This window comes from Lagopus muta, chromosome 5 (genome assembly GCF_023343835.1).
Source record: "Lagopus muta isolate bLagMut1 chromosome 5, bLagMut1 primary, whole genome shotgun sequence".
Classification (NCBI taxonomy): Eukaryota; Metazoa; Chordata; class Aves; order Galliformes; family Phasianidae; genus Lagopus; species Lagopus muta.
Genome location: NC_064437.1, coordinates 34,462,337 through 34,606,515, shown reverse-complemented (window position 1 = coordinate 34,606,515; position 144,179 = coordinate 34,462,337). Strand labels below are relative to the sequence as shown.

Sequence of the window (144,179 nt, the reverse complement as noted above, 5' to 3'; positions counted from 1 at the left end):
TTAAAAGGTGAAAATGATCTTCTATGTCCCAAATTGTCAGTTAAAAGTGCTTCTCATACTGCATTTTTTCCACACTTTTCCCACAATATTCAAGTGAGATTCACAATTAGAATTCTATGGCAGGTTGGCAAACCCCACTTCTGAATACCACAATTAGCACACAAAATTTCACATTTGATTAGCAAACTTTACAAGACAGAACAGGCATCACCTCTGATTTGAAATTTTAACAGTAACAGGTTTGATAAACCCAGAATGTTCTTAATAAATAATATCTCACACTGCTGAAACTTCCACACAGTTGGCAGAGATGAAGGCCAGAACACATGACATGGTTCTGTGTCTATATCCATTAAACAAAGCAGAGGGAGCGTTCAGGAAATCCACATAGGATATGTGCTAATTACTTGATATCACAGCCACTAGTAGAGTATGGTTTACTTTGATACCATTCTAAGGTAAGAACTATAAAAGGCAGTATTTCCAAGATTACTGTATAAGTAGAACAGATGTTATGAAACTAATGTAGTTTAGAAATGTCTAGCTCTGACAAAAATAGAAAAGTATAAAATAGGTTTGACCAAGACTGAATGAGAGAAGCAACATTGTTAATAACTGAATTTTGCAGCATTCCCTTCTGGAAACAAAAGCAAGAACTCTAAGCCTCTGATGTTTTATGTAGCAGTGGGTTTTTGTTGTGTTTTTGTGGTCAGTTTGTTGCACAGAAGAAGTGACAGAATCTCCTGTGAGGTTAATTTTAGACATATCTAAGAGCAGCCACAGCAAATTTGAAACATGTCCTGATTCTAATCCATTCTACACAATGCAGTTGTGTCACAGCTCAGAAGCCGTGGCTACAGATGCTGCTTTCCCATTAAAAATAAAAATAAGAAAAACCCACTGGTTTTCTAAAGATAACATCAAAGCTATTAAATAAATGCAGAATTTGAAATAGTATATAAGTGATAAAGGAAAAGGTAAGTCATTTACAATTCAGTATCCAGCATTCAGGCAAAGAAATAATAGATTATACTCTGGTCACTTTGTGATACCTACTACTGACTCATTCATTCAGGGTTACCACTGTAAAGAGCATAACAATCAATTTAAACTTAACTCTGTTAGATCTTGAATTGATTTCCTTATTGGTAAAGAAAGAAGAAAAAGGGAAAAATTCTTACTTTCAGTTTTATACGTAAAAGTTATGGCAACGAAAAGCTATATATAATACCAAGCAGCACCCAAACTAGTACACAGATTGCCAAATAATAAAGAGGTCATATTTATTATACCATACATATTCTTACATAAATATTATGGTATCTTAAGAGATACCCTTCTCTTCTGTAAATTACAGTTTAATAGTATTTTTGCAAGGTTACTGAAAGTAGTGAAATGTTTCAACAGAACACAAAGGACATCTATAAGCACATGAGAGATTCTGCTAATGATTCAAGGTAATATTCATCCCATGGCACTGCATTTGGCAGATGATCTATGGCTACACGGTTCTTCTGCCCCTACTTATAGCTCACTCCAGCTTTCCCCCTTTCCTTCTACTCTACAAATGAAGCACTGCAGAGTGCTACTTCATCATCCTGACACTTTCCACCAGTTCACTGCAATGTCAGCCATAGCTACCCAAATTTGAAATACGCTTCTGCTGCCTTGGGGCTCTATCAATAGATTCCAAAGCAAACAACAGTACTACTACTATTACTACTACTACTACTAATAATAATAATAATAATAATAAAATAAAGGGAAGGATAAGATTTTGTTACAAACACGAAACATATTGATTCTTTAAACATCAATTCAATTTGTAAAACCATCTACTCACTTTTACCCATTTCCAAAGAATTATCCAAAGGGATGAACAAACATTGCAGATTTTTCAAAAATTCTGCTCTTCCTCTAACGTGAAGATCTTTATGGTATGTAAATCAAAAACAGTCTCCTGAGAATTTCCACCATGCATCAGTTTCACCACAGCTACATAATCTCATCAGAAATTATTTTAATGTCTGTTCTCCTCAACATAAGCACCTCCACATAATATTTCTCATGTAAATTTGAGCTTATTGAAGAAATGATCTGATTTAGTCTGGGACAACAAGCAGTAAACTACTTGATCATAGTAGGACTTTAACAAGAGTGAAAGTTTCATTTTCTACCTATGTACACTAAATCCAAAACAAACAACTTCTCTTACCAGTACCCAAAGCACTGAAAACCATGCATAATATGATGGATGTGGGAAGCAAGGCCTACACAATCATTTCAGGCACAGCATCCCAACAATGAAAACACTTCATTTGCAAAACAGAAAAGAAGAAACAAAATGGCGCTAAGAGGCAGAGTCAGGTAGCTTGTAACAATGCTAGCAGTGTATGGCCACGCTGCCTTGAAGGCACCAAAATTAAGTCTGCACTTGGCCTTGGGCTGATAAAAACATGATGGAGGTTGGCGGTGGCCAGCTGTGGTAGTGAATCTCAGTGTCAGCACCTGTCCTATGAGAAATAAGCAAAGTGTATTTTGATAAGGTAGAAATATGATTCATTGTGTAATATGTCCTAAAAAAGAAATACTTCCATCTGTAATATAACCTAAGCCAAATATAATTCATAAAAAGAGCAGACAGATTTGAAACAAAATTCACGTAGAAAAAGGAAAAGCACAGTTGATTCAGTCTTCTTTCTTGCAGATACTAAATTAAAGGTGCTCCACTTTAAAGATGTTATTTTAACCAAATAAGCCTTCTTTATTGTATTTATACATACATATATAATATATAAATTTGAGTCTATACTGAGTATGTAAATTTATGTAATGTAACTTCCTGTACCTTTAGGTATAATTATCTGTAACCCATACCTATGTCTTCAGAGAATTAAGTAGTTGGGTTTTTTTGTTGTTGTTTGTTTTGTTTGTTTTGTTTTGTTTTATGAATGACAACAATTATGTCGTACTGCCTGTCATAGTTATTTTAATAAAGCAACAAAAAAAAATTAATAAAAAATTCAAATGAGAAATTCAAGCATTTCTCAAAGTGTTTCTCCTGAACACTGCCGTCAATGGAAAACAGTGAAGAGCTTTTCCTTTCTTCCATGGATCTTTGAATTGAGAAAATGATGCATGTTAGGAAGCAATATGAAATAGAAGAAAAATTTAAAATTTTTAAATTTTTAAAGGCCTAATTTTTAAAACATTTTCACTACTAATGGGGAAAATAAACATTGATAACATCTAACTAAAAGTAGTTTTAAACCAATTATCTGTTGTTTTCCTCACTGTTTTTTAAAGCTACTGTAATAAATGCTAACACATTTCCTATGTTTTGTAACTTCACAGAAGTACAGGTATATTTACTTCAAGTTTTGCCTATTTTTAAGTATGATAACAATAGTCAGACTTGGAAATTTCCATCCTTGGAAATTTCAAAAAATTTGTCACAACCAACCCTACCTATTCAATGCTAACATAAGCTAAATCTTCAAATTATGAAATAGAGACTATACCACCAAAAACAGCTAAGTGTTATCTTAAATATGTTCTTCCAAGATAAAGCATACAGCAGCCTGCAATCTCATGTGAATAAAGACAGAACCGAGACCAAACTGCAAATCAATTATCATTCCATTCGTTAATAGTAGCTCTACTCCATTGCTGCTAAATGAGGAAGGAGCAATTATGGAACTCTAGTATCTGCTAGATCAACAATGAGGTTCGTGGCTAGTTTATGGCCCTGGAGGTTTCACTGGTTTATTGTGTTTTTTCCCCTTAGTAGCCCTTATCTTCATTATCCTCCCGGTGCTGGATGTATTACTGTTGCTAGAACTCTATTCCCACTGCAGGCCAACGAATGTGCATTACTTCACAAGTTAAATAAATTCACTGAAGAAGTAAGGGAAACTTTTAGTAGAGTTCATTAAGCTTCTAATACGTTGTGGTAGCAATATACTGTTCATCATTCACTGGGATATTGACTTCCTCTTCTGACCCTCTGTGGTAGCTGTGACACGATTTCCATGTGAACTGTGTTGTGTCTTCCTTTCAAATTAGATTATAGTTTTGCTTGATTGGTTTTCTGTTTTGTTTTGTTTTTGTTTGTTTGTTTTTGTTTTTTTTTGCTTGACTGGTTTTTGCCTGATTTATAAAAATAAAAAAAATAAAAAAAAATAAAAAAAAAAAAAGATCAATTCCATGATTAATAACATACATGCTCCTACCTCAGTTCTCAGTCAGGTGACTTTCTAGCAATTATACATAGCATAGCATACAAATAGCTTTTTTTTTTTAAAAAAAAAAAAAATCTTCAGTTGTCAAAGCTGAAGTTGGCAACAGTCAGTATATTAATAATATTTGCAATTTCTCTGACTTCCTATGTGTCCAAGGAATGTAACTGTGGGTAGGAAACCAAGATCATAGTTCACTGCTAAAAAACCTTCATTTAAGCATACAAAGCATCCAAATTCCAATGACAATGAATACAATTAATAATAATTATAAACTTTTTAAACATGTAGAGATGCCATAAACTCTGCATTTATATTTATGCTACAAACAGCTTTTTGCCCTTTGAAATTATCTCTTGTTGATGGTGCAGAACATCCCAATTGTCTCCAGCTACTTAGGGCCTGAGGAAGTGATCTGAAGACAAAACAGCTACATAGAGGAAGCAAACACCTTATGAAGTTGAATAATAAGATGTTTTATATTGCCATTCTGCTCTCTTGCCATCTCTTTTCTGATGCCAAGAGTCTTCTCATCTACTCTTTCATCTCTTCTCAAACTCTGTAATTAAGACCTTTCATTTCAGCTCTAGAAGAAGTCTGAGTAATGAGCAACGTGATTAAATTATACATACACACAAAATAAGAAACAGAATAAATGTAATTTCAGGCCAACGTTTCTGGAGAGGTTCCAGTCAAACACTGCAGTCATTCCTCTGACACCACTCCTCCCTAAAATCACTCTGAAATAATGCTCAAATTGGTGATGAAATTCTTCTGTCTCTTCATTCTACAAAACCATCTTCTACTCAGCACAGAGTATTACAGAAATTAAAAACATCACTGCTTGTACACCCAAAACTCAGCGCTTTCCCAATCACATACAGAAAGGCCGACATCAGCAGCAGTATCTAACCAACTCTCATCACTGCCAGGGCCTCCCCACAAGGCCAAATTTTCTAATTCCAAGAGTAGATCAGGATGCAACAAGGCAGATGTCAAGATACTATCCTCTATCCTCCTTATCTTACAACAGCCCTGTATATATCATTAAAAGACAGTTTGCCAAACTTATCTCTAACCAAGGAAGAGCAGATGTTCAGGAATAATGGCAGAGTGCTGAGTGAGCAAATGTGATGTTTTTGGTATCCATAAATTACTTAAAATAGGCATTTTCCTAGTGATATACGTCAATGAATAAAATTCATCTAGAGAGCAAGTGAAGAAAATCACTGGATGAAAATAAAAGGCTGTTAATTCGACTGTCAGGATACTAAAAGGATGCTAGAAAATAGAAGAGACCATGGAATAGAAGACTGTAAACCTCATAAATCACTACCTGTGATAGGTGTTTATATGTTAATTATCTTGCAGGTAATTGATGAATATGCACTACCTGTGGAAATATAATGGGCTCTGAATTACATCATCTTTGAAGTGCTTCCCGTACTGCTAATAAAGAATACCTGACTTAACAGTAATAAAACTTTGTTGTTAAATTCCTATGCATCAATTTCTTCAATTCAATATGGAACTGCATTCTTTCACGCAGAAAGAAGAGGCACCTATTGACATGCATCAATGCTCGATGAACATTTATGGAGACCAAGCCTTAGATAGGAAAACAGTGAGGTGGTGGATGCGCTACCAAAAAACTTAACCAAGAAAACTCTCCAAGCTAAATGATAGTTTAGAAAGCTGATAAAGGTTTATTACAGCACTGAGTGCATAGGATCACTTCCTAGAGCATGTGCATCTCAGAGCTAACTCATCTTCACTATGCTTTTAACATATCACTGTATTATTTGTCTAGAAAGTTGAGAAGTCTGTTCTTCGAATACTACATAAATTGTTTAAGTCTTTTGGTGTCTAGTGGCATGTTTCAGCATTAGCCTCAGTGATGTGAAAGACAGGCCACACTCTGGATGGCCACACACTCTGGATGACTTTTACAAGTGTGGCACACAGGCTCTTGACCATGCTGGCAGAAGTGCATAGATAATGGTGGTTGAAATTATGTTGAAAAATAGTGCTTCATAGCTGAGAAGTTGCTCAAATAGTGTGATCTTCATATCTGTTGTTGTTTCCATGGAAATAAATAGGAGGCATTACTTTCATTATTATTCCAATTAAGCATTGTGTATTAATTAGCACTGAAATTAAATTGGATCTTCGAAGCACTGAGCAATTACGGGGCAAATTTCATGAGTTCTGTATGCAGAATGACTGTGCATACATGGTTAAGTTGTAAATCTTCTGCTACCAAAAAAATAATCATAAAACTGCTAGATTTGCATAAGCAAAAATTGCATTACATTTGAAGCTACACACAGCTCTGAATCTGTCATTTTAAACCACTTTCCTTCTTTTAAAATTAGTATCTACTTTGAAATCTATTTGTTTCAGAAAAGTAGAAATACTGATCTATTTTGTTGCTTACAAGTTTCAGCGATCCCATGAGAACATCAGGATAAAAGAAGGTTGATTTTGCGATTTGCTGGACAACAGCGAAGTCCTTTCACTGTCCTCAACTTACTTTGCAACCATGTGAACTTTGCTAAGGAAAACCTGTGTCAACATGTTTAATTCTGTCACCCTTATGAACTCGATGGCGTTCTGACCCACTCTGGAAAATAACTATCAGTGAGATAGTATCTTTCTTGACCTCAAGAAAATCTTTGAAGTCAAACAGAGACCCACCTTTTTAGTGAGATGAAGATTCAACCACTGCTTAAGGCCTTCTACAGATGAATATACAGATATCACTAGAACTTGCTCACAGTCTCTTTGTTATATATGTTCCTTCAGTGATTTGGCTGCTGTATATTTCACTAATGTATTCAGTGACATAATTCATGTGCAAATGCCCTTTTCAATTACAGTTCTGGAAAAAAAACCTTTTTTCTAGCCAACTTGTTTTGACAGCATTTGGGAAAGAGTGGGAATGGAAAGAATGAATTCCTGAAAACCTTTAAGTTTTTTTCAAGGAAGAGGAGGAGGTACAGTTCAATTTTGTTGGTTCATTTGATTTTAGCTTGCTAGTTTTACACTCTTCCTCCTTTTATATTCCTTCAGTAACAATTATTTGAGTGTTTTTGTAATTAACTCCCGTACTGTTCATAGCTGTATGGACAAAACTTTGCTGTGATTAAATTCAAATTAATTACTTTCACTCAAATACTAGCAGAGTAGAATTTGCACAGGGGAAGAAAAAAAAAAAAGAACATCTTGTGAATTCTCTGATCTGTTTCAAATGGAAACCCTTCCTCGTAAAGAAAGGGTTTTAAACAGGCAGTTAGAAATGAAAGGAACTAAACTAGTATGTCTCATTATGCTTTAATTAGAACACTGGATGATGTAACTGTATGACAGAATGATTCTGGTTATTTGGCAGCTTTAGATGATAAGCCTACAGAGGGTTCAAACCCTCACTTAACATCTTAGCCATAAATGGATTAGAGGTCGTAAGGAGCATCACTCTCAAATTACAAAATGGTCTATTGTCAGAAAAAAATGAAGAGCCGAAGTGAATCATTTGGGCCTCCAGTTACTTTTTCCTAGGGCAGGGATGACACCACTTACTCCCACACTGCAGCACACTCCCAGGATGATGCCACAACACCCTTCTGCTTTGGTAGCCTGATGAAGAAGTTCGGGAGCAGACATGGGGTTTCATTTTCATAGCACATTCTGCAGAGCCTTCTCTGTCTTCTAAGTAAATAATCACGCTGGATTACAGGTTACCAGCATAACACAGAACAATCTGAACTGCCAGAAGTTGTCATCAGTAGAATAGATCTCTTTCCTGGAGCCAGAACCAGGATGCAATTAGGGGGCAGAGATCAAATTCATGCTGGAAGGCAACCAATGTGGTGCACGAACAAGTTTTAAGGAGTAAGACCTTCTAAAGGCTTGGTTTTGGAAAGGACTGACTCAAACATTCCCTAGATGATTCACACTTGGTACAAAGCATTTTCGTCACTATCTTTCCAAGCACCTGAATGAGTATGTGGAGAAGAAATAATTTTGCAACAAGAGTTATTATAATGGAGTCTGACATTCTTGAAGTAGGCATCAGAGGACGAGTAAATAAATAACTGAATAATAGAAGATAATTCTTACTTTTCACAGATACTGCTCTGTATCACACAGTACTTTTTTCCTATTTCGGTCCAGCGAGAATATTTTATGTTCACAATGGCACTTGTCTCTGAGGAAATGACAATTATGACAACTGATGACAATATCTAGAACATGCTTTATAACTATTGCACTACAACAGAAGAAAAGAAAAAAAATCCACATAACCAGTAATACCTAAACAAGCATCACCTTGCAGATTAATCAGTGCTACATTATTTGCAGTTCCTCAACACAAGCGCAGCTTTTCCTGATGCAGCCTTTCAACTTGGGTTTTACATTCTAGGCTTCAGTGGCTCAGATTGGACATTGGAAGAATTTCTTCTCAAAAAGAGTGGTGATGCATTGGAACAGGACACCCAGGGAGCAGTGGAGACACAGTCCCTGGAGGTATTTAAGGAAAGGGTAGATGTAGTACTTAGGGACATGGTAATAGAGAGCAATATTGGTGATAGGGGACTAGTAAGTAAGTAAGTACTAGTAAGTAAGACTAGATGATCTTAGAAGTCTTTTCCAACCTTAATGATTCTACGATTCTAGTATCAAACTAACAGAAGTGACAGTGGTACTCTTTATATCACTGATAGGAATAATCACATTAGCTAACAGCTGCTACCCTTAGTCGGTTATCGACGCCTTTTATAAAAATACTTGTTTAAAATTCAGTTTGGCTGAATTGAAAATGAGATTTTGAGAGGAAATATTTTCCATGGCCTGACAGAGCAATTGGTAAAATATAAATAAACATAAACCAGCGTTACAAGCTTATTTCTTTCCCTTGAAGCCTTGTTAGTGTAGATATAAATGAAGGGAATACAGGGAGGTATTTTGCTGAAAGAGTCATGTAAATCCACACCTGCCACTCACCCCTTATTTAAGGAAATAAGCAGTTGTTATGCAAAGTGTTTCTTCTAACTAGCTAGAAGCATTTTTGTGCTAGGTTAAAACATAACGAAGCAAAACAAACAAACCAAATCATACAAAAATCAACCTAACCAACAAACAAAAACTACCTTAGGGTAGTTTAGGTAGTCACATTTTGGAAACACCTCAACAAAATCAATCTTCAAGTCATAACAAATCAGATGCACTCTATATTCCACCCATACTGAAGGATCTGATCTGTGGCATTTTGAGAATGCGATCTGAAAAAGACATCAGGAATATAAGACACAGAGAAGCTGTGAAAAGGTTACAGACTAATTACACATATAAATATAATTCCTTTCCATTAGTAAGTTGATAAGCAGACATTTTCATCAAGGATCATAGTGAATAATTAGGAAACGTTTTGCTCTCTTCAGCTCTTCAGCCTTCTGTTAAAAAGCCTAGCTCAGTGATGTCATCAAACAAGTCCAGCATATTTTGGTACATCTATGGGAAAGTCTGTTATGTCATATAAAATGAACTGTGCCGTAGTGAAAAACATTACAGCACAGAATACGGTAGTAAGAGTGGAAAATATGCATGTCCACATAGAGAACTTCACAGCGATGCAAAAAAAGTCTGTCGTCTGTAGTTAAGCAAACAAGATAAAATTTCTCAAGCATTTTCAGAAGGCATTTTGTATTTTCTTATTTGGATTCTCTGGTGTACTGTTCCCAAAACTTTAAAAGTGCCATAGTCTTAAGAAAGGATAAATTGCTCAAAGACATGAAGTTGTGTAAGTGAAATTTAAAACCTAACTCAGCAATAGAAAATAAATAATAAAAAAAAAAAGTGTTATTTGCTGTTTTACCACAACTGTTCTTTATTCTCTGAAATGCAATTTCAACATAAGTGAATTCAGTCAGAAACAGAATTTTTTTTTTGTAAATCTATTTTATTGCACGCCCACTCTACTAATTCTGCACTAGTTATACAGGAGAAAAAGTAAAAGGAAATTCAACAAAATTACATAACGCAACAGTTTCAGATTCTGTGACACCTTTCATGGACCAAACACATGGTAAATCTTGGGTTGCATTCCTCTGAATACAAATGTCTCCAAGTGTACGAGATACGACACACGAATCTATTTCCACAATTAAAATAAACAATGAGAAAATAGAAAATACAACATTCCTGTAATAAAATAAAAATGTTAATCATCATCATCATCATCATCAGATAATGCTTTTTTGTAGCTGTACTCTGTTCATAGTTGATTTGTCTGCCTCCTGATGATACTTTTCAAAACAGGAAGCCATGCAGGACTTAACAGAAATATCTCACCCTCTATTTAGTTTTTTGTGGGATGGTCTTTCTCTCTACCAGATTACGGAAACAGATGTTCATAATGTTGACAATATGGACAGACCATGGCTGTAGAAATAAACATTTCCTACATTGTAGTCCCTGAAAAATTCCAAACTCGGTTTATTCCATTTGACTCCTAAGCACTGAGTCAGAGCCTCAAAAATCTACTGAAAGCCCAAAAGCTCATTCAAATCTGAGCTTAACGTATATATGTACAGGTAGGGTTTTTCTTCTCCCCTTGCCTTTGACTTTATTTGCCATTTTAACACTTCAGTGACACGCTGCAGGAAAAATAGGTTAGCAAAGTAGTGTCTTCCTACTATCATCTACTCATATATCACTCGTGTTAGTAACACTAGTACTGAGATAAAGACCAACGTATTCTCAGCTAACTCCTCTAACACATCTGTCAAACGGCTCTCACAAGACAGATCCAACCATCAAGTATTTTTGATTGCAAAGCAGGATTTTTTCTTAAGCAGGGTAATTATCAGATCATTATGGATTTAATCTTGCTCCCCTTGATCACTCATAAGTTAAGAAACGCTTTATTCTAGATGAACATTTGAAGCTTTTCTTCCTTTCCTACTCCCTTATGTTTAAACTTAAAAAATGAATTTTAAAAAGTAATGCTTTCTTATCCTCTATGTTTTCTTGCTACTGAAGAAAAAATGAGGTAGCATAACTCAATAAGAGGTTTGATCTGATTTTTGTGAAGGTAGAAATATAATTACTTCAAAGTAGGAAGATATTTCCAAGTAAACATGGCACACAAAAGCATCTCCGCCCTCTCAGCATGTGATATAATCATTGGTTTCTCCCTTCTGATGAAAAATGTTTTAAATCCTGTGAGACTAGGATTTGTTCTGGTTGAAATAAATTAGTTTTTTGCAATAATAATTAATTTTTAATTATAATGTATGAATGAAAGATTGAAGTGTGAGATGGAAGTGCTGAAGACGTGGGAAGAATGGAAATTCCTTTTCTTTTCCAGCTTTGGAAATCTAAAGACAATCCTTCAAATATTTCACAGACAATTCATTTCTGAAATGCTCAATACTTAAAATCATATAACCTATACTGCTGCTTTTTTTTTTTTCCACCTTCAATTATGTGTATGGCTCATGTTATGCTCCTCTGTATGCCTCTACTTCTACTAGTTAAATGGCCTAAATACATGTAAGATAGAACATTTTAGAATTTATAAAGTTATCATCACACAAAGCACTATTCCTTATTTACCATGGGATTACTGGCAGGCATGTGAGAACTGGAAAGGCTGAAATCAGACTTTTGATATTTACTCTTCTGCAACAAAACATTTTCATTTCTGCTGTCAAGGTCATTTATTTTAAGTGATGTGAGCCTTTAGTCTTAATGCCATGGTACTTGCCTTTTAGGATAGCTAAAAATGTACCACCTAAAAGGCTGATTAGACAATTTAGAATATTTAGGAAGACTAGAGAATTTATCTTGGAATATTTTCAATAGTTTCATTTTCAGAAGCTGGGAGTTCATTAGAGTGGTCCAAATATTTCAGAGAGAAAGGAATTCAATTCATTATGGGCAAATATTAAAGACACGTATATGCATACATACACATACATATATGTTTTTAAACTACAAACAGAAATTAGCAACATAAAAGTTCCAAAATCATTAAGCATGACAGAAACCTCTCTTTTCTTAGGCTGGTTTCTATTCACTCAAATAGTCTGACAGAAGATAGAAAGCCATCTAGCAACTTTATAAGAATTATTCAAGCCGTTTTGAAGCAATGCAAACACAGTAATTTTGTCTCCCTTCCCCTACACTCCAAACACCCTCATTCTAGCATTCCATGAGTACAGCCACTCACACTCATCTCTCTACTCTGCTCTATTTCGAATACCCATTCTCCACATCAAATCATCAGCATGCTCCACTACAGTAACCAGAGCAACGTGAGCACTGCAACAGAATCACAGTCAGAAGCTTCACAGTGTGGCAAGAAGAAAAGCAATCTATAAATCCCCAAGATAATTTCTATTATTGAGTGAGTTCTTTGATAATAATAACAATAAAAATAATGAAAAAAAAAAAAAGAAAAAAAAAAAAAAAAAAAAAAGAATACATTTCAAAAGTTAGGGCCTGTATGATTTATCTAGAGAAACAGTGGCAGCTCTCCAGATATACTACAAACATTGTTACCTGTCACTAGGAAACCAAGAGGTCACTTTTTCTCCTCAGCCTCTTAACAAAGGCATACTTAATGTTCACTATGCTCAGCATGAAGCTGAGTGATTTTCCTTTTCCCTTTCTATATTATAAAATCTTTTTTTCTTCTTCACAGTTGCAGTATAGTACTTGATGCATTCTTAGTATATCATCAAACAATCCCACAGCTTTATTGAATAAATAAATATTCTCTTCTGATTGGACCACATGAATTAGAGTCACTGAAATATTCAGGCTGGAAATTATCTCCTTTGCTTCTGCAACCTCTGATTAATGTCCCATCGTGAAGTGCTCAGACAGCCCCGGCCAAATCACACGCTTTTATGACACCAATGTGGTGAGCGGCAAATGGCATTTATTGCAAGCAACACACTCTTCTTATAGTTGTCCCTTATATCACAGTGCTACCAATCACCCTTGCTACGGTTATCTGTGTCCAATAGACATGTGGCATGTCTTGTCTTGCCATGTCTCATCATGGTTTTCTTATGAGTCAAGGAGCCCCCGCAGAGCCTGATGACTGTTACAGCCCCCCTTTCACGTATTCGCTAACCACACAAGGGGCCCACACAGATTACGCCTGGTTATGCCTGATGACCTTGACAGCCCCCGCTTTATGTATTTTGTTGACTACATCTCTAACTTGCGTATTTTGTTAACTACACTCTAAAATCATCAAGTGCAATTATTGGGGTTGGCAGTGCTAGGCTACCACTAAACCATATCCCTAGGCACACAAAAGTTTTTTTTAAATAGCTCCAAAAATGGTGACCCAACTATTTCCCTTGGAGCCTGTTCCAATGCTTCGGAACTGTTTCAAGGAAGAAATTTCAGTGAAGAAATTGGTCAAGAAAACAAATGTTCATTATCTCCTAGAGGTATCTAACCTCATGCAAATCTCACAGTCTTTTCACTCCACCCGTCTCAAAGACTAAGAAAATCTCTATATTATTCTTTTCAATGACATACATGTAGGCATTTATGATAAGTGACAGAACAGCACATAATTGTAGTGGAACCATGGATGGTGTTTACCTTAACACCTGAAGATCGGCTAGTAACAAAATTACTCAAGTGATTCCAAAAAGAACGAAGGTCTGATCTTCTGGTACTTAAGCATCTTGGCTCTACTTATACTTGTAAATATCAGTCAGCATCTAAGCATGTGAAAACATCACTGGTTCTTGACACATCACTGTCACGATGTTATGTTCCTTCATCTTAAGGGTTTTTTACCTTCCCCCCTGGCACTCACCCACCACATCCTCTCCTAATCCTCACTCCAGCCTTTTCATTAATTTTGACCAAAAAATAAGCACAGTACCAGTAAATGGGAGGGAGCTTTTAAGCTGCCATCACTCAGTGAATCATCTTAAGCAATCCTGACCCCTATATAGTGGTAAAGGCTCAGATATTCATACCATTTAACCCAGAGGCTCTATTTGCAGATACTACTTCTACTGAATCTGAGTAGGATGGTAGGTTGTGACATAATGTTTTTTCATGGTGATATCCCCTTCTTTTCTGCACCATCCATAGTAATTAAGCGGGGTGAACAATCCTATTAAAGGTTGTTCTTGCTGAATTACCCCTTCCTGCTGCAAAAAAATGGCAATAATATTTGGAGTTGTTACAGTTTCATAGACTTCTAAAATCCAGGGTTCCAATGCTACTTATTGTCTTCTTTCATATCAGTCCCTTACCACTATTTCATGGTCACTGCATCCAAGGCTGCCCTCAGCTTTCCCAACCAGTCCTTCTTATTTCTTATAAGCAACTTCAGCTGTCACTCAGCATTATGAAAACATATTCTGCATTTCACACCTGTGCCAATAGTTGATTAACTCTAAAAAACTTATGCATAATCACTTGAAACTGCAACTTTGCTAGTGCCATCTGCAAAAAAAGTGCTCAAGTCCCATGCTATCATTCACTCCAATCATCAAATCTTTAGACCAAGCCTCGGCTTAGAAGAACTTGCACAAACAAGGTGAGCAGTCTTCTACAAATCACCTAATTACACAAGAGTAGATAGCTTGCTCCATGCAGGGAGCAAAGAAAACACAGAATCAGCACACGATTACTGAATACTTTAGCAACAAACCAAAGAATAAAATAATTTTTAAAACAATTAAATACAGTTTGCTTAAATTAAGTTTAATGGGGATGTGAGTTGATTTGCCTTTGTGTTAGTTAGTTCTTGTCATTAATCATTACATACAACACCTACAGAAAATGCCATTGATTTTAATTGACAAATAAGCTCAGGAAAGAAATACAAGACACTGCACAGTCTGTAAGGCTGCTGACCAACAAAGCAAAAAATGTTGATCTTCATCCAGCAGTGCACATCCACCCTAAAAAGACTCATAATGAATGCTGGAGTAAGAAATAAGTGTTTTGCAAAACTTACTAATTACACAAATGCACAAAACATTAACCCTTTCAAGGCTCTTTCCAGCAACTGAATAACAACTTCTTAATTGACCCTGTTATTTTGTTGCTACTTAGAGAAGTCACACATAAATAGTACGAGACATTAAAAGTTCAAAACTATTTATTTGCAAACTGAATGATAATGGATCCAAAAAAGCTGCTACAGTCAACTATGCCAGTTTTTTCTAGGCAACAAAACAACTAGTTTGTCTGTTCTCTGAAGTTTTAAAGCATTAATAGCACAAACGAACAGGACTTCAAATTCACATTCAATTTCAGAAATTCAGGGAAATTCAGAGACAAGAACAAAAGTGCAACATTCTGGATTCCCAGCTAACTGAGTAGACTGTTGTGTTACTATAGATTCAGTTCTCCTGTATGCCAGTTCACCTACACAACATCTACATAGGCACGTGTTATTCTGCAGAGCTAACCTAATACACGTGCTATCTGTTACAAGTGGACAAGTTCAAAGCAACGTCTCAGCAAAATTCACTCTTACCTATCATGTTTTCTGTTCCTTCTAAATTTTTGTTAAAGTCATTACAAGTGTACTTCATAAATTGCTTCCGCAACATTAAATTTGAAGCCAGCTACTCTAAATGAATAAGATGCACAACTTAAAGGTACACAGGCTCCAGGATAGAGCTTAATTTAGGCCTATCTCTTTTGTGTATGACTGCAAACGCATTGCTTGTAATGCCTCTAATTTAAGTCTGCACTAGCATCCTTTGTAATCTTTTTATGTCAATATGGATGTCATTTTAAAACAGCATCATGCTGAAGGCGTCCCTGAAGGTGCATACTACACGAAATTAAAAGGTTGATACCACGTAAGCCTGATTCTCTAGGTCTGTTAGTCTTCAGTATCTGCTTCAATTTGAACCAACACAACGTTACAAGAGCCATCAGGGAGTTGCGAATCCTCACTTGGTCGTGGGCCATGTACTCTTTGCCTAGGCAGAACTGTAACTAATGAAGCAGTTACAGAGTGATCACAATATTTTGTTTTCCATCAATGTCTGATTCAACTGAGCCTTGGAAAGCAATAGCTGACCACCTTTCTGACGGTGTATTGCTTGGACTTGCACACACCTTTGAAGCCCCTCAGAATATAACGCTGCTAATTTGAAGGATCAAAGGCTGCCTCCATATTGAAAAAGAAAACACAGAGTAATTTTACTGGCTGTCATTCCTGTTAGATTACCTTACTCATTGCCTAAAGCCTCGTATTAGTTTGCTTTGAGTGACCCAGCCTGTAATGATGGGATAGTAAATTTATTGCTTGAAACAGATGAACAACAGAAAATCACAGACTACAGAGCTCCAAACCCCAATAAATTCTGTCACACTCTGCTGCCTGTGAGGATCTCTGAAGTCAGGCACTGTATTTAAAAGTTTGCATTTTGTACACTGATACAGAATTCATTGGAGGAACAGAAAAGAAATCATCATAAGAAACCTAGCTATTACTCAAAACATTACTGCTTTACTTCTGGTGAGACAACATATTTTAATGTTTCTCAGTGTATTCACTTTTTCACTCTCCTTTCCATTTCTGATCCCCACTCTTAAAAAAAACCCAACATATATATTGTCCTATGTGTAGCCTAGGAAACAGTGAAGAGCAAAAATCTGATTGAATATGAATTTTGATGTCTTCAAGCAAAATAAGAGCATAGTAGAAGACTACCATAGCATACAAAACACCTTGTTACAGCTGATATAAGACACTAAGACACTCTAGATATAATTTAGTTGATTTATTATGCACTGCAGCTAGTCATTGAAGACATGCACGTAGAAGGGATTATTTTATGTCAAAATATTGAACTATTTGAGTGTTGAGTGTTTTTGTTCACATTTTTATAACCCGTGACATAAGGATGCCATGATAAGGTCCGACGACCCCAGGGTCCAACTATCTTCAGATTGGTAAGGAGTGTCCTTCACTAACCTCCATTGGTTAAGACCCAGAGTCCTTTCTTCAGTTTTCATGGGCAAATAAGCCGTTAAGTCTGTCATAATTTCTTCCAAGTCTCAACTCACCATATTTTTTATCTTTTAACTTAATTGTATTTGATTGTAGACTGAAATGCGAGCAGCTATACAAAGTTAGTGTTCATTAAGGTCAGATGGAAAAGTGTCATTTTCTCAATTACATATTTTTAAAAGTTAACTACGAAATGAACTGATTGAATTTCTAGATGTCCCTTGACAGACATAATTGCAATGAATAAATTATATTGCTGAAATACAGAAAATCCTGATGAATCTTCTAGCATGTCTCCCTCTCGTTTTTCCAAGGTGACTGCTACATTTCCCTCTGTTCTGAATCAGTAATTTGGTTAGCAAAAGGGTCCTGATGTGGAGGGACAGTAAAATATTATCTCAAAGTTAGAAGTTTCCATTTTATGATTATTTCATTTTCATTCAAGATTCGGTTTCCTAACATCCAATTTCATGAAGTAATTCTCCACTGAACAGCCATTTCCTATTCAACATTTTTTTGCTTTGAAAGCATTTATAATTCTGGAATGGATGCCACCTGTTAGTCTTCCCTGGTAGTCAACTAGTCAAGTTAGCCTCTTTGTTTCTGTCTACAAACAATAATCTCCAATTCAGGGTTCATTTTTTCCACCATAAGATTTTCAACTTTCTTTGAAGAACACAAGTACTTGCACTTCATATAGAATTTCCGTATCACTGTTACCTTTGGCTAAGAGAGATTAATTTACACAGTAAACAGCCAAGGACACCCTTAAGCCTCTTGCCGGAGCTTTGTCTTGAAACTTGTTTTTGTTTATCTACCTTAACATCTAAGGCTGCTACAACATCTTCACTTTTCAGAGGAAGTAGAGAGAATCTTATGGAGTCCATTTTCAACATCCACATCTAATAAAAATTATTGAATCATTTATCCAACCAGGGATGCAATAATCCAATGTAGTTTAGAGACTTACTGATCAAAAGAAGTTGAGAGCTCTTAATATCTTCCAGTAAGTCCTCTTCTGAACCCGAAAATACTCTTGGCAGCTATGTCTTCTAGAAGTCAACATATAATAAGATAGTAAAAGAGGAAAGGAAGAAGAGAACAATAGACCTCTGCTTAGGCCTTTTCTCTCTCTCTCCTTTTTTTTTTTTTTTTTTTTTTTTTTAAAATATCTTTTCTGGCCAAAACAGAATTTAGTGGATTTCTACAGAGAACAGGTTGGGAAGAAAAGTTGTGCCAGTAAATAAGGGAACTCAGCTAGCTAAAGGAAGCAGCTTAGGTAGCCTATTTCCCTGTAGAAACCCATTCTGTAATGAAAAACATATTTGCTGCTACTTTTTCCTGAGAAACCCAAAATAATTTAACAAGAATACTTCTCAGAGACAGTCAATTTAACTAAGAGACAAGACCAGCACTTCTCAGCTCAATATAGTCTCTTGTAATAGTCCATAAAATTATTCTATAAGAGACGGAGAAACAAATTCACCTGTTCCTCTTATTCTGTATTCTTTTTACAAAATAAGAATACGAAGGAAGTTTTGATAGTCCTCTATATGCTTCTAAAAGGTTACTGTAATCCACCAAATCCACCACCTCTCTCTTATTGGTGAATAAAGGAACATAAGTTAGCACAATTTCATAACCTATTACATGTCATTGTCAAAGTTGCAGGAGTGTAAGCCTTAATTTGAGCTCAGGTAAAACCATTTAATGTCTAAGAAGACCTCAGCAGTTAACCACTATGAACAAGGGGAGGTAGGAGGGAAATACAGAACTGCTGAGTAACAATATGAAGTATGAGAGCAACCTGAGACTTTCCTTTATTCAGTTTTTCTAAGAATATTTATTCTTACAACAACTCTTTCTGAAACTTTTTACATAATCATTCTGCTGCTCTAGTTAATTGCCCAGACACATCACTCATTTAATTCTTTCTCAATAATGAGGACAGCCTGTACTATACGTGTTAAGCACGTAGGTCCTTTCCACATCATATTACCAGGTGTTGTGCAATCAGGAGATTTTGTAGCATTTCTTAATAAACAGGATCATAGATTCTGTGGAGAAGTTCTATGATTTAGATGCTGACTAAATAAACTGCCAAATTTACATCTATAAATATTTTAGCCACTCTAAGTTCTTTAGATGATTGACTGTACAATAAATAGAGACCAGAATGGACCTGGTCTTTGACATTTAACAGGCTACATGGTCTCAGTAGAATCAATAAAACTGATACTGATAATCATCTTATTTATAAAGCAGGCATGGCCAAACAGAACAGCTCTTTTACTATTAAGACAAAAAGAAAGCAAATCCAAAAGGAAGATGAAAGCAATTCATATACAAAACATTTGATGAACTTTTTTTTTTTTTTTCTTTGTGCCATTTGCTGATGCATTTACACAAAGAAAAAACTCTCACAACAATGGCTAGTAGAAATTAGCATTTATTCTACATTTAGGACCAGAGGAGGGGAACTTACTAGCCTATAAAGACTCATAATAGCCTGGAATAAACTTCTGAGCCTGAAAAGGAAGAAGGAAAACCCAAGTAACATCTGGAAAAACTACTGAGATGAAGGATATAACAGATTATCTCCAAACCAGTTTGCCTGTATTTGTACCATACAGTGAGTTTATAAGCCATCAAGAATTATAGAAGCTGTCATTATAGGTAGTATTGAGCATCAAAAATGAGAATTTCATTACCTTCCTGGCAAATGACTGGCATGATTTTTTCCTTGTTCCTTGATTGCTTTCATGTCTATTTCTTCCCTCTCTCTTTCCCCCTCTGACTGCCATATAGCATCCATCATGAGGATAAACACACAAAATAGGAAGAAATTCATGCTTCTATTCTTTAAGAGCTGAAACACTTCTAGATAATAACCTGATGGTAATACTAGATGAATCAGCAATTTTGACTAATACTCATTCAATATATTGGTATAATCCTTTCGTCTTCTATCATGCTAGTAGCATAGAGATTTACAGCCCTCTGTCCTTCTGCTTTTGTGATACCCCACCTGGAGTACTGTGTCCAGTTCTGGGGCTCCCAACACAAGAAGGACATCAAGCTGACAGAGCAGTTCAAGAGGACGGCCATGAATAGAGGGATGGAGCACCACCCCTACAAGGACAGGCTGTGAGAGCTGGGACTCTTCAGTCTGGAGAAGAGAAGGGTCCAGAGCCACCTTGTAGCAGTCTCCCAGTACCTGAAGGGGGCCTACAGGAAAGCTGGGGAGGGACTTTTTATAAGGGCATGTAGCAACAGGATGAGGGAAATGGCTTTAAACTGGAAGAGTAGGGATTAGACTAGATATTGGGAAGAAATTCTTTATTGTGTGGGTTCTGAGACACTGGAAGAAGTTGCCTAAAAAAGCTGTGGATTCCCTCCCTCCAGAGGACTTTAAGGACAGGCCAGATGGGGCTTTGAGCAATCTGGTCTAGTGGCAGGTGTCCCCGCCTAAGGGCTTAGGTAATCTTAAAGGTCCCTTCCAACCAAAACCATTCTATGATTCCATGAAGACAAACAAGATGATTTCACAGGGACTGTGAATGAAAATAACTTTCAGGGATAGTAACAACAATCCATTGATAACTAAATAACCACTCAGCAGCTCTCAACAAACTCTGTCCTGACTTCAGTATATGACTTCAATAACTTCAGTACTCCGGCATATTTAGATTTAAGACTGTATAATGTTAAAGTATTACTTTCACCTAGAATTTATTTTCAGTTTTAACTCTCTGTATAGCCTAAATGTTTCCTTTTCATAAGATAGGGAAGAATAAAAGTACTACTTAAGCTTAGGTGCTTGTGGATATCTGATCATTCTTTTTATTAGTTGAAGGTAGAAGAGCCAACAAACAGTTCAGCACAGGAAGAGTGCTGCATCACTCTTTATCTCTTCATATACAGTTGCAGTTTGCATGCTATCAAGTAGATGATGGACATCCAAGAAAAACTTGTTTCATTAAGAGAATGACAGACCACCAGAACAAGTCACCAAACTGACTAATATCTAGCTTTGCAAGTTTTTCAAGACAGCCAAAGACAAGACTAGCTAGATCTACTGTTGGCAAAAGTCCTTTTTTGAGCCTAAACGGTCCAGATAAATGATCATTACAGATCTCTCCCTGCCCTGATCTACATGACCCTACGTAGCTGCTTGCCAACCACAAGTCAAGTGGAAATCCATCCTTGGGCACATTCCCAAACCTTGGCTCAGACAGCTGTAGTTTTCCAGAGTAACTAGACTCAAGACAGTTAATCTATCTTTACAGTACGGTAATCAGTAGCAGATGATGTCTCATCTATGCCTCAGTTTCCCTGTGTGAAATGGGATTAATACAGCATCCAAGAGGAGCAGTCAGAATGGCACAGCTAAGTGTGAAGCAATTTGACATTTTAAGTTCAGACTTTTCCCAAAAGCAATTTCAAACCTCAGCCTTCACATGTCTCAACACTGCTGTCATCATTAGATTTTAACAGCTTGGAGGAAAAAGAGAAAGAAAAAACAAGGGAACAAAGGCTTAGAAGGTGACAATCACAATCTCCTCACTGACCATATGTAACACAGGAGAACATAATCTCTCTTCCAAGGCTGGCAAATTTCTCATCATATCCAACATGCCAAATTCCCGAAGCGTGCATCACTGCACTTACAAACATGTCCTAATGCATTTTTTCATTACAGACTTAAAAGAATACAAAAATAATTGTCCTAAAAGAAGGAATCATTTGTTTTGAATTTCCACTTCTCTATACTTAATAAAATCAGTTTGCTAATTTACAGGCAGGCAACATGAAGAAGACCCAAGCTGCTCAGGATTGCTCAAAACAAGAGACCAAATGTACCCATGAGCTCTGAAGAAACATAAGCAGAGCAGCTTCTATGCTAGAAGCCTGACTGAAGGGGAGTTAAAATAAATCAAGCACAATCCACTGAGGAGGATGTCTGATAATTGCAAAGGCAGTGTTGGACAAATAACAACACCGTGACAAAATGTACAGTTTGAGACATTTTCACACCATATCTAGCAACCTGGACTTATCACAGAAGATGAAGTTTGCAGCAAGCACAAGACTGCTGCGGTGCTAGTCCTCACTAGTAAAATATGTTTGGACAAACTACTGCGTTCTTTACCTACTGCCACTACGGTTTGCACCAAGTAATTCAAGCATCATTGCAGTAATACACTGTAAGCTTGTTTGGGCAGGAAACATGTTTTTATGTACACGTTGACAAAGACACCCTGAATGACCTCCCCTCAGCAGCAAGGCTAATGTTTTTATAAAACTAAGAACAAAATAATTTGTATGCATCCAGATGGCAGTCATGTAAGCAATTCTCCAGAGCAGAGATTAAACTCCACAGGGTACAAGATACACAGCTGTGCATTACGAGAGTGCTGATGTTATTCTACGCTATGTTAGGAAAAAAACTGTCTAGAGGATTCACAAATCCTTTGAGCAACGTAGGTTCTGAGGCAGATCCTTGAAAGATGTCCTGTTTCTGGGCAGCACCTCTGCAGTTTGGTTATTTCTTATTGGTTTTAAGAGAAATCAAGTTCTGATGTATAAGTAAGTAACATCTTCCAGGGAGAAGCAATCTCCCACGATTATTTATAGGTGTTACAGAAACACCTGTGCTAGAAACCATATGTATTTTCCATCAGATGGAATATCTGCCCCAAAACTGCTGGTCTCTCACAGGTGAGGAGTAAATGTCCTTTTTTTTAAGAAGTGAAAAACCTGAGCAGTAACTGATAGGTCAATAGATGTTTTCTAAATGCAATTCCAAGAGCCTTGCTAAAGTGGTCAGTATCACTCCAGCTTACCATGCTACATTTTAATCTATCATGACCACAGTCAACCACCAATATCATCCTCTTGGTCACCCTCACTTGTTATTATTTGTCCATGCAAATAAGCTGAGAAAACTGAACACAAAATTTGCAATGTGTTCTTGTTTCTGTTTATTGGGCATAGGGATATAGCTGACATTTGCAGAAAAAAAAAAAAAAAAGATGTTAAAAATAACGAGTAAGACATCAAAGTATATGCACAGGAATAACTCAAACACATCTACGTCGTATTTTGTCACGGGCACAGTTCACTCCTGAGACAATGTGATCTACATAAAAAAGAATGGAGGTTACCCCTGGAAATGCTGAACACAGGCGTATTTAATTGCATTGTGGAGCCTACTTGCAAAATGTTACACACATAAATGAGGATGTAGGAAGGATGTCATTATCTACCTGCTAAGAATACTAACATTCCAATTGTAAGCATTTTCAAGAGACAAGCTATCTACTTTCTACTTTCTTCAAGGTAGAATATCTCCTACAGGTTACACTGATGAACTGTACGCAGAGCTAATCATCTTAGTCATCATGAGCCCTTGACCCTGCTCTTTTCAAGTTAAAAAAAAAAATACACAAGACTAAAATACCTTATACTTCTTTACAAATAGAAGAAGTTAATTCAGACAGCAGACATCCAAGAATGACTCAGGAACAGTTAGCTCTTTTAAACTCAAACTCTGCTGTGACAAATCAATATAAGCAGAAGATTAGAGCCTTGTTATGTTCAGGTTTACATCAAAGACATCTAACGTCTCTTGGTTGTGAACCAGCAGGGGTGATATGTGAGCATTCAACCATTGGAAACCATTTTGATATATACGAGGAAATGAAAAGCATTAGCCAGAGTAACCATGACAGTCCTTAACAAAGAAGTATTGCATTCATTAATACTTTTGCAAAGCGTCACTGAAAGCTTAGATAATTGGTTGCCATGGAGGCAACTACTTACAAGGATGAGGCAAACATTCATAAAGACAATGCAGGTTCCCATTGTAGGACCTCTCCTATGATTGGAGCACAGGATAAGTTTGAGGACTTCAGCTTTCCACAACTTTTTGCTGCGCCATTATGCATTCCACCTCAATGCATAAGTTTCTTTCAAGTAAGGAAGGAATAAGATTAGTTATTAGAAAATAGAACTCCTACAAATGGATTTCATGCAATAACAGTTTTTATTTCTGCAGCAGAAAGCAACGTACTTCTGGAACGATCAAAGTAAGAAACCTCACTCTTGCACTTTGTCGACTCTTACAGTAGTACAAGAATACCCTGCCATGACTTGCATTTTGAGACTCACGCAGCACCACCGTGATATTAAAATAATTTCATTATTAAAAAACAAACGTGCAGGAGGGGTACCGCGGCGAGGAAGCGGCCTTGCTAAAATGACAAGCTCAATAGTGCCACCTGCTGAGCCTGAGTTCAATGCTCTTGTACCTCCGCGGCCAGAGGCTCGCACCGACAGTCCCGTTTTACATCGCCTGCTCCGCTCACGACCGAATCTTTTCACAGTCCCGCTGTGCCTAACACACACAGCCAAGTTCTCTTCCTCCTCTAGAGGAACATAAACACGTGCAAGGACGGCATCTATCTGGCAGTCGCCCAGAAATCAGTGTCAGCTGAGGTGCAGATGAGCTATGAGTTTACAAGGTGGTAATTTATCTGTCTCTCCCTTAGATTCCTCAAAACTGCCATTGTAATATATCCTCAAATCATTATTTATTCTTAATATTATTTATGCTTAATATGACATCCTTTGTTTGCTTAATCAAGCTTCTATCACCCTGTAGATGTTGGCTGCTCACCTAATACACTCTCTTTTCCTTTCTCACAGCTCATTGAGTCAAGTTATTGCAAAGAAAGGTACAAAGCAAGCACAGAGGTAAGGAGTGGAAGGCAGGCAGACATGAAGCACAGTTTACACCGTCAAGCTCATAAAACTAAAGAGACCACAGTACAGATTGAACCAAAGACCTCTTTCTGAGGGTTTCCGTTTTGACATCAGAAGATCTCAGTCTTTAAAACACAGTTCAGCTTCTACATCAGTCGACACAGCTTTCCTGTTAAACCTCAAAACACAGCCCTTACAGTCAAGGTTGTGCACTGGCAAAGGGCAAATGCACAGCTAAAGACCTAAATCCTGTTTCAGGATGAACTTACTTCCTCATGGCACCATGCTCGCTCAGAACCAGGGAAAGATGTTTTCAAGTACCTGAAAGGAATCCAAACATCAGAAATCCTGCCTATTTCCAGCAGACATGGACTGCTGGTTGTAGAAAGTAAGCAGGAACTCCATATGGATATCTGTGGCATTACTCCTGCCTGTCTCGCTCCAATTTATAGGAGGGAGATGAGGTTCTTTTAATATCTGTGTATCTGGCATGAGATTAAGAAACAACGATTCACATGTTAGCCCAAGCAGTTTATTACAAATCCTAATCAGGGAGACGTGGAAGGGAAGGAGGGCGATAGAAAAGATAAGAAAGAAGCAAGAATTGCATAAAGCGGGGATAGTCACCACCAGGATCCAGCAGCATCCCATGGCACGACATTTGAAGGTTCAAGGCAGAAGCAGCGGGGGGGAGGTTGGAGGGGGGCAGCAGCGTGGCCGGCCTTGGGCAGCAAGCAAGTAGCAGGAGGCAGTCGCAGAGCCAAGCCGGGAGGAAGCAGCAGGACTCAGGCAGCAGGCCCAGGAGAGTCCGTCAGCATACAGGAATTCCTAGTGTGAGGAATCTGATGTCAGACACCTCTTCTTCTACTTCAGCATGCAGGCATCACTTCGTGAGGAATCTGTTGCCAGAAAACCTATCCTCATGGTTTTCAGTTCCTCTTTTATTCTCCTTTTCCTCCTGCCTGTGTGACATGGATGGGCCTTGAGCGAGGGTCATGTGAGTACCCCCCAACCCCGAGATGACCATCATCATGAGATAAGTCCACACAAAAGAGCACTTCACAGCTATTTAGTTGCGGCTCATCTCTCTTGCCCCTGGCCTTGTCCATCTGTGTACTTCAGACAAAGGATTTCACAACCTTTGCCCAGGACTTGCCTGGACTTGAACAAGTCCATCTGTGTCCCCAGCAAGCTTTGAGACACTGATGTTAACAGAATAAGATCTTACACTGACATACAGAGCACAATCTTGCTTTTTCTACTCTGCAGTATATTTTTCCCATGAACATTTGTGTTCCACATACATGGATGATGCATATGAGAGCACACTAGGTTTGTCTGTCCATTCACTTATAACAATTATCTGGAAAGAAAAAAAAAAAAAAATACAGAGCATATTCCAAAGATGAAGAATGAATTACACTCTGAATAGCAGATCCCAAGAATGCATTAAGCAGACTGAGTTACGGGCAGGCTGTCATTGAGCTTCACAGCATTATCCCAGCCTCCCTCCCAATTTTGTGTAACCCTGACATGAACATTTAGAAGTACGCACAGGAATGCACTGTGTTTGAAAGCTTTCAAATGTGACATGCAGAACTGTTTTAATAAATACACTGAATTTTGTTTTTTCTAGAATGCCACATAAAGAATCTTTTGCTTAATTTATTCCAAAGGAGAAAAAGTTCCTTTTTTTCTCCCCCTTGCTACTCCTTACTTGTTTTATCACATGCATATAAATACAATACCATTTTGGAGAAAGATGAATCTATTTGTCAGGCACATGCACTTAATTTTTCCAGACATATTTCAGTCTGTACTAATTCTGTCTTGATGAGTACTCTGTCAAAATATAATTTCCACTTCAATTTCATATGATGAGGAAATTTTGTTATAATTATCAGCAGGATGATGCTGTCACCTGACTTCAAGTTTGCACATGCAAACGTGAATGCATAAATTAATCTGGAATACATGCATTTCAGTGACCAAGGCACTTCAAGTGAGGCACAAAAGCACTATTTTTTGTGGATTGATTTCTATGATATGTTACCTTAAATTATCAACCAAAGTGCTTATTTAGTTTCACAGTAGGGGCAGCCAGAGCAAAGTAGTGAATTCCATATCCTATAGATCACGCGAAGAATTAAAGGTAGGACATTCCTCTGATATTAATATAAATGAGATGGTCTGTACTGAAGTCCTATTTTAAAACAAAAAAATAATAAACTCATTAAGTTTCAAAACAGTGTTTGTTTTCTTCAAGTTATTTAGGCACCTTCTGTAAGTCAACTGATGACAACTGCCATCTCACTAGTCACAGAGCTCACATTTTTTCTGCACTTTCTCTTCAAAGTTGCATTGTTCTTTTAAGCTAGAAATTGAGACCAGAAAATAGTAATTCTATCTAAAATGACAATGGTAGACAGAATCATTTCAAAAACATAGTCATAGAAACTATTTTGTCATCTTTTTTATTCAGTACTTTGTTTTTTCTTATACTTCCAGAGATAACACTACTAGCTCATTTTGAGTTCAACTTCATTTAAACTTAATGCCTCATTAATTGGCAAAATAGTGGCAGAATGCATGCTTTCAACCTTTACTTTCTGCACTTTTTTTCTCCTGATAGGAACTCGCATGAAATCTTGCAAAGAAATAGTGCATTCATTTTTCAGGATAACTCTTTTGCCTCTGTATGGTGCTGACAGAAAGAATAAAAAGCTTCTCTCCACACAATTTTCTATATCTGTTTTGGTGGGGTATGAGAAAAAGCCAATGAACAGAGTCACAGAAGCATCTGCTCTTATGAAAAGCTTCCACTAAGTTTTCCAAGAGGAAACAAACAAAATAAAAGCATACACCAAATGCCATGAAATACAGACATATGCTGTAATACAGCAGAAGTACTGATGGAACAGAACACCAGGACCTTGCCTTGCACTAGGTGGGCATCCAGAGAGGCTCTCAGTATCAGCAGCTACCTGCCCAGGTGCTAACAGCTACCTCTTAGCATACAGAACAAAGCCATATAACCTGAGTGAGCTGGCAGAGGAATCAAACCTTACATCATCATTCAAGCAGAGGCTAACTCAATCATACTCCGGTCAAATTACATCACCTAGAGTCAGTTGGATATGGGCAAAGATGGACTTTCTGAGAAAACTATGCACTAACTTCTTTCAGAAAACCTCCCTACCATCTACCACGGGTTGGCTAATCCCCGCTTCGTGTTCTTGGCACAATGCAATTATGAAATTAAGTATTCACAAAAGGTTATTTTGGACTGCAGACCTTTATTATTAACCCAAATGAAATCAAGATACAAATCGTGGTAGCAAGGCTTCAACCAGTTTCAGATAGAACCTTTTTTTAATATTCACCTGTAAAACTTTGGTCTGATCTGTTTCTGATCAGAGAGCAATTTCAGGAATGACAATAAAATGCTTTTATATTTTAATAACGAAAGCTAGAGGGACCAAAGCTATCCAAGTCTATGACAAACAACAGCTAGTCAAGCCTATTCTGGCATACGTGTAAATTCATACATTCTTTACAAAAATAACCCAGGTCCAACACAAAGCTTTTCAGAAAAGTAATTGAAGTTCCATTTCCCCAGACTGGAAAACACACATGGACTAAATACTCTCTGATCAGCAAAATCACCCTGTGCAAAGATGAGTGAGCAGCCCTTCAAAGATCACTAAAGAAAATTAATCTTCTTGCTATAAGAGTTCTTCTAATATGAGGTTTCACCGTAGAAAATAATAGAGAACAGGATTTTAACTATATGTTATTTGACCAGTCCTCACAATTTTAATTGAAACATAAAATTCTGTATGATTTTAAGACATCCTAATAAATTTTATCTTAAGCCACAAATATATTGGCCTTACTTCAGTCTTTGGGAGTTTGCAATTGGCTTCAGCAAGGACTCGATTTAATTTTATCAATAATTTCACAGCCAAAACCGAAGAAAGCCAAGAACAACAGATTTCCATCGCAATGAAAGCTGCCAGACTCCCTCGTATTCAAATGTGTTGAACAATATTAGGCCAGAATATAGATCTTAAAACCTTGCTGAGTAAGTGAAACGAATACTCTCTGGGAAGTAGCCAGAATTCATCAAGGATGTGTCTCCTTCTGTGCCAAGGAACACGTACATAAAATAGCAAAGAAGAATATCATTGGATGTAGGAACTGAATGAGCAACATGATCTGTAGTTGTGAAGAGTCACTGTTTTTCTTTACTGTCTCATGCTAAGGAAACATAAAATCAACAAGTGATTTTCTACTTGATAAGTTCTTCTAGGTCACAGACTTCTGAGGAACGTGATCAGGGTCATTCACTAATTAGGAATTTCACATACATTTAACATACAACATGCTCCCTCCTCCCTGCCCCATTCAACACTTCTGTTGTAGTATGATTATCAGTCAGCAGCAGTTCCACAATTTTCACAGACATATAATCTTTTATTTTGACAGACATGTAAACTGCGCAAAAACACCAACAGGTATGCTCAGCACCTTTCCAGTACAACTACTTTGGTACTGTGTAGAAGAGGACTTTACTTCACGAGTGCTACACTACACCAACCCAAAAAAATCACAGTGCTCCTGCAAATACTAGAAAGGAACTAGAAACTGAAACTACAATTACAAGCAGCAATGCAAAGATGAACATTCCACAGTACGGAATACAGTATCTCTCATGTAACATTATGCAAGAAAAACTTGCAGACAGAAACCCTGGACTGCACGTCCCTGAGATATTGCAACTATCACTGACTGCATCACCTGGGATTTCTTCCCTAGTTTTGAATTCTCCATTCTTGATCTCACGACAGACTTCTCTCAGTTTCCCAGAGTTCTTAGTGAAAGTTTTTTCTTCCCAAACATGAAGTCAAACTAATGAAGGGATTTTTTGTTTGTTTTTCATTGAGTCTTGTTAATCTACTAAAATAAACAGCACCACTATTCACATTGATTCCTCTGTGTGCCCACAAGATGTCCACTGAAGTACAACAGCAATTACCTGAAATGCACGGATTTTTTCCTGGCTTGCTTTCAATTCCATTGACCTCATTTTTCTGGGTGCCCACAGAAATTCTTGATAGCAATAGCAGTAAGTGCAAGATTGCAAGAATTCCCTATAGAAGGGCTCAAGTAATCATGAAATCAGATACACAGGACTCTCAGAGAACTGATGAAGAGACTTGACCCTTAACTATGGGGATCAGAGCTAGATGAAATGGACTAAAAACATTTAGATTACTCTGCTCAAGTTCTAGTCCCAGCAAAATCATCATGAAGCTCTCTCATTGTGTGGGGACTGTGGCACTGCAGTATGAACTTTATAAAATATGCCTTCCAAGCAAATGGGTTTTCCAGAACCCATATACTACACATGCAGTACACTTAACTCAAGTATCAACAGATAAATGGACATGTTTTCATCTAAAGCTATTATCCTCAATGATGACTCATTTGGCTCATAATAAATAAATATTTCACAAGGTTAAAGTAATAAATAAATACGAAGTTAGACTATTCTAAATGTATGAAAATCTTATCTTTACATTAACTACGGGACTGTTGTACATATGTTACTTCCTTGTCTTTTTTCACCATTAACACCATTCTCCAGGTTCAGCATAGTTCCCTACCTGATTTTTGGAACAAAAGTTTCACAGTGAAGCTTAGATAATGTGCCTTCCTCTTGCAGAAGGACAGAATTCAGACTTAGAACAGTTATCAGTTCCTCTCATCTCCAACACACACCACAACAGATTATATACACTTATACACATGCAGAGCAAGTATGCAACTTTATAAATCTAGAAAGCACAAAGTGAGGGTGGAAGCAAAAAACATTGATGTTCTATCAAATCATTGGGAATTAGAAAGGATCTTGATTTAGCTAACTACTGATAATCTTAGTATGGTCCACGCTAATCACAATGCTATACCTTTAAAACTACTACTTGAGAGTAGAAACGATTCAAAACTACAGCAAGAGGAATGGTAGTTTGCAGTCACGGAAAGTTTGTATAAACTTGGCTAGAAGAAATTGGATATAGCTTATTTTTAGAATCTCTCTTTTTTACCTCCTCTCCATCCCATATACTTTTGAGAAGTCAAAAACGTTTTTACTGTTAATATATGAATCAAAAGCTTCGGGAAGCATCATATAGCCATAAGAAGACATAGAAGTTATGTCCACTTAAGGACTGATAAATAACCACATATTACCAAAAACCAAGTTAAAAAAAAATAAATAAAAAAATAACAGCAAATACAACAATATTGATCTACCACCAATATTTACATTTTGACATAACCTAAAAATTGAACATACATGCTTTCTAATTTTCCATATGTTAAAAAAAAAAACAAAAACACTCATTTTGTCTTCATTATAACTACGTTCTTGCATCCATCCAGGCAAATCTTAACAGCAGCATATTCAGTTTTACAAGAAAATTTAATTTCAAGGCCTAATGAACACAATGAAGCCTGAGACAATAAAATGTACCACAGCTTGAATGTGTCATTCTTCTCTTTCAACTTACAGAAACATTCCTCAGTTATCAGAGAATGTTTCTTCCTCAGTTACCAGAAGCAAGAATCCCCCTGAGCTAGGTGAGACATTTACTGTAACCACAGCCATTTGTACTATTAGAGAATTTCTGAAATGTTGGAAAGAATCTTTTCAAAGTCGAGAGTGTGATGAAAGACCACATATTGGGAGAACAGAATCAATCTGGAGATTCTGGAGTTCAAAAAACTTAGCCAGGCTTGGGGGTAAAAAAAAAAAAAAAAAAAAAAAAAGAACAACAAAAAAAATCATTGAAACATTCTCTGTTTAGTACGGAAATCAGAAATTGAGCCTTTAATGTAAAAATCAGTATGTACCACTAAAATAGGAGGCTGTTATTTTCTTACTTCTCTTTTTTATTCTATTTGACTGTATAGTGAAAAAAAAACCCAACACATTATGTCTGAACACCAGTGAAATGTAAGACCACCTACTTTTACATTTAATTTTCATTAATTGTTTACATATTTAAAACCTTTTTCCCTATGAAACGCTAAAGCTTAATTCCAAGGTAAACTGTAGCTCCCAAAAAGAAAACCCAGCAAACCAGTTTTCCTGTCTTATTGACCATGCCACTTATAATGCTACAATGTGATAGAAACTACAGTAAAAACATCAGGGTGGCTAAGTCTCTGGCTGCAACAACTGAGGACAAGCCCAAGTGCAGCAACCATGGACACAGAAATGAATGGGGTGAGGGCGAAGAAAAAAAGAAAAAAAAAAAAAAGCCACTCACCTTCAGAAGACCTCAGGTAGACAAATCTCCAACTAAAGATTCCCTCACTTCAACTTCCAGCCCTTAAATGAGGTTTGTAAGGTGTGGATCCTGGCTCCAGCCCTTCCCATCACTCAGCAGCATTGCATGCACCTGAACTCCCCTAGGTTGGCCATGCCTTCCCACCAGGTGCTCCATGACTGCTTCAGGCCCTGACATAGTATTTCCACTATGCCACAGTAGGAATCTTCTGCTGATGTACACTGATAACGATTCAACTTATTCTAGAGGAGTCAGGCAACTTGCACTGAAGGTCTGACTTCTCATTATGAGAATCTGCAAAACTGCCTTGCAAGATTCCAGCTGAATTCTTGATGTGGAAGAGAATATTGGCTACTTCTAGGTGTCTTGCTCCAAGCTGTATATTAATTACCTAAAAAGTCATTCAAATTACTTATTTCAAAATCAATTCTGACATTAGAATCTTCTGTCTAACCTTGTATCAGCCTCAGCCTGCCATAAGGATTCTCACTAGAAGTAAGGCAGTGCTCAGAATTATCTTAGGGCAGGCAGGAGTGGTGGCAGGGCAGGGGAAAGACCTTTGAGAGAGGTCTGCTCCATTTGTTAGCAGCTGAATTATTTCACCTGCAATAATCAAGCCATGCAGCTCTTACCAGAGTTTATTAAGTGCATACTTTCCCACTTTTATAACGTAAAAATATTACCTGGCATTACTCATAATTTCTGCATGCATAAGATATTTCCTGCTTTCAATTGGAATTCGGGTTGACCTGAACATTTTCTTCTGTGATTCTGCCTTTGCTATCACTTCACGTGCTTGCACGGATTCAGTGAAAATGACCAGATTAGATAATTCAGGCCGTGACTGTGGCTTGCATGCAGTAAGGGCTTCCAAAATTTTCTGCACACTCACGTCTTGGAAAGCATCACTTGGAATCTGGTAATCATAGCTCATGTTTTGTTGGTTTTTTTGTTTGTTTGTTTTTTGTGTTTTTTTTTTATGTTTTTTTTTTTTTTTGTGGGTTTTTTTGTTTTTTGGGTTTTTTTTGAGAAAGCTTCTGTTCATTTCCTGAGTAATTTTAGGGTGTAGAAAGTAAGAAAATAATTATCCTACATTCCATACCTTTCATATTCACTTCCATCCATGTATAGGAATGTTATATCTAGAACCATAGGAAGTAAACCACCCATTTGACAGAGTATAACAAAATTTCCATCTCCAGTAACAGCTCTTTAGAAATATGCTTCAAAAAATGATACTGTGGCAGATATTTTTGAATTTTATATCACTCTTTGGACTCTCTCCTGATTTTTCTCAAGTCAGTTTCTTCATACAAAGGCTTCTGCAAGAGACTGAACACACACAAATCTAACTAGTCACAGATAGATGAGAAATTCAGTGGGCCTGCATGGTGAATAAAACTACAGCTGGAAGGAACTCCCCCAGAAACACAGGTGTACATACTTGTAGCTCAAGTCAAAAACTGATCCTAATTTTTAGAGAACACATTCACCTGGTTTGTAAATGAAAAAGAAGAAAACAGTATCAATTTTTAAGAGGTTAAAGGAATACCTGAGAATCACGGACCACTCAGTCTTATTCAAAACCTGATGAGTTGCTAAGTGTTGTGAAAATAAGAACTGTTAACATCATACCCTTCCTAATGCCCTGTTTTATCATAAATACCTGACTACACCAACCCTTCTAGCTGACTTAACAGCTAGTAGCATAATCAGCACACCTGCTTGCCTACAAGATATCCCCTGAATGCTCTGATGACAAACTTTGGCCTTAGTGAGGCATTTGGGATTGTAGAAGTGCAATAAACTGAAAGCACTTGCAGAATTGCAATCAAAATTTCTAAAATTAACTATTTACTATCAGACTAAGAGACTCTAAGTGATGTCTTCCAGAGGTCTGATATGAAATTGTTATTTCCTTTTTTTTTTTTAACTGTTTAAACTGTTTTAATCATAATCTCTGTAAATTTTTTGACAAATGAAATAAATAATGCAATCAAAGCATCATACTGGGACATTTATTATGCATTCTGGATGAGAGGAACTAATCTGAAGATCCATTCATTTAAGACCAGGGCATAAGGAGGAGAAATGTCCCTAAGACATTCCAATCTTACAAACGTATTCATAAGGAAGAGAAATAAAGAGCATAATTCAAAGGGAAACAAACAATCAGTGTATATCAGGAAAGAATCTGGCTGTCAAGATTAAACCCAAGAAAGTGTCAACAATACAGGAAAATTATTAAGAACTGTACTAGCAGGAATATTGTAAATCTGAAACGAAGCAAATTGGTTTGCTTTGTGTGTTCCTGGTAAGAGTTCAGCCAGAACACCAACTGGCCAGTTTGCTTAAAGCAGACAAAAGTGAATTACAGAGTCCTAAAGAGAACATAAAAAAGAAAACCTGTAATAATAGGTTTTAAAAATATGACCTAAAAGGAAAAGCTGCAGGAATTCATTAGGGTTAGTCTAGAACAGAGAAATCCTACAGGTAACAATGACAGCAGCTCTCTTAACATCAAGGTTGCTAAAAATACTCTGGTGACAAATAATAAACAAATATCTAATTCAGAAGCATCCTTTGTTCGTCATCAGAACAGAAGGGAAGTTGTTAGAAAATAATAGGGTTGAAAAGGACCACAATAATCATCCAGTTTGAACAGTCTGCTATGTGCAGAGTCACCAACCACCAGACCAGGCTGCCCAGAAAATGCTTGGAAAATGAAGGATGAACACCTGCTATGAAGCCTATCTCATTGCAAGGACATGAGCCAGGTAAAGCGGTTTCTCTAATGTTACATTTCTATTACTTACATGCATAGTTGTGCGTCTTTTATGAAAAAAAGTACTGGAAAACATTGGTATTTGCAGTTTTGCAGTCAATAAAAAGCCCAGATAGTCCCTAAAGTTCTTCAGTTGTATTAATCATCTCCTTTCTGCATCAAGTCTACATTCTCTTGTACCTTTAAACTGTGAAGATTGTAGCCATTTATACAGTTTTACAGGGAGAATGATAGGTATCAGTAATCTCTGATTAATAGATAAGTCACTACTGAATAAAAATTCTGCCCATTAGAAGCTTATTGACTTCCTTTTTTTTTTAAAAAAAAAAAAAAAAAAAAAAGCTTTTTTTCTTAGTCATTTAAAGAGTTTGAAGAACAACTCAACCATTTTCTGCTAGTCAAAATTAATAGCTCAAATCTGTGCGGTGTTTTGCTGACTCACCCTCAGCAAAGTTTGTAGTAAGCAAACAAAACAACCACAGAAATATTCATTAGGCAACTTTTTCAAAGCGCTCATTCACAGTGTACATTCATATCATATGTCTGAGAGCCATGAAATCAAGTGCTGCTGAGGGTTTGCCCATCTTTAATTACTTACCAAAGGAAAAACAGAACAAAACACTTTTTAATGTCGATTTTGTGTGGAAATGTCAGTACTGTCAATAATTTGTCTCCAGTGGTATTTGGGGAACCACAGTGCCATCTCATCATTTGGTGAATGTGACTAATAAGACTATACTATTTAAATTATTAGGTTTGTAATTTAGCCTTGGCAGTGCTGTGCTGTATCACAAGAATACATTCCCCAAATTTAAGACTGCTTTGTGTTTTTCCTATCCCTGTAGTTACTCACTTGAGATATGTAAGCAATCGTACAAACATATACAACTGCCTTCTGATCACATGATGAATCTTTATAATACAAGATAGATGCACTTTCTTCTCCCTCTGTTGCTAACCATCCTCCAGGTTGCTCCTTGATTAAGTTAATGAACCCAGTCTTTCTCAGTTAGGAATCTCTTCCTCAAAGTTGTGGAAGAAAAGGTCAAAATACATCAAGGGAAAAAAAAAAAAACCAACACAGAAACACAAACAACAAATCTATTTGTTTTCTTCATCTACTGTTAATATCTCAGCCAGAAAGCTATAAGTTAGATTACATATATTCAGCTTGTCTGAATACAGAAGTAAAGAAATGGAAGAGAAGAAAGGAAGAAAAGCTTTTATCACAAATATTCAAAAGCCTGCTAATTGTTAAAGAAGCAACTTGATAATAGAGCTTGAAATTCAAGAATTAAGGCAGCTCTCACGGAATCATAGAGCCATAGATGGCTTAGGTTGGAAGGATCATCTAGTTCCAGCCTGCTGCTGTGAGCAGGATTGCCACCCACCAGATCAGGTGCCCAGGGCACCATCCTCAAACACCTCCAGGGATGGGACACCCACAAAATCTATGGGCAGCCTACACCAGTGCCTCACCACCCTCTAACTAAAAATTTCTTCCTTACATCTAACCTCAATCTCCCCTCTTTTAGTTTAAAGCCATCACACCTCGTCCTATCGCTATCAGACCATGTAAAAAATCAGTCCCTCTCCAGTTTTTAAGCTCCCTTCAAGTACTGGAAGGCCACAATTAAGTCTCTTCTCCAAGCTAAACAATTCCAGCTTCAGTAATCTTTCTTTGTACAAGAGGCACTCCAGCCCATTGATCGTCTTTGTAGCTCTCCTCTGGACCCAGCCCAACAGCTCCACAACCTTTTTGTGCTGTTGGTCGCAGGCCTGGATGCAATACTCTGGATGGGGACTCATAAGTGCAGAGGAAAATGGGGACAACCACCTCCCTTGCCTTGCTGGTCACTCATCTCAATGGTCTTCACGATTATTTTCAATAGTCAGAATTATGAAACTCTTTCTCTTCCAAATTTTTAGTGAAATATTCAAAGGGTGATGTGAATCTGCAATATTAAAATAAATAATGTTGTCTGTCCCTCTTGGACTTCACAAAAAAAAAAAAAAAAAAAAAGTTTTCCTAATAAAACTTCTCTGAAGACCTTGAAAGAAGACCTCTTTTCAGTGATAACATAGGAGAGGAGAAGCAGAAGCAGCAAATCATGAAAAGCAGACAGGAACTTTAGCCTGACTCCTGGATGAATTACCACCTAGTGATTTTCTAGCAGGGATTGATTTTCTTTCCACTTCATCTCAGTCTGCAAGTCTCTCTACATTGCACCAGTGATTCCTATGGAATTCCCAGACTAAAGGGAGTAAATATTGCCAATAGATATACTAATGAGGTGGTGGGGCAAAAACAGTGCTCATCATCCCTCTCACCTGCAGACCAACTCTCTAGGCAGCATTATTTTCCAGTTGTTTCACAGCCAGTTGAGGGTAAGTCAGCAAGAAGGGCTGATACATTTCTTAGCATTTATTTATTTTGTTGGCAAATGCATCTCCGATCCCGCATAAACAGCCTCTTCTATATGCATCGTTGGACCAGGAGCAGAATATACTGTTCTGGCAGCACATCCCTACACCTTCTCAAAAAGATGGTGGTGAGCCAGACAGGAGCCAGGCTCTCTCAAAAATCATCTATTTGATTAAGCTGGCCAATGTATTTTCATTTGTCTGCCATATTTACATTAAAATTATCAATCAAAATTGAGACTGTCAGCTGAGCATTCTTGTTGATAGCCATATTCTGGATCCTGATTTCCCATAGAAGCTCTAATCAGGAATTTCTGAGAAGCATTTGATCAAATAACGAGGAAAGAAAGATTGTTCAAAAGCAACTAATTATTTTAGATACCTCAATTTTTCACCTGAGTTCCTTTGAAAGAATCTGTTCAACAAAACACTAGCAAATATAAAACCTTACAAAATGCCTCCAACTAATAAAACAAGACAATGCAGAACAACTCATCACATTTGAAAAGTTGGGCTGTGGTATGCTCCCAACAAAAGGCTGCTTTTGAAATTGGCACTTTAGATACAAATGATACGAACTACAGAACGCTTTCTGCCAAGATCATCCCTCTCTGTTCTTACACTTCTTAGAAGGGAATGTAATCATTCTAGCTCATAAAAGGATGCTGCACCTACAAAACAAGTCAATTTTTCTATTATTCTCAGGCTTTAATTTCAAACACAGAACACCGCATACACAACAAAGTACAAAACACTATTAAAATATTTATTTTGAAATAATGCTAGCTACTTGTCTCCCATTGAAGAAAAGAAAAAAGAAAATGAATTCACTGACATTTCAGTACTCAGACTTTTCTCAGTAACACACCAGCTAAAGGGGACTTTCTGTGCCTGGCTCCAGCTTCGACACCGTCCAAAATATTTTCAGCTATTTGTCTGCCAAACTCTGACAGGGGTTCAATTGCAAATGTCCACACAAAATCAGAATGCAACCTACCTGATTTATATTTGTCAAAACTACTTTAATTACATATTGAGTTATGCACACTTGACAAATTCTGACAGCATATAGCAGCAGGGGATTCCTATCTTGTAAGATCACAAAATAAAGCCAGTTGCAAGGGGTCTTGGATGCTATAGTTGCTGGAAAATCTATTTATACCATGAACAAGTGGGGAAAAAGTTCACCCATCAGCCGGGTTCAATAAAATACCAATGTAGAAGCAGCAGCTTACCAAAGTACTGGGACTGTGTGAGCAGGACAATCCAAACTCAAGAACCTTGTCCTAGTGAGTAAAACTCTTGAATATTTATTCAAATGAATAAATATTGTCAGACAACCATTTTTCAGAAGAAGGCTAAAGCTTACGAGAAATGAGGTGACAGAGTTTTGAGAATAAGTATCACTGTTGAATTCTGCAAGTTGAACAAAACCAAGTAGCATATTAATGCACATTAAAGGAGAAAATGATGATAATAAAATCGAAGTACTCTGGCAAGGTCTCTTTCCTCTTTCTTCCTTCACAGACATTTGGCCCATTAGCAGTTTGCTGGTGCTAGAATTACAAGCAATCATCACACTAAGCATCCAAAATAATGAGCTTTTCTTGATGATTTGCACAGGGTCAGATCTGAGTTAACATTTACTCACTTGTTTCAGGATTTATATGTCTGACTCGGCATTTTCCTTGCTGCCTTCAGGTCTCTGAGTACAGCACAAATACATTCCCATCTGCTTGCTGCATGAATACTCGGAGCACAAGAAGTCATTCACATCTGTATAAATAAAACTGTTCAGACTACAGTCTTATTTTCAGAATGTGTATACCAGGTTCCAAAGGAAGTTAGAGAACTTCTGATGGAGTTAGTTTTTTAAAGCCCTTCTTTTTACATCTGTTCTCATGAGGTTTTCTCTTCCTTGGGCAGCACGTACATTATCACAAACATGCTGTGCTATCTGTGTAACATGACTGTAAGGCAAACTATTGTCACCTAACAGTTTGTATTACATTATTTACTGTTTGGCTTGAAGTTATTCCATCATTAACTTATGGCTGCAGTTGACCTTCACTGAAACGCAGTCCATCATGAAGTGAACATATATTTATTATTATTATTATTTTAACTTTTACTGCCAGTCCTCCTGCAAATGTATTCTTCCACGGGTTGTGGAAACACAATTTCCACAGTATATTAAGCCCTCTTCTGCAGCACTCAGGAGTTTTGAAACTGTACTGTTTCAAAATTGTGCTAGCTGCATCCTGGTCCTCTGAATAGGACTGAACTTTTCTTTGGTGGAACAAGAGGGACAGAGAATGTCAAAGGAAAAAAAAAAGTGTCTTAATTCCTCTGTCACAGATGAATTGAAGCTAAGGATTACATTCTTCAGAATCATAATACCCAAGGCAAGAAGAATATGAAAGGGTTTGATGTACATTAATAGTCTTTTACTTTACAGAGGCTGTTGTGACCATCTAACCCTACAACCCCATTATTATTTTTTTTTTTATATCAACATCCTGCTTATGCATTTTGAAGTTTATCTAGATTATTCTCTGGAGCTTGTATTCTCTGTCTCCCTTTTGGATGGAGCTGTTCAAGAAAACACATCTCCAGCTGCTTGCAATTCTTCTCAGGTGTTAAACGAGGCATACCACTGCAGTATGTACCATCACAATCTGTATTCCTGCTAAAAAGTGCTTCAAGATTCAACTGTGCTGTGCACACAACTCCTGCTGCAGTGACAGCTGTCCAGTCACAGTCCCCTAACTGTCAATGTCCCAATAGCTCAATAATAGCCCATGACAAGCAGTGTAGAAGGAGAAAGAAGATGAAGGAAGGCTCATAAAATACACTGGAGAACCGAAAATATGACAAAGAAAATCTGTGCAGGCATTCCAGGCTCTAGTGAAGTTAACTAGAGGTCTCAAGCACATGACTAATAACACTATAAAAAAAAAAAAAAAAGTGTTTGAAGCTTAGCTACTACTATTCATCAATCTGGTTTTAAAATAGTTTGGTATTTGACAATGACTTTGACATATATTTGTGACAGTATGTTTTACTGAATCATTTCTGGAAATCAAAGCTAGCCAAGTTTGATTTAAATAAATAGAGAGCTTTTTCCTTTCAAAAACATCTTTATTTGAAGGTCTAGCGCTGCATGCCACTAGAAGAATGCTTGTCAGCAGTGATACCTAACGTGAAACAGATGCTTTTTCAAGATAATTTTCACTGTTATTCTTTTAAAAAGAAATGTACAGATCCACTTATCTCTCAGTGAGATTAATTTTTTGTGAACTATGTTTTACAAGCTCTCCTAATGTTTCATGTATGATTGACTGGCTAGCAGCTGGCAATCAGATATCTAAAACAACCCTTGTGAGTCATTTGTTCAAGGACAGCTCAGTACAGGCTAATGGCTTACAGAAGTTAATGTAAGATGAACTGTTTTATATTAACAGGGTTCCCAGTACGCAGCTATCTAATCCTGCCAGAAAACCTCCACAGGTAAGTCAAAAACAGTCAAATTCATTCTCCACACTTTAAAATCTTCACAAACAAGATAAAATGTACAGTAACATGGTGCTGGAAGCCCAGCAATGCAGAATTTTTTTTAACGTTCAACCCAATACCAAGGCTTATCACCATGTTCGTTGTCTTGAATATCAGCACATTTTTTCTGAAGGTATAAGACTTCACGTTTTGTTTTTTTTTTCACTGACCTTTCTTCTCTGCTCCTCATGTAGACCTAACTCTCTACCAATGCAATCAGTGAGAATTTTGAAGTTGATATGCATGGAAAAAATAATAGCTTCATAGCTATTGCATTACAGTTTCAAGTAACGTTACAACAAGTAACACAAGAACGCTGACTCTTTTACTTCATACAAGAAAGCAAGCTGTTAAGAAAAGTGTAGAATAAGGAAATTAACACAAGTCAGAGACTCACGCTCTCAACAAGATTTAGTGGCATTCAAGTCAGTATTCAGTGCACAAAAATAATTTTGTAAACAGTAATGTACTTTTACTTTTAAAAAAATGGTTTCTGAGCAGATAATGGATTTTTAAAAATTATTTCTTAAAAAGGGTAAAGATGAGGAATTAAAAACATCTCTAAATGGTTTCATTTAAAACAGTATTAAAATGCAAGCCCCTTATCCATCAGGAGTTTATAAAACCTTCACTTGAGTTCTTTAGGGAAAAAAAAACAGATCTCTCTTGCATTAAACCTGAGTGATGCTGGGGAATTGCTACTAGCTAAAAGGTTTGTTAGGATACGGACTGTAAAGTATTACAAATGGCTTTTTACTGAATATCAATGCTGTATTATTGATAATGAGGGATTTGCTGACTGTTTACCGCTGACATTTTGAGAAGTTGTTCTGTAATCCAAAATGATCTCCTATGATACAGCGTTCATTTTTAAGCTAGGATCTAGAGGGAAAAGAGCAGGCACTCTGCACAAAATGACATTTTGATGCACTCCAAAGAGTTATTAGAGGACTTATATCCAAAGTAGCAGGACAGATTAGAAAATACAGAAGGACAATGTCATTACAGATTGGCTGTTCTCAGAATGTTCCTAAGATTTTATACAAACCACAAAGGTTCAGATACTCCTCTGAAATTTTTTCAAGGAATTCAAGTCTGGGGTTCATCAGATTTATTCAGAGAAATATCTTGTTTCTCATCCTTGATGTATCTCCTTCTATCAGACACTTAATACGTTGGAAAATTAAGATTAAAAGCAGATATGCACAGATTTCCAGGAGTTTTGAGTCAGGTGGGCACTGGAAGAGCATTATTATAGCACTCAGTTCAAAACCAGTAAGAACCAAGAGCTTGTGAGAACCTCAAAGGACAGCAGAAGAGGAGACACAGAGGTATTCCTATATTTCAAGCGTTCAGTACTATTCAGGATAAAAACAAAGAATTCAGCTTCCCTGAAATTGCTTTCCTTTGCTTAATCAAATTGTTTGTCTTTCAAATTGTTTTTCTTCTCTACTTTTTCTACAATAAAGAGTTCTGAACAACTCTGGCATGGTTGCCAGAGGTTTCAAGCACACGTTAATGGTACACTCAAGTGACTACAACTTACTAGCAAACACTTCTGCTTTCTAAGCTGTGGGGGAAAAGAGATAAGAAAAAAAAAAAAAAGCAGGAGAATCAAGAAAGGGATGATAAAGGTCTTTGAAGAGAAGCAGAGGACCCTGCTGTCAGGAAACTGAAAAAGAATTGAACAAGGACCCTGAAGCAGTTCATAGGCTGTTTTGCTACAATTAGCTGTTAAATTCTTGCAGAAAATATGATCCCTTGCCCCTTTTATAGCCTTACAATTCCTGCTGATGAGGGACTCTCATGATGCGTGTAGAAATAAATTAACAACAAATGCCAAAGCTTTATGTGACTCAACATACACTCCACATTTACCAAGTCTTTGCAACTCCATCGTACCTTAACTTTTCCAAAATGACAGATATCTACTGTATGCCTTAAGTCACATAGAAAATCGAAGACTTCTCAGCTTAGCCACTTTTATGTTGGTGCCAAAAGGTGAACTCAGAAGCCCAGCTCAGAACAAGCAAATATGAAAATTACAACCATTTAGTATTTTAAAATCCAATAATTTGAATACTTCTTTAGGAAGTAGAAGACTACAAGCAAAACTACAAAGAAGATAATGATGATGTCACACCACAAATTCACAGCCTAAAATGAAAGATCTCCATCAAGGAAGTTAATAACATCAGTCTACCAGCCTTCCTGAGACAGGACATCTCTCTGATACTAATATAAATTCATTGAGTAGATATGTATCTATTGCAATATTTATTCATTTTCCTGTTGTCAGCAGTGACAAATTCTTTCCTTACTTCCTTTGGTTTGAAATTGACTTTTTTTTTTTAATATCTCTTCTAACACTTCCTCAGTTGTACCTATAACTGTTACAGAAATTATAGCACTGTGTTTTATCAGACGCAACAGCAGTCACTACAAAGCACTGAGCTTAAAGAAGGCAAAATTCTCCAGGATTTTCACCAGAAAATGGGCAAGCTGACTTTTGAAGGTGCTTCCATCACTCTCCAGAAGCAGCTTTTGGAGCAGCTTGCAATCAGTGTTGCTTAAGGAAAGAGAAAACCCACAGATGCCACAGATGTGGCACATACAGACACGGTTTAGATGGCATGGTAGTGACGGGTGAATGGTTGGATCTGATGATCTTAAAGGTCTTTTCCAATCTCCCATGATTCTACGAATAAGCTAAAGTTCTGTCTTCAACAAATCCCCACCAAGCAGTTAAAACCAACAAACACGCAACACGTGGGTATTCTTGTTTCAGACACCATGCAATATGTATCCTAAACACCAGCACAGTTACCTTGGCAATAGTGGAAAGCTAAGTCAAGAGTAAAAACAAAACGCAAACCTCACTTCCCAGTCCAAATGTTGCTGGAGAATGGGCTCCTTCCTTCAGCTTGAGGCAGCATGGCAGCGTGCTTCCTTACGGTCCTCCCCATTTCTACAGTCCAAACTGGGCAAGTCCTCTTCAGAGGATGGAGACCCACAAACCAAGATAATTCAGTGTGCTCTTGTGCATTTCCTACTTATATTTCACCAGCTGCATTCTGTCAGTCTGCAGTTGTCAGAGAAAGTTATCCTTTCAGACTTTGAGAACTTCACTTGATAATGAAATAGGTAAAGCAATGTTAATTCAGCCTCCAGTAGGAGCTCTCATTAAAATTTCATTGATTTGCTGCTGATATAAAACAAACCACCAAAGACACTGATAAAAAAGCTTTGTAAGGGGATATGGCAAGTTATCATCAATTACTAAAGTGTAACTTGAAATGAATTTTAGCACTGTGGGGAGATGCAGGCACCATTTTACAGACAGAGTGTTAGCCAGCAAGCAGGCTTCTCCTTCACTGTTGTGAATTTAGTTTATTATTAATAGGGCTGCAGGAGAAGACAGAGATTTAAATTAAAAAAAAAAAAACAAAAAAAAACCCTGACGCCTCTTAATTTATCTGCAGCCTGTGGCCCGAAGTAAAAAGCATCCAAGCCTTTTCAAATCACCCTGAGTGCCTGGCAGACGGAATATTTTTAGCCCATTGGATTTTGAACAACTTCTAAGAACAGCTAGGTTAGCACTTCATGACTCTGTGTGCGGCGCTGTAGAACAGAATAAATAAAAAATGACCTGGCTGTGAAATCCTTATTACCCATTTGTTTCTCACAGACTTCAACAAATTGTTCAAATCTCTGCTCACCAATAGGAAAAAGATGGCTGCAGCAGTTTCATACTGCAAACTGGTTTTATGTAAAGCAGGGAGGGGAAAATCTTTTTTTTCCTATCAGGAAAACATTTCAAGATTTCAAATATGTTTTCATTCTCTGATAACCCCACTTATCCTCAAGTAACCAATGCCAGCCTGATCTGGAACTCTGAAATCAAAGTTTCTAGCTTGACTGAAGGTCAAGCTATTCATTTTTCCTATATAATGATGACTATTCTGTAGGATGCGCATCCACACATAGCACGTCTATAAATAAAAATTACATACAGAATCTCAGTTCAGAAATTCCAATGTACCCTGCATGTAAAAAAAAATTCTCATTTAGGTGGATTTTGTTTATTTTTTTTGTTTTTAAATACTTATTATTTGCATGCAACAGTTTCACTGCAAATGTTTCATCAAACATTTGGCTGTGTAGTCAGAATTTTATATTTCTCTAATCAGAACCCTTCATCCATGAAGAGAGTGCTGTTGTGATTAGTCACAATGACAACTTAGAAAATTATATCTTTTCTCCAGCAGAAAGTTAATAGGCTTAGCTTCTTACATAACTACAGCATAGAAAGTGTTGTCCACTTTCTAAGAAATTGGAATAGTATTTTTAATTTCCAGTGTACTACTTCTCATTTCTCTTAATGATTTTTCAGCACTCAAAACTAAGAGCATAAATTGAAATCATACCAAAAAGATCCAAGTATTTAACACAAATTATTCAAAATTGTGATGGATATTGTATTTTTTTTCCTGAATCACCTAACTTGCTAGCTTAATTTTTTCTGAAGAAAACACTACCTGGGATCTTATTTAAGACTTCAGATATACACTCCAGTTGTCAACTCACATTATTTAATGGGTTTGAAGCTCTGAATATCTATTCACTGGGTTTCCATTCCTCCTTGAAAGGAAAATAAGGAGCAAATGGATACCTACTCAAATTTCAAAATCACTGAATATCTGTATTAACTTGGGTGCCTAACGCAACACATTTTTGAAAACTTATTAAAGTATAGAAATAGTTTGAGATAAACTTTTGCATACTTCTCATATTTTCTTCAGTAAAAAATGCCTGTACATACTTTGAAGCTATTTAATTATAAAACATGGCTACGCTTAGAAAAGCTTTGAATATTTGGAAAATAGGACAGTCCTACTTTTGAAAATGTCACTGCAAGGTTTTAAAACTCCATTTCTTTCTGGGAAAAATGAAGGGCGATTGTAAGAATTGCCACATGGGTTCCAGTGGATGTTGCGGTTGCTCAGCACTGGAACTGGGTGAAGATTTTTGACCCACACCACAGTTCACTCACATGCATAGCACTTAGTGGCTTGTTGTCTTGTTGGTTTTTTTTTTAAGTGTAAGTAGGTTGCCCCGGAGCACATAGCAGACCAAAATTCAAAACTGATCAACCAGCATACTGCAAATGCAGCACTGAAGGTGTAACAAAATACTGTCTAACAGAGCAGAACTGTGTGCATTTAGTCATTGCTCTCTGACATTTTTTTTTCCCCCCAGATACTCTGAAATAAAAAGTTAATGGTAAAAATGATAACTTCTTACATACTGTAATACATCCTCCATGAAGTTGGATTGCTATCACAAACAAGAGGGGTTTGAGAACTAAGAGGAAAGCACAATAGGTTATCTTACTAAGAGTGGTGCAGTGTTTAGTGTAGGCCTCTGAAATGATTTCCTGTAGTATTTAAGTCCATTATTAAGTTTAATCTCCTAGATAAGTTTCTGTTTTTTTATGACATGGACAGCATTTCCTACAAGAGAGGAGTATAACCTGGGACAGCTTTATTCCTTGTTGAATTTCAAGTGCTATAAAAATGACAAAATTTCATTATGGTTTATGTGGTGAGCAGTGTTTATCTCCTACATTCTCACATCCCAGCAGTTATGTACAATAAATCTAAAAATTCTCTGCCCCAAATACCACATAGTAATGCATAATAATTTGTCTGCGAGAACTATTTCTGATCTCCCTTTCAGGAATCTACATCCCAGGAATTTTTGGAATAATAGAATTAATATTGCTCATGTATTCACATTGATTGAGCATTAATGACAAAAGGAAATTCTACCAAATAAGGATATGTAAACACTCCTAGCTCTACATAGCTATATACAAATTTTCTTTACTGTATTCTTGATCTAAATTTTCACTTACTCTTTCTATACACTACTTTTGTACCACTCTCGGAGTACCTAATGTTATTCCTAATGTTACTCATTCAACTCCATTTGGGAGTTACATGCTGTATGAGTATTTTCCTGTTGCTGTTGTATAAAAGCAATGTCAGTAAGTCTCACCCTAGATCCCCTGAATGCTAAGCAGGTAAAACACCATGTCTTATGAAATATTAAATACAAGACTTGGCCAACTGTTATACATAAAACTCTGTGAAATAAAGACAATCTGAGCTCCTTTTCTTTCCTATTCTCTCAATTGTTCACGAGTGCATGACCACCTTAGACACAGAATTCTCATTAAATCTGAGAACAGGGTAGAAATGGCAGCAGAACTTTAAAGGAGACATTAACATGCTAAGTGTTTTCTTCACACACACATCAAAAGGACACAATTAAGATCAAACTAATGTCCAACCTCTTCTAAACTGATTTATTCTCCATAAGAAAAATCAAATATCAATGTTTAATAAAGAAACTATAAAATTGTTACCTTAATTTAAAACTACTGGAAGAAAGTCCAAGAGAGTAGAAACAAAATTCACTGAAGGCTCCAGCCTAGTAGAAAATTTGCATTAGCTACGGCTCATAATGTAAGTGTACAAGCTACAGGACTAATTGCTAGCAGTAAACAAATATTTGAAGAGGTTTCATGCAGCACTTGCATGGCAAGAAACTAGCTATAAAAATCAATTAAGTATCATTATCATCAGACAGTATGTCAAAAGATTTATCTCAGGAAACACAAGTCAAACATCTGGTCAAGTGCAAACACATCATTCTGCAACTGATAGCCCAGCCAGGGACACATTATTACTTCACAGAGGTCACTAACCCCATTCTCTCAAGAATAGAAAAAGAAATTCTAAAGCAAAGGCAGAATAAGACAAAAGAAAGTCAGTCCTTGAAAGTCATTGAAAAATAGACTCAAATTAGTAAATGATGCAAATAAATTCACTAACAGAAAAGAAGAAAAAATTTTCTCTCATTGTAAACAGCCCTTTTTTACTTGAGATCAAGTTTGTTTTGTTGCATTAAGAGAAGAATTCAGACTGCAGAGAAATGCAGTGTAACTCCATTAATGCTCTGCAGCCAGGCTTGCAGGGACTTAAGAGAATGAACTGAAGCAGATCTCTAGTTCTGAAAGCTGAATTGTTTTACTGTCATCAGTGGGTTAACCCTGGTTCACTTCAGCAGAGAAATGTGTTTTACGGATTTGATTCAAAGCCATTGAAATCTAGTGGATATTCTCTCTCTGAATTCATGGTGTTTACGAACAGTTTCTACTCAGTAAGTCTGAAACTAATCTCCACTTCAACTAGCATTTTTACGTAGATATGTGTTGAGGCAGGAGCTGTCTTTTGTTCAATACTCCATCAGCACAAAAAGGATTCAGAACTTAATAGCTAGTTTGGATTATGCTTTTATACAAGTAGTAATATGTAAATACACTCATTCTAGATAGTTACTTTATTACAGTAATTACAGGAAATAATAGACTGCCACCTATATTCTTTGAGGAGCCTTGAAAATCTCATCCATGACTACTGTCAATTCCTTTGCTTGATTTTTGCCCTTCCTTAGAGGTGACCCCAATAGCAAATAGGAAATATCTATGTATGCACATACAACAGATTAAAACAAAACTAGAAAGAACAAATGCAAGAAAAAGTAAGAATAACCCTCAGGAGCTGCTTTTTCAAAGATGTGTGCCAATAAGCATGGGAACTTGCATGCCATTTTTTTTATTGCTATGAAACAGGCATAAAGGGAAGTGTTTAAAAGTTTTCCTTATTGCTGTAACATCTTTCCCTGTGAAACAGGGATTATTGTAGTAGGTCTCTCATCATATTCCCAGTGGTCTCACTGACAAAAAAAAAAAAAAAAAAAGCCTGGAAATTTTATAATGAAAATCCATAACACCTACCTCTTATGACCCAATAATAGCTACTGATAGAAAAACATCAGAAAGCGAGGCTTAAAGGTCACTGCAAAAAAGAATAAAACTGCCCATTCTAGACAGTGAAACTGCAGCAGAGGAAAAAATTTAGTACACGGAGATGAACAGCTTCAGAAAACAGCAAATGTAGAGGTACACTGAGCTCAAACTCACCTTACTGCTGAAAGCTCTAAGGCCAGCAGAAAAAAAGGCAACCTTTAAAGAAGAGGCAGCAGTGCCTAATCTTCCTCCAAGGGCAGCAGACTGCCAAAATGCTTCCAAAACTATGGGATAAGCACATTTTCCCCTATTATTTATCAGTGTATATTTTCCCCATTATTCTTTTTTTTTTTTAATCCATGCAGAGAGCAACCACACTTCTCTACCAAGAAGTTCCTGTTCTTAGTTTCTCCTTGCTATGATCTCCCTTTGTTTCTTTCAAAATTTATCTTAAGTCAAGTTGCACTCTATTTCACTGCTGCTGCTGCTTCTGGTTATATATTGAGTTTTTCTTGGCTGATACTCTATGAATTGGCTGGTTGTTTTTCATTGTTTCTGTGAAGCTATGGAAAAAAAAGCAATTCCTTTATTTGAGAATTCTGACATTTATTAGCATAATAAACTTCTCAGATGAAATTGCAGTTTTCCAGACAGCAATTTCATTTGCAGAGGAACTTAAAAGAAATTTATTTTAAAGCCAGGTAAAACGTAGAATGAGAAGTGGATGGAATCAGCAGAAAAATTAACAAAACTAAGGAAACGTAGGAAATGTAGTCCAAAGTGAAAATGATGATGCTGTTATGATGTTGACTACATCAGAACAGGACACATGGGATAGAAAGCTATATGTCCAGGCCTTCTTACCCCTAAAATAAATAAGTAAGTAAATAAATAAATAAAGGGAACATGCTGAGAACTTTTTAATTAGAAATAAATAGAACTATTCTCAACAGTCTCTGTGAATGTGAATTCCTTTCTTCAGCATTCTGGCCTCAGAGGTATGTATGGGTACTTACAAGTACAGATACTTACCTCTGTAAGGTAAGAAAGCAGGTAGTAGATATGGGAGCTCCTTGGAGGGTTTAGATAGCTCTTGCTGAACGTTCTATTGAGAGCAGAGGGGAAAGCAGCTTACTTGTGTCTTTTACAGTGTCCATATTTGAAATGCACAGTGAATCACCACTGTGCTGACCTCCATGATCTGGAGCACTGTGGTCCCAGATCAGACATACCACACCAGGCTTCTCCTTTAACAGAGACCATAGATTGTACTAGAGGAGTTAATTAAGTCTACATTCAGAATTGCAGAGCTATATTCCATTTTGGGGATCCAGACTATGGTGATCTGCAGAGGAGTATACTTTTAAAAAAAATCCAAGACTCCTTGGGTATCTTGGCTCTTTATTTAGTTTCCAAGTCACTTGGTATCTCAAGTTATCAGCTGCAGCTAAATAATGTCCTATCTCAGAAAACTCAGTTGCTGTGAAAAGCCCAGATGTCTTATCTGGGAACTGTATGCTAAGAGCAACTCCAGCTAATAAGCATTGCTTATTTACTGCATTTCCTGAATTGATTTGTTATGAGATGTTACAGTACCACTTACAGCTCAGTCAAGAAAGATATCAAGTACTACCAAGGAAGATATCTAGTACTATAGCAAAGTAAAAGTAAGAATCTCCAGCACGTATCTTGTACATCTGAAAAAACCTAAACATGACAAGGTCAGTATGAGTTGTGGTTGCTACTACAAATCAAACAGTGGTTACCAGAATAACAAGTTTATTCGAACTGACCGTTTTTTTGTACTGGAGAATTCCTTCTGGGGCAGCTCAACTGCATGTAATTGTAAACAGAATGAGAATGACTGTCCCGATCGTCTCTGCTGCAGTGAACTTTGCCAGTCTGTATTGAAAAGCAGGATACAAAGACTCCAGCTATATCTAGTCATTTGAGCAATTACAAACTGGAAAAGGAGATTTTAAGACTGCATTGCTTGCTTCCGAAAGTGCACAACTGAGTGAAGAGATCATCCATAGAACCTGACAATTTTGCTTTGGAAAAAAGAGCTTGATCAGCAATACTGGTGCATTACACAAGGCTCAACGAATAGTTCCCAACCATACTTCAATCTGTTAGAAGTACATGATTTTGCATTTTCAATCTTAAATGTCAGGAAAATTAGGACAGCAACTTAGCTTTCACTACAATTGGCCACAACCTTTTAAAAATTTCTGGATATAGTCCTCATCTGTAATCTGTCAGTAGTTTTTCATCTTTAAAAAGCTTGCAATATGAATAATCTTGATAAATCACATGTGAACCAGACACATTTGGGGTCTTCTAATGAGGACACTCTTTGGCCACACGACCAGTGGCTTATGAAGTCTGTTAATTACTTTTTGGTGTTTACTTTTGTGGCTATCTATTGTTACTGCAGCCACCCAGAACACATTCCAATGAGTCCTGGTTACTCAAATAAAGGGCTGTAGTCTGGTGGATTCTTCTGCTGTCCACATGGCTCCAGTAGCAGCTCCCCACCTGAGGATGTGATGATTTCTTCCTAGAAAGGTAAAACAAATTAGAGTATCATTCATAGACTTTTAAGTCTTTCCCTGAATTCTAAGAAAAGCTGATAGCATTAAAAATATATCACTTGTTGGTAATCAGCTACAAAGCATACTTGATAAAAATAAGATCAGCTAAGGGATCCTATCAACTATGTACTTTCTTCTTGCTTTATTTGGTATTTATGTCAGTGGTAAATTGTGTAAATTGTGCCAGTATCAAATAGTGGTATCAAATAGCTGATGCACAAAAAATGCTGTGATTTGACTCACCTCTAAGTTGCTATGCTAAGACAAACAGCTATAAATGTCTGTAAAAAGTGTTCTGAATGATTAATTTAACAGACATAGCAGTCCTACTGTGCTACTCCCACAGCCTTTGCGATGCTGGAAACTTTCCCAAGAAGACTGAGCAAGAGTGCAATGCTGAGTGCTCACACACAACAATGTAACAGCTTTCTGGCTGAGAAGCTGAAGACAGTAATCTTGCTAAGGCAAAAATAATCTTTAAAAATAGCACCTCATTTCATTAATTAGATACTCGCATGACAAACCTGTAATTCTAGTAATTTATCACTAAGATGAATAATAATAGTAAAGAACTTACTAAAACAGTAGAGAACATGGTCTTTGCATTACTTCTAGAGTAATAATAATTCATTTTTGTTATTGCATAAGTTGGATATTTACACATGCATTGTTACTGACTGCAATGGCATAAAATTTGATCCAAGTTTTAGGCCTAAATTTTTCAAAAGGCATCCAGTTTCTACTAAAATGCAGTGGAAATTTGGTGCCTGGTTTCCTCAGAACACACACAGAGTCCAAGATGTGGTTCCACCCCAGTCACTCATCAAGCTAAGTTCAGAAAATTTATTACTCAAGTTAACTGCTTTTGAGAAAGTTATGAGAAAGCAAATGCAAGGATTTAGCAATATCATGGATGTATTATTGCTGCCTGCTGCACAGTACATATGTGCAAAGAAAATGGAAATTTACATTCTTTCTGCAAGATATTTGTTCTTCCCATTAACAATCAGTGGATTGATTTCTTTGTATTAACTTTTTGTAATTGAAATGAAGCAGTTGTAAATGAATAAGCACTAATAACTGCAGGACTAGTTATGCCAGCATTGCTCATTTTGACTGGAAGTGAAAAGGAACCTTCAAGGAATTTTGGCATCTTGCATTAGGAAGCTGTACTCTCGGCAAAAACAGTAATGAGGAAGCAGCAATTGCTCCAAATAATATTGCAATAGCTGCAAGAGAAAGGTTTATGATTTGGAGAAATCAAAATTGCATAGCCAGTTACCAAAAGGCTGTAGGGCACTTGACAATGTACATCACCAGAACAGGCAGGCAGAGAAGCTTCTGAGCAAACCATATGAGAGAGAGGATAAAGAAGCCTACAGAGCTGGTTGTCAAAGGGAACAATTTTAATGTAGCTGTTATGCTAGACACTTAAAAGAGAACTGTGTGGTGACATTAAAGGTGAAGGAGCTACTCTGATAGGCTTAATACAGGGGGAACTAATACCTATTATCAAGAAATATCTGAAAAAATTTAGTGCAAACTAAAAGCTATTCAGCTTCTGAGAAGTACTCTACTGCTGTCTGTAAATAGATTTCTAGTACAGCAATTGCCTAGGATGAGAAAAGTCATAACAAAACCTGAACAAATAAATTGTTTTCAGTCAACCTGAATGAGTTTGGGATTTTTTGCCCTTGATGACCACCTGTGTTTCTATGAAGAATGTCACGCTATAATTTCTCTTCCTTCATAACATGCAAATTCTGAGAAACTCAGGTTCATTTTGTTAAACCAATCAAATCCAAAAGAATTGATTTACAGTATGCTGTACTGGTAGTAACAGTTGTAATTTAGAGATTACAGCTGCAGGTCTGACTGAGGAGAAGTTGCAAACTAAGTGAAATACCAAAGATTCAGAAGATTTTAGAAGAAAAATCATCTCTGCTTAGTAACTGTGAGACTGAATATTGGAAAAATTAAATGCTGTATGAAAGAACAAAAAAAAAATAATAGAATTAGTTTGAAGTTTGGAGAAAGATTCGAGGTGATGAAAACAGCCTATGCTACCAGAAACAGTGCTTCTGTTTTGTCCTCCTTTTGCTAAACAGGAAACACGAGTTAGAGACAAAGTAATTCAAACCCATCTAAACTCGGCAAAGACCTCAGTTAAGTTACTCTCATAAAGTTGTTTTGGATGATAAGGAACAACTCTTAGCACCTCCCTACAACAGAAAACCTCTATATTCCTTTCTTTTCTGCTCCACTGCTCTGCTTTCGCACATTAAGCCCTCACATCAAAAGCTCTAAAAATGCTGAAACTTCATTCAAAGACCTTTTCTGTGGTATTTCCCATGCAATTCTGTAAAGCATAGAGGCTCAAAAAGCGTTAATTCTCTCAATCCTTATTAGTCTGGTTTTAGCCTATGAAAGTATACATTGCATAAGACTGCTTAAAGGAAAACACAAACGAGATGTCTACAGAGAAAGGGGAACAGCTTTCCGATTCACTGCAACAAAAGATACCAACTATAAATGTTAAAGCAAGGCTTACTCTAGAATATATACACACATATATTCCTTTCCTTGCTATCCTTACTTCTCTCTAGTGTGGTTTCAAATTACATGGCTACTCTTTAAATTATTAATCACCTCCACTCAGCTATTGATCTCTACCTAGCGAGTGTTACCTTGTGAAAATCAATAAGGTCTGTCAGTGTTGCATGTCGGTTTGGATCTACCCCCAAGAAACTGTAGAAATCCCCCGAAGCATCAACCAAGAAGTGTTTGAACCCACTTTGTTGGCGATAAGACAATGCGTAGCCCCAGATTTTCTCACTGACTCGCACCAGGAATGTTCCTTCAGATTTATTCATCAGCAGCTCTTCTGCCTCCTGGCGGCTAATAATACCTGGCAAAGAAAAAAGCTGCAGTTAAGATGACAACAGATTGGCAGAACTTAGCAGAACCAATGACACAAGTGCAAAGTATAAGTAAAACTAAACTTGCTTAGCTACTAAATATTCAAATGATTGTAGGAGGAGTTACAGCTACGGAGACTACGTAACTGCTATCTGCTTTTGAGAGTTAGCTATAGAAGATGTGATGGTGTTGCATTAGATATGTCTTTAAACCATCTGGTTAAGAATCACTTTTTCCCACCTTACCATACTTTCAGAGGAAGTGCATAAACACAACAGGTACATCAGACACGTGGTTTGTGAACAAGAGATCATTTATTAGAACTAGCACAATTTGGCGTTGCAATTTGAACCTGAACTATCTCATTGGTATTTGTGATTGGATTGGTATGCTTCTGACTTTCAAGTGTTTTAACAGATTCTAAGGAATGAAAACTACGTGAGTGCCTGAAGTGCCTGAAGAAAAAGCATTTTGCTGGGGTTCTCTTGACCCAACAACTTCTTTCAAATGCATACAGATAAACAAAAGCAAAAATAAACTGGCTCTGGGCAGTCTGGCCTAGTGGTTGGCAACCCTGCTTGCAGCAGCGGGGTTCAAACCTGATGAGCTCTGAGGTCCTTTTCAACCCAGGCCATTGTATGATTCCATGATTATATGAAACCAAATCCTGCAGCTATCAGAACTGTTAACAGAGATAAACATATTAGGTTATCTGGTCACAGGCTTGCTCTTCTAGGAAATGCTGTTAGAGAGGAGAACAAGAAACAAAGATTGCAATCCTCTTCTTTTAGGCTTAAGTTCAGACTAATAGCCTCCTTTAATTAATACATGTGTAGCCATGAACTAGGGTACACAAATAAGTGGATATTGGATACGTTAATCATAGTTGAGCTAGTGTTTATGGCTCATAATGAACAATGAGTTATGTACCTTGCTTTAGAACAAGAGAGGACAAAATTTTGTGAGGCTTCTTGCAGTGCATACCTGTTATCCTGTGGTTTTATGCTATTTTTCCTCCTGAGCCAACCTAACTTTCTAGAAAACGTGTCAGGGAAAAAACTCTCAACATCCTGGTCACTAACTACTTGCTTTTTACATTCCCCCTCCCTGAATTCATTCCTTTGCTGTACGACAAACCTATTTCTCAGGAATTAAGAAGGATTACAAATTCAGATTAGTAAACAAAGGAGAAAGTTTAACAACAGCAGAGCTTTCAACTTTCCCATTTTATTCTTCTGTGCTGGATACATCCTCATCACTTCTTTCCTTTCTGGTCCTAGGATATAGCACTGATGTTGCTGGTACTTTTGCTGGCAAACAGGGTACAACAGATAAACCCTGAAGTACAACGCAAAAGGTGTGATCTGAAACATATCTCACTGTCCACATGAGAGTTCAGTTTCAATTTGTCTGATAGGCCTAGAGGACAATAAGCTCATGTCTCATAATTATCTGTAAAATACCAGATGCTCACTTTAATCAAGAACAGATGTTGAGTTAGGCCATCCTGGATGCAAGAAGGGCATAAACGTCAATAAATAATATATATACATGTTCCAAAGTTAATCTCTGTGAAGCTAAATACATAAATATTACAATACATATTATATTTAAGGGAACTGGTTGTCATTATATAACCCTGCACACGTCCCAGTGAACATTCCATGGAGTTCAAGCGCTGAAAACCACACTGTTTTTTAGTGCATTAATAAGCATATCCCAGGAACTGACAGTCAGTACAAAGCAGAGCCTACCTCAAAGACCAAACCATGGGATGCTCTAATTAAGCCCATGCAGAAAATGATCACTCTGGGAGGTGTGGGAAGGGACTGACGAGATTTGGATCGTAATAGCAAGCAATGTGTGCACTGTTAAGAAAGATAGGAAAGTTCTTCCTCATTCCATTTTTGTCTACCTTAAGGCAATGATTTTCTTTTACAGTTTTACTTGCTGCAATGCTGACAATGATGACAAAGGCTCAGACCCAGAGGGACTCAGAGGTCCCTAATGAAATATCATCGGACTGAGGACAAAAATATACATACATGCTCTGCCGAATAAGGTACAAATCTTTACACCTGCCACACAAAATAAGCAGTAAACTTGCAAACATACACACTTGTTTAGAAACAGCATGCAACTGCTCCATTATCAGTGTCAATTGCTACACTTTGCAATACTAAAAACGGAGTTACTTGGAGAAATCCAAGATGAATCATTAAAAGTAACTCTCAAACTCTGCTCAGATGAAAAGACAGTAGAAGTATGAATCCATACAATACAGCATATTATGCAGAGCCATATACCAGGTGACACACACCAAGAAATCCAATTCTTCGTTAAGGCAAATATCCAGCCTTTAAACTAACTGAATTTGAATGCACTAAGAAAGATTTCTATTAATATTACAATGCCTACTTCCATGAAAAATCCTTCCTAGAAACAAATTTAGATAAACCATAATGAGTTCACAGCACTCAATGGCGCAGGAAAGAACCATCAGCTCCATCAGCAACAAATAGCATATTAGCTCCAATAACCAATGTTTATACAGTAATTCTAGGTTAAAAACACACCGCTAACTTTGGGGATAAGAAGTGGGTGATGTTACAATTACCCCTATCTACGCCTAACCAGGATCTGAATGATTACACAGCTCTGGTGAGGAATGAGTTGGCCTAGGCAATTCAGCAGCTACAAAAAATTGTATAAAATCAAAAAATAAAATCAAAACAAAAAATGGCTTGCATTATATGGTGAACAGTAGTCTCAGGATACTATCAGGTATATAAAATCACATTCTTTTAGCATCAGTTAATTTAATACTAAAGAATCTGCTCACCTGCTGTCAGATCCCACCAGTAGAGCTAAAACATTGCAGGCTTCCACATGATGTTATCTTCCTTGCCAGAGTGTATTTTTGGTCTGGGCACTTTTTGTCATTGAGTTGGTGAAAAAAGCTACATTGCTCACAGCCAAATTCTATTTGCTTTATTCTCTTTTCTACTAAAGATAGTGCAGTAAACTGTCAGCCAGATACTTTCCTCTCTTTTTCTCTCCTGACTCTCAAATAGTGCAGTTTCTTCCCCACACCCTTCTCTCTCTAATCTTCCAATTACTTTATTGTTCTATGGGTCAATTGTACATTGGGTGGTGATCGCAGCACTGAAAGTCTTCCTTCACCCCTTCAAAAATATTATACTATTCTCAGGACAAGTAGCAAAAGAGTGGCACTGCACACTCCTGGAGTGGCTTAGAGAAATTAACAACATCTGTGAAACCCTTATGAACATTTAACACAGCTTGAACTGAAGTCAAGAAACTTTGGTTTCCCAAGGCTCTGGTAAGAGGATTAGAATCACCAATGCTCTTCTTTGTGCTAGTTAGGATATTAAACGGTCTCTGGAAAAGGAAATCACTGGTGATTTGAAAGGGATTTTCTTCTTTCTAATCCTTGCCAGTCTCTTAAAAAAAAAAAAAAAAAAAAAAAAAAAAAAAAAAAAAAAGTAATGCATTGTTGGTGAACTTCAAACTTTTGTTAATAACATTAAGAGAGTTACATTTATGTATGCCAGCTGAATATTTGTCCCAAAGTAGCAAAATCAGTACTCTATGCACAAGTTTCTAAAATAGACAGCAAAAAAAATTATTTGCAAACATCAGTACCAGCATTTTAACTTTGAGTGCCCCAACACGTACCAGTGTGTTTGAATAGAAGCTGCTACCCCACTGAAACTCATTTCAGTGCTGCCTTATATGTTCCCTCTGTCATTTCAAATAATTTATTTCAGAGAATATGTGCTACCTACTATCTACAGCAAACTGCAGAAGAGCAATAGAGTTTTGACTGGGAGAGGATCAAAGGTGTAACTCCTCTTGAAAACATAAATCCTAGCATCTGGCTTGATTTTAGCCCCTCTTACATACAATGCACGCACCCATCATATTATACAAATCTACATGCCCACTTAAAACATTCTAATTGCAATGCTGTAGAACAGGCATTTTAAGTTTTTGAAGGACAGATTTTTCAAATCATAGAACAGAAACTTATTAATCATCAACTGATCTGTTCCCAATTACTGGCTTTCTTTTTATATATAGATCATATCACGACCATTTGTAGACGATATGCAAATCTTAACAATTCTGTTGTAAACATGATATATATATATATTTTAATGCCACCAATCATCCAGAAAAGGAAAAAGAACATCCTGTTATTTAGAGCATAATAAGATCATACTACAACTGCAGGTTCCATTATGAGTTCAGTGGGCACAGCCGAGAAGTTCTGGCACTGCCTTCAGGTTTGCACTACACTCATTAACAAGAAAATACTATACTGAAATATTATGCAACAATACTTCAGCTTCCCACTCTTCTCTCAGCATTATCCTACACACATCCTTGAGTGAAACTCAGGAGAAGTATATAAACATTTGTTAAGACAATGCCGTAACAAGAATGAACCCAAACTAAAATAGCTGATAAAATTTGTCAAGAAGGCAAGAAAATCTACTAGTCTAAAATTATTTTTTGATGATTCAATTAAAGTCATTTCCATTGACTGTGAACACGTCCATGTGATCTAGCAGTGACCTAACACATTGGTAACTCCAAAACTAATGTCTCCTCTTTATTTCTATAGAAACTACAGCAGAAACAAAGAGAATGATGACACTATTTGAGAGAGCAAATTCAGAGCTACAAAACACAATTTTCAAGATAGTCACCACCATTAGCTGTGTGTGTTCAGAATTGATGAGCAAAAGCCTGCATGCCAGTCATAATAATCTGTACTGCCATCCTTCACAAGGCTTCTCTCACACATCACTGTTTGCACTACTGAAACACCTCACTGCGCTCAAATCTGTTGTTTGGTCTTGATAAATTTTCAGCAAGAATTGATGAATGTCAGTGGGTGCCACTGTTTCTTTATGGAGGAATTTAATTTGCTTCATACAGACTTCCACATGTTGGCATTGTGGGCCAACATAATAGGAGACATTACTTTTGAGACTGCCCTGCTACCATGTGTAATATAAATGTCAGTACAGAAACATAACTTGCCTCTAATAATCAAGACATCTTTAACACACTCATATGCACTGATTTAAATCAGAGGTTGACTGAGATTAGAGGGACAAAAGTTATAAACAGCCCAGAAATGCTTACCTCCCCCCTTGCAACAGAAACTACGCATTTACCTGATACGTTCTCGCTTTTCATTGACTTTTTCCTCCGTTTGAATTCACTTCAGTGCGAAAGGTTTTTTTGTGTTGCAAAAGCAACACAAATGCAAGCTTAAGTAAATAATTATGAGAGAATTCATGCCCAAAGTGCTTTCATTACCATTATGAAAAGCATTCTATTTCATGAAAAAATTGATTTGTTGAACAATCATGAGCATTTGCAGATAAAACATAATAGGAAAGAGACTTATCCTGTTTATGCAACTTAAGACATATAACTGGGGAAGTGTGTGATCTATTTCTACAGTCAAAATTAGGAAGGAAGATCCAAAACACAGACAAGCCAGTGCTATTATTTCCTTTGTCTTCGGCAGAATTAGATCAAAACTCACACAAACTTAAATATTACTTGGCTATCATCACATGAATAATTCACATGCTAAAGTTCATATGGACACAGCACTTTGAGAAAGTATATATGACAAATGAGCAAACACAAGGAAACATAAGAAGTTAGCAGAATAATATAAAGGACTGTGGTTGTTCAATTATACAGGCAGGTCTAAACTGTACTTTGAGAGAGAATAATTGAATTAAAAAATAATTTTCTAAGCTAATCTTCCCTTTTCTGGAACTGAATAAGTCAGCTGGACAGACACAACATTTGGAATAAAAAAGTTATTAATTTAAAAAGTTGTGATTTGAGGAAATTTCTATAGCTTTTTCTGCCTAAGTGATCCCAAAGATAAAAACATATAGTTGGATGTAAATAGCCAACCTACTCAGAACTTTATGACTAAAGGCAATTACTTTTGAAAGAAATCATGAGAAAAGTGAGCTAAAATTTCAAACAGATCCTACTGCATCTGGGATGGTTTTAGATGAGTCTACATGGGTTTGTTTGTTCCTAATGTTTACTGAAATAGCAGTGTAGATAAAAATCAAAATACAAGTTTGAAAGGTACTTCTATAAAAAAAAAAAAAAAAAAAACAGAATTCTCACCTCTTATACTTCTTGTAAATATATCTATCAGCAATATCTTGGTTTTATATTAGCCCCACGTGGTTTAATGTGCTTCCTACTTGGTCTTGTCTTGTAAATAGCCCACAAATCTATCATAGAAAGCTGTTTTCAAAGATAGACTCATTCAAATTTTGAATACAAGAAGAAGAAACTTTGTCACAAATGCACAATGCACAAATACAGACCACAAGTGTGAAGAAAATACAGAGGGAAAAAAAAAGCGGAAGATCAATATTGACAAATATCTAGTAGAGGTGAATTTGTATTTCTTTATTTGAAATTATTACATACACAGCTCACCTAAAGAATTTCAATAGATGCCTTCCATATTAATTTGAGAGTCCCAGATTATTTTAGAAAGCACTTGTGACAGGTAATTGCTATGATCCACGAAGAGATGTAAAGGTGTCCTTCTAGAGAGCAAGGTACAACAAAAGCTAAAAAGAAGCGTGAAATCTGTTTATTGTGAATAATCAAAGGAAAAAAACAAAAAACAAAAAACAATATATCCATTCATCTCATAAAACTAAAAATTATAAAGCAAATAACTGTTTCAAATTGCATTATTTAACATGGAGAATACCATAAAAAAAACAACAACAACACTCTTGTGTTTTAAAATGTAACAATAAAAGGAAAACATTCAGTACCTGAGCTAAGAGTATGTATTAAAAAGTAGTACAGAATCATAAAGTGAACTGTGATTGTACCAGTGTAAAAGCACTTAAATCTGTTCCTGCAGTAACAACACCACAAAATGTAGGGATTTTAAAAGGACATAAAGGCTGTAGCAACGTCACCTCCTTCCTGATAGTGGTAGGATAAGTTCAGTATGTGTACTCTGCACGTACACAGAGAAAAAAAAGATCATCTACAACTGAAACCGTTACAAACCTCACTTTTTCTTTTTTTATTATTTTTTTATTATTTTTTTATTTTGAGCCTATGCTGAACCAGTGCTACAAGTTCTTCAGAAAAATCTCTCGCTCCTTCTGCATAAGAATTCCAACCGGGTAGAGCGGTCTGACAGGCAGTGGTAGCATACCAGCAGTAGTATATAAACCACTGTAAGGAAGAACAAGAACAGCTAGTAAGAATAGTAAGCCATGAAACTAACTGAAGAGGAGGGTCATGGATTCTGGAGACCACAACAAATGAAGATATGCACAAGTAACAAACAGTAGCTAAGAAGAAAACTGAAGCTGGGGAAATAAGGACTAGAATATAGCTTGCTTTTTTCTTCTTTGTACGCTTAATAAATATTCCCTAATAAGGTGGAACAGAAAAGGCTTAAAATAAATGTTCAAATGCATGACAGTAGCTACTAGCTCTGGCATAGGAAAAAGTCAAACATACAAATCTTTCAGTCACTCAGAAGTAAAAAGAATAAAAAAAAAAAAGAATAAAAGCAGGAAAGGTGAAGTGATTGCTTCCCTCAGTGCAAGAACTGAAGCCATAGTTCATGCTCTTAAGAAAAGCAGCCTCTATATCACTCAAAGCAAGTTTCCTCAGGTAGCAGTTTTCAATTCTCTCCCACGGGTGCAATTCTCTCTGTGAACTCTGAAGTTAACTGAACACATTACTGGTGTTCGTTGGGAAGGGCACAATTCATCAAAAAAACTATGAAGTCTAGAATGAGTTCTTTATGTTATCCTTGAGACTACCAATGTCACATAGAGTTTAAAGAACTTTGTTACCAGTTACAGTGGCTTATGGTCTGATCTGTAGCTGAAATAGTATAAAACAGAATGCGTGTACGTCACTCAAGAAGTAATACCTCCTATTTATTTCCATAAAAACTACAGAAGCTAAAAAGAGCATGTTAACACTATTTGATAAAACGTTGCCTGAAAAACACTGGTTTTTAACACAGTCACCACCATTACCTATGTATTTTCAGCAGCAACAAACAACAGCCTTCATGCCACGCTCTTAAAAATCTGTGCCAGTAGAGGTGACCCACTGTTGTTGCCACCACTTCTGAAACACACCGCCCACTGCCTCACTGCACTCACATCCACAATTTGGTCCACATAAATGTGAGCAAGCATCAGTGAATGTCAGTGAGTGATATTTATTCCACAGTGAGGAATTCAATGTCACACCTTTGCTCCAGATACATTTCCATGTCAGACACCACTTTGATAGAGCGCCCCTCGGCTGCCGTCTGTCACCTGGCAACCAAACTTAAAAGAATATTGGCAAGAAGGTTCAACCTCTACTGCCATACTACCAACATCCACCTCCGATGTTGTGGACCAACATCATAAAATGGGAGGGATTATTCTCAGAGTAGACCTTGTAGGTCAAATCTCTGGCATTTACAGCAGAATTAACATACACCATTTAGTATACGCACAAGTATTTTCAGCAGGGGGATCTTGCTGTGTACCAACTAACTAAAAGGTTTAATTTCCTTTTTCCTTTTTAAAGCAACTCTGCTTTTTTAAATATGGTACAAAAAACAAACAGTGAAAGAAGAAATCAATAGTATTGTGTGAGAAAAGCTATGGCTGAGACATAACAATAGCTCTATCTCTGCTGTTTCAGAATAGAAGCAATAAAGACAAAAAAGCAAAGCAAAGGAGTAAATCAAAGCCTGCTGGTAATAGAAACAAAGCTGCTGAAACCATTCACCATCTGCTGTTAATGCAGAATAAACTCACATGGGACTAGACCTTCAAAAGAGTTCTACTCCCATTCAGGCATCAAAATAAATGCCCAGGTTTTAAAATAATAATAGATAAAATAAAATGCCACACACCATCATATTAACAGTTGAGGTTTTTGCTTGTGTTTGTGGTCAGATTTTGGAAAACAAGTGTCACAAGAACCCAAAAAGTCCAGGATTGCAGCATTCCTATGAAATGCTCTTCCTACTTACAGGGATGATAATGCTGATATTTATTGTTTTTCTTCACATTGGTAATCTGATTTAAGTCCCAGTAAATAGTACAGTGCCCATAACAGTTATGAAACAAGGGTCCATAGGTCTTTGTGCTGATAAGAAAGAAAGACTGACAATAGGTTACATAAAGCAAAACCTAAAATACAGGTTTAATTGAAATTAAAACCTTCCTGTATGTTAAGAAGAAAAATGGGAAGGAAAGCCGGGATGTACTTAGGAAGCAACTGATTGAATGTAAATTTGAAGTACACTGGACATTTCACAGACAGTTTTCTGGTACTCAGCTGTCAGGAAAGAGCCAGACTTCTCTGAGTTACAGAGGCAAAGTGAACAAACATTGGTTAGGAAGCCTCTGCAGACACCTTTTTTTATTCCAGATTCACCACCTTTTATACTGTGCAAGCTCAGCAGCAATGTATCAAGTAGCATGCCTGAAATAGAGATTAATCTGCACTATGGAAAAGTAAGCAGGAGTTCACTACCCATTCTTCTTGATTGTTCTTCTTTTTAACCATCCTGGTAGATGGAAGATACAAACAGCACTGGGAAACAACACTTCAGTGAATTTCAACTACCTCCCCTGTAAGCCTTGCTCAGCATGGATGGCATGTTCTGGGCTACAAACAGAGACATATAGAAAATGAAGGCTCAGAGGAATAATGTGCTTCTGATGGCATGAGATCCCTTCAGGCAAGGATGAGGAATATTAATGACACACTATGCTTTTGAACAAGCTCTCCTTGAAGACATAAGGTGAACAGAACTACCCTTTGCCTCTACTTACAGGAGAAATTCACCAAGACAAAGTGTCATAGGAATAAATACACACTACTGATGTTTTGTTTTGTTTTATAATACAGATTCATCTCTCTGTTCTATCAGGATCAGCTCATAAAAGAAGGAAAGCTCAGATCTCAGAAGCTTCCTTAATTCTCTGAAGTAAAGATTCCTTAAAGCAATTAAAAAGCTACTAAAATTCAGAAAGAAATGAGTGCCTTCCACTCCCAGGGATCTCTGAAAATTCTATCTAAATGAGTAATACAATTATAATGGGTATTTTCCTTCAGATCTACAGAAAATCAGATGCGCTACATTCATTGTCGCCAGTGTGGCTCAGAGTTAATTCCCTATGCACTTTGCTGAAAACATACCCATTAATTGTCTCCTTTAAAGTTCATTCTACACCCAGACTATCAAATACTGTAAAAAGCCTTTTATACTCACTGTCAAAATATTTACACCGCATTCACTAACAAGCAGTGCAGCACATAAAAGATAGGCGTTCGCATTACTTGCCTGAATACACCACTGGTATAATAGAGCTATAAATTTGTCTGTTAATGTCTCCTCAAAGCACAGTGCTGGTTTCTTTCTTTCTTTACTTTCAGATCAGTATATAGAATGTATTAGCCAGAAGGAAAACAGATTTCAAACTCTTCTTTGTACATTATTGTTGCCTATCATAAAAGAAAAGATTGTACAATAAAGGGATTTAATCTTTTGTGTTTCTAATTTTACCTCATCTATATGTATACATTTGAACTTTTCTTTAGGGATGGGCTGTCCTGCATTAAACCTCTGCTATTATCCCTTAGTTTTTCTCATCTATACAGTTTTTGAAAAGTAGGTCATACAAAAATTGGAACAATTTACCTTTATATTCTCAATGTCTTCTTCAACCATATTCCATGACTGTAATTTACCTACTTAGTATCAATAACTTAATAAAAAAATAGAGGCAAGAATATTTTATGTTATAATGCTCACACTGACTTAAATTGGAAGCTTCTACGTTCTGGTAAAGTCAAGGTAAGACTGATACCAGGGAATGCCCTTCATAAACAATGCAAATATTCTTCATAATTGTGTTTTTCTCTTTTCTGTTGGGATGAAAATAGAAAATAAAAGTTTTATAAAAGTTTTTTGAAAGTTAAAAAAAAAAAGCAAACAAAAGGAAAAAAAAAACACATCCGTCCTGTACAAGCAACCTAGACACCACTGTACTTAGTTAACATTTTTAAAAAATACACAGGTCACTCTGAAAGTAACTTTTTACATGACTAAATAGTAACAGGACAGGGCAACTAATGGATGGGAGATTTAGAATACATTCCAAGGTGAAATTTTTCACAGGGAGGGAGGTGATACGCTCAAACACTCTGCTCAGCGAGGCTGCACATGTCCCATCCCTAGAGGTTTTCAAGACCAGGTTGGATGGTGCCCGGTGGATGCTGTTCTAGCAGGTGGCAACCCTGCCCATCGCATGGGGCTTTTAACTAAAGCATCTTTGAGGTCCCTTCTAACCCAAACCACCCATGATTCTATGATTCTATAATTCAAGGACTGTCAGACTAGCCTTTATAGCATGGAAATAAGCATATTCATGGAGAAGTCTGAAGATAAGAAACAAGCAGTCTTTGAAAGAATATCAATATGCTAATCCAAATAGGGAACTTTATTACAAATATTACTCCTGTAGGATACACTCACCTCTTTATCATATAAATGGAAGTGTATTTTTATTCCTGTTCAGTGTGAAAAAACCCACTAAACAAACTATCAATAAACTTTTGTGAAAGAGGTATGATGTGACTACTGCAAAGTAGACGTTAAAACCTTACTGTACCTCTTGAAATACTAGCATTTGTAAAAACAGGAAAGCACTCACAGGAATAGCTCACTTGAGCAGCCTGACTAGGCTAGAAACTATAGGATGGTGTAGCGCACACAAAAAAAAATATCTGAAGGAAAGAAGTTTATTTAAGCTTTGATCCTGGCCGAGTAATAGAAGAGAAATAGCTCTGCTCTAGTACAACAGTACTGATAAAGTGTTGTGCACGAAAACTGAAACAGTTGGCAGTTTCTTAGAAAGCTGGACAAAACTCACCATACTTTCTCCAGGTAGGCAAAATAGTTGCATTCGTTTGGTCCTGATCACATAAATAACAGAGGAAAAAGAAGAAGAAATTCTAGCTTGTGGGCATCATTCGCGAGCGATTCTTCTTAACCAGATCAGTTACTCATCTTGTAATCTCCCATTTAAATCCTCATACTTTGATTTACTGAATTTGAAATTCTGAATTCAAAAAGGATAGAGAAAATCTTCCAGTATGCAAATGAAATCTACATCAAGGGAAAAGATAAGAAAGCTGGTCTGCAAAAGGAGAGGATAAGAGATCAAAAGCCCTCCAAGGATCTGCTTATGTTCTCATAACTCCAGCCATCATAAATCCTTGCTCCTCCTGACTACTTCTGAGGGCAGCACAGACACAAGAAAATATAGAAGATCAAGCTTTTGTCAAGCCAATTACACAAATGAACTTCTTGATGAGACTCTTTTGATCAAGTTTTCTGTAAAAAGACAAAGTTGAAGAATTAATTTTAAAAATAGTCTCTGTTTACACAGCTCCTTCCTGGCTTCGTACAACCAATTTTGAAGCAACATTGTCAGATTATACTCCAGAGGTAGAAAAAAAACAAGAGTGGTGCACAGAATAGTGCTACTTTTAAATAGTCTTGGCCAGGATGACATCCACACAGAGATGTTTACAATAAGATAATTAAGCTGGGAGGTACGGTTCTGAACACATACAACATATAGAGAAGTACGTGAGGCTGGGGGAAATTATTCTTTGGATAAAAAGTTCATTTTAAAAACAACTCAAAGAAAAAGTAATATAAAAAGTGGAAACCATTTGCAAGTCAAAATTATCCATTACAGGAAATTTTGAAAGTTGAAAGCATTAGAATCAGAATTTTGTGCAAGTTCTCTTATGTGGCACTAAGCTGCATTTGGAACCTAGAACTCAAGGCATCTGCTCTCTTAGTATGTGTATATTACTGCTTTCTGTAAGTGGAAGACAACAAGTCTGAACAATTGCAAACAAAAGGTTTGTAAATGAGAACAGACTTACTACTGGAGAAACCAGATTTTAGTTTAAGATCTTTGTTCAGAGCAAGACTTCAACAATAGACAAAAAATGAATGGGCATCTCATCACCTGGCAGATGGGGAAATTCATTGGTTTTACCCCAGCAAAATTTGCTGTAAATCATTAATGTCAGGAAAAAGAAATAGTCAAATTGATGATCCATAAATATATTGGAGCTAGTTAATACGAATATTCCAGTTTCATAATATTTTTAAATATTATTGCATTTTCTTCAACTTTTAAATCTATAAATTAATTGAAATTTCAAAGCAAAGGTTTTCTGTTCAGAAGGAATGGCTTTTGTATAAAAACTGACAACATTATTTCTAATACTTCTATGGTATTTCCAAGTCAAAAGATTCACCACAAAATAAAAGCCACTAACAACTTCTAATTAACAGTTCTCATTTCAATGATTATTTCCAAATTTCAAGTGTTCCACAAGAAAACCTGCACATAAATCTAACCCAGAAAAGAGACTTTATTAATTTTGACACAAGTAAGCTTTAATCATTTAAATATGCAGACATATTGACTACAGTAGATCTTAATGTAGATCTACTGTAGGTAGATGAAAGAGCAAGATAAAAGCAGAGGGGGGCATAGGATTTATGAGTTGTTCATGGCAAGTACTGAAGTTCCTAACTAACTTAAGCGAACAGTGCCCCTGCAGAAAGTTGTTTTAGAATTTATGTCCTAATAAGCCATAGTGAGAGATTCTTAAATGGATAAATTGCTTCTGAGAATGATTCTTCTTTATATCCCTAAATTTTATATTTCCAAGAACCAACACTGCTACTGTTGTGCTCAAAGCCACAATAATTGTTATGTTTACAACATTTCTAAGATATCATATCCACAGGCAAGAAAACACTACACCAAAAGTTGACCAAGTGCATTTGGTAACTCTACTATATGTTTTTGCTTTTACTGACATATTCATTCAGTGTCACTTCTAAAAGTGCTTTGCAGTTTGGTTCAATCACTTGTTAAAGTGGCACAAACCGAATTAAACCCTGTCCTCTTTCTGAAGCACAAGAATAATCAGGATTCAGATTCAATACAAGTATTATTGGATGACTGCATCATGTAAATGGCATTTCTGTACAACATAGTACAGAGAAGGAAGAAACAAACTAAACAAATAATAGTATCAATTAAATTTCAATTGTTATGTTTTGAAATCTACTATACCACAAAATTACTTACAGCTGGTTAAAAATATTTTATACCTATATGCAAACACAGACTTGCAGGTGGGTTGCACTTTTCTGGATAACACTCCATCAGAATATTTAGGCTTTTGAATTTTGGTTAAATGGAGCTTCTCCTCTTCATTTGGGTGACATATGTACCTAACCAATAAGAAGAATGTTTGTTAACATCAATGTTTAACATCATGTTATGCTCTTTAAAAGGAAAAAAAAAAAAAAAAATCACTAACATTTGCACCATCATAAATAGGATCAGGTACCTGGGAATCTGAAGAAATGAATTTAAGTATCTGAAAGGTTTATTGTGCTCTTAAAACAGATGATATTGCATCTTGACTAATGTTAGAAAAACAGATGTTTAAAACGGAAGTGAGTTTGCTCACACAAATATAAATCTGAAATACATTATGAAAGCAAGAGAGTAGAAGAGTGTGGAAAGGAGCAGGGTATCCTCCCAAGCACATTCTACTGGGACAGAAACAGTGCTTGTGCTGCTTCTACATGAGTTGCTGCTCAGAAGTTCTTACTAAGAAGAAATAGATATTGAGTCCCAATGTGGCAATAGAGAAGAAGGAAAAAAAGGGTTTAAGAGAAATAGTAACATGAACAAAGCCTTCCCTGCACTGAGCATAAATCCAGTACATCCTAAATCTATCTAATTTAGGGGATTAAGTGCTTTACAAAAGAGTCATTTCTTGATATGTTCAGAGCAACACATAAAGTAAACCACCAAAGATGGGCTTCATTTCATTTCTCCTTTTCAGATGTGAAGACAACTGTTAACCTGAAATATCTGGATCCCTTTGTTAACAGTGTTTTATCATCTCAGTAAAGGTAACATCTTGTCCTCATTATGCTTTGTGTGAAGCTGTCAGAAAATATCTCAAAAGTAATTAAGTTGCATAGTACAATCTCTGTCATTTAATTTTACTGCTTTCGTTTTTTTCAGATTACTTCTCTCAATCTTGGCATGAATTGGATTTTATCAGCTTCCCTAATCTCACTTCACTCAACTATAAACGTACATTTAACAAGAAATTCTTCTAAACAAAAAAAAACACAGTGCCAGAAGAAACACTTATATTTGCAAATTAACAAGTGTTTCATCTGAACAAGAAACACGAGTCAAAGACAGAACATCTATCTAGAAGGATAAACTGCACAGTCCTTTAAAACAGCACACATTTTCCAAAATAAGCATTACTGACTGGATTCTGGAATACTTCACATAGCATATAATTTCATAATTGTTAGTTAAAAGATTAAGAAATATGTATAGAGTATAAAAGGAAGAAGTTTGGATGAGCTTTAGATTAGGAAACATGATTGATAGTTCTATGGGCCCAAGTAATTTGTTTCTATTTTGTATCTGTAGAAATAATATTTACAAATACTTAGCAGTAGTGCTGCACAGAATGGCAATTAATTTGTAGTCCTACCTAAAGCAAACATGAAGCTTCACAGTCACTACTGTGAAACAGAACAGTAAGATTTCAACATAAGTAAGGACTACTAGATATAGAAAATGTGCTCCTGAGTTAAATGAAAAGCAAATCTATCTGTAAATAGGCAAGCTTCAACATTTTCTGTAAACAAACATCCTGAATGGTGTAATATAAAGTGTGCAGATGTATGGAAAGTGTTGGGTTTTTTTTGTTTGTTTTTTTGTTGGTTTTTTTTTTTTTTTTTTTTTTTAATTTTACCAGTTAACTGTGGAGAGGTGACATCCAGGTTGATTGTGTTCAGAGCCTTTTTACAGAGTCTTCCCGGTATACTGCTACATTAACTGGCTTTATTTTATGCAGATATTGATCTGTCATTCAGCACACCGAGAATGCATTATGAATACGATTTCATTAATTTAACAGTCTCACTGTAAGAGCATTTGCCCAATGAATAGACACTGAAATGTCTAGAAGTTAATTGAGTAACATGGTAGTAAACAGAATATCACATTACAGCCTTGAACAAACTTCTAATTTACTAGAGCTGCTAATATTTTCCACTGGCCTTTTACACTGATACCAATTTGTATTGATATACCTATGTCATTTTAATTTTAATTTGCTTTTTATCTGAGTCTATGAAAGTTTAGATTCTTCACTGCATCCAACAAGAGTCATTAAAGTTCCAGTTTGACCTATAAACAAGAGCTGACTTTTTCATTCTGAGTCTGTCATACAGCAGCCCTGGGAAGTCAGCCAGGGCTCAATCAGGTAGGGTCCAGAAAGGCATTGTCAACAAGCTGCAGAAATATCCAGCTTCTCCCTTCCCATGGTAAGTTTCTTTGCACCTTACAACGTAGGTGAGAGTTGCTGTATGAACCTAGCATGAAACAACTAACTTCAGAAAGAACCTAGAGAGAGTAGTGCTACAAATTTGGCCCCCCGTTTGTAGCCAGACACACTAACACAAACACACTGAAGATGTTATCAGTTGTAATGACAATTATACAGTTCAATTTTCTCTGTGATCACCAAAACTACTTAACAATATCAGGTAAATAAAAACTTCCCAGAGCTTCTAGTGATAATGTTCTTCACTGTGAATTAGACACAGAAGAAAGGCAGTTGAACACACAAAGGCATCTGGTTGTTGACAAAAATACATCCACCACTAAAAAATAATCAATCAAGCCATCTACTTTCTATAACAAAATGAACAGATCCAAACAATAGGAAAATTTAAGGATTTTTCTTTTTTTTTATGTGTACAAATAGCCACGTGCCTATCACATCATATTTACTACCAAACAAATATGTCAATGATGGTCTTCAAAAACACTTTTCACAATGTACATAGAACATTTCATAGATGTTGAAGAAGCTGTTAAGACTTTTTTTGGAAATCTCAGTGACAACTGTAACAGCAAACCACAATAACAGAAGAGCTCACTCAATATAAGGAGAAAAAGTCACAGATAACATGCAGACCTACAAATGAGATTTTACAATATATCTTATAGCAGGAAACTAAGCTTAAAATATACTGAGTTCTTCGCTTTCAAAGCTTTTTCACTGGTGAAGGAAAATGTTTTTGCCTGAGAGTATATTGAATATATACAAGGTTTAAGAATCCGTATTTTTTTTTAGTAGTAGTCAAATCTGAAGTCTATTTACATTTGTTCTCACAATCACATTACTGGACTTAGAAGGGATCTTTCTACATGTTTTTTTTGTTTGTTTGTTTTTAACTAAGCAGTCATTAAAAATTAGTATTGATTTAGGAATAAAATCTAAATCATGCTACATTTAGAACATTTTCTGTATTCATACTAAAATAATTGTTCCAGATAGATTTCTATGAAGCAGTTTGATCATGGTATTTTCTGTAAGTACTTAGGAAACTGCACTTCTTTTTCTAACTCAAAGAAAAACAAGTCAGGGAGAATAATAAGTTACTTTTCTTGTCACACAATTGACTAGATTTCAGAACTTTAATCTATCTTGTTAATTACAGTCCTTTCTAGCTGCTTGCAACATTCTCATGTTTTGATTTAGTCAATCAAACATTGAAAAACAGTTGGAAGTAAAATGAGAATAATATTTGGATAGGAAAAACTTAATGCCCAAAGAATGGCATGATAATAACTATATGCAGCTCTTGCAGTGATCCAGATCTGGACATCCTTTGGAGTCCACCCCAGTTCTCTGTTAAGCCATTAAAAACGGTCACCATTCCCTACAACTAGAATTAAGGTAAATGAGCTAGCAGCTAGACTCACACTCACAACAAGATGAAAACAGAAATGTTTTCTTAATTTCTTATCTCAAGTCTGAACTTGAACCTTCTGCTTTATCTGATTTTCATCAATCAAATAATTTTACTTACATAAGAGGATCTGGACACAGGTTGAGAGTATGCAGAATCCCTTACTGCAACTGGCACCCTATGATCTCAAAGCTTACTCCGAAAACAACAGCATGGTTAAGAATGAAAACAGAAGCAAGTTCTGTCCCATGGTTAATTAATTCTCTGATACCTTGCACAGAAACATCTGTAAATATTTGCATCTCACTACAAATCCAAAACATTTTTTCCATCAAGCACAGTGGAATGGATTTACAAAAATCCATGTGCTCCCCAGAAATACAACAGTGACAGCATTAATAGCAATGGCAGAATGTTCTGTGGAATTCTATATAATTTAATCTTTCATATAATGGATTAAGGTCTATTATGTGTTATACTACAGGTACTCATCCTGGATGCGGAAGTAAGTTACGATACAGTGTGTTATTCTGTCAAGCTCTTTTGGAGTTTTACCTCAAAAAGTTTCACAAGATGGTGATGTGACAGTCCCATTCACTGAAAGACAAAGAAGTAGAAAGAAGAACTGACTTTTCTGAAATTCAAGAGAGAAGAAGGAGTTGTCATTCCCTTGCAGGAAAAGAGTGAATTTGTGTTTCCCACTCTGCAACTCATTCTGCCTTCATCCAGAATCACATTGAGAAGCTGCTTAGAAAGGTTTAGCTGCCAACAGACTCACAGAAATCTCTTCGCTTTGTTTCATATTATCTCCTACTGTTTATCTCCTGTGGTGAGAGCACTTTAAGTGTCACAATCTGTTTCTAACTGGCTGATCTATACTTAAGACTAACCAGCAACGTAATTTTGTGCAGGTGCATGCTTTCCCCCCCACATGACTACACAACATACCTGCTGATACCCTGTTTGAGAGAGGTAGGTTTGCTTAGCAGGAAAACAGCATGGTTTCAAAAGAACTATCCAACTGATAACTTGTCATCTTTTGCCTACAGGCTGGATCAATAGCATCATGGTTTCAGTACTTCGAGTAGTAAGACAAAAGGATCAGAAAGGCGGCCATCTGCTGAGCGACCAGGAAAATTTTCTGACCTTGAGTCTAAAGATATTTGTTGTACTTCACAGAGAAAATACTGCAGGTAAAATAATAAATGTGACTTACTCTAGCACAAGCTGAAGGCGGCCAAGTGGATGTCTGTAAAGTAGAATGTATGTTAGCATAACGCTGCAGGCAAAGAAAGAAGGGCTGCAGGCACACATGACAATCAGATATGGATTACTAATAGCTAGGATATCAGTAGTTTGTCCAACACTAACAAGGTTCTATCCAGAACACACGTGCTACGCTAGAAAAGGAGAAATATCCAGAACCAGTATTTAAAGATATGTAGTATGAGCTGAATACCTTATGCTGGCAATGGCTGACATCTAAGTGCACTCTGTGTGCAGATGAAATAACTAATGAAAACACATGACTGACACGGAAAGGAAAAAACATGATCCATTGTCTAGGGAACACACTACAGTATATGTAAAAGGGAAGCACAGCTCAGATTCATGGAGTTGGTCAGGCAAACAAGGCTTTCTGCATTCACTTTTATCATAATACGTGATCAGCATCATTTTCCCCCAGTCATAGAATACACAACCTTTGTAGGTAGAAGCACATTGTACTTGAACATATTCGTCCTTATTTTCTTTAAAATGCATAAGTTTTAGGTCCTTATATATGTTTTTTTATTTTTATTTTTTCCAAATAATCTATACTCTCACTTGTTTGAGTTTTTTTACATAGATATTTCTTTCATTTCCATAGATGAACAGCAGAGCTTTCAGCTCAGGAACATCCTGCATCAATGGACAGGGGAAGAGCCACTGATATCATCTATCTAGACTTAGCAAGGCCTTTGACAGTACCCCACAACATCCTTCCCTCCCAACTGGAAAGGTACGGATTTGACTGGTGGAATGTTCAATGGACAAAGAACTGGCTGCAGGATCAAGTGCAGAGAGTGGTAGTCAATGGATCCATGTCTGAATGGAGATCAGTGGTGAGTGGCGTCCCTCAAGGGTCAGTGCTGTGACTGATACTCTTCAATATCTTCATCAGTGACACTGACAGCAGGGTCGAGGGCACCCTCAGCAAGTTCGCTGATAACACCAAACTGTGGTGTGTAGTTGACACAGCAGAGGGACAGGATGCTTTCAGAGGGACATGACAGGCTTGAACAGTTGGCCCAGATGAACCTCATGATGTTCAACAAATCCAAACGCAAGACATGGCACATGGGTTGAGGCAACCCTCATTACCAATACAAGCTGAGGGATGAAAGGATTGAGTACAGCCCAGTCAAAAAAGACCTGGGGATACTGGCAGAGGGGAAGCTGAACATGAGAGAGCAGCGTGACCTTGCAGCACAGAAAGCCAAATGTATAGTGGGCTGCATCAAAAGATGCTTGACCAGCAGGTCAATGGAGGCGATCCTGCTCCTCTATTCTGTGCAGGTGAGGGCTTACCTGGAGTACTGCATCCAAATGTGGAGTCTTCAGTACAAAAGAGACATGGACCTCATGGAGTGCGTCTAGAGGAGAGCCACAAAAATGATGGAACACCTCTCCTACAAGGACAGGCTGACAGAGCTGGGGCTGTTCAGCTTGGAGAAGAGAAGGCTGCGAGGTGACCTGATAGTGGCCTTTCAATATCTAAAGGGGAGCTACAGGAAAGAAGCAGATAGACTCTTTAGCAGGATCTGTTGTGACAAAACAAGGGGAAATGGATACAAGCTCGAAGAAGGTAGATTTAGGTTGAGTTCAAGGAAAAGGTCTTTTACACTGAGGGTGGGAAGACAGAAGAACAGGTTGCTCAGAGATGTGGTTGATGCCCCATCCCTGAAGACTTACAAGGCAAGGCTGGATCAAGCCCTGGACAACCTGATCTAGCTGTGCATGTTCCTGTTCATTGCAGGGAATTTGGACTAGATGACCTTTAAAGGTCTCTTCTAACTCTACGGTTCTATGATTATACAATCTCTCGTTTTTACTTTATGTAATGTGATGTTACATACAGTCTGAATGAAATAGCTATAGTAATTGAGAAAAACTAACCACCTACAGTCCAATTCACTAAGGCGACACAACACAGAGCACTAATGTAAAATTACAGGCAAATACACTAAGCCATCACTGTGGCCTACTAAATGAAATCGTAAGTGCTCATGTTGTAATAGAAGCACACAGAGATGAAAATCTTTAAAAGTGTTTTAAATAGAGGGGGCAACAAGTCTCCAGAATGTAAATCAATTTCATTTTTAATAGCAAAATATTTTTCCATTAAGCAATTAATAAGCTCACACAGAAGTAAGCTCTATGAAAAAGATTCAAAGAATGTTCTGGCACAAGCTTAAACTCGAAAGCACATAATTGGAAAAAAAAAAAAACACCATATTTTTTAATCTTTGATCAGGCATGGCACCTGATCAGTTTGTATTAATGAAACTGTTAACACTATAAACTTGTTTCTACTCCTGTTTCTACTCCTAGTCACCTGTTATTTATAGTCTCACATTTTTAGTGTCTACAGTATTTCCTTAGTGAAATTGCCTTCCTCTATCTCATCTACATCTTCAGAACATAGCTTCCAGTTAACAAGCAGTCAAGAAGGACAATGTATTGTAAAGAATAAGAAAACAATTCCACACTAGCAATTAGCCTATTCACATTAATCATTCATTTACCTCATTCTACAATTTCCCTGCTGCTCTTTTGAGCTTCCTTTCTCCTTGCCACATGCTACAGCTCACATTACCTCACCGTGATACTTTGCTCCCTTCCAAGTGGAGCCATGAGTCTAAAACATTTATTTTGTTTGCTAATAACCTGCCTGTGTAGACACTTTGGAACTGTAATGGCACTAGAAATACAATTCCAAAACCTTCAAAAGAATCAAGACACTAAAACAATCGTTATGAACTAAGTAGAGTGACGTGGTATATGAAGGATCATCTTAGTTCTCAGAAACAGCAAAACATCTATTATTTCCTAAGGAAGAAGCTGAGAACTGAACTAGAGCTGATGAAGGATTTGGATCACAATTTATGTATCTGACTTTACTCATCCATAATCACATGCAGGAACCTATTGCAGGATCTGAACACAACTCCAAATTCTCTCTCAGAAAAGCACTATTAGAAATGCAGTAAATGTTTGATAGTGAACCATTCTGGGAATATAAAAAACATCATTCCATCTCCCAAAAAATGAATAGGTAAACATGATTCTAATAGTTATGTTTAAATCCACCCATATAGAGAATATGTAGAGCCCTGCAAGGACAACCTTCTTCTTGCATAGCATTCCAAAACATAAAACCTATACATGGAGGTTATAAACAGTAGTACTTTATAATTATTTAAAATAAATTAAAACTACAGTATGGCTATTATCTACAGGCTATGGTGCAAAACCGGAGTGACCCTGTCATCAGACCTTCAAATGCTAGACAGATTTTCCAGCCTGCCTTGCCTCATTCAGCATGTAACGAGCTCCATATTATCCAACAGAGGGCTCTTCTTCATTCTGCATAACAGCTGGCATATGAACATCTTTCATCTCTGTGTCTGAATTCAGCAGTGATGAAAACCATGAGACTAACAGCCTTGGAGACTAATGTGCTCTGTGTACGCACAGAATAGGGTCGGTATGGATGACAGAAATGTATACCTTTCTACTCATGCCTAACAGTATGCCTCTATCTATTCTCTGATGTAAAGTTACACAATGAGAACATAATTTGGTGACCAAACTTGTTCCAGATCTGCTCTTGGTAAGACTTCCAGAAAAGGTGACAGCAAGTCCTAAAAACATTTGTGGTAATATCTATGTGGAATAGGAATGATGACTAAAGGCAACCTGTGCATTCCTTCTACCAGATGGCAATAACCATCAGCTTGTGTTCACCTGTTACCTTCCCCCAGCACTCACAAGCCATGAAATTTACAGATATTCTTTTCCTGGAGAAAAGAAGGCTGTGAGGTGACCTCATTGCAGCCTTTCAGTACCTGAAGGGAGCCTACAAACAGAGGGGAATCAACTCTTTGAAAGAGTAGATAACAGCAGGACAAGGGGAAACAGTTTTAAGTTGAGGGAAGGAAGATTTAGGTTGGATGTCAGGGGGAAGTTCTTTACTATGAGAGTGGTGAGGTGCTGGAACAGCTGCCCAGAGAGGTTGTGGATGCCCTGTCCATCCCTGGAACTGTTGAAGGCCAGGCTGGATGGGGCCCTGGGCAGCCTGGTCTGGTATTAAATGGGGAGGTTGGTGGCCCTGCCTGTAGCAGGGGAGTTGGTGATTCATGATCCTTGAGGTCCCTTCCAACCCTGGCCATTCTGTGATTCTGTGATATTCTGAACTGCGGCCTTTGAACTATTCTTTCAACCTCAAGGCAAGCAGAGTTGACACAATGCTGCATAAAGCGCTTAGCAAACATACATGAAGCCACATAACAGACAGGCAATTCGCAAATTCCTCATTTAGTCATCTCACGTTACACTCAGCATACTTCTGAGAGATCCCACTCTCTCAGATAAATAAAATGGATAAATAATGTGGAAAAAGTGGATAAATAAAATCAACAGTAGTAAGACATTAGAATCAACTAAAGCTGGGGAAATATTTAGAAATCAACCACTCCCCAGACAAGAAGGGAACTAACTCTCTTGTATGTTCTGAATGAAAAATAACCAAATGCTGAACAGAATATGTGATGGCTCAATGTCCTACATTTTTGAAGTTTCTTCTGAACATAATGGCTGGCAAACCAATTGGAAAAGGAAAAAAAAAAAACCACGATTAAGCAGATTTCAAGCAGAAGAGAAAGGCTAAAGGACAAGGGAAAACAGGAAACAAATTATAGTATCACAGAATATCCTGAGTTGGAAGAAACCCACAAGGATCACTGAATCCAACCCCTGGCTCCACACAGAGATCAAACCCTATGTCAGAGAGCATTCCCCTTGTACTCCAGCAGCTTGGAGTTCTTCCCTCAGAGCCTGTTCCAGGGCCTGACCACCCTCTCTGTGAATAACTTTTTCCTAATACCCAACCTGATCCTCTCCTGATGCAGCTTAATACCATTCCCTCGGATCCTATCACTGGTCAATAGAGAGAAGAGATCAGCACCTTATCATATTAATATAACCCAAGATAAAGATATAACAGCAACTACATTTTCTTTTATTACTTGTCTTTTTTAAATATAGCCTAACAACAACCCAAAGCCTTCATCTCTATATGAGTAGAAAATACCAGACATTTATAGTACAATTTGAAGACAGCAAATAAGCCAGTGCTTAATCTTGAAAAAAGAAAAAAAAGCTGAAGGACTTGCCAGTCGAATCTGATAAGCAAGGGCCTGCTGACCTCAGCAAAACCATGTAATTCTGTACCTACCTAATGCACTTCTTTAATAATGCTGTAATAGATATCTTAATGCACTGCATTCAAAAAGATCTTAATGTGAGCAGAACAGTATCCTCCCATTTTACAGTCCAAAACTGGGATAGAAGAAAATACAGAAGTTCTTCAATGATGTTTTTATAGAGGTTTTGAAAACCCACTGTTAATCACAATATTAACAATATTAAATACTAGGCGGTAGTCCTTTTCATAGAAACACCCACCTATCCAAATAATTATTACATTATTGTTTATTTGGCTGAAGTAGTTAGCCATAATTCTGGCTTTGCAGAATGGCTTTCATTTGTATTGCCATTTCCTTATGCAAGACAGACACATTCGCCTGTATTCTCCAGGACATTCAAAAAAAAATTAAGACATCTCAGTATTTCTTCTTTGCAAAACAAAGAGAAAATAAAAGATACCATGGTATGCAAAGCGCAACAGGTGTTAGACACATAAGTTCAAATCTTGTTTGCCAATCAGGGAAAGAAAAGATTTAATGTGAGACATTCACATAACATACCACTATAGTATTTGCCACTTCATTTTAAACCCCCCTCATCCCATCTTAGTCTGTTCTTCCTGCTTGGCTTGCCATATTACAGAAAGCATTTTTTATTATTTTTTTAATCAAAATACTCCTGAAAAACATCAGCAATTTGAGTCACAAATCTACTTAATCAGAAAAAGAAAATAGGGAAAGCACATGCTAAGAAGAAGGAATGATGAAAAAAAAAAAAAAAAAGCTAAACATGCACCAGGTTTCACATTGTCAGTAAACATTCCTTTCTGAAAGGAAAGGTCGGTAAGATTTACTTCCTGAAGGTACGCTTACAGCTCTATAAGATGGGAAAGTAAAGATCAGGATATTACCATGAAACCACCGAGCAATCCTGTTGGTGTTCCTCTCAAACCCAGCACGTCGAGGGACCTGCTCTTCTTTGAACCAGCGAATGATGACTTCTCTTGAAAAGGGTCTAGAAGGACGTTCCCAGATTTTACTATGTTAAAAGGCAAGAAGGTGGTCACATAGGGAATCAGCAGTGTAAGAAAGCAAGAGTCAATATAATTCAAAATCTCTTTTGTATGTATTTTACAACACACACCTAAAAGTACAGCACGTTCAGTGTAATTGCTGTTCAGTATAGATCACTGAACAATTTTTATGTTCTTTTTTATTTGTTCAAATTCTTTTGGGTTCTTATTTAAAACAAAAACATTTTCAGAATTTAACAGAATTCTAATTTCTTAAGCAAAGAACTACAACTGAGAAAACAATTTATCACGAAAGATGCAAGGGGCATTTCAGGCAGCCTTTGTATTCCACCTAACTTTCACAAGTAGATTTTTTTCCTGCTTAGAATATATTCCTTTGTCCTGGCAAGAAATTCTAATCCAGAATCACCTATAATATTTCCTTTACCTAAACCACCGAGCATGAGAGAGGAAATGTTTGGTTTAAGCCCTTATGTTGCCTTGGCACTCTCGATTTGCCAGCTTCCCTTACAACTTTACAAGTATTTTAGATTATATTAGCTAGTAAAAGGCAAGTCAGGTAAAATATATGGGAAACACATCCAGCAATCCTACATGAGGACTGAAGGTAGCTCTATAGTATCAAAACGAAGCATGATTGTGTTCCAGTCAAGCACACAGTCTCATTTACCCTGGTAACACAAATAGAAGGGAGGTTTTACTATGGATTTCTGTTTGAAATCCGGTGGAATTCTGTGTGCTCAAATTGTTAACGAAAGTTATCAAATCTTCAAGCTGGTGCAGGTATGTCCACTTGTAGTATAATGTCACTTTCATTTGGCAAGACAGACATACTCTTCTTAGGGAGCAGTACAGTAGCCAGCTACCTATTTCTTGCTTTCTGAGCCCACCTGCCACGAAGCTGCTATTTAACATCAGGTATTTCCAGACAACGTAATGGAAGAACTAGTAATAAAATGTCAACTCAGAAGGCACCAAACATGAAACTGACATGTGAGGTTCAGTAATTCATGTCAGTAAACTTATCTTTAGAAATGAATAAGAGAAAAAAGATAGATGATGTCTGCTTGATGATATGAAAGTTAATAAAAATAGTGATTGAGTTTGTTAATATCGAGTGATGAAGCCCAAAGTAACAGTAACTGCTAAATTCCATGAAAACGTGGGTAGATCTGACCAACATTCATAACCAAATTTTAAGATGTAAACATACAAGTGAGTGGAGAAAGTGAAGATTCAGACACAGATATGCACTTAATGAAATAAACAAAAATCCTATGTATGTTTCTTATTTCTGTTTTTTTTAATAGCTTTCCTTGATAAAGAAACAGGAAACCATTTGAGTTCCAAAGCCCTTCAACCCATTTCCATTTTTTAACTCATTTTGCTCTACTTCTACTATTTAACAGCGAAAGGCTTGTGAAATTTATTTATTTTTGCCCAAAGACAAATCTCAAAATCACTGTCATTTTCTATAACGTTAGTGTTGTCAAACATGTTCATACATGACAGAAGAGAAAAATACTGCCACAAAAGTACAAGTAAAATGTAAGCACAGTATGCAAAAGGAACAAAAGGAAAAAGCTGAATAAACAGACAGGAGAAGGTAAAACTACAGGGGTTGTGCATCACATACAAAAAACTAGAGATATGACACTAAACCTGCATTCCCTAAGGCTGAAAGGTCTGCCTCAGACCAGCTATAAATAACCACATACTGTACATCTCCCCCTTGAATTCCCACCTCACAAGAGAAGGAAAATTTTAGATACCTACATTCTTTCTTCACCGTACTTGTATTAAGTGTAGGAAGTTGATCTATATACATTTACATATATGCTGAATCACAATACATGTTTAAAGCATAGCTTATAATAGATAAGCAGTATTGAACATGAGCTGTATAACCATCAGAACATACCTCAGTATTTTTTCAACCCCTTTTTCAAAACATTCATGTCTGGTACTACCAAATTCACAGAATGGCCTAGGTTGAAAAGGACCTTGGGGATCATCTAATTTCAACCCCCCTGCTGTGTGCAGGGTCACCAAACACCAGACCAGGCTACCCAGAGCCACATCCAGCCTGGCCTTGAACGCATCTAAGGACAAGGCATCCACAACCTCCCTGGGCAAATTTTAATGACAATATCCTCGCTTCAGAAGCACAGAACTTCTTCTTACAAGTTACAGATCATCTGTTTTAAAATACATCATTTTCATTAGTGTTTATAGTACTCCATTTCAAAGAAGACTTTTATTTAAGTAGCTCAGAAAAATATAACACCTCTGACAAGTTGATTTGATGGCAATTTTAAATATTCTGCTCTCTCTCAGCCAGTGATATTTTGATTCCATCTCAAGCTGCTTTTGCTATTACTGTCAGAGGTTTTCTGATTCAACATAACACAGAAAAGAACTTATTTGTCAGAGCAGAACAGATTTCCACACAAGAGGGGACTCCTCACTGGTGCAACACAAATTGGTAAAGCAAAGTTTGATCTACTGTCACTTTCAGCATTTAATGCTACCGTTCTGACAGAATTCACATTGTCATTATCATTGCAGGAAGCCAAATTAATGACAGAAGATATATTCAGGAAAACAGTGACCAATAACCTTTCTAGCACTTATATGCTGAATTCTTTACACAGTACTCCCTGAATGGTTGGATGAAAGATTAATAAACAGAAAACACCAAAAACATTTGAGTTTGCCAAGAGAACTCTTTGAAATTTAGGAGTATGACAACTATCCATAACATGTTTTCAAAGATCTGGGCAGCCTGGTCTGGTGGTTGGCAACCCTGCACATATCAGGGGGGTTGAAACTAGATGATCATTATTTCAACCCAAGCCATTCTATGATTCTATGATCCATTGAGAAGCAGAGAGTTTCAGGCTTTGGGGTTAAGACTCACCTAAGAATTTGTCCATTTGATTTTCTCTACATCAGAGCCTTGCATACTAACCTGATCATGATTTCTGATGGGCCCATCTCTCAGTATGGGCTCTCACAAATCTGCCTGAAAAATAATTTAGTTGGCATTAAGTATTCAGTTGTTTCCACCCTAAAAACACTCTTGCTCTGGTCGTAGTGAAAGAACAAGACAGTGAGAACATAAAAAAAAACACTGAACTTGTTGAGACAGGTAGTAATTGGAAAGGGAACAGTTCAACAGAACACACATTTTCAAGTTACGCTTGCACAAACTAACCTGGATGTCACAGCACGAGACAGCAAAGGACTCGCACTGTTGCTGTTCAGTTTTGCCTCCTGATCGTTATTCAGTCTGGTTCCCTGGAACAAATTACTCAGATCAGCCACTCTGCCCTTCTGGATGGCCCGCAAGGATTGCCGCCGGTACTCGTCCCGTGCTCTGCGTGCTTTGTGGCTCCTTTCCTCATCCGCAGCTTTGGAGCGGCGCACTGAGTCAACGAAGGGGAGGGGTCAGGAGGAGAAGCTTTTGAAATACATGAAATACTAACATTTGCCCTTATTTATGTCATTATTATTCATGTTACCTGATTTTAAGAACACACCAATTACAATGTGCTATCAGTGAGAAAACTAAGCAGATAACCTCCCTGATGCTTCAAATACAGGCCCAACAGCAGAGGAAGTATGCCAAATTTGTGCTATCAATGGCTTGATCGCTACAGGCAAAAACTGAGCCTCCACAGACTGTGATTACATCTGATGCTTGCACTGGATGTAATAAGAGAAATTCTGCTGCAGGACATCTTTTCCACTAGTGGTCGATCAAGTTATACATTTCAAGAGAGAATATTAATTATTGCTTGAGCAGCTATGCACATAACTAGAACTGCAGGAGGTTTTCCCAAAACATACAATTGCGTTGGTATTTAGATTGCTCTATTTGTTAACGTTGCTCTCTTTCTAAAAGTGGATGCTATCATCATTACGATGTTTAAAATCATAAACATCTCCATCTTAAAAACTCCAGTCAAAAAATTGTTTCAGGAACAGCAGAGAAAATGAATAGTCAGTGTAAAGGGTATTCTGATGCTACAGATGGTGTTATCGTTTCCTATTTCAGTCTCTGAAATTATATATAAAGACCCAGGGTCTGGTCTGGCACATTCGATTGACACGATGATGTTATGGGAATATCCCATCTCAGGATATCTTATCATTCTAATACACACGTATCAGTGGCACTGACCAGGAATACCTAAGTAAAGCAAACTAATTTCCATAGCCTCAAATGATGGACCTGCAGCTCTGGCCATCGCAGATCACACATCTTTCACTAAAGCTTCTTTACTTTAAAAACAGTGTACTAACAATCTCCTTGTCAAACTGGTGTGACTTAAATGCACTAAGAATATGCAAATATTTGTCATCTATCTGCTCTTTCCCGGTGCTTCAAGCTCCATTTTGATGATTTTTTCAGACATAAATAACTTCAGGCAGGAAAATTATTCCAGTGCAAAACAAACCTTTAACATTCAGTGAAGCAAATATTAAAGCAGCACGCTATTGCCTCCAGTAGCAATTATCAATCCTGCCATGACTATCCTGGGTCAGATCATACCCAATTCATGAAGTGCACATGCTATTTCCTACTCTGCTGTGATTGTACCTGTGACTTGGAATGCATGATATAATACCAGACAGCTGCATTTCATTAGGCTGCATGCCTCTGGTTTATGCTCCTGATTTACAGCAAGCACGGGCTATAATAGATTTATCTGAATTATGAAAAGATTTAATGGAATAAAAAAATAAAAGTGCTTAACAGAAAACAAAATAAAACACTCTAGGCAAATGAAGGAATGAGAGAAGACCTCTAAGTTTAGTTATAAAGTATTATTATAGGTAGAAAGATATATACGACTTAAAACTAACCAAGACAGAATAATAAACGAGTCATCATTACTTCCTGTGCGCACAAATTCAATGTATTTTCACTTAAATACACACATTGTCATTTTAGCTAAATGCAGTAACAGCCATACAGTACAAAAAATTGAGTACTGTGTTCCACCATTTATCTTACAGGTCCTTCTTTTTAAGGGTAGATAATCTTATCTAAATATGCTACTTCAGTATGTCAAGTGTACTAGATACAAAATTTCTATGATTTATCCTTTGCAAAGCCAGCGAGCAGCGATTGCTTTAAATGTGGACTTTGTGTTAGCAGCAATATGAGAGCAAGGAAGATGAGTACAATACAGCTGGGTAGGACATTTAGAAACCAGTCATTGTTCCTTACAAACAGATTGAGGGCAGATTGCATGGAGCTTTTCAGAATTCCTTTCTACTGATGTACAGACTGACTGGCAAAGGAAAAACAACAAGGTGTATTCATGCTCAAGTTTCCTCAGCAATAGATTTTTCAACAGACTTTCCTACTGTCTTTTTGCTAGCTAATAAATCTATATCATCAGATGCCTGAGACCTGAACTATGTTTTCCCAAGCAGTATCAAATATAAATGTTTCTTATGGCAAAATAATGGGAAGACAGAACATATTTTTCAACTGTCAATGATTAACATTCCAAAAAATTTCAGAATGGATATCTGATGTGCAGCCTTGCCCATCCCTATACATATAGATACACATGCTTGTGTTCATGTATGTAAATGCATATACATATGCATATACATTTATAAATGTGTAGGAATAGAGAAAACTGTAGTCAGATATCTACGTATAGTTATTCATATGCAAGTCTACACATGTGTGTGTATATATATATATATGTAAAAGTATATATATACATAAACACACGTATATAGTCATCTCTTTCCCATGATGAAGAATTTTCATTAAAATTCTCCAGATGAAGTGTCTGAAGAACTGCATCACTGAACATGGGGGTGTACAAGGTCTCTTAATTGATTATTTAAATTATTGACTTGCTGACAGAAGACGCTTTTACAGTAAGTGTATATTTGGCGTGACCCCTATGCAAAGCACAACATTTAATAATCAGTATTTTCTGTAAGAAGACTAGATATTTAAATATCTCCTGTCCTCAAAAATATCTGAATCATCACTGTAGGTATCTATCTAGCATCAAGAATTACTACAAATTTATATCCCAGAATAACTCCAGAATAATTTCAATACTGGAAAAGGAGGATTTTGATTGATTTTTCAAGTTTACGCACAAAATTTACCATTCAGCCAAGCCCATACGTCCACCTCCACCATCAGGTTTCTCTTCAGATGTTGGTTAAGAACAAAGAGCAAGAACAGGTACATCCTCCTCCAGCTCAGGTGAAATTAAGCATACTTTTCCCCTGATGTACCTTGTGCCCTACGCTGTACCTTGTGTAGAAATGCAGACTTGTTTCTATGTGGTCTTAACTTGAGTTTGCTCCATCTTAAACGCTTTTTGAGAATCTATAATTTCTCTCTGCCAGTCTAAACAATCTTTTGAGTCAAAATGCAGCACCATCTTTCATATTTTGAGTTCGGGCTGTGGAATCCTTATTTATATTATATAAGCTTATCTAGCTCTGGAAAAGTTGTATTAATAAATCTTTTAACTCAGATTAGGATTAATTTGTGCTGTGCGTGGCCAGTGAAGCACATCAATTGTGAGATTAGGAACTCTCCATTTTCTGTAATACATGCTATGAATTTGAAGAGCTGTGAGTTATAGATGGAGATATGTGGAAATAAAAAAAAGCCATAAACGTGTTGTTTGTTTGTTTGTTTGTTTTTTATGAGATTTTTCTTAAGTTTTACCCTTGTTAATTATTCTTGAAAGCTTGTTCATGAGTAATTCAAAATGAGCGCTCGATAAATAAAATTCAACTCACAGATTTTCTGAGTGCAAACCCAAAAATCACACGGTGTTTTCCACAATTGGGAAATAACTTCCCACAAATATTCTGCAACAGGGCTTGACTTCAGCAATCTTTTGATCTGAAAGTATGTCAATAATTCCATCCCTATTCAGCAATGTGCTCTGAGATCTATTGAAGTTCTACGAGCACATACTTAAGGTTGAGCATTTGCTTATTTAATGCATAGCTGAAATGGGAGCTGTTTGCTTTAAAAATCAGCATTTTATCAAATGTTCCTGCCAGTAAATTCCTCCACTTGAATTTCTGTGGAAGGTAAGTACCAGAAGAACATAAAATCCTTTGAACCTCAACAAGTTCATAGGCATAACTTGTGGTAAAACACAAAATTATAGAAGAGGTTCTACCAGATCAGCCTGATATCCCATTTCCAACAGAGACCAAAGGTGGGTGCTTCAGAAAAGATGTAAAAATATGAACAGAGCAAGTCACTCAAATCTATTTGCATCTTTTCAGGCTTATTAACTGTCTGGAGAGGGGTACAGTTGGTCAGACAGTATCCAGGCATTTCTTTCCTTGGTGCAGTTTGCAGGAAGTTGGCAATGTACTGACAGAATGCCTTTTGCACTATTCAAGCAGAGGAATGTTTAAGCTACAAGTTTTCATATTATGCTATGTAAAACCCTCATTTCTGGTCTCACACAACAGAGTCACACTAAGAGAGCATAGCACAGAGTATCGTTTCATGAAAACTCTAGAAACATACAAAATAGACCAGCCTGTAGAAAAATTCAAAACCAATCAGAATACATTCTCTTCTATCCAAGCTTAGCTTCAGTTCTCACTTCTCAGAATAAGAGCTTGGGAAAGTGGACTATCTGAATAATTCCTTTTTACTATTCATCTTCCCATCTGCCAACCTAAATACTCCACATATTAACTTGCAACTGCCCTCTATAGTACCCCAACAAATACGAAGGAAAAATTGATTTAGTAGCAATTATGCACATAAAGTGGAGCTTTTTCAGGCTTTTCCACATCTGTCATTTATTATATTAAAAAGCACTGAAATTAGCTATTTCAATTAACAAAGCAGTTCTATGGGATTTTTTTTGTTATTTGGCACAATCGAGCAAACCACAGAAGCAAACTGAACAGAACAATAGAAACTAATATTAGCAGCACTTTGCTTATCGCGTTGGCAGTAAACCGAGGGGATAATGCGACGAGGAGAGATGAATTCTCATCACATTCTAAATTTCATCTGCTAAATAAATTACTACTGTCATCAATATCATTGCTACATTTGCTCTCCACAATAGCTGCACTAGGCACTTCTGTTCCTCTTCGGTACTGACCCCAGTACTGTTGAAAATGAAGGACTAACTACAAGGACACAAGACACAAAGGAGCTTAACCTTGCTCCTACTGGGCAATAAGGTCTCCATTGCAGGTGGGCAGGAGACAAAACATGTTAATATTATGTCTGCTTAGACCTTTCTCACATATTCGTGCATTTATTTCTTGCTTAGGAAAGATGACAAATGGACAGCTTTGCCCACCTTGACTAAATTTCCTCTCAGTGTGCTGAAGAAATACATGAAGATACAATGAAAGGATTGCCACGAAAAGGGGGAAAAACGATGTCATTTGAACTTAAAGCTGAGAAGTCTGGTGAACCTGAACACTAGCTCATTCCCTAGCAGTTTAACATGTTTCCTCTTCCAAATATTTGTTGCTGTCTGTTTGCTGAAGGTTCTGATGTTTTGGCAAAGTTAAGGGAACAAAAGATATGAACATTCCTCAGGAAACTCACTGCGGTCAGATGGCAGAGTTTAAACCAGCCCAGGAACTGGTTTCAACCAAGGCACTAAACACTACCTCTTCATATCTTAAACTGTCACAGCTATTTGCTAATGGAACACAGTTCTAAGCCCTCAAATCAACTGGGATAAATTGAGACAATGAGATAAGCATAAGAGGATAAACAAAGATATGATACACTCCAGTCATTACCCTGCAGTTAGTTTAATGCTAAATCAATTCCTGATAACAGCATAAACTCTGAGAGCACAGAATTTAGAGCAGGCTGCAAACATTAGCCATGGTGCAGCCAACCAGACCGTGCTGACCTTTTGTTTTGCCACAGCAGTGCTATTACTGGTGATAACACTTGGTATCTCAAATTATCTGAGCTGCAGTCAGTCACTCTTCTGAGCACAAAGATACATCCATACAGGTAGCAAAGTATATAGAGTGAGGGTGACAAGGGATGGACGAATAATTTAGAGTTCACATAAACACATAAAACACTCCAACCAAAGGTTACATAAGAAAAAAAATAACCATTATGTCAGTCAACATATGATGTAGTTGAAATCTTTTTTGGACTGACACTGAATGCTATTAAAGAAATGGTCCAAGTCTCTCACAGCTTGTTTCTTTTCCCTCTGCCTCTTCTCATAATTCCTTTGTTGCATTTCTGATATCTGTCCCTGTACAACCAGGATTCCTTGAGAAAACTGAAATGATTTCAAAACCTTCACTTCTCTCTTCAATGCATCAAAGTAAAATAATTGCAGTAATAAAAAAATTATATCTTTTATTAGTAATTTTTAGAATATTTTTTGTTGCCACTCTCAGTATAAAAATATGCTGCACTTTTCTTTGTAACATGGTTACAGGAGTATTTTCTTTCCTTATCTACCATCGAAGTACATAATGCCATCCTCTACGCTATGTTGGTAGCCAATGGTAATTGACAACATCTAATTTTCGACAAAACTAAAGACTACTTCTGACCTAATTTAGTCCAAACATAGAAAGCTACAGTTTTCCTTTCAGAATAAACACGTATACCTAGATTTAGATGATTTAGGAATCATTACCTTTTCTTTATTGACAGTGTAATATGCAGAGGTTTTATTGATCAAAAATAAGCCTATCCTTCTACCACCTTGGAAAATGCACCAGTGTATCTTATATAATCTTAATTCACTTTGTTAGCACGATTCTCTGTCACATCAATCTCAGGTAATAGGACTTCAGTAACTAGTCTTCAGGAACTGCTGAAGTGATTACCAACGCTATAAAATAAACTCTTAGCATATTCTGAAACAGTAAAGCAATATTTTCTCCTACTTCATGAGGTATTTCACATAATGCACATGCTATTTGTCATTTCCATAAAGCTCTATTCTCAGTATTAGTTGATTAAACTTTGCACTGTACATAATTAATAGAATACACCCATGTGAGCTATAACATTACAAACATCACATTTCCTGAAAAGTAATCAAACAAGTATTGCTGCAAGAAATAATAATATTCTTCCTCCAAGAAAATGCACATTTCCCACTTCTACAGTTAGTTTTACAGTAGACTCTAGATCAAGTAGACCTACATTTTGTTCACAACAACCTATTAAGGTTATATCTACAATATATGTCTACACATTGAGTCACATGCTTGCCCTGTTCTTTACTGTCTTTAAAAAAAAGATAATTATATTTATGAATTAACCACAAAGATGACAGTAAATGATTTCAGAGTGGCTAAAAAGAAATTGTCGTCATACAGGGAGAGTATCTCCATGAGCTTTTTTTTCAGGGAAACAATGTATTATTTACTGTAATCCCTCAAACTGAAGAGCTGAAATCATATCTCAATCCCATTAACATATAGAAGAAACTAAAACACAGATAAAGACAGATTCTACCTCTTCAGAGATAGCAGAGAACAAGGCATCTGAATAAGTGTGTCCATCCATTCTAGTTGATACATTTTTTTAAGTCATTGACATAGAATGTTATTCAGAAACGTATTCGGTAAACTCATAGAAGCATTCACTTCTAAAATAAGTTTGTGATTTCCTGAAAAATAATACAGCATTTTGCATTCCTCTAGGCATGAGAGATTTTTTTGCAACACTTCTTTTCATTCTAGAAGCACATAGGAGTCTTCCAGAAACACATAAATCTTGTGAAGATGGTTTTACTCACACTGTTCTTCCCACTCCTGGTCATCATCGCTGTGCTGACTGTGCTGCTGAGCTTGCTTGAGACTCAAATACAGCTCTTTTGCTCGGATTTCCTCCTGCTGCCTTATTTGTTCTTCACCCTTTTGTCTTTCCTCTTCTTCTCTTTTCTAAGCAAAACGAAGCAAAACAGAAATGACTAAAGCAGAAGAATATGCCAAGTTAGGACACTTTTACGGGGCTGCTGAATCACAGCCTGAACCTCTGATTGATCACCTGAGGTGAGCAGTAAGTCAGCCATGGGAGCACAGGAGAAGGCAATTCACCTGTGCTGCAGGAAGGGGTGGATCCTGTCTCCTCCTCTCCTAGACCCATTTAAGAGCTGACCTCCAGTGGGGAAGGATCTCTTCTGGAGATCTGCTCCACTGGAGTTTACCACAGAAGCCCAAGATAGAGTGATTGTTCTTCTTTCCTACTCTAATATAATAGCTACATCAGCCAAGCTCCTGGACATACTGTCGCCTTTGTTTCGGCGACCCTGACTGAAGTCTCCTTGTGAAAGTGTTCCGACAGCCCCGGCCAGTTTCACACGCTTTTCATGACACCAATATGGTGAGCGGCAAAATGGCGTTAATTGCAGGGAGCGCATCCTTTTTAAAACTTTTCCCCATGCCTTAGGGCTACTACCATTATCTCTGACCAATGGACATGTGGCATCTATTGTTTCCTCCTTATTTGGTCTAACCTGTACTTCTCCCTTATCTTCAGGTCATTTGTTGCCATGGTTTCTCAGGGGCCGAGGGGCCCCTGCCGACCCTGTTCGACTGCTTCAGCCCATTCAGTTAACTACAACATACTATATAATCTGTATACTCATTGATTGTACAGATACTGCTTCAGCTGTTTCTGACCAAAGTAACTATGGTATCTTGAAAAAAGTTTTCTTTTAACTTAAGAGTTTTATCCCATATAATATAAAGAAATCACAGCAATAAGGAACTTCAAAGGACCAAAGATCTAAAATATATAAGGAAAACACCTCATCACATGGCACCTGAACTTGCGCTATCCTATAATTCAGAAGTAGCACTCTTGTTTTCAATACACATGGACTTATACTGGAGGCATCGCTCCCACTCTAGCTTTATATACGTCTGTAATGATATAATGGGATGATAATAGCAAGGTGGCAGAGTCTTCAGCTACAGCAAATAAGAACGAGCACAAATGCAGGAACCACAGAAACAGAAATGAAGGAAAAGAGCTTTGGAAGATCTCAGCTAGGCAGGGATCTCCAGAGAGATAGCCTCACATCTACTGCTAACACTTCAGTGAGAGCTAAGAAGGGGTGGATCCTGGCTCCAGCCCTTCCAGTCTCAACTGTATGGCATGCACGTGAGCTTCCCTGGCTTGGCCTGCCTTCCCACCAGGTGCTCAGTCACTGGTTCAACCCCTGACTTAGCATTTCTGCTACAACATCTTTTCTAAGATCTGTACTACTCTGAATCAGATTTACTAGCGTTCTTACTTGAGCAACTGTCACCGTGTGTCTTCACAACCAACACAGAGAACAACGTTCTTCAAATATCAAGACCATTACGTTCCAGGAGGAAAGTCAGATCCTCCAGCATATGCTAAACACTTTGCAAGATGTAACTTAACACACAAAAATTTCCTGTGCAAGAAGACTATCAAAGAGATGGAAACCTCATAGAGTAATGTTATGGACGCCCTTCTACATACTATCAATAACCAAGGTACCTAATTAGTGCAGGAATAGGGATCCACATCTGTTTTTCTGTATTTTTCACTATTACCTTAGGAAGAGAAGTGAATTTATTTTGTTGAACTAAGAAGACTGCTACTACAAACTAAGAAGTTTGTGCTGTGTAAATAATTATCTCATTAAGAACAGAGGTCATGAATGAATAATGGAAAAAACATTATAACCACAACAATAAGAAACTTATGCAGAATAGTTTCATTAGTAGTCTCTGAGTATTCATCCACCCTCAATTACAAACTCAGCTAAACTCAACCCAAACTAGAAATAAAGCCCAGGTAGACTGTCAGTTATTATAAATTGTTATCAAATGTCTAGCATGAAGCAACTGATCCAGCTGAATAAACTGTGGTAAAACTGCTTTTACATTAGGGACTTGGGAGAGATACTTCTGTCTTCCTTAAACAGTTGTGTGTGGGATTTTTTTGGTTTGTGAAAGGCCAGAAGGTTACTAACTTCTTCTTTTGGATGGGATTTTAATGTTTAATTACAATGAGACAGGCAGTAGATCAGCACAGAGAAAGAAAAAAATAGGATTAAACCAGAAAACAACTTTCTCAAATGCAACAACATGACTGATCAATTTTCAGAGCTCATATATTTCAGCAAGCAGGTCTTAACTATGGGGCTTTGCATGAGTTATTTCTTTTTCTTCTTTAAGACACAGTCTGAAATTAAGTTCAGATGAGACTGCTCCTTCTTTCAAAGGGGAATCAGATGTATTTTGCTTCCTTCACACCCTGTTTGTGCACTGTGAACTTTTTCGAAGGCTATACTTTACAATCTGAAAACAGGTATCTTCATAATTTTCAGCACAGCAGGATTCACAGCACGACCAACACAATATGTGGTCTATCTCAATAAGAATTACAAATTTGAGTGGTGAGATGGATGAAAAACCTGACTTTGAATACACTCTAAACTCACAGGCAGCATCAGGAAAAGCACAACCAAGCTGTTATTCCTGCAAAAAGTCATCTAATTTTCCACATTTTGGTTCTTCCTGTTGGAAGATGTTACCAAACAACATTGCTTTTTAACACATTTAAGAGTAACCATCATCTGTGTTTTTCCAGTGATGAAATACATCTGGAATACTCATCTGAGAATCAAGAAAAATTTTATCCACCATGGCAAGGGTTATTGTTTGTTTGCTTGTTTGCTTTTTTAATTCTCTCCAGCACTGCATAAGTAATTTTTTGTTAACTGAAAACCAGAATTAAAGGAGCATGATTCAACTTCTTTTCTGAAGACAGCTTTTCAAAGCAAATAATATTGTTATTCACCATTTGTGACTCATAGAAGCTTAATCAAGACCCAAAAAGAATCAATACTGTTTGGTTGTTCCAGTTAGGAATGACACAATGCCATGTTTAAGAAAAATAACATCTTGTAGTTGCATGAATGTGGAAATAAGTGCATAAACAAGGACAGATGCCTTGAGTTTCACCAGGGTGCTTTGATTTTTGAACAGTCAGACAGCTGACACAGCTCTGTAATGCTTTTGTCCGTTGACAATTAAAAAAGACTGAGAAGTAGCAAGCAATTTAGCAGCAACAATCAACATTTTAAGTGGGAAAATGGAACAAATGCAAATCTATGCCCTTGCAAGAATTCCGCAATTTTTCCATTTCCTCAAGTAAATGAAAACAACATTTCTCCATTTAGCTCAGCTGAGCACCTCTAGTAAGCAGAGGAGGTCCCTTTGATTCTACTAAACTAAATCAAAGGACCTGAAAAACTTATTGGTAGTGAATAGGAGTTTTATAGCATACATGATGAACAATAAATTAGGCTGATCTTACTGTTTCTGAGAAAGAAAAGCCCGGTTTTGTTCTTCACTCAGTTTTTCATATATTAATGCCAGACTCTCTGATTATTTCTAACATTGTCCTCGTACTGTTATCTCCCGAGTCTTAAGAAGATTAGTTGAGTGGACACTTCATTATTTCTGAAATGTCAATGCTTTTATGAAGCACTGATTTCAAAGCCCAGAAGCTTCTTCAGAAGAAAAAAAATCCCTTTTACATCTCCTGCAGAACAAGACTTTTCTTATTTCAGTCGCTAGCAAACATTTTTAATTCTTTCTTGGAAAAAGCATCCAATCAGCTGTGCTTTATTCTTACGAGGTGAATGTTATCCACCCAATTGCACTGCTTTGAAAAAAATTCCACCGCATGGAGGCTATCCTTTCAGGAAGGCAGATCAGCATAGAGGTAATCCTCAATTATCAAAATGTTTCTATTCAACATCTTAAATACAAAACCAACCAACAAACAAAACAAAAACTACCAGAACAAACCCCACAGGAATCCACCTCAGCAATTTCCCTGAATCACACAAGGGATTTGTCAGAAGTTTGGTTTCAATACATCTGTTGTTCAAGAATTTGTAGTATAAAGATGAAAATCCCTAACAAAAAAAGAACCCAATTCAGTTCTCTATGGAAAGCAGCAGTGGCTATTAAGAAAAGCGTAGCTTTTTTTCTTTAGTGGGAACAAGGATCTTTAGGTCAAAGAAGAAATAATAACAAAAACATTCAGCACTAGCACTTGACTGTGAATTGACAAAACTTGTTTTGCACCATTTTATATTTTTGAGCAAGTTTGATTTTAAATAGCACTTACTCAAATTAGTGCCTGAATGCACTAATGTGTAAGTATATTTGGGAACAACTGCCTGTGAGGAGAAATGACAATTCATAGCACAACACAGGACAGATGAGTAAGCATTTGGATAAGTATGAATAAAAAGTGTGAATTTTTATTGAAAATGAACAATTGGACTTTTCACACTTACACCAATGGAAAAAGAACAGCACCACGTTTATCTGCTTCTCTCTGCGAACCTAATCCTTCACATAGAGCTGAAAGAAAAGAGCTGTAATAATCTCCAACCATCACCTTCTGCCTCACAGCTGGGAGAGACTGCACTGTGTGCAGTGATTCTTTCATGTCTTCCAGAATAATTAGGAAGGTGACAATTCTGTGCATGGTTGCAAGTTGCCAACAAATACCAACCTGCTGCAACAAATCATGCTGGCAATTCAATAGGCAGGAGTAATCCTCTACAGCTTAAACTCCACTGAAGAATGTGAACATGCTAAATGATCTTATCTAGCCCCTGGCATTTGAGCATTTACCACAAACTTGTTACTGTAAATGTGCATCACACAGTGTTTGATAGTGCTACCTTAGCCAGCTCTAAATAATATTTAATCCTAGCCAGGGTTAGCTTGAGGTTTTTCAGTCCAACACGGATGAGAGAAGATTAGGTCAGTATTCAGTTTCTGCTGCAGAATGATTTTTAAAATGCCTTGAGACAAGACAAACATCACCTCATTGTTTTCCAATGGAAAATGGAGTTTCTGGCTGCTGAGGCTCTTGGGGAAGGATGAGGCTCTCAGGAGGAAGGATGCAGGGCAGCTGAACGACAGCCGTTCTGCTCGGGGCAAAACCCACACAGAGGGTTTGTTACAGCAGCCCTCTCTGAGATGAAGGGTACCTGGATTCCCTCCACACATAAGGCTGTCAGGAAACGTTCCTGGCAGCCTGAGAGCCGAAGGCAGCCAGCTGTAGCACAGCTGCTATGCATTTACTTGGACTCCCCGCAGTCAAAGCTTTGTGCTAGGGCAGATGTCCAGGCCACCTGCCAGAGTACTGCGAGCACAGCTCATCTTCACCTCTGAGGCCTTAGGTCTCCCAGTCCTCAGTAAGAGATTCTGAAAAACCCAGGGTCCTCGGCTCCGGGACAGTGTGCTGTCAGCAGCACTGTTACACCAGGACTGACTTCAGAGACCAGCATTCTCCACAAACCCACCTGGCAGTTTCCAGCAGAGCTGTGTGCATGCATCAGCAGAAATACATCCAACTACTTCCCAACATTTTTCTGAGAAAATCCTCCCACTTGCCTCAGAAAGAAAAACATTTGCAGAAACATATTTTCTCTACTATCAGTGTCTCAAGAGGAACAGGGGGTTTGCATCATTTCACTAGTCCATGCATGCATTTGCATGAAGATAAATACCATCAGTGCAGTTGCGCTTTATGTAAAATTCACATTTCACTAACAGATGAGCCCCAGGACATGCTATTCACATACATCTCATACAGGCAGGTGCCAACATCACACTCTGCTTTGCAAAGACCATGTTTTAGATGAAGTACAAAAGAAAGGTGAGGACTCATTCCGATTAGGAAGGATCTGAGATTTATTACATGAGCTGGAGCAGACCATTCTTGAGCACAGTCTCCTAATGGCTTGTTTCTTTTTCACAATACAAATCCCTGGTACATCAACTATCCTCATCAGTGGTTCATATGTTCTCATTTACCCATGGGAAAGGTCATATTTATGCTGCGTCTAGAATAAGGACATCAGCTTCAGCAGCATAATCAGTACCCACATTAGTAGGGAAAGGGTTTTTCTTTAAAGTTCATGTCACAATTCATTGCACATAGGATAGGAAAACTTTGAAGATCTGTTTCCCAGCTGAAGATGAAAACCAGCCTCATTACAGTATCACTAAAGAAACATCTGCATAGAAAAATAAAAAATAAAATCTTAACTGTGGTGTCAAAAAAGTACAGAAATGAAGCATTACCAAAATATTGCAGTTGGTATTGAATGTACTGAAAGGATTTTCAGAACGAGTTAGATGCAAAATCCGGTCAAGAAGCTGTTGTCTTATTCTTGTATTCTGAATACACTATCCTTGGGAAAGAGTTCAGTGTTTGCTTGGCACAGAGCACATAGCTGAAATTACAGCTTATTTGCACTTAAACATAACAACAGGCCCACTTAATTACCTGATATTTACTTGGAAACAACTTTTTTTTTTTTTTTTTTTTTTTTTAGAGTAGGACAGAATGCTCATTGCTAGATTGTAAGAAGTGCAAAGTACTCTAAGTGGTAACTGTGACATTTTACTGCATTCCTAATCTGTATATCTGGCAGCAACCACTGGAAAAAAAAACAGGTCCACAGCATTCCGAGCACAGGAAAGCACTCACAAAGCACGTGTTGAAAGCCCATCTAAGCCAGCGGGACAGAAGTGTACTCTGTCTACTAAGCACAAGTGGTCCTTATTACTTTCCTGAACTAGAGCACTAGTTACTCTTTTTCTTCTCAGAAGGTTGTTTATAAACCTGCGTTCTTTCATGGCAGTGAAAACAGCCAGGACACAGAAACTCCCCCTTCACTCAACACAGTCCCAATGGGAATTAGTCATAAACACTTGAATAACAATAAAAATTAAAATAATGGCAGGAAATTGTAATGCTATTCCTCTCTTATTGCCTATGATAAAAATAAGCATTATTTCTCCCAAAGTGCCAATGTCATTATAAGTCCCACTAAATATCTTTTTATACATGAAGACACACAGTGTCAATTAAACCCAATACATAATTTTTGATTAATACCTATGGATTTTTGCAAGAGACAATATAGCTTTATTGTCAGTTCTGCTTATATAATTACATTTGACAGGTATCTGTTGTTGTCATACAGATAGCACTTTACTATTAATATTTTCTTGCTTTATGGAGACCACAAAGAACTGAGACAGTATCTCTCATTCCTAAACGTAGCTAAAGGATATTATCCTCTTCTGGCTCACTGAAGATCACATCTTTAATTTATCTTAGCTCTGTACATTGTTCAAGACTCTTAATGACAGATAAAAGCAGGAAATGATGTCTATGATCTCATAGCCTTCGTGAATTTGGAAAAAGATTAATGATAGTAATTGGCTCTCTTATTTGTCCTTTGCAATAGATGCATAAAAGAATAGCAGTTCTTGAACTGCAAAAATAGAGCAGTGAACATTTATATTCTAGCATCATAAATTAAAGGCATTTCTGTTTAAGAAACACCAAGGAATGCAATATTTTTTCAATAGTGTTAAAAAAGAAGACAGGAATCATCAGTTTGATATGTGAGATATCATTTATCTAGCGCAGGCAGCCTTAAAGTCCCATGATAGGTCAAGAATACAAAAGTGTTTTAAAAAGGAGAGTTTGTGATATAGCGTGGTCAGAAATTAAACATATCAGCATATCAGAACAGACAGAGCTCCAATCTCTCAAGTCAAAATTCTTCAAGAGGACAAAGCCTTGACAGACACCGATGTTTTCATACCCTAGTTTTGGGGAATGCTTTAACTACATGCTGCTTGTTGTCACAGAAGGATGAGTACCAACACATTAAATATCTTAAACCTGCTGAAGTGGGCTAGCTAACTGATCTGCATTTGATTCCACTCTCTGAATCATTCATGAAAGGTGCATTTCTTTCTGATTTCAATGATTGCAGTCATACATAACGAAACTGATTAATTCATCTTTTTCCCAACAAGGAACCTAGAGAGATTAAATAAATTGATGGACAGAGAAGCTGCTGCTGCTGGTACATGACCTTCTCATCAAGCTAAGTACAATGAGCAGAGTTTTGTGCCACTCTTTTCAAACTGTGGAAGGCTAGTTTTCCTTAAAAATGCGACTGGTGGCCACTGAATTTTCATAAGTTGCTCCATTCAGGTTTTTGAAAAAATCTCTTTGAAACAAAAGAACAGTGAGCTTGTGGACATTTAGACCATCAAATGCATTGTGAAACAACCACAGAGCCACAAGTGAACAGGCCTGCAGCAGTCTTAGTTCAATAGTGCTTTGCTTTCTGGAAAGTAGAGGAAGGAAAGCAATTTAATTAGTTGCTCTGCTCATTATTCACACATTAATAAAGCTACTTGAAAGGTATAGTTTCATTACTCATTGACATCAATTTTCAAAAGCCTTATTCTCTCCTATGAGTTCAAATGAATTGTGCAAAGGTAAATCAGCAACTTTGTGCTGCAGAGGCTTTTTGCTATATAGCCATCCTCAAATCCCAGCCCCACTGTTTATAGATAGACAAGTAACTTGCTGACTTTAGTTGGGAATCAAACCATATAAATAAACACTGAGATTTTCAAAATTTGTCCTGTTACAGAGGGACAAGGTGAGGATTCCATCCACAGTTTCCATGCATTTAATCACCATCCCAAGAAGAGAAAAATGACAGTAGCCAACTGTCAACTGGGTAAAGTGAGCGGGGTGTAGATGGAAATGGCTGCATGTAGATCTCCTAGGAGTCATGCTTTGCTACAGGTTTTCTCCATGGAAACCCAGCTGCATCAGTCTTGTGCAGTCCCACAGCACACATCTCAGTCTCAGAAGTCATGATAATTTCTCTGCACACTAAGACAATTGTATTTTCCTGTTTTTATCATTACAAAATAAATCAAAAGAAACAGAGATCTGCATTTCCTGTCTTGTCTTCAAATTATCTTTGACAAGAGAATCTTAAAAAAGTATTTCAAACCAACATTAAAATACTGCAACCGAGTTTATGGAAAATTCACAATGGTGTCAATAAAAATCAGGTAAATGAACCTCATGAAACAAAGCTTTTTCCCATATGTTGAGTAGGAGAAAGATCCACTGTTCATTACCTTAATGAATGTGGAGAGAGAATTTTTAAGTCAAATGTATGAGCAATGCACACAAAAATGCATCAAATATGTTCAAAAAGACTAGCTTAAAAAGATACGTTCCACAATTGAACATTTTTCCCCCAGTATGATTCACTCAGTAGAGCTGACTAAACAATTCCATCAGTGTGTGAGCTGAATAACCCATATGATTGTCCTGACACTTTCGAATGAGATATGTAATTTTTTCCCCCATCACTCACCCAGCTGTGCCGGTGAGAACCATGTAGCTATTTGCATATTCCAGGATGAAAAAACACAACTTTGGTTCTTAAAACTTATTAATAAACATGCACCAAAGCTGAGAAGAATTTAGAATCTATGTAAGAACACTTAAAGCCTAAATACGATTGTGCAAACCTTCAGATCCTCCTGAATCTTTTCCTCCTCCAATTTTGCTGCTTTTCGATCTTCCATTTCTATTTTCCATTTTTCTGCTACTATTCTGGCTTTTTCTTGAGCCATAGCATCCCGGAATTTCTTTGTAATTTCAGCTTCTTTTTGTCTCCTTCAGAAAAGAATTTGAAAATAAAAATGATTGAAGATAATTCAAGGCACGGTTCTTGAGGGTTTTTTTAAATTGAAGATCAAATTCTAGTCAGTAGTAGATCCTTGTTTGCAACAAATAATTAGAATTAAACGTCATGGAAATACAAAAGAAAACACAACAAGAAACCTCTGAGGAATGGATTTCAGATAACCATCTGGACAAGAAACTTTTTCAATTTCCAGTAAATGTCCCATTAATATAGCATCTTCTAAATGAGATCAATTTTTTTTATTATTATTATTTTCCAGTCATGTCCTGTCTTCCTTGGCCGAAAACAGATTTTTCCTATCCATCTAGCGAACCGTGGGAATTTATTTTCTCTCAAATAGTGAAACCAGTGAAAATGTCTGCAAAACTTTAACAGTAGAGCATTTATTAATTGTGACAGCACAGAGCACAGAGCACATGGTGAAGTTTTAATCCCTGCTTAAATCTGCAATCATTATAAGCAAGAAGAATCTGATATGAAAAGCAATAATACAGAATAATCCAATATTTAATGTGTTACTTCTGTGCACTGAACTGCAAAACTAAGTGCAGGAAGCAGGTGGCCTACGTCCCAACAACATCACAACATCAAGCATCAAAAGACTTTTCAATCTTTACGAAAGCTGGAATCAGCCCTACTGGAAACATCAGCATGGCACTTGTAGTAATCAGCTTCTGAACTGCTGGGTTAAGAACTAACACAAGCAGTATGCACATGAAGCCAATTGGAAAATAATAATAAAAAAAAAGCATTACACATACAAAATCTCTGTTGTGGGCATAGATGCAACAAATATTTTCTGATTTCACCATCTCAAAACACAGAATCACGGGACAGGCAGGGGCTGCAGTGAAAGCTGAGCCAGGACAAACTTTGTTTGCAGTGTTCTGTCACAGTAAAGAAGTGCTTCCTTGTGTTCAGGTAAAACTTTCTGTGTGCCAGCCTGCATCCACTGTCCCTTGTTCTGTCACTGGGCACCAGTGTAAAGAACCTGCCCTATCCACTTGACTACTACACTTTAAATATTTATAAGCATTGGTAAGACCCACCCTCAGTCTTATCTTCTGCAGACTGAACAGCCCCAGGTCGCTCAGCCCTTCATTGCTGGGGAGATGCTCCAGTTCCCCAGTCACTCTGGGGCCCTCCACTGGATTGCCTCCGGTAGTTCCCTGTCTTTCTTCAACTGGGGAGCCCAGAACTGGACACAGTACTCCAAGTGTAGCCTCAACAGAGCAGAGTAGGGTGGGAGAATAAATCCCCTCAACCTGCTGGTCACACTCTTTTTATGTACTTCAGGCTATTGTTGGCCTTCTCAGCGACAAGGGCTATCTACACTGCTATCTCACGGCCAACCTGTTGTCCACCAGGACACCCAGGTACTTCTCCGCAGAGCTCCTCTCCAGCAGGTTAGCTTCTATCCCATACCAATGTGCATGGTTATTCCTCTTTCATTTTAGTACTATACAATTGCCCTTGTTGAAGGTTCCTCTCCATCCACCTCTCCAGTCTGACCAGGTCTCACTGAAAAGTAGCACATCCTTCTGGTGTGTCAGTTACTCCTCCCAGCTTTGTATCATTGGCAAACATGCTGAGGGTGGACTCTATCCCTTCATCCACGTCACCAATGCAGATGTTGAAGATGGGATCCAGCACTGGCCCCTGGGGAACACTGCTAGATACAGGCCTCCAGATAGATTCTGTGCCACTGATCACAACCCTCTGAGCTCTGCCAGTCAGCCAGTTCTCAATCCACCTCACTGTCTGCTCGTCTATCCCACACTTCCTATGCTTACTTACGAGGATATTATGGAAGACAGTGTAAAAAGCCTTGCTTAAGTCAAGGTTTGCAACATCCGCTGCTCTTCCCACATGTACTCAGCAGATCATGACATCATAGAAGACTCCAGACTCATCAAGCACGACTTTCCCCTGGTGAATCCATGTTTACGCACCAGATAACCTGCTTCTCATTCACCTGCTTAGAAATGATATTGCTTGGAGATGACATTAAGAAAAATCACATTCCCAGGGATGCAGGTGAGTCCTCCCTCCTTTCTTTTCTGAAGAGTGATATACATTGGCTTTCCTCCAGTTCTCAGGCATCTCTCCCATTCCCCATCACCTTTCAAAGTCAGCAGAGAGCAACTTGGCAATCTCCTCTGCCAGTTCCCTCTTTTTTATTTACTTACAAATTGGACAACAGTTTAGCAAAATTCCCCAAAAGAAAAATGTTCACTACAATTTTTTGTGCAAGAAGATTTCTGTTTTTTAAATATTAAAATAAAACTTATTTTTTCATAGAATGAAATATCACCAAAAACAAATGAAAGCAAATGTTGACAAGACATACTTACCATTTTTTACCCACCATTACCTCACACCTTTCTACAAGGCCATGTGTCCCATAATGCCAAGTGGACCCTGAATTCAGATTCTTAAATCCTCACCATAGCTCTTCTGCCTCCTTCTGTGCTTGTTGCCTGGCGCGTTCAGCTATTAGCTCCTCTGATATCTGTTCATACGGCTTGTCATCTGGGGCTTCTCCCATAACCCAGACCCAGACCTCACCATCCTTCCCACGCAGCCACTGCACGTGTTTGCCATTACCTGCAACAGCCAACAGCAGAAATAAAAAAAAAAAAAAAAAAAGGAAAAAGCAAACACGTAAGTGCAGGCTCAGGCTCAAATTCTTACATTAATATAGAAGACCAGACCAGAAAATCATAATTGGGAAGCAATTTACTACTCAGAATAAGATACATCAGGCTTGATGAAATCTACAGATTTGACCCATCCACCATGGTAGAAGTGGGGAAGACAGTGTTTGTACAATTCAAAGCATATAATCTTCAAAGGCTCATTGCTCTACCAAAAATAATAATTAAAAAAAATAAAATTCTGTTGTATTCTCCAGAACTTAGGGACTAAGATTCCTTTATTAATTGCAAAACTATATTGTCTTGCTTAATTCAGCGAAGGATGAACAAAGGAAGAGAAAAAGAGATGGAGAGATAGAAACAACAAGTAGCATCATACAACTAGAAATGCTTTAGCCCACAGAGAATTTTGAGTGTCAGGCATGCAGAGACCCAAGCTGAACCTTCACAAAATTTGAGGAATTCCCTGCTTCCACTGTATGAAGCAGTTACAGAAAGCCTACACATTAGAGCACACCACTCAACAGTAGAAGCGTTTCTGTTCCAGTAGGCAATTCACAGGGATCAGTTTTCATGAAAGATACTATGCAAAAATCTACGGCTGCTGTGTTGGCAGAGAGATTTCACCAACACAGCTTGTGCACTCTTGACAATATAAATGTTTGGCAAGCATTCATTTCCAAAACATCTGTGAAAGGCTTCCTGCTGAGTACAAAGGGTACTTGATTAGATGCGATGTGACTAAACTTTAAGTCATATACACCACCTCACTCTTGTACATTTAATTCATACATTTTAGAGATTCATAAGAAGGAATAAGTGGAAACACACTTTGCATCCATTTTTTACTTCTTGCTGATTTATTGAAATTGTCCTTCACAAAAGGACATTCCACCACAAACACTACAGCCAAGATAGATAATGAAAACCATTTATAAAAAAAATACAGACTAAAAGGCCACAAGGGATTAGCAATTAATCTCATTTGCTCTACATTAAGCAGGTTGTTCCACAAGTAATGCCTCCTATTTATTTCCATGGAAAGGACAATGGATAAAAAGGACAATGGATAAAAAGAACAATAATACTGTTTTCGAGAGCAAATCTCAGCTAACAAACACTATTTCTCAGCATAGTCACCACCATTACCTAGGCATTTTCACCAGTGATGAACAAGAGCCTCCTGCATGCCATGCTTGTACAAATATGCATCAACAGAAGTAACCAAACACACCACCCATTGCCTCACTGTGCTCACATCCATTGTTTGGCCTCTGTAAACATTCAGCAAACATCAACGACTGTTAATGGATTTTTCCACACAGAGGAATTCTATGACACATCTTAATTTCATATGCATTCCCATGACATTCTGTCAGAGTGTCCCTCTGCTACCATCTGTGACACAGCAAGAAAATGCAATGGAATACTGGTGGGAAGGTTCAGCCTCTACTGCCATACCACCAACACCCACTTCTGAGGTTGTGGGCCAATGTAATAAAATAAAAGGCATTATTTTCAGAGCAGACCTCATACATTCCACTAGATTTTAGCCTCTTGCCTTCATATTGAGACCAGTAAATTCTCGGTGGCCACTTATTACCCTCCAGAAGGCTTCTGCCTCATTTCAAGATATGAAGAATTGGACAGCCCACATTTTCCTATCTAGTCTTTTTTCTGATCAATCTTGTAGGAGTTAAAATAAATTTGGTCCTATCTGAACCTTCACTTGCAGTTTTGTTTTACTTTTTTTTGTTTGTTTGTTTTACAACTTTCCCCACTTCATTAGCTTTGCTACTCCTACCATCTTTAACTACTTGCTGTTCTACAAGAAGGTAAATATCCACTTAACCAGATTAAGGTTTCCCAATGTATAATCAAAAGTATTTTTGAGATCTCAAAAACTGAAGAGAGAAAACTGCAGAAGGGAAGGAAGCAGGGCTGTAAGCAGCAGGTCACGCCAATGCCAAGCCTCTCTCATAAATGTTTACAATGCAAACTGAAGGCAACAAACATATCAAATATCTCAATGAAAGCTGATATTCTACATCAAATTTGAAAAGTGATTTGTAAGAATTCTCTCTGTCGGTGTAATGGTGCTAACTTCATTGAGTGGAAAAAATTAAGCTAGTAATGTTTCCCTTCAATAACCCCCAAATGCTTTGTCCTTTCACAGTCTATCAGATTATGTCTCAGGATACAAATGTGAATGTATTCTACTGTGGTTCTGTTGTGTTCTGTTAGCATTGTATTTTTTTCTACACAACATTTGAAAACCATCTACCAAGAACAGATTGGTCATATCAGTATGTGTCCCTAAGGCTGTCATCTACTGCATTTCACGCATTTTACATCCTGAGAAGTACAGAATGATTTCCTAGGAAACTGGCTCTACATCTGAAAGATGTGGATTTTACAGCTGGTCCACTTGATGGGTAAGGAATTGGCTGGATGGTAGCATTCACAGTGTTTGCAGTCAATGGCTCAGCATCCAGGTGGACATCAGTGATCAGGACTGGGACAAGCACTAATTTTATCTTTGTTGTCATCAGACAGTGGGATTGAGTACTTTCAGCAAGTTTGTGACAACACCAAATTGAACCGTGCGGTCAATATGCTGAAGGGAAAGATGCCATTCAGACAGACCGCGACAAACTCGAGAAGTAGGGTCACAGAAATCTCCTGAAGTTCAACAAGGCCTAAGTGCAAGATCCTGCACTTGTGTCAGGTACTTTCTCAGCATGAGAAAGCAATGTATGCTTGCAGTCCAGAAGGCCATTTGAGTCCTGGGCTGCATGAAAAACAGCATGGCCAGCTGATCAGGAAGGTGATCATCCCCCTCTGCCCCACTTTCATGAGGCCTCACCTGCACTACTGTGCTCATCCCCCCTCTACCCCCGCCCAAAAAAATATGGAATTGTTGGAGCAAGTCCAGAGGAGAGTCATGAGGATGCTCAGAGGGCAGGAGGACCTCTCTCCTGTGAAGAGAGACTCAGGGAACCTTTTCTCTCAGGAGAAGAGATGGCTGACTCCCAGTACCTAAAGGGGGCTTACAAGAAAGCTGAAGAAGGACTTTTTAAAGGAGCATGCTGTGATAGGAAAAGGGTTAAGGGCTTTAAAATGAAAGAAGGAAGATTTAGATTAGAAATAGGAAAAAAATATCTTCACTATGAGAGAGGCAAGACACTGGAACAGGTTGTGCAGAGAAGTTGTGGATGCGCCATTCCTGGAGGTGCTCAAGGCTAGTGTGGGGGGCTTCAAGCAACCACATCTAGTAAAAGGTGGCTCATGATTTTATGGTCCCTTCAAACCCAAATTATTCTGTGATTCTAATACGTTTCTCAGACACACAATTTAACCATAATTACCGAGCCACTTAAAACAAGTAATTGATTTGTAGACCCATACTGAGATATTGTTCTCTCTCTTCCTTTTAAAACAATAGATCTGTCTTGTAAGTCTACAGACAATAGATACACATAGCATTTTGAAAAACATGGGTGCAATATACTGTAGGTTAAGTACTATACTGCAGTACTGTATACTGCTATATTAACAGACATAGTTCAAGTTGGAAGATAAGAGCTATCAAAAATCCGGCAATTTGAAGTTCCAGTGTTAAACAGGTAGATTTCTACACATACAAATTTATTATGTTTGAACTTCAGCACATAAACTTATATTCACCTTTTTCTTTAGAGCATGAGAAAAACTTTCAAATTCAACTATTCTCCATTTTACGTCAAGAAATGACTCCCATGCAAATCATACCTTAAATCTACTCGAGCTTCATTCCCTATAAAGTTGGAGATTGGCTTTACTGCACAGTCTGATCATAAAACCTTGCACTTTCTTAGCACAAAATAACAACCAAAAAATATGAGTGGTCAGGAAAAGAAATAACTCAGGGAGAAGATCTGACATTGTGAAAATGGAATTCCTGCCATATAGGAGGCATTTGCAGTCTCAAGATCAAGTTCACAGTGGTCACTGTCAGGCCTTTTGGGCCAACAATACTAAGCTTGCATTTTCAAACTGTAGAACCAACTCCAAGATATGAGCTGAGAGCACAGAAAACTCTTTTCCTCAATATTTTCAGGAAACTAGCGTTGTCTGCCTTACTAGTGCAGAATTACTACCATTGAGGGCTGATTATATTAAAATAATTTATACTTTGAGACACTTCTAAAGTGTTACATTTTTCAGAATATACATATCCTATTCATATAATTTATTTCTAAATGCAAAAAATTTGAAATAGAGAAACTCAAATAAGTCTAAAAAGAAAAGACAGGTCCTAACTAAATAAATTAGAAGTCTCAGTGAGAAAGCAACAAGGGAATCTCATTTCTCTTCTTCAGAAACAGAGACATCTGAGCCCAGGAATAAAACCTAATACAAAATCAGGAAATAAAATCATCTCTTGAGTCCCAGCCTGGTGCTGGATTACAGAAATACTTCTCTTTTCCTGCAGATTGTGGCAGGCTGTGAATAGTTAGCATTAGGAAGTACTGGACATCAAGATTAGTCCAGAAGAGAAAGCCAGAAAAAAAAAAAAAACAAATAAGCATTTCAGAAGCAAGAATTACCTTATCAGGAAAATGTACTGAATAATTCACCAGGATTTTTTTCTAGCTCTACTGCTCAGACCAGCAATTTATAAAGGTACAGAATATTATCATGTTTTTTGGCTACATCAACTCTGTAGTAACTCAACAAATCAACATTACTTCTTGCAATTCTCTTAACCTGTCAATGGAGGAGCACCTCTTACTGAGGTCTCCCGAAGCTACAGTTATATTGCTATAAGACCAGTAAATAGGTTGCTCCATATTACCACTTACACTAGGCAAATGCAAAATCAAGCGTGCTAAATTTGCAGCACAAAGAGATAACAATGCAAACTTTGAGACCTACAACCTGAAGCAACAGCAACATAAAATTGCACTTATAAACACAAATGCATACACACAATCAAAACTGATCAAAGATGACCAAGTCATCTTTCTATTTATTTGTGTTTATTCAGTAAACGGCATAGAAGCTATGTAAGTATAAAACAACACCCTAGAGAGCAAGTGTCTCACCTGCAAGCACTACTAGTCTCTCTCTCTACCAGCAATAATGCCAACCTCACACACTGAGCTGGAGCTCAACCATGGGCTGGGCTGTACATCACAACAGGATGCCCTTTGGGCTTGCCTTAAGAAATCCTCAGTGTATGCAGGATATCGTTACTGCCACGGCCAAGCACTGCCAGAGAACATGAACATTAGCAACATTAGACAAGAGTGAAAGCCATCAGGGGAAGGGGCCTGCGAGGAGGATCCCGCTGCAGGCAATGCTTATACTAAACGAGGGATCAGCTTGCATTAGTTCAGGCTTCCATGCTGCGATTGAGGCTTACAGCAAATGGAACTGCACAAGTCTCCCCATCTTTCATTGCTTCTGCTGATCAGGATGGAGGAGGAGAATCACAGTTGGTTTTTTAATGAGTTCGGTTTTATCTAGCTTCATTTTCAAACATGCTTGCAATTAAAGAGCTTTAAAAATAGCAATAATCAGAGCAAACAGGATATCGTTGGAATCGGTTCCATCCTCTGAGCTCGCTCATTATTGTTTTAACAGCTACAACACCCTTGACAATTCCTATTTGTGATCCATCTCCCTGGTTTTCAGGGGAGGAGTTCGAAGGCCCATCAGAGGCTTGATATGGTGTCAGGCCTCCCAGCTGTGCTGTTACTTTCCCGCACCTGCCCACTCAGCCCTGCCAAACAGGGAGCACCAGTAATCCCCCTTGCCTTTGTAGCACAAGGAATATTACAAGCTCTGTCAAGTGCAAATTGAGGAAATGGAAAGATCACTGATTTATAATTTGAGAAGCACAGAAGGGCTTTCAAAGTCTGCTAAAAAGTCACTTTCTCAAAACAGCCTGCTATTTCAATGAACAGCCTTGTTTCTCTGAGGTTTGGTTTCCCACCACAGCTCTCCCACTTGGAAGCTACAGATCTCTGCAATAGCAAATCACTTGATTTCCTCACTAGCTGAAAAGCTTTGTAGTCAGATAAATATCTTTTGACCCACTCTTTAAAAGCATTCCTTCTCTCGCTCTGCACTAGAAGAATGCTCCTGAACTTTATTCTGCATTTGAAATAGGCTGCATGAGCATTCACTGCTGACATCAAACTGATCGGTCTGATCTGCCTTTGTTGGTCAGAGATAAATGCAGTTTGTGGGGTTACTTTCGCTGTTGTTGTTCTTTGGGAACACAGATACGTGGCATACTCTAGTCTGAGCACTATGTGTTTCATATAAGATTTTAGTCTTAGCTTTCTGAAAAAACAACTGTTACATCTTTAAGGTAGAGGCTTGCATTTTCATAGTCAGCAGAGTACATGAGGTTGCGCTCAGTTTTGTAAGGTACCAGATATATACTAGAAACACACTGATAAAGATGATGGTGAGGATATTAAGCTATCAGTTTCCTGAGCTTAGCCACTCACCATTTCCCTTCTTTTTAAGGAGAAAAGACAATCCATGTTTTTGTGAATGCTTCTGAAAGACATAAAATGACAGAATGCACTTTCCTGAATACTAACATCTCTAGATCCATAAAAATACACACGGAATAAATAAGTGGTATAACACAATGAAAAGCACAACAAGAAAGCAAGGTCCCGGGCTGCAGCAAGCGAAAATTTGCTCAAACACAACAACTACAGGCTGTCAGAAAGAAATGCTTACTTTCAGAAGATCTTGGGTAGGCAGAGATCTCCAACAAAAAAAAAAACCCTCACCTCCACTGCCAAATGAGGTCTGTAAGGGGTGGATCCTGGCTCCAGCCCTTCCTGTCACTCAGCTGCATTGTGTGCACCTGAGCTCCCCTGGCTTGGCCCTGCCTTCCCACCAGGTGCTCCATCACTGCTTCAGGCCATGATTTAGCATTTCCACTACAGGTGTTAATGATGAAAGCAATGAAAGTAACATAATCCCACAATAAACTGCAGATATACTACAGTTAATTATGTGGTCCACCCCTGCTAGTAGTCATAGGGCCACAAACCCATCTCTTCCAAGAATACATTCTGAGAGCTCCGTTGCTTCAAACTAATCTTTGAGACAGTAAGAAAATGGGGAAAAACTCTAAACTTCTCAAGCAGCCCCCCAGCATTTTATTTTATATGCTGTCCAATTCCAACACTGAGTTGTGTGCCTTCCTATTTGAAGGAGGATTTGCAGGGGGAACAAGAGAATTCAGCTGGTTTACATTAATTTATCAGCAAGGGTTGCAGGATCTCAGCACCACTGAAAAATGAGCCTTCATGGCTCTCCAGCTGCTTTCTGATCATATAACAAACCCAATCTTATGTTTATGGAATTACAGCCTGTTGCCATGGAAATAATTATGCTGCAATATACCCCTGCAGGATTAAATAAAGGAAGAGTGACTGCAAGAGAGCAAACATAAAGCGAGGAGACAGTTACCCAAATCAGACTCCAGTAATTAACAAATGTGGCAAAAATATCCACGCATAACACTCAAAGGTAAAATGGGTTTGCAATATCAGAGGTTTGAATACTGTGAACAAATGAAAAATAAAATAGCACTTAATTGATCTCTTTCCAGTATGCCCCAAATATTTTCTTGGCTCCTTGGGCAAAGCACGCTAATGCCTATTAATTTTATGCTTTGCCCACTTTCAACTGGGAAGTAACATTCAGAGCTTAAAGACGTTGCTGTAACTCTACGAATTACAGTTTAGCAGCAAGCTCAAGTCACTCCATTTTTATGTCCCTTTCATTGGAAATGGTATAAGAGTGCAGATGCATATGAGATCAGAGAGGAAGCTTATGAACACATTTACATCAATAGCATTCATTTATTTTCCGTTCATTGAAAAAAAGAAAGGAAAAAGCACTATAATTTCTGATTCCTAATCCCAATTATCTTTTATACACAGTAAAAGTTATATGCAAAGCTTATTTCTCACTAAGAGCTATCACAAAGCATCCAAGTTTACCTGCTACTACAGAATAAATTAAAGCAAGTCTGCATGGCTACTTCAAGGGCTGATGGAAAATCATTGGTATCCCACCACAGCGAGATTTTCCATCATCACAGCACAGAAGTGCACTGGAAGGTTAATGAACCATCATCAGTGTCTGAATAAACCCATCACTCACTTGAACTCATCAAGTTTTCCTATCTTTTCCAAATCCTTCCTTCAAAACCCAGTGCTTCTATTGAAAACAGGGACAAATTGCAAGAATATATGGAATTAGCTTGGGGAAACCTCACTCTCCCCTTGGTTGCAGTGCTGCTCTATTTCCATATGAAGTATTCATGAGCTTGCAACCAGTCACAACCTCATATCATTACCAGAGCATAACTATGTACAAGAAAGCCTGTCTACCACCTCTGTGTCCCGGCGGGCTCAGCAGAACCATCAGCAAAGGAACACAGCAATTGTCTCCCTGCCAGTGACTCGATTAACCCAGTAGCCTCTCAGAACACAGATGCAAAAGAAACCTTGGCTGAAATAAGACCTACGTAGCTAGCAATATTCTGCTCTTATGTTTCTGCAAAACAGCGAAGTCAGCTGCAGGGCAGAGGATGAGACTAAAAAGCACAGACTTAAGGGCTAATCCAAGGAGGGCAGAGAAGTCCCTCTGGATTTGTTCCATCTGGTACATATCTGGGTCAGAGATGTTTGCTTTTCTCAAGCTGGGGCTAGAAACATTTAGAAGCCACTGTTTAAGCACAGCTCAGTACAGAGAAACATTCGGCATGAACCCTGAGCAGCTGAGGTATCTGAGCCCCAAGGTATCTAGTACTAACAACAATGCATCGCATCACAGGCTACTATATATATGTTGTGAATGCTACATCAAAGCTTTTCCAACAATTTCAAATTAGTTGGCTCAAATCCCTAATAAAAATTATTCGAATGTTTTCATTACATTTTCAGTCCTCTCTGAATTCAAAACAAATATGAGACTTGACAGAATTCAAGACCACATACAGCCAGAAACTTTGGAAATACTCAAGTCTGATAGTTTTGGTTAGATCCAGTGACACAGGGAACAAGACAATGAATACTGCGAGGAGCATGCCTCTGTAGTGTTAGCCAAGCCTTAGCTAAGCATTACCGGGACGTAGAGAAGATTTACTACAAATGAGGAATACATTCCTGAGTTCAGAAATGTAGAGGAATGTCACTTTGTACATCCACGCACCCTTAAATGCAAACAGTGAAACATGTACTCGCTGGTCTTCACCTGCAACAGTGATCTATCCTCCAACTATCCATTTGTGACATTTGAAATACTTGCTTTCAAATTGCTTCATCTATTCTCCAATGATTTTCCAACACAAATGTCATTTAGACGGAAAAATTATTTTCTAGCCATGCTGTGATAAACCTACCTAATTTTCTCCCAGCTATGCTTGTTAAAGACAGGTAAATAACAGAGTTTACAAATAGCTCCTGTCTGAACATCCTGAGCTGCAGTTCACAATGAGTAAATGTCAGCATAAGTAGCAACAGTCCCACATTGTCTTACCTCCCACATGGCTGCTCTTCAGCTTCCTAGAGCTCAATAGGCTTTGAAGTCTCATTTTAGGTATTCTAACAGCTTTGGATAGCACAAGAGTCAAAATCCAAACTGGCAGCGTTCTTCGCTTAGTCCCAACTCCACTATAATAGTTAAAGGGCTTCTGCCTAATGACATAAATGCACTTCATTGCAAATTGCAAAGCTGCCTGTCAGTCCGCTGAGAAAATCCCAAAGGAATCCTGAATTTTTAAAGAGGCTTCCCTTAGAGGTATTAGCACAACGAGAAAAGGCAACCTGTTTTTATTACAATGAAGAAATATCCCTGAAAGATCAGCTAAGGAATTATTTATAAATAGAGGACAACCTCTAAATTCCACTAACTCTATTCCTTTTTCAAGCTCTTTCAGAAAAAGCCATCAGTCATAATAAAAGCTTCAAAATATTTGCTTGAACTTAGAATAAATTCATTAAATAATGTTGTTTTGGGAGGACCCCGAAGCAATGCTCAAATTCTACCAATACATTCTAGGGAAAGTACAAACACAGGCTTGGTAGAAACAGTAAAAGCATCAGAGCAATTCACTGTCAGCTAAAGGAAATACTTCATCCCAGAGAAATGACTCCTTTATAGTATTCCTTTAACACCTTGATTTATATTTTAAAAAGGGAGGAATTTTAAGCTGTTGAAGACCATGGAAACATTTCATTCACACTCAAAATAAAATACTATCTTTAAGATTGGCTCAGTCTGATATAAATCTCAATTGTGACCTTTTCCTCAAGACACACGAACCAACCAACTCAAACGTAAAAGCAGGTATGATTTAGCTGTTACTGATGAAGGCTAATATTATTTTCTTCAGACACAAAGACTGAGACTGATTTCATGTAGAATGCTATACTGTTTTTATTGCTAATCTCTCTCAACAACTTACATCAAGCTTCATAGCATTTAACAGGACATCTAAGACAATCTCTGTTCTTCGGTGTCCCCATAAAAAAAAATAAAAAATCACTGTAGGCCTTGGGACTTGGCTAGTTAGTTTCCACAACAATTGAAATGTTATCACACTGAGCAACATCCCCTAAACCTGTGGGTGGTTTTAACTCAAGAACAAAAATAATCTTTTTATTTGACCTATGAGTGCCACCCTTTTCTTCCCCAATTCTGGGCTCGTGGTTTCTGCAAGACAACATATCTTGCCTTGTATGGCAAGCCAGTTACACAGTGCAGCTTGCTGTGCTTCAAACCAGGACTTCCAAGAAAGAGCTGACGTGGATGACACTCAAGAAGATCAGAGTGGAATGGCTCCAGCGGCCTGCAGCAGACAAGGCCTCTAAGGGGCCTAGAAGGGCCTCTAAGCCCTTCTCCAGCAAGTTTAGAGTCCTGCTCTTAGAGACCAGAAATCTTCTTAGGTTTGTGTAACCACTCTTCACCTCACATCAGCACTCTCATTTTCACTGATATCTTGTCCTATTTGAAAAGTCATGGCTGCCAAGCGCAGTCCCTGGTAGCATCACTTGCATTTTAAAAAAAGAGAGAAAGGAAGAACCGGGGAACTACAGGCTGGTGAGCCTCAGCTCCATGCCTGAGAAGATTATGGAGCTGACCTTCCTGGCAGAGACATTAAGGTAATGCCAAATAATCAAAATTGCATTCACCGTCATTGCAAAATTTTGAGAAATGCACCCCTTTTGATTTGCTGTTTGCTTTGCAGAGTAATAAAAGGTGAGCTCTTGAACGGGAGGAGAATTGTACCAGTTGTTGCATAGGACTGCAGCTCAAGCCCAAACACCTTCTGGAACACTTCTGAAGAAATGTTTATGATTACCAATTCCTTTTGCACTGCCTCACCCTACTCCCTCCCAAAGAGGCAGGGTATGGGTTTCATAAGTAAATATTTTATCTATGAGAAAAATGGAAGAGCCATTTGATTAGAAACATTAGATCATGAAAGTTAAGATATATTTTCAGTGGAACCAAATGCCTGACTTCCTCAACTTTTAATTTCAATAGTTCTCTCTCAAAAGCTTCTGTAAGATCCAGTAAGATCTCCAGTACAGTTCTTTTGGATGTGGTATGCTTTTATCTTCAGTCAAACCGAAAGGATAATTCAAATTGTTAATTTAAGAAGGTACGTAGGTCACTCCAAAAGTAATGCCTCCTATTCATTTCCATGGAAACTACAACAGATACACAGAGCAGAATAACAGTGTTTGAGAGAGCACATTCTCAGCTACGCAGCACTATTTTTCAACAGTCACCATCATTAGTTACGCATTTTCACCAGCAATGAACAAGAGCCCATATGTCACACTTGTAAAAATCCACACCAGCAAAGTGACCCTCTGTTTCACAGCTGTTTTTATGGCATTGTTGCTAGGAAAACATTGCCCATGCAGTCCATCTTTCATCAGCCCAGACAGATTGAACTCACGAAGGCACCAAATCCTGACAACATGGAAGGCATGGTAGTACAGTTCAGCCAAGATTGGCAGAGTGCTCCACAGTCTTCATAGCAGTATAGGGCCTGGCATTATCACATTGCAAGAGAAAGGTCATCCTCTATTCTTGCCACATTCTGGAAGTTGAAGCCTTCAGCTTAGTCAGGGTCACAGTGTAGCAGTCAGAGTTGATGGTTTGTGTGGGTTTCACCCCTTTTCTATCCCAAACTGTACACATAACTTTACTCACTGAGGGCTGTGTCTTGAACTTCTTCAGCAGGGAACCCATGTAGCCACCCCACGTACTGCAGTTTTGACAGTGGCTTATAGTAGCAACACCACATTTAATCATTTCTTATGACATAATTCAGGCAACTATCATCTGCAACTTTCTATTAGTTCAAGAGGTCCTCACAGATACCACATGGTGTTCTTTCTCTTCCCGTGTATTGCCACCATGGTTTCCAATGCTTTGAAGCCAAGATTCTGCTCCATCCATTGTTCCCTTGTCATAATCTATCAATTCACATGGATGAGCTGATCAAGATGCTCTTCATTTGGTGGTGTGACAGCTGTGTATGATATGTGGCTCATCTTTCACATCACTGCTGAAAAGCACAACCCACTGCCTCGCTGTGCTCACATCCATTGTTTGGTCTCCATAAGTGTTCAACAGGTGACAACTGATGTCAACAGCTGGAATTTTTTTCCACACAGAGGAATTCAATGACACATCTTTGCTACATGTGCCCTTCCATGTCAGACACCATTCTGTCAGACTGCCCCTCTGCTGCCATCTGTCTCATGGCAACAGCATGTAATGGGTATCGGTGGCCCAAATGCCATATTTTGAGCATCTGCCTCTGACATTGTGGGACAACATAGTAAAATACAAGGCACTACTTTCAGAGCAGTCTTGGTAATATGTAAAATAGAAAGTTGATGTGACATTTTACTCTAGGCGAATGTGAACATTTTTGTCAGTACAAACGCAATCTAAAAGTTACTGTATTGCTCCTCTCCTCCTCCTCTAATTCTTTATAAATCAGAAAATTAATTACCCAGAAAATAGTCTCCTGTAGTAGGAAGCTGAACAGGTTTAATGCATAGTTTATATATGGAAATTTAGATGTCAACACTGTGACAAATCATCACATAAATATTTTTGCAGCTAGAGTTTGCTGCATCCATCTTTCCCAAAGAATGAGCATAATGCAGATTATCTGGATGATAAACAGCTGTTTTGGTTTAAGGATCTGAAAGACATTTTTAATATTTTTTTCCAGCTACAAATCAATCGAGATGAACAAAGTTATTGTGCTGTATGAGAGAAGCGATCCTGATGCCATCTTAGAGGAGAGATATTCACTGTAAGAACACTAAGATGAAGAAAACAGAAATTAGACACAACTTGGTTTCCCAACTTCTACCTTGTCATCTGTCAGGGGACACTTCAAACTCACTACTTCTAAATAGACTGTTCTTAATGTTCCCCCCCTCATTTCTAGGCTACCGTTGTTACCTACCCTGGAGTCATTTTACAAAGGCCCTAGCTTCAAGTAAGTCTTGAAAACTAATTTTGCTTTGAAATACATTTCTTTAGTCATAGTGTTTGAATTGCCAAGTATCTGACTGGATATACCCAGTACTTTGTAAGGTTCAGCTGCTCTAACCTTCTTAAGAAGTCTGACAACTGAATCCAATAATGTATCTGCATTGAGGTGCTCAAAGCAAAGCCTTCTGCTATGGCAAAGAGTTAACAGGAGCAACACTTTACATAGTGACTGCGGCTGTAATCAGCTACCCAGGATTATTAGTGATTTCAAATGTTCAGACTTAAATCGATTTAAAGATCGGATGAGATCTTTAGCATTTCACAGGGAGTGCTTGACACATCTCTGTGACACCTCCTTGCTGAGTGAGGAATGGCTGCAACCACATTTTCATGAGAAAATAGTTTTCTATCATGCATCCTCTAGATGAGGAAAGAGTTGGAAGCCACTTACACAAAAGAAACAAGGAAATATTTCTATTTATTCTAAACCAGTTGAACCCAAGATCAAACACTCGGTAATGACCAAGTGGAAAATTTTTTTTCTTTTATTCCCCACAATTTCACTTGCTTTCTCAGCCAACACATTCAGTACACATAACAGACTGAGGATGGAGCTCTGCAGCTTCACTAAATATCCCATGAAAACACATTTTCATGTTTTTTTTCCCACAATTTCTCTTTTTTTGTCCTATTTTCTATCATCTATTCAAAACTGTATAGCTGGACATCTAAACTCACATGGTGTGGCTGTTCTTACGTAACATCTTATTCATAGTCAACCCTTCCCAACCAGCTCTAATTCATGAACCTATCTTCTGATCCAGTCACATGTAAACAATTAGCGCCAAGTTAAGAAACCTCAACAGCACAGGTAAGCCTACCTTCCACTTGACTGAGGAGCAAGTAAAGGGATAGCAGGCAAAGAAAAAAGCCTCAGTAGTGGGAGACCTGGTAATCTCCAGTTACCACTGAAAAAATGGGAGCGGTGATTTCTGTCTGAAAGAGTCACTTTGAAACAATTCCGCTTGCTCCCACACTAAATTACTCCCTGGAGAAAGAATTAGCCTTGAGAGACAAAGAGCAGGAACTGTGTTTTTGCTGCCCAAGCCTGTTTTGCCTATGGGGACAGCTGGCAAGCTTCCTTTTAATCTGTTTCAGATATGCTGTATCACAGCCAGTTGCATGCCCATCTCCCCAGCTCCAGAACAAGCATAGGAGGAGGTTACAAGCTTACTTTGTTTTCGCCTTGCTGTTTTTGTCAGCATAGCCTCCTCCATTCGTGCTTTCTCTTCCCTCTCCTTCCAGCGCCTCAGCTGCTCTTCTCTCATCTTGTAGAACAAGATTTGCTTTTGCTCTTCATTCAGCTCTGCCAGGAGCTCAGGGTCGATATACATATCACGCAAAATTTGCTGCAGCATGACTACTCCAAAAGCGAAGAGAGAAACTTGCTCCCAACTATCTTCAGTTCAACAAGGAGATCCCACCTACAGCACTCCAGAAAGCAACCTGCAGCAAAGGAATTCTCCCTCATCTGCCAGCCCAGCACAGGCTCGATTCTTCTTCCTCTGTCCCTCTTCTTGCAGGCATATTCTGCTCCTCTTCTCTTACACTGACAGAGTTCTCTGCTTATCTCATCCACCAAAGGTAGTGACAGGTGTCGAGTGAAATGAGGGGGGAGGAAAGGAGAATGATGATGAAATAAATGAAAAGACCAAAAGAAATAAGACCCTTCAGTGTTCCCGACTGCAAACAGGTAAAAATAAGGGATTCTTGACTGCACCCATCATTTTTGCTCCCTTGAGTAGAAGGAAATTCAATATAATGAAAGTCTGAGACTTTCAGCTGAAGCGATAATGCACTCCCAAGGGTGTTAGTGTTGCCCTGGGGGTTTAAAGTTATGTCATGGTTTAAGGTATCACCTACACCAACAATATCTATGTCACTTTGGGAACTGATCTCTTCTGATAAGAGGGGAGAAATGAGTTTGCATATTATTTCCCAGTGTAACCCATTAACTGGTCTCAATAGGGTAGGTCACATCATCTCATATTTACCTGGTGCTGACAAATATGGTCATGCAAAGTGATTAAAATGTCTTTAAAATTAAAAGCAGATGTAATAAAAGCCGCAAGAATCTTGTTATCACTTTATAAATAGTAAATTAATATTAATTAAACAAGAGGTAGTTCTCAGCAGTTCATGTAGAACACGCACATCCTGCTGGCAATTCACTTTCTGATTTGTAACTGCAGAAAGATATAATGCTACTCTTCCAGCAAATTGTGACCTTATGCTATTCAACAGAGTTTTTACCACAGTCTGGAAAATAATGTTTCAGCAGCAGGGCCAAGAGCCACTAAATTAGACGAGAAAAGTAAATGCTGAATTCCACATCCAGCTTTCCCTGGGTACTCCTCCAAGGAGCAGCAGCACGCCATGAGGAGGGGAAACTGTCCAAGAAGAGAAAAGATGGGGCCATCCTGAGTTTTAACAAAATGAAGAACACACCTCAGGCTGTAGCATCCCATTTCATGATAGTTGCACAACATCTCTGTTTTAGGGTCTACCACTAGAAGGTAGACTGTACAGGGAAGACCCACACTATTGCCAGAGGGATAGGATGCCACTCCTGTGGCATTCAGAACAGGGCAGTTGAACTGCCATGAAGCAGAACATCACACTTTTCCACTCCTTGTCATTAACAATTTTCAGAAGCAAGATATCTAATTTGTAGTAGCACTAGATAGCAAGGGAAGAGGAACACAGATGATCCATCCACCATACACCTGTATCGTTTTTCAAATTAGATACTATCACTTATTGCTAATATGCTTAACCCCATCCCTCACCTGCAATGGTTCCTTACTGGCATGCACAAGTGACAAGAAGATGCCTGCTCACTTAATGAATTAGTATTGAGTTACTAATTATTTCTGGTGCTTGCCCTCAGTCAAACCAGAAATGAAAAGTTCTGAAGATTAAGATCTTCTCACAACAATGGTACAAAGACTGAGGGCAGAGACACCACAGAATGATGCATTCCTCCTGCACAGAGAAACAAACCAGGGAAATTCACATGCAGGTGCCTCCCTGGAGAGTTGCCTCTGGCCCCTGGCACCGATTCCTGAGCAGAAAGGACACAAAATTGGAGTCTGTTTCCTCCTTCCCCTACTCCTCAGAGTTCTTCCCTGTTTTCCTCGCTCCAGGAAATACGTGGAAGTATTAGAAGGCAAGGACACAAACTCATCAGTCTCAACACAACTTACTAACCACCTGTATTCAGTCACTGACCTCTCTTCCCCTGTTAATGCAGGTAATTCCCAATTACAGGGGCAGCTGTTTATGCTGCAGAGTGGAGCATCTCTTATCTTAGTGACATTCATATGCAGTCACACAAAGTTAAAACAAACACTCAAGAAATTCTGAGTTCACTTAGAAAAAAACTGTGTACCAGCTCCATTTGCCTTTAACAACATTATCCTTTAACTGCAAGATACGTTACATTCTTCCTCACAAACAAAATAACTTTATAGATGTCTTGAGCTCTTACCTGGCTTTCATGGTCCTTGTATTCAAAAACTTACACTGTTATTGTGTTTACTCATGTTAAGCTCTTCTGAAGTAAACAAAGTATCACAATTTAAGCAGAAAATACTTCTGATTTAAATTAAATTTCAAGTAAAGAGACTGTATTGTGTGGAAGCACAAATCTAAAGATTCTCCTTGAACAACGCCTTCAGCTGCATTTCAGGTTCTCTCTTATGTGCAGGTTTTGTCTCGTAAAACAAAATGCTTCAATTTTATTTGGCTTTTGTTTGTTTGTACATTTTTGTTTTCCTTAAAGAAATAGAATTTGGCAAGAAAATACCTAGAGAAAGAAACACTTTGCTTCTATTTGTTCTATTTTTCTTGGTCAGGTATAGAAAGAGGAGAGCCTGAGGGATTTGGCCTTCCTTTCTCTGCTTTTATTCAATTATACTGAAACTGTGGCTTCACATTTTGGCACTAATTGAAAAAGACTCGCCTTTGTAAAGGCTTCAGGGCAAGCAGTTTTGCTGTTCTAACCATTTGTCATCTTTCCAATTTTATTTTACTTGACTTTGCAGAACAAAAATCAAATTGTGATCACAAGCTATCACAGTGCAAAGAACAAACTCTTCATCAAGGACTACGTACGCTTAAGCATGATAAGAAGCAAGAGCTGTTTCTGAACAGCATTCAGCTACAGAAGTAGCTCAGGATGGAGATTTCAAGATGCAAAACAGCATACAAACAATTTTCTGCAGCTACTGGTAATGTTTAATGATCAATCACACAACAAAAACAGCAAAAACAAGGAGATGAAATAACTACTTCATGAATAACCCACTATCTGAAAATTACTAACTCAAAACATATGAGAACACTAACACACTACCCAAATAAGAGTAGAATTAGTTTATTGTGTTCTTGTTTTTTTTTTTTTTAATTTTTTTTTTTTTTAAGTTCACATGTGCAAGTGATATAAGTACAGAAATTAAACCACTAAACTTCCTCTAGTTTAATCTGACTTCTATTGCCCTAGGTAAGAGGGTGAAGACAATACAAAGCTGCCTTGTTGCCTGCGTCTTGCTGATCATCCTGACACTCTTAGTAGAATGTCCTGTAGAGAACATTTTTAAGCAATAATCTTTCCAGAAATTCTCTTCCTCCATTGGAATCATTTTAGACATTAATGTTCTCCTCACATTAAGCCTTTAATGATCATTAAAAGTAGACTTTTTCACAGACTACTCAACAACAACATCTAAAAGAGATGTCTGACTCTATTCAAGTGATGCAAGGGCTGCTTCTCTCTTGACTATCTCAGTGAACCTGTTGGCAGTATGTGAGACATTCATCTATGCAAACCTAAAACTGAATTTTTAACCTACTACATACCGGATCTTGTTATATAGTTTAACAGACCTTAAATAATCCAAATTGATAAACTAAGTCTCAATTGTCATTAAGAAATCACCATGTATTCTTACCATAGAATGGCCTGGGTTGAAAAGGACCACAATGACCATCTGGTTCCAACCCTCTGCTATGTGCAGGGTCACCAACGAGCAGACCAGGCTTCCCAGAGCCACATCCAGCCTGGCTTTGAATGCCTCCAGGGATGGGGCATCCACAACCTCCTTGGGCAACCTGTTCCAGTGCCTCACCACCCTCTGGGTGAAAAAATTCCTCCTAAGATCTAATCTAAACCTCCCCTGTCTCAGTTTAAAACCATTCCCCCTTGTCCTATTATTATCCACCCTCGTAAACAGCCATTCCCCCTCCTGTTTATACGCTCCCTTTGAGTATTGGAAGGCCACAATGAGATCTCCCCAGAGGCTTCTCTCCTCCAAACTAAACAAGCCCAGTCCCCTCAACCTTTTCTTCTGATTTCTGAGAAAATGTAGAAACCTTACAAGGTCTGAAACTCAAAAGGCAACCTTGAGGAGACACCAAATCTGATATTAAAAACTTTTCCCTTTTCCAGGATTAGTTCACAGTTAGAAATAGCTTGACTCAGCAGATTCAGACAATTCAAAGGAAGAAGACAGCTATTCAGAGAAAACATGAAATTAAACTTCCTACTGACAAACAAAATTTTTCTTTCCATCCTTTCTCAGACCTGATTACGATATAGATGAATTAATGACTGGCAAGAGCAGGGAGAACTGAAGAAAGAATGACTGACTGTGGGCATTCTTCATCGCCCCAGCCTTTCTGAGAAGTTTATATGGACAATGATTTCTCCATTACCCCTTCACCTTGGTTACCCCTACCACAACACTCCAAACTAAGCTAAAATAATTACACAAGGATTACATCTCAAGAGCCTATGAACAAAATAGAAGATAACTATCAGTGCAGTTCCTTGCTGGCAGTTCTTACCCTACTATAACTTCCATATACCTTGATGCTCTAATTAGTACTAGTCCAGAAAGGAGCTCAGAGCTGTTTAAAATTTAAGACTGGAGATTCCTTTAATCTTTAACAGCATCTTGTGGGACTAGACACACAGCCTCTGGTATAACATCTTTCGGGCTAAACAATGCTCAGCACCGTCACTAGAACTCACCTGCTGGGGAAGTAAGGAAGAAGAGGAAGCACAGAAAGATGTTTTAGCCCCATTTTGAAGAAAAAGGTAAAGTATTTAATTGGCCGGAGCTTTCTCATCTCTTCCTCCATTTTCTTCTAAGCACATGCATCCTCTATTCCCTGGGCTGAACAGCTCACTGGCAATGCTGATGAATGCTGAACCAGCAGAAGAGCATTTTCTTTCAGATTTTATAACACAGCTACCTAACCTACTTTAGCCATGTCATTTACATAAAAATATTCAGCTATAACCTACATACTACGAGGAGAGATACAGGAGTAATACACCTCTACCCATAAAGAAAGGAATGAAATTGTGAAAGAAAGCATAAAGAAAAAAAATCTGGCAATGAAAATGTGCTGAACTCTGTAGTCTTAATCTTCGTATGTGTTTCATACCTTTAACACATTTTTCTTCCCCCCCCCTCCCTGTCCAAGATGAAGCAGTGCACAGTATCTGTACTTTTCAAGTCCCACTGTGCCAGCATCAAAATGAGAAGAAAAGAAGCTGGAACTGAATAGTGCAGGAAGGAGCTGACTGTGACACAGGAAAGGTAAAATTAATATTTTTCTGAGGCCTTCTAAACACGAACAAATCTGTCACTAGGAAATTAAGTACATTAGAGCACTCACCACAACAAACAGGTCTTGCATTTGGTATGCACATTGCTGCCAATTAAAAACTAGAAATAAGCAATTGAGAATTATCCCTTCCCCACCTCCTCCATCAGAGATAGAATGTAACAAAACATGCCTTTCTTCCCAGTTCCAAATTCAAGTCTGTGGCTCCCTCTAAGGGCTAAAACAAGCTGAGACTCAGGACAAACTTATAAAGCCGGCTGGAAGCCTATAGCACAATCTGCAGAGGGATCAGAATGTTTAGCAGATCATTCCCCTGAAGCTGCTATTCCATTACAAAGCATCACATAGAATAAGGATGAGTGAATGTTTTCCAGGCCTTCCTTCTCCAGATTGAGCTAGCAATGGTTTTTTTGGACTATGAACTTACTGTGTATGCTTATCACCTCTTCACTGGTTCAAGACTGGTATTTCTATGAGGCAATGCCATAGCCCCCCTAAAACTCCATCTTCTGCACAAAAAATAGACAATTCCAAAGATAGATAGCACTGCCAATAGGGAAGGAAGAGGGATGGAAACTAATCCAGAGAAAGCAGTCCATAGATACACTCTATAAAGTGATCTGTCATTGTACCACTTCCCTAGGGTTAATTCTGCACTCTGCGACACCACTTGGCCTTCAGAAGTCATCACATCAGTGATTTTTGCCTTGCAGCATAGCAATCCTACCGAGCAAGATTACCTCAGGCCTATCCTTTTGTGTTCTGTGCTACAGCTGTTGTATGCACAATTACACTGGAGCCCAAAATGCCTCCATGGTTCAGCACAATTTATCAAAGATTTGAGAAGCTGGGTAGAAAGGGCAGCACTCCAATTTTTTTTTTCAAATTGATAGTTGATATATGAAATTCTGACCTATGTCACCAGTGTCAGAGGTTAGTATGAGTTTGTCAACTTTCTTAAGCTTAGACTTGTTTTAACTATAACCCAATATAGAACATGGCGTGTTTATGCTATTAATACACTCACAACAGCAAGATGTATGAAAGACCTGTTAATTCCCATCACAGTTTTCCAACTGGAGAATGAAAAATCCCCACCAAAGTTATTCTGAGTGAAAGTTAATAAGGTATACCAAACAGAAAAAAGTCAAGGTTCTTTGAGAGAGTCACCCTAAGGTCTGCTGGCCTGCAGCAACAAAGCTCCCATCCCATAAGCCTAGCAGTGGAAAAATTTAACTCACAGGGTAGGGGCTAAAGAGGAAGGGAAAATGCACTGCAGTGAACCCAATCAGAGCTCTCAGTGCACCACTGTCCTCTCACTTGCACTGTGCTGTCTAATTCAGTTGCAGTTATATCTCATTTACAAAACAGTAACTAAGCTTTTCAGGTCAGCCCCTCAGCTCTGAGCAGGGTGTACTTGGTTGGCAGACAGCAGGTCCTGCTTAGGAAGCAATTAGAGCTCAGTAAGTGTCTGCAGGGATCTGTTCTGGCCTTAAGTAGACTAAAAGGCCCAAGGGCAACTGTCTCCAAGGAACATCTTAGTTAAAAATATATGCAGAACACAATGCCCCTTGCTCTCCTCTTTACACTTTCTTGCTTATGTCAGACTCCGATGTCACACCACGCTGTATTAGATGCAGCATGTGCTTCCCCTGCATGATGCAGTTCAGCTTCATGCTACTTAAGTACAAAATGCGTCAGTCCATCTGTTTCTCAGCAGAAGTCTCTGTAGCTGAGGGAGGCCATCCGTGGCTCTTCAAAGCAGAATAGGTTGCCTTTCAACTCAGGATTGATAGGCTTTTCCCAAGACCCTGCACATCTTTTCTTTTTCTGTAGTTACTTAATCACCTCTCTACAGTCTTTGTAATGAACTAGTAAACCAAGGTGGGCCTTTAAGTACAGACAGCCTCCTAAAAATACTGGTTTTGTCAGCTCTTCTCTTCCCTACCCCTCGGCACACACCTGGCTGCACAACAACAGGATACATTCCTTTAAGAAGGAATTTGGTATTCTCCTTCACATGAATTATTCACTTTGTGTATCTGCAAAGCCCAAGAGACCTTTGAATACCATGACCCAATTACAATATTAAATTATTCCAGAGTTTGGTACATGTTCAATGAAATCCATTACAATAAGCTACCCAAGAGATACCACATTCTAAATGATGTGAGTTTCTTCTCTCAGATATATATTAACTTTTGAAGATGTTTGCTAAATTCACCTTTTTCCATCTAACTGTAAATGCATCAAAATGTATCATGTGAGGCCTAATTTTCTTTAATATACTCCCTGGTACAATTTATCCGCATTATGTATAATGCAGCAGTCATATCATATCAACTTCTCATCATATTAGACACTGCATTATGGCAGCTAAATTGATTACTGGTATAATTGAAGGCCACCGGTAGGAGAATTTTTAATCATTTAAATGACTCATCAGCTTTACATATGCATTTTCTTGCCTTAGTGGCATCATGCAAGTGATTTTCCTGCAGGACATGGCATTTTGAAAATTTAAGCCACTTCTTATTCTTGTCATCTTTGCAGGCAATAAGATCCTACAGACTTACACAAGGCAATCTGGACAGGATTTCTTATAACCACGGGACTTTTGCTTGCAGGACTTGATCAATGTTTCTGATAGCACAAGCTAGCTGCCATTTGTGATGATTTCTGTTTGTTGCTTTTGTAATTTTTTTTAATACATATTTCAACATAAAAAGTCAGACTACTTCTTGTTTTCATATGTCAAATATAGCCACAAGCACTTTTTCATTGTATTATTCTTTAAAAGGCTGTGTGATTTGCAGCTTCACTTGCTGCCCATCCCATAAGAAAGAAAATCCTCTGCTACAAGATCCCTAGCTTTCTGCTGCAGGTCATATTCAGCCCTTTCCGTGTTTTGACACTTGGGTGCTGGGCAAAAGGGCAAAAGGTTTAAAAGACCAGAACCAAATTTAACTGAACATCGTTCTCTTTTACTTCGTAGCCTTTTTAAAACCTTCTCCATTCTCGTCATGGACTGTAGGACAAAGAACAGCTCAACATTGTTGGGACCTTTCTTCCTTCTTTTTTTTTTTTTTTTTTTTTTTTTTTTTTGGACTTTAATCATCTCCACAGTTTCAAGCTACAAAACCTGGATTAAGCCTGCTGAATCATTTTCACAATACAAGATTGAGCAGCTCTGGCATTCCTGCCCGTATTCCATTCGCTTGGCTGAGAAAACACACACTTCAAAGCTCTTAGCAAAATTAAGACAGATCCAAGTTTCACAATGGGGATGTGCCCCATCAGTCTCTTATGATATACATGTAAGGTAAAAAAAAAAAAAAAAATATATATATATATATATATATATATATATACACACACACACACATTTCTCCTCATCCTCTTTTCCCTCAGCATACTCTCAGTAACAACAGTTAACTCCTCAGCTTTTTCCAGCAGTGTCACTCAACGCGGTTCTTCACACTCTTATTTTTTCCTTTCTTCCAAACTTCTGCACTGGGTTCCCCACTGCTGCTTTCTGTGCTAAGCCTCCAGCCACTTTTGACAGCTTCCTTCAGAGAAAGAGGACCAGCTCATGGAAATTCCCCCAGAACTTCTCACTGCAGAAGAGGTTTGTGCTATCCCTGTAGCATCTCACTTTGACTCTAACTCAACAGAAGGGTGAGCTTTGTCTACATTCCCTGTGACTCAAAGATGCATAGGTTATACACTGTGTTACATAACATATATTGTACAGCACAAGTGCAAAATGACTAACTTACTCACATGACTGAGGAAGTTTTTGCTACAGAAATTCTTGCCTGGAAAAAACTGTCACTGTTCTACACAAGTTAGTTCCCATGAAGGGACAATGTTGGCCAAATTCTCTAGCCATTCTTGAGTGAGAATGAATTCAAACAGGCGATGGCTAGTGGTCCAGGTCCCTTCTCTCCTTTCACTAAGCCATATTAAGCCACCTACACATCTGAAGAGGATATCCTGGGATTCCCCAAAATAAGATTATATCCAATTGCCAAACAAGATTATTTCCATGTGTTCATCTTAAAATTCTTTAAGTACCTATGTAGCTTATCATAGGGCAGTAAGTATGCCACCCAGGAAGGAGATAATACACTATTACTGTTCCACATTTCTCTCCTCTCTCTATGCTACCTATATGGCTCCTCAGCAGTTCAAATCTCTTTCATTTTCTGTCAAGTACAGACTGACAGAAGCTGCTGTCAGCCAACCTCAGAGATCTGCAGGACAGTTAGCAGGTTAGCTGCTGCACTTCAGTTATAAGAATTTGCTGCTACCGTGAGCATATTCTGTTCTTCAGAGTTTTCTTCTGGCTGTAATGGCTACAGCCTCCAGCTCCCAGTCACACACAACTGCCTGCAGGCACAATCCCATTACAGATGGAATGACTGGAACTCCATGATGCCTTTTAGCATGGCTGGTTTGGCTCCTGTTTTCAGGAACCCAATGGCTCATAACAAATTTTACACACTATCAGTAGTTGCCATCCTACTCAATCCTGTCTTCTCTTCCAAAGGCCTCTTACCAGAACTGCACAACTGAGTTGCTCAGAGATCTCCTCCATCCACGACACCTTCGCTAACTAACTCTTCTGTTCTAAACTACAAAGAAACTTATCTTTTTACCCTTACCTTTCTTTCAGTTTATTCTAATATCTCCAAAATCCTGGTCAGGATGGCACACAATCTTATGACCATTTTCTCTGTAGCTCACTGTGTATTCACAAGGCTGGCCCTCCCATAGAAAATGGTCTTAAACCACCCTCGAGAGCACTTCTACCTTTCAGCTATAACTATGAGGCAGAGGAGCTCATTCACTCCTCATGAGAGCAGACAAGTAGATCAAATTAGTTGATGGAAGGGGAGGCATCAGAGTATTCAGTCATTCCCAAAGTCTCAAAATCGTTAGCATAAACAGCCATCTGGCTCCCAGTCTGAAATATCAAGGTAGATCTGGTCCCTCCCATTTGATGCAATGTGATTTTAACATTAATACTGTTGAGTTTGAACTGAGCCATCCAATAAGTTATATCTTACTGATACAAGCAGCAACTTTGAATACATTATCCTGATGATTATCAGTCTCATAGTGAGATTACTCATAAAGCTAAAGCCCAACTTATCAGCCAGTTTTTCATTTTTCTCCACTGACTCCACAACCAGCTCTTTGCAAACCAAATTAAGCATGATACCTGAGTGCTAGAGTGCTCCAGTAGTTCCTGTGAAGTCAGTCCATTTTCTCCAATGGAATTCAAAGAAGTCATAGAACTGTTATTTCTAGCCTTGGGAACAAATGTTGCATGGATAACTGGGTGATTTTTTTTAATGGTCTGTGATGATCAAGATGATCTAACAGTGCCTTCTGACTTATTTACTGTGAATCTATATACTCACCCAGGAGTCAGACAGACTGTTCCCAAATGGAGTTGTCACCGAATAGCACAAAGGACGACTTAAACATGATAGCTGCCAGAAGGCACCAGAGTAATGCAGTACATGGACTAATAATTCTATTCAGTCTTTACTTTGATCATACAAAGTAATAATCCTTATAATCATAATAACCATTAGAGAAATGAAAACAAAGCAGCCTTCTATCCCTCTCCAGGATTTATTGGATTTGCTGGCAGCTTTGTCACCAGCAGAGTCCTTCCTTTGTTGGCCCAGCTGTTAATGAAAATACAGACAGAAGCAAGCACTTAACTTGATACAGTAAAAGCAACACTACTAAAATCAATGGAATTAGCTAAAGTGTGCAATATTAACCAGCTTTGTAGGTCACTGAAGAATTGCCATCAGACACTATTCTTTGATGAAAAGCTTAGGAAAAATAAGCATATATGTTGTTAGAAGCTGCAGGGAGCATATAGCCAGCATAGCAAACTTCCAGGAGGCTCTCTGTCCCGCAAGCTGTGTAACTCCATAGTCTCTATAAAATCTTCAGAAGTATATAAAAAAAAAAATATCAATAAACAGATTGGCTCAAGGCTGAGATCCAAGACATCAACAGGATGCTGTAAACAGGTGGCTTCTTAGGCAAAGATATTCATATATCCAGGTCTCTTGAGGCCACGATTAGCAAGTAGAGCACTAAAGCAAACTTGAAGCTTCCCTATGTTACACAGCTACTTGAACTGTCCCAACTTCGCTTCAGACCTCTCCTACAAAACTCTACACAAGGAGCTGAAGACTTGAAGACCTAGATATTGTCAAATATCCTTTATTTATTTTACTTTATTTACTTCAACTTCCTCTCGTTTTGATTCCAAACATGTTCTGAGGCTGTATTTCCTTTAGCTTTTATCATTGTTACCAAAATGCTGCATTAGAACTTTTTATTTTCAGAAAATAAAATACATCATGGAGAAACATGGACAATATTTGCATTCTTTACAAGTGAAACTACAGACATTCATCACATGGAACAGAACTCAACAGCCTATTCAGGAGAAAACAAGCTGCAGGATGATGCAGATGTTTGATATAGGAAGTAATTTTAAAGTCAGAGCTGCATTAAAAACAGAGTGGAAAAGGAAGAGCTAACAGTATTAATAACTGAAAATAAAATTAAGGAAAAATAAGGTATCCTAGATTAGTAAGGTGAAACCTCATGTTTTACCATATAAAAACAATAGTCTGGAAAAGCAACATAGAAAATCTTCTGCTAAAGGGATTCATTTGTGGCTTAAGGATGACGTGCTGGTAAGGTAGAAACTCTGAAACTGGAGTTGAAACCAAGGGCCAGATTTAATGATGAGGGCCTTCCAGAAATTGATGAAATTTCCAGATTTATGTCGAAGTAGCTCACACCATTAATGGCACCTGATCTTGTAAGCAGACATTTCATGGTCTTTGGTTAACGTTTAATAAAGCACCATATACTGGAGTATGTTTCCGTCTTTATATACTCCTTTATCATATAAGCATTGTAAATCAATATATATACGTATAAGCAACTCCACTATAAAAAAAGAAACCTTATCATCACAAACTTTTTATATCTAAAAATATGTTGTCATCACTGATGTGGAACGAGATGAAGAAAGTCCACAGCAACCTCAGAATACAGGCAGTTCTCAGTAACATAAACACTTGCACATATTCTCTTCTTGACATTTCTTTTCCTGAGTTCATGCGCACCAGGAATAAAGGAATAAATCTTTCTTGTGGATTTACAATGCATCTTACAGGCTACCCTGTATCTTACAAAGTCAGACATTCCTGCAGTTTCAATCATGCCACATGCCCTCTTTTAAAAAACCTGCACTGACTCCTAATGCAAATTCTTAGTTTTCAAGGAGGTTTTCAGTACCATCAGCATAATATGCAAGCCCTTTCCTCCAAAGAAAGCAGCTACCGAATAGCTTTATTACTCATCAGATATCTGTTCAAGAACAGGCAATCCATACGTGAAATTATTCAGAAGAGTATTTCATCAGGACTCCGTAAAACACCACAAAAAAAACAACCAAGGCTGGGTTCACTTTAACTTCTAGATTTCTGCTAAATCCAGCAGCTCAATCCTCCAACATCCCTAGCAAGAACTACAGTCAGTTCTTACATGGCTGAGCTGTATGATGTTTGCTGGCCTGGGCTGGCCCTGCCTTCTCAGCAGGTGCTCCATCACTGGTTCAGGCCATGATTTAGCATTTCTAGTACAGGTCTAAATACATATATCAGACATTCATTGCACTGGCCATATTATTTAAGTCTTTGAGGTACCTGGATGAATTTTCATTCAATCCCTACTCTCAACAGATATCAATCTGAATAGAATCTGCCCATTTCCACACCAGCTTTACCCGCATAGCTGTATTTGTGTACGTGGTCTTCTAATTGAAATCCCAGGGTTTCCATTCCGAGATGTCACCACAGGGAAAGATTATTTTTGTGGAAACCAAAATACACCAAAATAAGAAAAAGAGATGTCAAAACCTCAACAAAATATCTAAAACCAAAGTGGTGGTGTGTTGGCAGCTGCTACTGTAACTCATGTTATGAGGCAAATAATTTTCTTCCTGAACCAGGCAAGATGAATGAAAAAATCTATAGCTAATTTAAAATTTGCTAGGTATGCAAAACACATAAAACATCTTGCAAATGCAGAGTAGATAAGAGATTTGCTCAGTAAGCCCCCAGATCATTGCCAATATGACATTTCCCAGTTTCAGAAATAGCTAGGAAACCCAGGGAAAATTGAATGCACACTTATTTCTTGTTTGTTTGTTTGTTTGAAGAAACTATATCACGCTCAGTCAGTGACAACACAGAATTTCATCTATGCAGTATATTATAGTCGTAGAATCAAGGAATGGAAATCAGTATCACGTTCACAACTGTAAGGGATTCCCAGGCAAAGGAGGCTGCTCAAGTTATTAATTGCACTTTTCTTTGGTCACACAGATGCACAGCTCGTGTGCCAGTGAGCAGAGCACATTAAGATTGCGTAGGTTTTAACTCCCTTCCTGCAATTCACAATTAGATTTCTAATTCACTGTGAGCCAGTTAATTTTCTGCCTAGTCAGTTCAGCCTCAATGTTCCAGGGCGTGAGGAAAAGTCTTATCCTTGTTATAGGGATGGGCACACTAAAGGCTGAGAAGAAAAGCATTTTTCCACACAGCAACATCAAGAGCAGCCCTGAATGTGCCTCTCGAGCAGCCTGACAATATGCACCTCCACTACTCCTGTGCCCTGTAAGGTCAGGACCTGGCTCCACACACAGAGAATTAGAGGTTTGCTGGGGGGGGGGGGGGGGGTCTCAAAGGGAAGTTCTAGATCACCTTATTTCCAATCCTTTCCACATAGTTTACTGAAGCATGACCACAGGCTCCAGCTCTGTCCTCTGATGTTCTCATCCTCCACTCTAACTCCTCTGCTTTCCCTTCTGTTTCCTTTGGTTTATTTTCATCATAGTTACAGAAATAACATCGTGTTAAGTGAGTAAGCCAATGACAACTCCTCTACTAAAAGTCTTTTGATTTTCCCAAAATAACTGCATCTACTAGACCTGTGAACCAGACTAAAATATCCTTTCATTCGTATTCAAAGGCAGAGAAGAAAAATGATATCATACCTGAAAACACGGTATTCCCTGTGTAAAGAGACCTTCTCAGCAAGTCTGCTGGCATCCTGGTGTAATGACCAACACAGGTATATGTTGCTGACTCTCTCCTGAAGATACAATCCATTCATCAAGAAGAACACTCATATTTATTCTAGATCATTCCTTTTATCTTTGTGAATATTTTAACTTTCAGAGTGCTGTTCCACAAATCTAGATTACCACCTGTCTTATTTTGCTGTAATCTATGTAACTGATTAGTTTGCATATAAAAATCATAGTTCGTTTGGACAGGATTTCCATATCTGGCTGCTTGTCAGTGCTTTGTGCAGTATTATGAACCTGTTTTCCCATTAGCATTCTCTGCAGCAAGTTGATGAATAACACTGTAGATGAGTTTATCTGATGTGATTTCTTGTATTCATCAACTTACTGTGCACCTCATTTTGTTTCCTTCAGTTTTTACAAAGGACAGGTGTTATTTTTCCCCCTATTATGACTGTTTTATATCTATCCATGAGTGTGATATGTTACCTGAAATGTTTTAAAGTTTCCCATTAACTTCAGAAGGCACTGGAACCGGCCGCTATGCAGGCTGAATGCTTCTGGCATATGTAATGCCACAGCAGCATCACTATCTACTTCTCCCTGTTGTACTTTGTATTTTACTTCCTTAAGGGCTTCCCCCTTTAACATGCCTGCCCACACAATGCAAGCAGTTACCCTCCTCCCTTGCCTTTCAGAAGGGTCATAGCCTCTGCCCACACTGACAGCTTGTGACCCCAAACACAACAGCAGTACCTGAAAGATAGCCAAAACTGGTCATGAACCAGTTCATCTTGTAAATCCCTGAGCAGGCAGAAAGTCTCACTGGGTTGGAACAAACAGCTTACTCCATGAGTGATCTTGGTCCTTCTTAAACAATCACCAAACACATGTGCTTAGAAGAACTTCTTTACTGTTAGAGTGACGGAGCATTGGAACAGGCTGTCCAGAGAGGTGGTGGAGTCTCCTTCTCTGCAGATATTGGAAACCCGTGTGGATGTTCACTCATGTGACCTGCTGAAGGGAGCCTGCCTCAGCAGGGGAGTTGGACTCAATGATTTCTGAAAGTTCCTTCCAACCCCTACAATTCAGTGATTCTGTGCTGTATTCCTCCATTCTCTGTGGAACACACTTTTCCCAACTGTGACAATGCAAACAACTGATACGTACACAACCAGTTTCCCCTGTTAAATTTAACGTAGATATCTTTACCTTAGGATTTTAATTTTCCATTTGCAGCTTTGCAAGATACCCCATTATGACTGGGGGGGGGGGAGGGGGAAATGCATTCTGTTTACCCTCCCCCTCACAGCCAAACAGACCAGCTTTTTAATTACCTAGGAAGAGAGTCAGGAAAAAGTCCCAACCTCCTTAACAGGATCCTCAGGCTCCAAATTCATTATCAGATTGCCTTCCATCTGTAGCAGCCAGCGATTTCAACTCCAGCGTTATAACCACCACAGTCATCACAGCACCACAGTGCAGTTAAGTTTTACAGCACTAAAGACTCAGAGACCAATGCTAAACCCGCTGCAATACATCGTGCCACACTGGGAAGCTCAATCTGCTTGTTGGAGCAATCTTTAAATAGCATTAGCAGGCAGACAGCATTTCTTCAAACTCACGCTACAGCAACGCCAGGGGTTGTACAGGATCCTGAGGAGAGCCATCCTGTAACTGGCTTGTATGTTAGAAGCCCAACTCTCAAATAGAATAAAAAGGGCTGAAAAAAGGCAACAGAAACAACGTATTTTTTTTAACTATTGCTTAAAATATATTGTTATGTTCTCTTTCCATAACAACTACTCTCCCCCAAACGCAAAACATTTTAAACACATCCCACTTGATCAAAAACAGTGAGCCAGAAATGGCAACTTCAGGTTCTAACGTTATCGTTACGAAAGATAAAAGAATACTTCCATATGCTTCTGTCACACAAACTTGAAAGGAGAGTGCAAAGCAGAAGTTATAACAAAACAAGTTTGGATCAGACTTTTTCAAGTGCTCGGCTCCCACCAGGTGAGTTTCATGTGTTGATACAACTTGGCTGGACTTCAGAAAGTGCTTCAGGGAACCAAACACTTCTTAAAATGGCCAGTGTACTTAAATGCCAATAAGGCATCTGGACTGTCTTGAAAATCTGTCCCTTACTAGATTCAAAAATCACTTTTACTGAATGACAGCAAAGAGAAATTCACTATAAATTATACTGAAAACCTGAAAGGTTCTTTCCCAGCATGATAATTGCTGTGTTTCCATTTCTGTTAATGACATCTAAGAACTGGAAACACAAGCGGTGGTGGAGGATTAAGTAATTATGGAGTATTAGATGCATTTGAAAAGCAGGGTCACAGAAAAGAGAAGGAGAAAAGAGTGAAGCGTGCTGCGGGCTGCTCATCAGCAGGAAAGCTATAAAATATCACCCTTATTCACAGCTTGCTGGTTGTAAAGGACAAAGACTCACAGCACAGACCAACTATTCTCTATTGTCCCCACCCTGGAGAGCTGCAGCTTTTATGGGTAAGTAAAGCTCTTGTTAACTATAGATAGATACGATCTCTAAGACACGATTAATTTTCTCTCTCATACAGGATCTGCAAATATATGTGCTAGAAATAGGAAATAAATTTAGGGTCATTTAAATATAGAAGTGCAGCTTGACAATAAATGCAGTGCTGTAGGTGACCTGAAATCTTGTGTACTATTTCAAACAATGCTTTACACTTGAAGTCACATGAAAACTAAGGTTTGTTTAAATTACACCAGAAAATCATGAGGGTAATGAAAACTGAAGAAGGCACTGGAAAATGATGACTTCTTATGAACGTAAGTATTTTGAGGGGAATTAAAATTTGTCATTCTCTATTGACAGTACAATGTGCACCAAAGCAAAGCTGCTCACATGGCTCTTATTCCGCTCTGTCAAGCAGTACTGACAACACAGAAGATGCGTTTATACAGGCAGGCCTATGAATGCTTTGCTATGACTCAACTCTTAACCTAGATACAGACTGAGTGTAAGCCTTTAAAGATGATCATTCCATAAGAAATTAATGACATGCAGGCTGGATTTAAAATACAACTCTGAGATTTTAGTTTTCGTTACTCTCCAGATAATCAAAAAGTTTCAGGTAACTGGATCAAAGGGTTCAAAGCCTTCTACCTTCACTCACATGATGGTAACTTACTCCACAATTAGATCCCATGACATCAGCAGAACTAATCTTAGTATTACTCAACATGTTTAAAGGTGAAATAATCTGCCTCTAAGTGGAGTATGACAACTGAGCAGCTTTCGATAATAACTATCTTCCTAGGCAATTAAGTAATTGCTCAAGTGAAGTCAAAATCTCAGTAGTTTTGGGACGCCGATAGAGCACAGCATAATATTAAAGGGCCATAAGCACTCAGAAGAGATTCAAGTTACCTAGCATATGCTGCAGCTGTTGTAGACGTGAAGTCTAAAGCTGCATCACAACTAAATGCGTGCACTGTTGTATTTCTTTCATTAGTTCATCCATTTTTTTCTCAAGGTGTCAACATGTCTGAGCGTGCTCCCTTTCAAACAGCACTGTTTGATATAATCACTCTATTACTCCCAGAACAGCTACTAGCAGCTCCCGGTAGCAAGTTCCCTGCAGAGCTTGGGAGCTACATGCCAGCATCCTGTATGCCCAGGCAATGCCAACCCTCTGTGCAGCAGAGCTCAAACCATTCATACAGCAGAGTTAACTGCAGGCAAACGTATTTTAGTTTAAAACAAGAAAAATTATCCAAATCAAATTTTCAAAAGTTAGGACAGCCATGTCTACCTACATGCCTTTAAAATCTGACCCTTCTTGTAGCACTGGTAACAAGCACAAAATTAATACTTGATAGGAACCAATCAAGTGATGTATCAATAAGCAGATACTGCTGAGCAACTCAGGGTTTGGAGCAGAGGCTTAAAATACAGGGCATGCATAATAGCAATGCCTTACTTGCACTAAGCACAAATAGATCTTCTAAGGCCATATTTTTTAAAATGTATTAGAGCTCAGAATGCTCCTTTTTCATTATGTGGTATCTTACACTGCATAAAAAAAATGCCATCTTCTGCTACTAACTTGGAAAAAGAATATTCTTAGCATGTCCATCACATGATCTACCTCAAGTGTATCTTCCAAGGGTCTCCTTTACATCCCTATGGAGAGTACAGTGGGGTCAGGTTCATACTGTAATACTGAGTACTCCAAAAGCTTCAGATAATGCCCATAGAAAAAAAACTGCCAGAATTTACACAAGTTGCCACTGGAGTCTTTTTTATTCTGGGAACCTCTGAGACTAATAAGAAACTATGGTAACTGCACTGTAGGCCATGTTAGGTGGAACTCCGACCTTCTCGAGGAGTTCAGAGACAAGAGTCTCCTCTCGCAATGTGATTTTGCAGGTCTTGGTGGAGGACCATAGGAAATCAGACATACCAGGTGCAAATAAAGGATGAGGTCCAGGCAATGGAGTGTGGGATCTTTTTGTCCCATGCCTGTTTAAGTAGAGTCCACGCAGAGAAGCCCAGTTCGTGCCTTTGCTATGTTCCCCAGCATATGCTCAGATAGCTCTCAGGCTATTCAGTTTCCTGACTGGTTCCCCAGTGCTCCCGCTAACATCTCTTTTCCAGACCCTATGTAACCATGTTGTATTCACTGCACATTAACATGATCCAGCAATGCTCATATGCCAACCAAAACATCCACAAGCCAAACAGGTGGCTTTGAGACCCATCCTTGTGGACACCTGGCCTGTGTGCACTGCCAAGCCAAGGAAGAAATTCTTCTACTAGTTAGGTAGGCAGGCAGCCGGATAGCAGGAATAGCAAACCTTTTGAGATGCTCAGCCTACCACTCCAAAGTCACCTCCAGCACTGGCCAGCATCTTTTCTCATGACAGCACATGATGGGGTTGCACAGTAATGACTATGTTCATCACTGTTGCGCATCTGTGGTCTCTAATTCCACCTACACTCCCGAAAAACTGTTCAGCAGGAATAGTTGTAGGCTGAGCTGATGCTTTGATATCAGTGCAAAGGCTTGTTTATTCACAGCTGTTCTTTTACCCAGCTGAAAAAAAAAAGAAAAAAAAAAAGAAAAAAAAAAACTTGCAGGAGTTGTCAGCCAAAGGAAATTAGTGTTTTCTCTGCTGTGAAGTCTAATTGGTTTTTCCTCTACTGACAGCTCTTCAAGCTAAATTTAGTGAGCCAGGGAAATTAGATTGAATGCTATTTGGCCGAGATTATGGCCTACTTCCCATACACGTCGTGACCAACAGAAAGGGCTCCTTTAATTCACTTTGTGCTGCAAGACTACAGATGCAAGCAAACAGCAAGACCATAATGTAAAGTTAAGCCAGTTAAGATTTATAGAAACTGTGACCAACAGTACCTTTACAGACCAACATCACTCATAACCAATTCAGAGAGCTAGGTTTCAGGGGGCTAGCGAGATAGAAATGAAAGTACATTCATTTCCATAAATGAAATCAGTCAATTTATATTCAGCTGTCACCATTTGTCCTATTACTTCTCAGCTCATACTGCTGAGGAGTCAAAATGCACGTTTCTCAGCTCTGACAACTCACCTCACATTTGACAGTATTTGGTGAAATCAGCCCCGGCTGGAACTGAGCCCCTAAGGAAAAAGCCACATTTTGATTTCAACCAGCAAGCTTTCTGACCTTGTTTACAAAGAAAAAATCACAGAATGTGACCCAAATACGAACTGCTGCTCGTGCAGGTGAAATATTTTTAGATGCATCACGCGCTACTTTTTAGGTGTACTGCTCTTTACTTTTGAGCATAGCATATTTGCTCCTGTTCCTTCAAGTCTGACTAGTAAACCTGCATGCTAGCATTGCATACCTACTTTGTGTAAGGGGTCAGGATACCTGGAAGCTCAGGCTCAAGATCAGCATATAAAGCTAGCGTAACAAACAGACCTACTCCTTCAGCACTGTATCATACTTAAATTATCAAGAATGTAGAAATGTCCATCCTTGTGCACAAACTTCAAACATTTTTATTGTTTCATATTCAAAGTGAATTTTCTTCCTGTTTTCCAGCCCTCAAAACGGGAATAAGTTTAGCAGACTTCAACTAAGAAGCTTTTCATACTGTGGGTCATCCCTCCAGCACATATGTTCTCCCTGACTGCACTTGGCTGGCTTTCTTCTGACTTATCTCACTGATCTGTTTCAGGTTATCCTAGGATAAACAAACATACTCTTCCTCTTAGCTGTTTTCAGATAGGGTTCTGAAGCCATTCTTCCTGAAGGCTCCACAGTGCACATCAACCATAAGCCTTTAGCATTGGTTACCTGCCCCTTGCCAGCCTCAGAGCCATCCTCCCACCCTTCCTGTATTCCCTCCTCAGTCAAATTCAATTATCCAAAATCCCCTTTTTTTCTCCAGAAAGAAGGGTTGGATTTTTTCCTGTTAATCTCTGTTTCAAAATCAGCTGTCATTTCCCTCAACAACATGTTTGTTACCATGCACTTGCAGCTTTGTGCTTCAGACACTGCACTGTAAAATTCTGTGCTTTGACCATTGCCACATAAATCATGCAACATTCCTACATCTCTAACTGTACACATTTTCAAGTTCAACACTCACGTTTTCCTCAAGAACTACACTTTCTGCAGACAGACTGCAGGCCCAACAACAGATAAACAAAACCAAACCCCACAGAATAAAGGCTGAGTGGTTGTAATCAACAGCTCTCAGAGAGAGTGAGGAATAGTTCAAGGCCAGACGATGCACATATTGTAGACACACCAGCAGCGCAGTAAACTCCCTCTGCCCCTCAGCCCTGTTCAATGCTCTCCTGCCTAAGAGATTGGTGCTTAGGTGTTAAAAATCCAACACTCCAAACATTGCAACAAGATGCCGACCCACTCGTGTTCATTATCTTGTTTTTTCCACTTTTTACTGCTAGATGTTCATGTAATTCTTGACCTCAAGAAAAATATTCAGCTTCTTTCAGACAATCAAGGCATGTGCCTAACCCAAATAGCCATATTTAATGAAGAAAAACTGTATCTTTAGGGATTTCAATCTAGGCTGCAAAGGAGGATTTGGGCTTCTTGCTATTAGAAGTGGTATCAGAAGGATAGATTTAAATTTCCAGTTAATGGTAGTGCCTACTACTTCCTCTGTGTGGCACGCAGTCACATTTATGGGAGATTCTGCATCTCCTACAGACCAGGCATTAGTTCAACTGTTACAGGAAAGAATATTAAAAAGTCACTGTGAGAAAATGGAGGTTTAAAGCTACATAATTTAGCAGGCAACTAGGAAAGCAGGTATGTTTTCATTTTTAATTATTCAACTGCTAGAAAGACCCATCTACTATTTACTAGCTTTATGACTTGAAATTTCCATTTCTTCAGGACTCCTCTCCTGTGCCTTTCAGCTGCTCTTGACCTGCAGCACTGCAGCACTCCAACAGTTTATCAACATGTACTCCTAGCTCTTATCTCTTGCACAAGATATCATTTTAGTTAATCATAGAGACTTGCGTTCTCTGCACCAATGATAAAGTATACTTTCAGAAAAACCAGAAGAGGTCAAATGACGATCTAAACAGGAGTAAAAAAGTTAAGCTCCATCTCTCTCAAACCAGACTTACTTCGTAGAACTCATCACCGGTCTATATTCTAGCAGCAGAAGTACGAGTAAGTTTAAAGTAAAGACACTAATGAATTTTTTAATTAATCATCTACTACCAGAGATATACTACATTGAGTTAAAAGGACTTCTGCTGTACAAAATTACAATGCCTTCATGTTACAGAAAAAAACATTAACTTACTTCACAGCATTGAATAATAATCAAACTCAGTGGAAAAATCTTCTGTAATGAATAGGTTGCTCCAAAAGTAATTCCTCCTCTTTATTTCCATGGAAACAACCGATGGAAAAAGTACAGTTAAAGCTGTTTGATAGAGCAAATTCTCAGCTTGAAAACAGTTTTTCACAGAATCACAGAATTGTAGGGGTTGGAAGGGACCTCCAGAGATCATCGAGTCCAACCCCCCTGCCAAAGCAGGTTCCCTACAGTAGGTAGGGAACACAGTCACTGCCATTAGCTAGGCATTTTTGACAGCAATGAACAAAAGCCTGCATGCTGTGCTCATACTGAACCTGCATCAGCAAAAGTGACCCACTGTCATCACTACTGAAATGGACAACCCACCACCTCACTGTGCTCACTTGCCTTGTTCGGTCTGCATACATGTTCAACAAGTGTTGATGAATACCAGTGGGTGCCTTTTTTTCCGCATGGAGGAATTCAAAGACACGCTGTTGTTTCATGCGTACTTCCATATCTGACACCATTCTGTCACCAGATCCCCTCTCAGCTTTTATTTCCACAGGCTGAATGGACCCAGGTTACTCAGCCTTTCCTCATGGAGAAGATGCTCTAGGCCCTCCATCATCTTCGTGGCCCTCTGCTGGACTCCTTCTAGGAGATCCCTGTCTTTTTTGAACTGGGGAGCCCACAACTGGATACAGTGGCATAAATGTGGCCTCACCAGGGCAGAGTAGAGGGGGAGGATCACCTCCCTCGACCTGCTGGCCACACTCTTTTTAATGCACTCAAGGATACGAATGGCATTCTTGGCCACAAGGGCACACCGCTGGTTTAAGCAAACCTGTTGTCCATCAGGACCCCCAGGTCCTTCTCTGCAGAGCTCCTCTCCAGCAGGTCATCCTCAAACCTGTACTGATGCATGCAGTTATTCCTCCCCAGATTCAAGACTTTACAATTGCTCTTGTTAGACTTCATCAGGTTCCTCTCTGCCTAACTCTCCCATCCATCCAGGCCTTGTTGAATGGTAGCACAGCCTTCAGGTGTACCAGCCAATCCTCCCAGCTTGACATCACTGGCAAACTTGCTGAGGATGGACTCTAACTCTTCACCCAGATCGTTGATGAAGATGCTGAACAAGATCAGACCCAGCACTGACCTCTGGGGAACACCACTAGTTACAGGCCTCAGTTTCCTAAGATTCACAGGGGCCCAATTTTCAAGCCTGTCCAAGTCCTTCTGGATGGCATCCCTTCCATCATATCAACTGTGCTACCAAGCTTGATGTCTTCAGCAAACTTGATCACACAGTGCACTCAATCCCACTGTCCGCCACAGTCACACAATCACCCACACAAAGATGCTGAAGAGCACCAGCCCCAAGACGGACTCTTCAGGACACAACTAATCATCCATCTCCACCTAGAGATTCCTCTTCCTACTACTACCTCACTACTTGAGGACTTTCTAAATTGAACTTGTGTTGGGACTGACTTAGCAGTATTATCTGGGGATCTGTAGAGCTCACACCACATCTCACGGCTCTAACCCCATAGCAGAGGCCAGATAAAAACCCTTGGATGCAGTAGGCTTTCTGCACTATTGTTTCTGCTCTGTGACCAAAAAGCCAATTCCCACAGCAAAAGTGTGATGCCTATGCCTCTACTCAGTAGCTGGTGCACTGATCTGCATGAATTTACCTAGCTCATCAACTCAGAGGAAAAAAATAAAAGAAAAAAAAAAAATCACACTTTTTGTATTTCAGCCGCCAGAGACATTCAGATCCTACAGGTCATCAGCAATAAAAAGCAAGATCAGTGTTTTCCAGATCAGAGCTCAAGTGCATTTCCCCCCAATACACCCAACTGCTGTTAAGGCTGATCAGCAGCATTTTAATGAAAAAAGTTGATTCAAGAGAATGAAGTGATTTCTCAAGAATACGTTTATTTTACTGAACCCCCCCTCCCCCCCATAGAGTGTGGGCAGGCTCCCAGGGCCCGCCAGCCCAGCCAGCCTCTACAGCCCACTGCCAGCTGGGGAAGAGGATTTGTAAAACTGAAACAAATTGTTCTCTTCTGCCTCAAGTTCCACAGTGTCAACATTCTGCTCCAGCAAGGGATGAAATGAAATGTCATCAAGCCAAAATTTTCCACAGTACAGAAATGCCCTTTTCTGGCCAATTCTAGTTACAGACTTCATGTATGCTGCTATTATTGCCTCTTCACAGAACATCTGTGTTTTACAGCACCTGCCTCCTAATTCCACAATCAGAAGCATGACCTTCAAGGCAATGAGAAAAGCGTGTTGGTTAAACAAGCTTTGATAAGTAACATACAACATGAGAAAATTCTGAGCATGTGAGGAGAGGGCTTATTATTTAAGACTGTTAACAGTTCAATATCGCCTCCTGCAAGACTTCTATAAAAATAGCTTTCTAATAGGCAAGCTGGTTCTGCTGCTTACAGTACTGATTTTACAACACAAGAGACAAAGCAGATGGGTTATTTTTCAAGGACTTCATCTGTCATCATGCGTGTGGTGTTGCTCTATTGATCTGTTCTCTGAAGGAATAACAAAGCACCTGGATTTCTAATTACCATTATTCCAACCTAATGAGCCACCAGTAACGTAGATGATCCCCTGCTATTTGTAAAACAACCTCTCACTTAGGAGATTTGGTTGACTTTTCACATTTCTAAATATCGTAACTCCACTCAAAATTTAGTTGAAAATATCATTATTACTCTCATTGGATGAGTGCTCAAAGTTACTTACCTCTTGCTAACACATTCTGTGTCACCATAAGGAGCAACTCATACAGTTCAGTAGATCGTTTACTGTCACAGGCTCCGAATTTATTTCGTGCTGCACTACCAGAAGTTGTAGCCTCCTACTCAACAGACACACTTTAACATGAAAGCTGACTCAACTGTCAGGTTGCCCAGGTGGTATTACTTGATTTTGTAAGAAAATGGCTTTCTATACATACTTGATCCACACAAAAACCTTTATTCAACAAATTGTAGTAGCAGAAGAAGCGAAACTAAAAGCGAAACCTGTAGTTAATGTTAATTTTTCAAGCAGGTCAAAAGAAACTATCCTTGTTGTACAGACATGAATTCTAGGTTTTTAAGTCCATTTCATCAATAAAAAGGCAACAAACCCAAAGAATTAATTTTCTTTACAACACTGATCTATCAATTTTATGGCATATTCCCTTTTGCACACAACTTTGAAAAAAGCCAAGAAAGGACACAAATAGTTACTTTCAAATACAGCACCTCTCCAAGAGACATCAATATCTATAGCCTCAGTTTCTTACTCAGAAAAAACAATTATGAGATATCTTCCCTACACAGATTTTTAACCTGATGAATGCAGTCATTTTTCTGGAGATGGCATCTTCAAGGCACAGCAAACTAAAACTGTTGTTCAGAAACAATTGCTTTTAATTAAGCCAAAAAAATTTTACTTCTCAAAGGATAGCAACAACATTTAATCATGTTCCAATTTCCTTCCCTTTCATTCCTCATTTTTTCAACAGCTCAAGACACTACTGGTTCCTCAGAATAAGTTCAGTTCCTGCCTATCTTAAATTCATATATTTTAATTAGAAACAAAACAAAAATCTTGCATTAATTAATAGGCACTTTG

The 144,179-nt window shown here is 38.0% G+C and overlaps 1 protein-coding gene across 3 annotated transcripts; it reads right to left on the bottom strand.

The window, feature by feature from the left end:
* Positions 1 to 50,496: 50,496 nt before the first annotated feature.
* On the bottom strand, positions 50,497 to 108,441 carry SH2D4B (SH2 domain containing 4B). 3 transcript variants are annotated; one of them, XM_048945400.1, is made up of 8 exons: positions 108,378 to 108,441; positions 103,081 to 103,240; positions 100,455 to 100,602; positions 90,809 to 90,953; positions 83,242 to 83,452; positions 79,902 to 80,029; positions 54,306 to 54,526; positions 50,497 to 51,584 (listed from the first exon to the last, which is right to left on the bottom strand). In XM_048945400.1, exons 2-8 carry the CDS (start codon positions 103,179 to 103,181, stop codon positions 51,492 to 51,494), a joined length of 1,047 nt encoding a protein of 348 aa, XP_048801357.1. In that variant the 5' UTR covers positions 103,182 to 103,240; positions 108,378 to 108,441; the 3' UTR covers positions 50,497 to 51,491. The 3 variants fall into 3 exon arrangements, with proteins under 3 accessions (XP_048801357.1, XP_048801360.1, XP_048801358.1); XM_048945403.1 differs by having other exon boundaries at positions 54,413 to 54,526; XM_048945401.1 differs by lacking the exons at positions 103,081 to 103,240; positions 108,378 to 108,441 and adding an exon at positions 102,988 to 103,065.
* Between the last annotated feature and the right edge of the window lie 35,738 nt (positions 108,442 to 144,179).

Excerpts from the sequence above, each read along its gene's own strand:
- SH2D4B (XM_048945400.1), bottom strand. The coding sequence starts at position 103,181 with ATGGGAGAAGCCCCAGATGACAAGCCGTATGAACAGATATCAGAGGAG. Across the intron at positions 83,453-90,808 it reads CCAGGAGTGGGAAGAACAGT|TGCGCCGCTCCAAAGCTGCG; the intron begins GTGAGTAAAACC and ends TCGTTGACTCAG. Across the intron at positions 51,585-54,305 it reads ACCTTATTGATTTTCACAAG|GAAGAAATCATCACATCCTC; the intron begins GTAACACTCGCT and ends TTACCTTTCTAG.